The 144179-nt window shown below is 32.1% G+C and overlaps 1 protein-coding gene and 2 non-coding genes across 3 annotated transcripts; 1 reads left to right on the top strand and 2 right to left on the bottom strand.

The window, feature by feature from the left end:
* Positions 1-56683: 56683 nt before the first annotated feature.
* Positions 56684-56756, bottom strand: Trnak-uuu (transfer RNA lysine (anticodon UUU)). Its single transcript has one exon. It is a non-coding gene; the product is annotated as a tRNA-Lys (tRNA).
* A 601-nt stretch (positions 56757-57357) lies between these two features.
* Trnak-uuu (transfer RNA lysine (anticodon UUU)) lies at positions 57358-57430 on the top strand. Its single transcript has one exon. It is a non-coding gene; the product is annotated as a tRNA-Lys (tRNA).
* Positions 57431-70337: 12907 nt separating this feature from the next.
* LOC133322722 (homeotic protein Sex combs reduced) lies at positions 70338-110669 on the bottom strand. Its single transcript, XM_061531686.1, has 2 exons — positions 109788-110669; positions 70338-71065 (listed from the first exon to the last, which is right to left on the bottom strand). The coding sequence occupies exons 1-2, from the start codon at positions 110650-110652 to the stop codon at positions 70758-70760; spliced, it is 1173 nt and encodes a 390-aa protein (XP_061387670.1). The 5' UTR covers positions 110653-110669; the 3' UTR covers positions 70338-70757.
* Between the last annotated feature and the right edge of the window lie 33510 nt (positions 110670-144179).

Here is a 144179-nt window from a genome sequence, read left to right as displayed (position 1 = left end):
TAGAAATCCTGTTCTCTATTTGCAAAAATCTTTAGCGATCGATTTTCACCATCCATCCTAGATATCAATTTTTTGGAATGCAAAAAAGGTGATAATCACTTGGTGCCAAGTCCGGACTGTATGACGGATGCATTAAAACATCCCAATCAAGCTCCCGAAGTTTTTGGCGAGTTACTGTAGATGTGTGTGATCTAGCGTTGTCCTGGAGGAACACGACACCTCATCTGTTGGCCAATACTGGACGTTTCTGGTCAATTGCTATCTTCAAATGGTCCAGTTGTTGACAGTAGTGATCAGAATTTAGCATTTGGCCATATGGAAGCAAGTCATAATAAATAATCCCCTTCCAGTCCCACCAAATGCATAGCAGAACCTTCCTGACCGTTAGTCCTGGTTTGGCCACCGTTTGAGGTGCTTCACCGCTCTTTGATCACGATCGATTTCGCACAGGGTTATCGTATGTGGTCCATTTCTCATCTCGAGTCACCATCCGTTTAAGAAATGGGTCTATCTCATTCCGTTTGGCCAATGCTTCGCAGATGGAAATTTCATCCATCGTATTTTTTCTGTTAATTGGTGTGCCACTCAAACATCGAGCTTCTTTTTGAATCCAGTTTTGTGTAAATGGACTAAACAGTTTTATGGTCGATTTTTAGCTCGTGGGCGATGTTACGACTGCTAACGGGCCGGTCAACTTCGATCATTTCTCCGATTTTATCGACATTTTCGACGACCGGCCTAATGGATTTCTTTTTCCACATTCCATATTTTCATCCGACATCGTGTAAACATGTGTGCAGACTTTTTTCAAAATTTACTGGAATCAAAAATGTAATGCTTCAAAGGTAAGGGTATCTAAGCATCATTGTCATGTTGAAACCAAATATAATAAAACTAATTTATAAATGAGATAAGGAACATCGGAGGTTCCCTTTTATATCGTTTTTTTTTTCAAAGTTAAGACCCATAATAAAAAGTATTTTTTGTAAATTTGGTTCCCTACTACAATACTTTTGGAATCAGGCATAATCCTTTCGTAAGCTATATATAAATATCTTACAATTACAGTAAAATATACCCGTCATTTAAAATGCATTTTATCTGACTTGGGTCCCCATGACACTAAAGTTATAAATTTCGTTTTGCTATGTTGCTCAATTTTAATATTGCGCACCTCAACAATTTATCAAATTTTAGAAACTGAAACGGTATTTTTTTAATTTATATATCCTAACGAGGCTTGATAAATAATCTAAACCTGTCCTGAGACAATGTTTAAATCTTATAAGAATATATAGATCCATAAGGAGGATTATTTGAGGAAAAGCCTTTTGAGATATGTAATATCAATTTTTTCATTTCGGTTAGCCACGACGAAAAAAAAACGATAAATTAGAATGTGTATTCTGTACTTTGGATCCCCTACTATACACAAGTATTATGTTTAACACATTTAAGTATTTTTAATCACATTTGACACTACTTACTTTCATTCTATTGTTATAACTTATTTCATTTGAAAAGTTAGTCATATGGTAGGGGAGACTGGGGCACCTTCGGCATCGGGGCACCTTCGGCAATCGCGTTTTCGATATGAAGCTCTCACCGTACATCACTAGTTTCGATACATAGGTATCATTATTGAATAAATAACTACAAAGTTTGAAATTTCTAGCTAATAAACTTATTTAGATACATGGGTTTTTATATTTTTATAGATGTATCTGTAATATTTCAATTCCACTTCGATAAGTATTTCGCGTATACAACTTTTTAAATTTTTAAGACAATATTATTAAAAAGTGGTTAACTAATGTGCATTATTATAGAAATGTTTAAAAATATAATGTTTTTAAAAACTGATCGAAAAAAATGAAAAAAACTATAAAAAGTACATTCGGAACATTCGGCATTTTAAAGTAAAATTAGCCATATACACACACACATATTATTTCCTTAAAATGTTTTTGAGTTTGTCTTTAAAACTAATCCTTTAATATGGTCCGAAATTGCATATATAAGATCAAACGTACTTGTATTGACGAAAATGATGTTGTGATGTTGTGTGTGAGCTTAAGATGTATATATTTTTAAAAATAAAGCCCTATAATTCAAACATTGTGTGGCGTATTAAAACCAAATAGAGCCTTTAGAGGATCAGAATTTCAACCAGACTGATAGCGATGACAATTACCCGGCTATGACTATGTGTAATGTGCCCCATCAAATGCCGAAGCTACCCCGGGTTGGGGCACATTGTTTATAGAATTTGACACAAAACTGTAAAATTTTTTAACTAATACTATTTTTTTATATCTTTTTGGTATATTTTTTATAATTAAGTGTCTGAGGACAATAATCAGCCATAAAGTTGTTATAAATGTTGAATAAGTACTGAGATATAGAGCTCTAAAAAAAAGTGCCGAAGGTGCCCCAGTCTCCCCTATTACGTTTACTTATTGCTGACAGACAGATAAAATAAGTCTAACGATATATTCCATATTTTTTTCAGATTACATTATTGAATAAATTTTATATTTATTATTATTATTAAATACTTGAATTAATAATCTCAGTTAATGATATTCAAAAGTGAAAAATAACAACAAACGCCTTTACGATATGGTAATGGGCGACCAGATGTACAATTTCAAAACAATTATTATTGACTATAATTACAATGAATATAGCAGGTTTTGTTTATTTATAAACCGCAGAGAATTTTTTCCAGTTAGATTGATAACAAGTTTGATGGAAGAAAAAAATAAATTATTATGGAAAATAATTATAAAGTAAAATTAGCACATACACACACACATAGACTGACGTAAATATTGTTAAAAAAATAAAGAACTACAGGAAAATAGATAAGAAGCTGTATTAACCTATTAAATACCAGTCCCTATTAACTGTGTTAAAGTGAAGTTATGTACCTGCTGTATATATTTTTAATAACAAGGTATTGAATATGTTGTCATTCTAATTCGAATTCTATAGATTTCTATCGCCAAAGATTTCCACTGTGGGTGGCATTTTGTAATGAGTTTTGTTGTTGGGACAGATGTTTATAGAAGACACACCCACTTTAAATATTTCTGGTAGTAATGGCGTTCAAAAATGAATATATATGTGAGCGAGATAAGGGAAATCGAAATCAGTTCCAGTGATTTAAGCACTCCTTAATTTTGTCGTTTTGCACAGAACAGTTGAACATGCTTCGACAAAAGTTTGAACATATATCGAAGTAGGAGAAACAAAACAATCGCCTATAATCCTTAAAAAAATCCATGCAAGGGCTATTGTACATATAATATAGCGGAAAAATAAAAAGAACAGTTACAATATTTTAAGTAGTATTTAATATTCATTACAAAACTAATTTAAAGAGGATCAAAGAGGGAAATGGCACCAATAATAAAAACTTAGTAACAAAAGACATGAAGACATGAAAATAGAGTTTAGTATTTTTTCCGCCTCTGTAAATTTATGACCTTATTTTAGCCTGGCACCATCTGAAAACCTGGTTATAGAAAAATTTGTCTTCGTCGGATCTCGTTTAGCATTTTTTAAACGCAGTGGCTATAATTTTTTATTTCGGATTCTTAGAAGCTAAAAAATATTCGTAGAAAATGTTCAATATAGGAAAACGTCAATGTTTTCATGCGTCTGTCTGTATTTTCCAACCGATGTGACTATTGGGTCAAACAGATCCAGAGTTTTGTATGAAAAATTACAAAATTTGTATTCTGGGGTGAAGGACAAGAAGCTGATAATATATCCAAGGGGAGTTGTTGACATTTGAATTTATGCCAATTATATTGTTGTATGCACTCGGATGTTGGAGTTATACGTTAATATTTAAATGTGTATCTGTCTTATAATATTGTTTAGTATTACTATTTCCCCACTAGAGGTCGAAAATATTGCGTGATCGCTTTGAAATTTTACATGACGTTTCGGTTTGGTCAAGGACGACGCCTATAATTTTCGGTGATTTGTTTAACATATTTATGGGGTGCAATGAACTGAAAACTTTATTTTTGTCAGGTTTTCTAGTCGCTCTAAAGGCGATTTTTATATGCAGAACCTCACATATTTTACACGGTGAAGGGGATCTGACCAAATACTTATATCGATTGTTTAGATCTGTCAAAATTCCGAGTTTCAAATTAACCAAAACCTAAAGTGACCAAATTTTTATTTTATGGCGTAAATATTCACCTCGGGAAAACAAGATTTGGAAAAAATGCCACCGTTAGAAACTGGAGACGTGACCTATAATCGATCAAGAGGATGCAAATATCGCAAAATATTGTCCAGGCTCAGAATAAAGAACCGCAGAAAGTTAGGGTATCATATGGTCGGCCCCATCCGACTATACTGCTCCGTTCACTGGTTTTTGTTTTGTATTGGATGACATTTCACAATGCAATGATAAGGTGTACAAAAAAAATTGTCAAATTTAGGACCAAGAGTAACCCAAACAAATCATCTTGAAAAAAAGGTTTGCTTTTATTTTTGGGCCGTTCGACATATGGAAGCAACAAGACGGCATTACTTCCCACACATCGCATCAATCAATGGTCGGTCGATTATCAACTATTATATCACACCGTTAGGAGTTATGTAAAGCCTAATGTTTATGAGGATCACTCCGCTTTTGTTCTTTTAAAGTGATGTCAGGTTTTTAATTTTTTAACAAATAAAAAATATCTCAAAGAACACAAAATTAATTTATCTGGAAAATAATCGGAATGATTATTTTTCATATATTTTCCTTTCGACAGTTGGATTTTTATCAATCGACAAGCGAAAAATCAGCATTCGATTAATATCGCTTGTAAAAACATCATTTCATTTCTGAACACTTATTTCTTTATTTTCTCTTACTTATCCATATTTATCACAATCTATTTTATATTCGTTGATGTTTTAAAAGTGTTCATTATATTTCATTTTAAACAAAACAATTACTTCACGTTTGCACCTCACTTAACTCACGCATACACACACATTCACATATACATATGTGCTATTTGTAGATTTTTTTTTAATCCAAGTTAATTTTCTCGCCAGAAATCTTTTACATGTGGATATAATCAACTCGAGATTAAGTAATTAAGTCTGAGATAAACCGGTGTCATTACAACGCAAGGCTCATGCCACGCATTTCACTAACAAACTGGCAAAAGGGCAAATCACAACGACTAACGTACTAATCCACAACACAACATCACACAGCAAAAACAAAAGAAAAAACACACTTTCAACATTTAAGTACCCGATAGACAGACTTGAAACGACAGTTGTTGTTACTGCTTCTGTTGTTGTCGTCAACGTCAACAAACGCCCATTCTAACTAAAACAGCTGAGCTCAAAGTCAAATAGATTTTCATGTAAACGTCGCTACTTAACTAAAGTCGCTTTAGTTTAGCTACTTATTTACTTGAGTTCTGCCGGTTAAAAGTCCACATCAAGTTAGGGCAATTGAGGCAATTACAGACCGACCGACAAACAACCCTACACCAGGAGGGCATTTAAAAGTTAAATCCGGCTTAACTGGATGTGTTTTTTTGTTTTCATTTTGCCTTGTCACTAATATTCTCACTTTTCGATATGTGCCAAGTTTTAAGCCGCGCGCGGAATGAACAATAATCCAAGAGTCGGGCAACGTTTACGTTCGAGGGTTTAAATGAGAGTATTGCGTTAAGAGTGCGGAGAGTTTACTTTTAGCCAAGAGTAAGGGATGATTATTGTTGTTTGGCGTTGTTGTTGTTGCTGCTGTGTTTATTATTCTTTGCGATGATGTGAAAAGTATTGTGATGAGGATAACTCACACACACACACACTTACATACATATAACACTAAGCACAAATATGTGTCCGAGAGTTTAGCTTTCTCTTTTACTCACACTTCCGTTTATGACAAATAATAATTTCAACTAATCTCATACAAATACATACACATGTTGTGCACACACACACATAGATACATATATGACTACTAATACATGGAACCATAAACAAACTTCATTAAACATCTTCCATTATGACAACAATCATGTTGATGATAATATTGGTAGTGGTGGTGGTGTTGCTGCTGTCATGACAATGCTTTGGATGGATGGTGGTGGTGGTTTTGGTAGTTTCCCAATATTTGCTCTATTTTTGCAGGTAGAAATACCAGAGTTGCCAAGGACCATTTGTGTTAATTTATTTGTTTAGCTCTTATGTATTACCTAATATTTATGGATTTAATTACAGAGATTTTTAGTTACATAAATCGACAAAATTGTGTATACCTGATGCTATGTTTAAGATCCTTAAAGCGATCGATAGTTATACTGTTTTAGTTAGGTATTAAGAAGGAAAATATATGTTGGTTTATTTATTTTTCTCAGAAGCAGCAAATAATACATTTGAATATTTCTGTAAAATATTTAGGGGATCTTTCTTGCGCAGCGGTCGAAATAGTCGATTTAGAGGCGTGAAAGTCAAAATATCAATGTATGCAATTCAGATTTTTTCATAATTTTGATTACTGACAGTTTCCTGACTTTTATTTTATATATGTAAGTATACCAACATTAATAACTTTTAGTAGGAACATTTGGTAGTCTATGCGAAACCATAATATCAAACTATAGCCAATTCGGATGAAAAGCGTGTCAAAAACTTTAATATACCTTTATATACAAAATTTCAAACTTAAGGCCGAGAACATGAATCAGACCTTGAAACATACCAATGAAGAAGCCCAGTAGAGCACGTTAAGTTCCGTCAAACAAAAACGCTACGATGTCTCAACCACCGGTCTTGACCTCCGCTGACTTTTTCCTCTTCCCGATGAATGGAAAGTGGACACGATAATACTTAAACTATCATCCAATCGGCTCCAAATGTTAACACGTTTTTCTGGACCCACAGAGCTATCGTATTAACTAGGATAAATCCAATCAGTGAAGATCTTCCCCATTTTCCAGCTCGGTTTTTGGTAGAAAATAGCCGATTTTTAAAATTGAAGTAAAAATCGCAAGGACACGAAACAATTGACAGCGGTGTTTAGCTCTGCTATTAGAGCAGAACACAAGTTAAAATGTACGACAATCGGTTTAAGAAAACCCGAGATGAAGACAATGACGATACTCATCCTGGTCACAATCGATGAAAATTTTTACGGATGTTTAAGCGAGAAACGCGCGTCAACGGATAGGGTTTCAAGATTGCATGGACATCTCTTGAAGCACTTGAAGCTTAAAAATGTCATAAATGGTTATGAATCCGACATTGGAACATCCCAATGGCAAAGTCCAGAAAGTGCAACGGAACGGAATATTCGTTCAATACACCATGAGCTATATTTTCTTGATCAGGGTTTATCCACATTTTCCCATCGAAGTGGCATTCCGGTTTCTTGAACGTTGACAAATATAGGTCCATTTTTAATATAGCCTCCATAATGGTTTCGCCTGATTTTCGGTATTCGAGGAAAGATGTAGTCGCATTTCCCCACTGAAGTAACTATAATTTGGTATTTCGTATTGGTTGTAATATAGCCCCCTATGAAGATCCCATTTCACATTCAGCATTTTTAAGGTTTTAACGCACTTTGCCCCCGAAGTGGCTGTAATTTTGCATTTCGAATTCCTTGCGAATTAAAAAATATCCCAGACAACTGGCAAAGTGTTCCGCATTATGTTTTGGTAAGTTGAAGTTCTTGGTTTTTTACTTTAGTGTCTGCAATTTAGCATTTAAATGGTCTCCGAGCATAAACAACCTATTAACAGATACATTTATAATAGCATAGTCCAAAAAAGGTCCCTACTGATTTAAAGAATTTTGAATGCGCATGGTGTAGAGAGAGTATAAACAGTTTATCCTTTTCGAACTTAAGGATATTTTAAGGACATTTTGATTTTTTACGTACAATTACATTTAATTTTACTCTGAATAGTATACCGGAAATTGTAACGTTTATGTTTTTTAATCATTGATACATTGTTGTTGGGCTTTTTTGGTCAGGTGTTTGATGAAAATAAAAACTGGCTTTTATTTCATATTTTGCTCGACGTTTCGTTGGCTTTTTTCCAACATTTTCAAGAGCGTTTTTATTGATTTTAATTATTTTTCATTTTGTTTATTATTTACTTAAATTAAAAAAACGGGACTTTTAAATAAAATAAATAATAAATTAAATAATAAAATAAATAAAATCACAGTTAATAAATAAATAAATATATCACAGAACTGGTGTTTTAGGTTATTGCAATTGAATACTGAAGCTTAGTTTATGTTTTTTATTTAGAATATTTTTTTCCTCGCATTTTAGTTTTGATTCATCTATACGTAAACTTCTATCAATTACTGTAAATCTCTTCTATCAATTCTTCTATACGTAAACTTCTATCACCTACTGTAAATCTCTCTTTTTTAAACACTGAAACATGTCAATGTGTGTTTGTGAGGTGCTAAATATTTCTTTATGTGTATTTGTATTTAAATTCGAGGCATCAAACAGCCAAACAAACACACCTACACGCACACACACACCCCGCAAGACAGTCGTATCTATGGAAAATCATTTGATTATCGCCGTAACTAAAACACTTTTGTTCTATTTATGCTAATTAAAAATTAATATACATATGCTAATAGTTTCTGTCTATTTACCTGTTTTCTTAATAACGAACGGACAGAAAAACAGACAGCAAACGGTTTCACAACTCACAGTTGCTAAGAGGTAACATTCCACATCGCTTCTGGTTGGGGGCTTCATAGCAAAATTCACATCAACACCTTAAAAATAGAGTCAATAAAAATAATACAATGATTAGAAATGCATGTATGTGTATAAATATGTGTGTGGGTTAAATAACTAAACCAACAACAGCAAAAATCACAAGATGAAGAAACTATTTTTTGTGGGTTATTTTCGAACTTTTGATGTTTAGTCCGCTACAAATTCTCTCACATATAACATAAGTATCACCTTTTTGCGCATGCTCTACAAAGTGAGAAGAGGCTATCCAACACACCAAAACAAAAACTAAAAAACAGACATTTCATATCCGTATGGATACTCCATGTACAGACATATAAATATGGGCACATACGCCAACACTTATGTGGAACATTGGCGTAGCTAACCTATATGGGAAATCCTTTGATGATTGGGAATCTAAAATCGAATTTTTTGACTACTACGCCAATGACACAGCCTCGCTCGAAAGGGTAGAAATATTTCAAGGCACTGTTGTTTTGTTTTGTTATTGATGATGATTGGTGGTGGTGGAGTAGTACTTGCCCCACGTACCGAACTAAAAATCATTCACAAAATTCTGCAAAATGTTTTCACAGAAATAAAAACGAAAACAATGTCGTTTGCAACATTGTATTGGCTTGATAGAGTGTTTTGCTTTTGTTTTCATTTTTTTTCTGAAGTTCAGTTCATTTTCGTTTTACTTTTTTTTGCAAATGAGCAACACCACCAGCCTTTTGTCGTCATGATCCCGGCGCGTATCACAATTGCGTTATTTTCAGAACAAAACCAGACAGACGTCTAAAGACAGTATTATTGTTTCTTTTTTCTGTTTTTTTGTTTTTAATCGTAAGAAAACTACAATCTTGAAGATCATTTACCTTTATGGAGCAAAAAATAATAAAAACAACGACAAAAAATGGGAACAACCATTTAGTTTAGCGATGACATGCTAGGGTAACATTTGATTTGATATTAAAAAGACGAAAACAAATGTAACGCCATGGGGTCTTCACATGTTTAAATTTATATTATTCGTTTCAGATAGCAAAAATCGCATAATATCTAATGTGTGGGTCTTACTCATAGTTTTCTAACACTCCCGAGATTTGAATTTCCTTATAGGTGATCTTGATTTTTAGATTTTTGATATGTTGCCCAAAAAATAAAACTTCCAGCACTTTATTTTATCGGTTGATAACTATTCATATAACAAATCAAATTTTTAGTCGATTTTGTATTAGTCAGTAAAAGACGAAAATCGCATTTTAGCAGGTTCGACAAAAACGAAAGATCGAAAATTCAACTTTTTAGCCAAAGGCAAAAAACGAAAAGTCTGAATGTCGACTTCTGCCCATTTCCACGTATCCCTAGTTCGTTCATATCAGCCATTTTGGATTGTCAGTTTGTTTTTGACATATAAAAAGTTTAGCCGTGGGTGCCCTTCAATTTTTTACTATGAAAAATGAAATTAAATGCAAAATAACATTTGAAATGTTGAAAGTAGCCTTCAGCGAATCTACTTTGAGCAGAACTCCAGTTGAAGATGCCAATGACGATGCTCCTTCAGGTCGCCCGAGTTCGTAAAAAACCGATGAAAATATTGAGAGAGAAGAAAAGATAATCGCCAAATCACTATCAGAGAGGATGTGGATGATATTGGCATATCGTTCGGCTCATGCGAAACAATTTTACTAACATTTTAAGAATGAAACGTGCGGTAACGAAAATTGTTCCATAATTGCTAAATATGAAGCAAAAACAACGCATCGGGAGCTAAAAAGACATAGATATTGACGAGTCATCGGTGTAAGGATGTGACGTTGAAGCAAAAGCTCAATCATTCAAATGGAAATGTCCTGAAGAGCCAAGGCCGAAAATGTAAAGGTTTTGATCACTGTTTTCTTCGAATTTAATAGAATACTACCTTGAAGTTATACTACCTTGAAGTTCGTGTATTTTTACACATGTTTTATTTTATTCAATATACAATAGGGTCCAACTAGTAAAACGTCGTTAATTGCTGTCATGTCGAATTTTGTAGGCCTTCCATCATGAGGTAGTCATTCAAAATTCCTGAAATCAGTCGCGATTTTTATATGTGGGCTACGCTGCAGTAAGTTTATTGATGGACACATTTGAAACCCAATTAAAACATTAAGGTAGGGCAAATGTGACATTTCCAAGTTCTAAGGGTTTTTTTGGAATAGGTCCTATTTAACAGAACCGACCGATAGCAATATTTCCATTAATTATAAAATTCTTAAAATAGCCATTGTCAGTGGTCTCTAACAATTTCTAGAAATGCTACCGAAAAAAAAGTTACTTACAAAAATGTATTCACTTTTGACCCCTCTTTAAGTAAACTTGGTAACCAATGGAGACATTTAAATTTGTTTTTAATACATTTTAATTTAATTTCTTAATAATACAAATTTATTTTTTATTATATTCAAACTATAAATACCACGAAAAATCACAGTAAAAATATTTCATTTTACAACAAATCCCTTTGCACTTATAAATCGCTATTTGAGAATTATATTTTCCGAAATCAAGTCACACAAGCACTCATTAATTACACACAGAACAGAAAATAATAAATATTGTTTAAAGACTCTACAAAACGTTCGGCAATTAATAATTCTTTGCGCACAATTAATTCATTTGTCATCAAATAAAACTTTTTAACAGTTTGCCATTTTAACACCGGTCACCGGCATGTCATCAATCATAGAAATAAAATTGAAACAGAAAAAAACACAAACGATACTTAAGCTTTGGAAATTATTCCCTCAAGGTTAAATTGCTGGCTGGTTGGCTGACTGATGGAAAATGAACGATAACAAATTATGAAATGAAAAAATAATTCTGCAACAAAATGAGCGAGTATAATGGAAAAAATAAAAATAAAACAGTTAAGTGACAAACTATACTTAACCATTCAACTGTCAATTAAAATAAATTCATTTCATTTCGACTAAATTTTTGCGAGCAAAAAAAAAGACTAAAAATTTCGAGGAGACATTGTGGAGCCATTTAACACTAGATAGCCGAAGGCAGTCATTTTGACGTTTTTTCAATTTCAAGTACAAAAACAATTGTGTATATTATGACCCAGCTTTTTAAAATTTGGTGACTTTTTGTACCACATAGAACTACGTTTATTAATCATAGTAGCTGCTTCCTCCCCTCTTTCATTCCCCGTATTCACATGTGCTATACCTATATAGCCTAAAAGCGGTCATTTTGACTTTTTGTGAAATATTAAATAATCAAACTGCTTTTATTATTGTATAAAATAAATTTCTTATATGACAAGATCACTACAACAACATCGAACACCGTTTGATACTCTAGAAACAAAAACGAACACACAAATCGGGAAAAATAAATTTTATATTTCCAGTCGATTTCACTCTTAGAGTAAAGACTTCCTCTTTTTTTAATATTTTGTCCGCGTTCTTATTTTTCATAAAGGGAAACTCGAGAGCCCTCCCCCATAAAACAAATAATAACAACGTTTTGTATGATTGTAAATAATGTAAAAAATATTAATAAATAAGTTTAAAAAAATTTCTTTACAAAATAAAATTTTTTTCAAATGAAGTCATTTTGACCGATTTTAGGCAATATAGGTATATACAAAATTCCCGTCTTTCTAGTGTTAAATAAATAAGTGATTTATAAACAAAAATCAAAGTCGGCATATTTAACAAACAAAACTAGAATATTGACCTAAATGGCTGGCTGGGTGACAAAGACCATGGCAAACTAGTTTCTATTCTCTATATCCACGTATTTATTTAATTATAACTTGAAATCAAAAACTCCCATGAACTAATTCACATCATAAATTCAGTTCTATGTTATGCGATAATGTTTTATATCCGGGTAATGGTTTTGCAATTTTCCATAGAATCAAAACCGAAAAACGGAAATGACCTTCATTCGAAACAATTTCTTGCCATTTTTACCACTGTGTTCCGCAATGATAAACTGTTTTTCTCTGCCTCTATGGGTAGATTTCTTCTCGTTTTTATTTTGCAATTTCTTATTTCCTCCCCACACATAGTAGTTATTGACAGTCACTTTATTTGTTTGTTGGTTTGTTGTTGCTGTTGTTCTTTATGTGGCTTTGCTTGGCAATGAGTGAGCAAATATTCACTCATAAATAAGCCAACGATTTCATACCAACGAGAAAAACAACCACCTCCGACCGTTCTTTCTGGGGGAGAAGCAGGACAAACAAAAAGGAAACCAGGGCCAAGGTTGTTAGAATGCTTACTCATTTCATATTCTCAGTGGGACAAAAAGAAACAGGCTAACGAGAGACTATCATTTAAAACAAAATAACAGCCAGAACAACAAAAATGTAAATGATATGTTGATATAATATTTGTTGTTGTTGTTGTTGGGCATGATTGGCAATTGAGAAGATACGTTATTAGCCGAATGAATCTTTTTTTCGGTAAATTAATTTTAGGGGTTTTAAGCAAATAATAGATTTTCTCTTCTGTGTTAAACATCAAATATTTTACACAGACAAATATACAGTTATAGCTCAATAATATAAGATTTGAGAAGAGGAGAAATCTCTTTTGTGAAATCCTCAAAATATTAAATATTTAAAATTTAAGGTAGAAATATTTGACGAACAATTGTACTTTTTTAATAGTAAAGCTAATAAAAGGGAAACATTTCAAAATCAGAGTAAAAAATAATTTGAAAAGTTCAGGAACGAAAATCTATCTATCTAGATGGCAATACTTCAAAATCAACATAACAACTAATCAGAAGTTGGCCTTCCTGTTTACCTTTTTTACTCAGACAAATTTTTTGGGGTAAAAAATTTACAAAGAGAACGCCATTTTGTTTTGTGTTCTCTTAAATTTGGATCAATGTTTTTTTTTTGTGGGTTCAGGAACGGGTTTCAAGTAGAAAGTTGCAAAAATCGTAAAAAAGGTAGATTCTTTTAAGTTCCGGAACTGAACTAATGAGAACCAAAAGTTCAAAAAATCCCCAAAATACCTAATATTGGAGGGTACCGCTCCGAGGAATATTTCTTGCAAACGAAATGAGACGTTTATTTTACCTTATGGTAGAGAGTATATCAGGCAAACGCTTTACGGAACTTTTTATACTCTTCGACATGTGGTACCGTATTGAAAATCAGTCAAATATGGCTAAATCGACACCGAATTTTATTATGATCAAGAATTTATATTCGTTATGGGATTTTCGACGAATATTTTCAGATGTTTCAAATGGAATGACAGAATCTTACTCATCTTGAGGTAAAGGAGGTATAGAAATATCGAAAATATGTAGCAATTTGATTGAAGAGATTGAGCATAGTGTTCGGACAGAAATTCCACACATTGCCGTTTTAGAGAACCCAAACTTATTCTGACAGCCTTGGCGGACCCCATTGGGTCCTGCAATGAATGATTGTTGCTAGTATGATATAAGCGACAACGTTTACTTGTCTCCGCCCCAAGTGATGTAATATATACTCCACCATAAGGTGTCTTTCCGTTTACAACACCTCTAAATATTCACCGGAGACCCCACCAAGTATATAAATTCTTGATCAGAATAAAATTCGATGTCGATTTACGCATGTCCGTCTGTCTGTTGAAATCACGATAGAGATCAAATTTTTGCACAGACATTCCTAGAACTCCTAGGATGTTTGGTATTGCAAATGGAATATATCAGTCCACGTTTTGGTATTTTCAACACGTGTTTCAACCGAATGGGCTGTAATTTAATATTTTGGTTGACATTAAAAGCACAAGAATTGTTTACCATATTTGCAATGGGTCTCTCTGAAGTATTATAATATAAGGGACAATATATGGCTGGTCCCAATTTTTTAATTTATCGCATTGGAGAGAAAGAACGAAGCATACCTCACATTGCCGTCTATCCCAAGTGAAATACGAACTGAAACAACTTCGTCATCCTGAACGCTTAAGATCATCGAAAAGTCCTGTCAAACAACATAAGTGGGGGTCTTCTTAAGACTCTTGTTCCTACTTATTGATGTATAGCAGATAGTTTTAATATGATTGCGACCTCAAGAATCGTGGGTTATAAGATGTTCAGTATTTTTTGTTCATCATTCTGAATATTTTGAGGCATTATCATCTGTAAAGTGTATCCTTTTCTATTTCTAGCGTGAAAAAAACTACAAGATAATGGGATACTAGTTTCGCATGATTACACCATCATTCCCAATGACAGAAATTTAGAGGTTAAGCAGCACAGTAGATAACATCCCATATTTTCCACTTTTTCTTTATATGGGTTTTGAACTTCATCTACAGCTGCTCAATTAGAATGTGTAAGAGAATTTCTTACACAACATGAGGTCTATTATAGAGAACAGTCGTGCATTATTAACTCAAAAATCACGTTTTTTGAGTTATGCCTGTCTTGCAGCAAATGATAACTTAAAAACGATAACTTAAAAACTAATAATACAATCCGTTCCGTTGACATAGATCTGGGAGTAGTTGAGAAGAAAAATATAACTGCATTCATGTAAGGTTGTGGAAAAACAACAACTCACTAACTTCTTCTCCGATTAGCAATCTCCTGACAGATTAATTGACTATTCCCTTTACTGTTCAGTCACTGCCTATATATCACTTACTTTCTGATACCCAGGGAAGTTTCACTGGATGGATTTAGAGTAAAGATAGGAAATTTTGCCAAGGGTCCGGTCTTTGTCACAACATTTGACACTGTGAAAAAATCGTTTTTTATTTTAGGCGGAACGACAAATAGCCGATTTTTGGCATAAAATTTTAAAAATCTAAAAATATGGCCTCAAACATTTCATGTTGCAATTGACGGATTGGCATGACAGATAATTACAATTTCTCACTTAATTTAATAAAAACTTAGCCAAAATTATCAAAAGTAAAAAAAAATACTTCAAAATAATTCCTAAGAAATATTAAATTATTATGCCGATTAATCCCTCCTCTCTTCACAATAATGGTGGCATTTTTTGATATATATCAACCTTCCCCACATCTATGCTCATTATCTCACGCGCATCACTTTGGCTACCAACCTACCTACATACCAAACTCTACCTTAGAGTCGTCATCAGATAAACAACACTTAACGATGATATATCCATGTTTTATGATCTTTCTTTTATTTAGCTGTTTGTTTACAAAAATTTTTGCAAAACAATGAAGCAAGAACAACAAAAAACTTTACATTGATGTCCCCCAAAAACAAAGTAAGTTTGGCGCGTAAAATAAGCTAAAAAAAAGTAACAAAAATTCATGTGTCGTCGTCCGTAAGGCCAGTGACTCCGTCGCAACATTGCAAGTTGATTTGCAACATACAATGGCTCACAATCGCACATACATGCATTGGCGCATTCTACTAAGGTGAGTAAGGCATGCGCGCCGGTGTTGTTTACAGTTTTGTGTTCTTTATTTTTGTTTTTTTGGCATACAATTATTATTGTTGTTTGTTCCGTTCTCTTCATTCACAGTATAAATAACAGAAACTACGCAGAATGTGTCTGTATGTACAGAATATAACGCATCTTCCAAAATTATATATTCAGTCATTCAGTAGATAAACTCTCATAACAATACAAACTTTTGTCCTTGAATTTTATTTTTCAAAACAAAAACAATAATTATTATTTTATATGAGACTTCATTTATCTTGTTTTTATATAGTTGTCAAAACTTTATTGCAAAATATAGTTTTTGTTGGGGTTGTTGTTCTGTTTGGAATCAAAAATACCATTAAATCTATTACGGAATTTATTAATTTGAGCTAAAGTCTAAAGGTTCCATTTCAAGTGTGATTCATACAAAGCTTTATTAGTTATGCAGTTAATTAAGTCTTTAATATTAAACAATTATTCTTACCTAATTTTCCAAAAATAAGTTCGCTGCATTGGTATCATTGTCGCTTAGGGTTGCTTAGGGTGATTATCTAAACGAAAATAAAAAATATATTTTGTGAGTTATGTTGAATATTTTTTAAACCAAATAGTTAATATATATATATATATATATATATATATATTCAATGACTCTTGGTATGGAGAATTATATTTTTCGGCACTATAACTACTAGCAAAGTCGCATGCTATTACCGACATCGGTACACTTTACAATAAAACTGTCCTGCAAAATGTATCCCCTAATCACTGTGGACTACTTTGTATATAAAATGTAATTGATAATCCTGAGCCTGGCCAAGTACAGAGACCCTCCCAGGGCATCGGAACCCCAACACATATATAGGTGATTTCTAATTGGTTTTAGGTTATTTTATAAACAAAAATTATGAATATTGGCCAACTTTCATGCGTACCTTCCATTTGACGGTACCCCCCAAAGTTTCGGCATTTTGGGGAGTTTAAGCTCATTTAGTCACCAAATAGGCTGTAATTTCATATTTTGGATTCTCATTGGGTAGAAACTCAGATTTTCGCCCGAAGAGGCTGCATATGGGTTCCCATTGGGTACCAAAGCTTCTCCAAAAAATTATATATATTTTTCTACGTTTTAGTATCTCTATAGTCCCCATATAACAATAACCCCATTGTTCGGTATTTCGGACACGTTTTTATACCCTCAGCCTTATGGCTTATGAGGTTATCTATACGTTGATATGGCAAAAAAGTGCCTCAGCGAAATAATGGTTTTAGACCCCATGTTCCTTTGGACCAAATCCCGTTCAGATAATTTGAGCTATTTGCAAATGTTTAATATTTGTTGAAAATTATCATGCGAACGGACTATCCGATTTGAACCAAACTTTGTACAATTTTTTATCATTACCAAGCCTATATAAAGTCCAAAGTTGGAACCCATTGGTCCAATCCTTTTTCCTTTACAAATGCCGAAAGGAATGTCCGATTTGAGCCAAACTTTGCACAACCTATTGTCCTTACCCAGCCTATATAAAATGGGACCCATTGGTCCACACCTTTTGATACCTCTCCCTCAAAAAGTCAATATTTTATAAATAATTTGAAGAAAATTGAATAGCAGATTCAAACAACATTAAATCCGAAACCTCATGATAAAATCATGTACCCTATATAAAGCGAATAATAGGCTGAGGTTACAAAACTGTCGGCAACACCGACGGACACTTTTTAATTGTTTTAACAGAAATTGCTGAATTTTTACATTTTTGGCTCTCACGATAAAAAATAAAAAAAAAATGGTCGATCCTATATATACGTACTTCGATGGTCTCAGACGCAAGTAACAAAAGTAACGAAGTAGCTGAAATATGACATTCCGGGAGAGATTCTGAACTCTCATTACTCAGATTAATTTTATATAGGCCAACATAAGGAGAACTAATTTTCACATACGCCCATTTCCTCTTGACATTGAGAGGCGTGCTGGCTTGGAACCATAAAATATTTATTTCAAAAGATGGGAACTAACCAACAAGGTGTTTGTCAGTGGTGTTTAAAGGCAAATATTTCAAGAGTGGCAGACAATAAAATCCGACTATGACTCCTTTATTAAAACAAATCAAGCAATTAATTGGTTCGCTTTTAAAAAAGTATCTCCCCCTTTTATTCTACCCTCTATTTACATTTGCATCGATAAATTTTATTTTAATGGAAATCTGTATACAATACACTGACTCTTTCTATTTGCAATTTATCTTCCACTCTCACACACACAGACACCCAATAAGTTAAGTGAGATGGGTGTGTGTATGTGTCGCAAAGATTTTTTCTCAATTTAAATACGGGCAAGTGTTTCACTTTGATTATTTTTCTTGCTACTCCCATATTTTGTTCAGTGTAGATCAAAGTGTGCATGATTGTATGTGTGTGTTGGTGTACTTTTGTGTTGAAAACTGTTATAATTTACATAAATTTCACATAAAGATGTCATTCCACTAACCATACCCCATGCCTAGGGGTTATATTTATGCTAGAATCTTTTTTTAGTTCATCTAACACTTCGGAAAGGACGAAGAAAAAATATCCTTATTTGTATTAAATTTTTTACCCTCGCCAACTATGGCCAATGAACTTTTTTCCAGTTTGGGTTGTTCTTCTTATCACCCAACCAACTACCATTCATAATGAAGCAAGGCTATTTCTAAAAATTATGCCACAAAAGGGACTCCTGGTATTCTCACATATACTTGTTGTTGTTGCTGCTGTTAATATATGTTTTGTCTATGGACGGAGAAGAAAAACAAAAAAAACTTAGTTAATAGTAAGGGATAGCATTATGTTTTACAAAAAGGAAAAAACAAAACACGACAAGGGAAGTTGTGCCTCTGATGATGATTGACCATAACCATTTCATTTGCAACGGCAGTGGCAGTAAAGGGAGTCAAAAGAAAGTCTAGATAATGGTGTTATTGTTATTCTCCACTATCATGTGATAGAGTTATAAAACTAATAGCAACAAGAACAAAAGATAAGTTCTCATAGCTTTAACTAACCAAGTAACAGCAACCGCGTAGAAGAAGTGACTTATTAAAGTTGAAACATAACCGGAATTAATACATGCGGTTGGTCCATATGTGAGGAAATGGACTTTGTAATGGAAACGCCGAGAACAGTGATTATACACTGAACCGTATAATGACCATGTGCCACTTACACCTAAGGTACTCTTTAATGCGTATTAGTGCCATATACGTAAATACAGTTTGATCTAATTGGACATTCATTTGTATGTTTATGTGTGTGTGTGTGCAGTAGTAATGTTGATATGAATGGCCCATTATTAGTTTAATGTACATTCATGGAATACTTTTTTAATAGATATGGAATTGATAGCAAATACACAATAGTTTTAAATTTGTAAGCATAAGCTGTAATATCACTGGTTCGATGTTATGATCTTGGAATGTGATTGAAATATAAAAAATAAAAACTGTTTTTTTCTTTTTTTAATTTCATCTAACCCTAATACAAAAACAAGTAAAAATGTAGTTTACTTCCGACGGGCCGAACATTTATACCCTCCAACATAAGACGGACATTCAAACTAGCCAAAATCTGCACTTTATTTTGGGGCTATGAAATGGTAAATTGCTCCCAAGAAAATCGAAATACTAGACACTCGGTTGATAAATTGTCCTTTGTATGGGGCTATCTAGAAACATGGACTTATATTAAAATGTTATGTGAATTAGTTGTTTACCCACTTCTCATAATAAGGATGTATTAAAATTTATCATTTTACAATTTCGGTTATGACAAATTCACATTCCTATCTATGTCCATATTTTCATTTAGCAACCATATAAAGGTCCCGGCCTCTTTTTCATTTTGATGGTCTTCGACGATGTGACAAAAATTAGGTGTTTTAAGTCAAAATTTTGTTATAGTATTGAACGTCCCTGTTCATTCCAAACCAAATTTTCCAAGCGAACTGTGTGTAAATTATTATTATTATTTTTTTCTTATATAATAGAAAACCACCGACAGAAATTTGTAGGTCCAATTTTTAGCATTGCTCTATCATATCGGTTTGTGAAAATTTGTCGTTCTGTAACACTTTGAAGTATTAGTCGGAGAACATTGTAATTCCGTTTGCAACACCTCGAAATATTCACCTCAGACCCCACAAAGTATATATATTCTTGATCAGAATAATATTATATGTAGATTTTCGCATATCCGCCTGTCCGTCTGTCTGTTGAAATCACGATAGAACTCGCAATATTTAAGATAGTGCTCTGCTAATACTCCAAGGATGTTTGGTATTGCACATATCGGTCCACGTTTTGGTGTAGCCCCCATATAACGGTACCAATATTCGGAATTTTGGACACGTTTTCCAATCAAATTGGCTGTCATTTGGCATTTTGGGTTCTAATAGTATAACACATCTTCATACCAAAATAGATTAATATTGACCTAAGTTTCAGGGTAGGCCCCATATAACGGTACTCCCAAATACTCGGTATTTTAGGGGAATTTTGAACAAGTTTTCAACCAACTTGGCTGAAATTTTGTATTTTAGGTTCTCATAGTATAGCACATTTCCGTACTAAAAATGATTAATATTGACCCACGTTAAAGGGTAGCCTCCATGTTATGGTACCCCCCAATGTGGGAATTTTTGGCACGTTTTTCAATCAAAATGCCAGTAATTTGGAATATTAACCCATGTCGGTATTTTAAGAATTTTGGACACGTTTTTCAACCGAATATTGATCTCCATTTTGTTAAAGCCCCATATAATGGTAACCCCACTATAAGATGGTTTGATAATTTCAATATTTTTTCTTAGGTATTTTTCGGTAAGTTCAAGGTCCTATCATAACAAAAGTTTTCTTCTAGGAGTCCCATTTAAATTTACATATTTTGATTGCCATCCTCATTGTGGAGGAGCTTACACTGAAGACCTGACTTATTTCAGGCATTTTTATGATTATTTTATGCCTTGAATGGCTTAAGTGTTGGTAAGGCTAAAAGATGTTCAGCCACCAATTTCGTCCTAAGGTTTGCAGATCAAAAACAAAATTTATACTAATAACTAAGCCTTTGGATTGTACAACCGGGTTTTTCTACTAACATTATTAGTCGTATTAATCGTATCATCGCGGGAATTCATTAATAAAAACCTGATTGTAACACCAAATTTGTTATTCATAACAAAGTATTCCAAATATTTTTTCTATAATCTTACATGACCTAATTCAAGCAAAATTCTTCTATTCAACCTTTTTAAATTCATTGATTATTTGACATCAATATATGTTGGTTGACCGTATTTCTTAATGTTTACGGAAAAGCTTGAAACTTGTTTTATGTCAACAAAAAAAATCCACGCCCAATAATGTTTGAGTGCCAATAAAATGTTTGAAATGGATATAAATTTTTTGTTCGATCATCAGAGAAATTTACATAATGAAGAGAGATCAAAATGTAAAAAAAGTCTTCATGATTTAAATAAAATATAAATTAGATTCCATAATTATCTTAGAGGTTTAAACAAATTTGACCTAGCCTCAAATAAGAAACCAAAATCAAAAGAATTTTCCAATAAAAATTTAAAACAAATTGTTCTCTGTCATATGCGAGGCAACCATATTAAAGTTTAAAGCTATGCACATATGGGTATGCATGTATGCACAAAGGCTGCGTGTATAAATCTCAACAATAACAAAAAAAAAACATTATAAAATTTTCCAGAGAATAAAAACTGCATTCATCAAAAAACATACATGAAAACTGAACTATGAAAATGCATGGTTGTGTATAAATCAGTTTTTTATTTGATATTTTGACAATTTTATTAAATTTCCGAAAATTTATAAAAGTGGGCGTGCATTTGTTGTTGGTTGTAGTGGTGACACAGACTCACACATATGTTGTTCGTTTAACATCATTTTTCAACTGCTCTTCTAACACCACTGCTACCACTACTAATAGTACTCCTATGATTTAATGGTTTTTGTCGTGTTGCACACGTATACATACATATGAGTGCATAGAGTAGTGTGTGTGTTTTATACGTGACTTATCTAGCCATGGTTTTAATATTCTAACATTTTAGAAAATTCATATTTATGCTGCATTTTGGACAGCTTCTACAGCCACAAGAAAAATTCGTGAAATGAAATAGTTTGAATTATTAGTGTTGTTTAAATTTCCATTAGAGAATTAAAGTTGTTGTTATTGTTGGACTGAAATGAAAATGTGGGCTGACACTACAAATGATAAATTTTAATTAATAACTAGGATTAGAGAATTGGGGTTGGTTATATGGTGGCTATAAATCAGAGTTAGGATAAATACCAGGAACTACATTTTGGTTCTATTTAAAAGTAAAAAACGGTGCTATTGTTGTCCGGGTCGAACTTTTTATATATGTACTTCACTATAAGGTTCGAATTTAAAAATACCTAAAATCTGTAGGGGCCCAGAAGATAAGATTTTTCTTCCATTTGCGTATAGCAAGTCTGGCTAAAATATTAATATAAGACCTTCTACAGAATTAATGTTGCTACGCTTGGAAAATTTAATTATTTTTTAATCTTTATTCTTTCTTCCTTTAAGCATGACTTTACCACATGTTCTAGTTTTATAAATAAATAAATTTGCTCCTATTAAATAAAATCACAATTTTATATGATAATTTGTGACCTAAAAACTTCCCTATAAATAATTTCATTAAACACCTATACAATTAACACAACATTAAGAAAACAAAACCACATCTCCCCATTCTGTCAACTGCCACCAACATTGCTCCCATTTTCTCTTGAGCTTCTTTCTGATGCCATAGGTTAAAGGTAACATTTACATGTTAAAAATAATAATCTTAACCAACATCTAATTTATGACATTAACTTTGGAGTTGTATAATTTTTCCCATTTAGCGACATTTACGTGGAAAATATAACGAAAAGAAAACCAAAACAAAATAAAACGTCAGATGCACCACAGGGATTGTATTTTTCCCAAAAATATTCTCTACCTAAAAACATATACTCGTACTCAAACATGTGTGTGTGTGCGTATAGCTGGCGGTTCATTAAAAAAACTACACAAAATTAGTTACACTGAACTACTAAATTAGCTACACATTTGTGTTAGGTTGGTTAAGTCAAACAAACCGACCGTCGGACCGACCGACCTACCCGTAAAGGATACACACACATTTTAGTGTATGGTTATTTATGTGTATGTGAGTGAATGAGACTTTATTTTGTTGAAAATTACCTAAAAATGTAACAAACTGTGATTACTTGGAATTTCGGTTTACAAATGTTTCATTTTAAGGAGAATTTTGTTTGATGTTTGATAACAAATGCTAACATCGTTGGTAATTTCTACTCTTTTTAAATAAATGTTATATTTTGGAAATTTAAATAGTAATGAATGGAGTGAATGTTTTGATTAAATCGTTTCAAAATTGTATTATTTAATACTATGTTTAATAATCTAAATCTAATATAAACTATTTAGAATTTAAATCGATTGAAAAATTCTATATTGAATATTTTGTGGCAGATGACATTTTCGTTTCGTTGAGAAACAGTGTTCGAAAATAAACGCAGTGGTAACGTATCATGAATGGATATGTACATTACGATTTCATACCGTATCGGTATACAAATACTAGCGTTACTGTACTGGAGCACAACCACAATCGTTGTGTTAGATACAAAGTACTAAAAATCTTAATCTTCTTTCGAAAATTGATGGGACATTTATATGGAGATCAGAAAGAATTTTCCAATAAAAATTTAATACAAATTATTCTTCGTCATATGCGGGCATCCATATTAAATTTTAAACCTATACACATATGAGTCGTTTGAAAGAATTTTTTATATCAAAATATTTAAAGGTTTGGGTTTGATTTCTTTCAAAAATATTATTAAGTGGTATTAATTTTGTTAGTGTATTTGTGCCCTTAAACATGATAGAATATATAACGAAATGTTTTGCAAATTTTCTTCGTAAACCCCGATTTGTATAAGAACCTAAAATGAACTTAAACCACTTTCAAAATAAATATGTGTTTACATGTATGACAAAGACTGTGTGTATAAATCTCTGACAATAACAACAAAATATTATAAAAATGTCGAGAGAATAAAAACTGCATTCATTAAAAAACAAACATGAACACACAAATCGAAAGACAAATTCTTAATCAAAATCTTAAATTTGTCTTACTGACAAATGTTTAAAAAATCTTAGCCCTCAAAATGATAAAGTTTGGAAAATGAGTTAAAGCATTTTCAAATTGATAAAAATCCATGGAAAATTTTATATATTGAGAATCCTACTTCTTTTGGGAAATGCTATTGGAATTCTTTAAATAGAGCGGTACTAAGACCACTTTATAATCACAACGAAGTTACAAAAAAGAGCCCTATATTTAATATATGGAGTTTTTATACGGACTATATATAATTTCTATTGAATGTTTGAATTGAAATTTAGGCAGATCTGTAATCGATTTGATACAGCACTCATGTAACGTTTTCTTCCGATTTTATGTATCACATTTTTCCAATATAATTGTCAGCAAGATGACAGTTAAGGATTTTAATAGTTAGAAAAGGACTTAATTGGTAGAACTGACTTTCAAATTATAATACAGTTTGAATCCCGGGTTTTCAAGCCCATACCCACTTCATTAGAATTTTACATAAGTTTGGTAGAAAGTATCTCTGGTATGGGATTTCATATTTGTTATTCGACTAATATAATAGTCCAACTGCCAGCTTCAGCTTCAAGGGACTGCAAAAGTGCTTCTCAAACTTGTTCTCGAAGCGGTGTTTTTACAAATCGCGGGCACAAAAACTAAAAATAATAATACAGTCCGTTCCAAATTTTAACGCGCTTTTCTGTACATATATAGCTTTCGTGTGAACTACGATAAATGCAATCGGCCAAATTATATTCCTTATCTTCTAACTCGGTGTGTGCCCCAAAATAGGGAAAATCGAAATTTATATATCCGCCATTTTGTTTAAAATTTGGGCGATACTAATAATCCAAGTTCAAGCCAGAGACAGACATGTACTCCTTGGAATACCGTTGGAAATTTTGTAATCGGATGATCGCAAAGTGATCGAAAATCATGCCCGCTGCCGAAAAGAATGAATTTTCGTTACTGTAAAAAAAACTACAAAACAACAACAACAAATTTGTTTCAATTTATTTTCTTATCCTTTAAGTCTTTAAGTGCTTATATACAGAGTTACAAGTCTTCAATGTAATACACGTTCATTTGCCTGCCGCTTGAAAATCATAAAAAATCGTGAATGCGGAATCCCCTTTAATAGGGATATAAAATACCCATTTAAAATTCCATATTTCTATGAGGGAATATACTCCAAATTACAATAAATTATGTAAAAAATTCAGCTAGAACTGCCGGATGTGCTATATTTGCCATAGAATACAATTCTATGCTGATTTAGTCATGATATATATCGGGTCGTGTTTTGGTGTAGTCCCCCATATTTAATATCTTTGAGATTTTTGGAAAGTTTGGGTTGTAATTTTTTATTTTGGGGTTTCATTGAGTGGCAAATCCTCCTACCAAAAATTATTAATATTGGTCTACTTTATAGGTTAACCCCATATAACGGCGAGTCTAAAATTTCGGGTTTTGGAGAAGTTTTGGGGGCACTTTTGCTGTAATTCAGTATTTTGAATTGTAATTGGGTTGAACATGTCCTTGCCAAAATGACATAAGTCCCATACAACGGCACCCCCATCATTTGATAATTTTGGCTACGTCAACCGAATTAGCTAATAACATGTTTGGCAATTACTATAAAAGTCAAGATCCATTTTTGATATTTTGGGTGCCCGTGTATCCAAAGTTCGACCCGGTCGAAGTTATTGACGTTTTTACCTGTTCCAGAGTAAACCGATATATAGAGAATATGTATTGGAATGATAAGGGGCTAAGTGTGAGCAATATTTGAATTTACGAGAAATGTGGCTAAAACCAAACAAATCTCTGAAATAAGATTTTATTATTTTACGGTGTTTAAATTTGTTTAAATTTCTTTTGTTATTGTAAAAAAGAACAAACAAATGAAATTATTGTAGAATAAATAATGAGCTGGACCTATATTGATATTTTACGTTCATGTTTCCTTTCGCCCGATTTCTGTTAAATTTCTCTACTTACTAAATATTTTCAAATGTACCGACCAGTTCAGTAATAATGTCCGATTAAAAGCAACGTGGAGTTTTTAACATTCTTAGACGATTATTTTTTAATAGCAAATACAATTTATGGACACTTTTTTATTTTTGGTATATATTTATATTTATAATTTGAACTTGTATATTAAGACTTAACCATTAATATAGGTAGTAATAGAATATTTGTGTAAATATTAAATAATAAATATTAATTGTAATAAAATACGTATATTGTTCTTAATTTTCATATCTTCATTTTCTGTGTTTCCTTTTAATTTCATTCAAAATATATGGTGATTTTTCTCCGTGCACGCTATTGAGAGTAGGAAACACTTTTAAAGATAATAAATAATTTAATAATTGTTAAATATACACTATATTTTCTATAATAAAAAAAATAAAAATTATAATTTTCAATTATAAGTACAATTAAAAAAAAAAATAAACAGCTTTCCTTTAAAATAAATTTGTATTAATTTGTTGTAAAAAAATCAACCTTTGGAATGGGCGCGGTCTTACCATTATAAGCAAGGCACTCCAAAACCTCTGCCACAATATCACGATTTCCTTTTTTGCATACAACACGAAGTGCTAGTGGACATTGAAGATAATTCACAAAGAAGAGAAAAAGAAAAGTATGCAACTCTGCTGAGAAGAAAAGCTAAATCTAATTTTTAGTTAAATTTCTTATGAACTTTGGTGATGAAAACGGCTACTATACCCAAAACACACACAATTACAAAATAAGCGAATTGAAGAATTTTCACTTATACACCAATATCCGTTTCCCATTCGCAATAAATTCAAACAAAAAACAGCGAAAATAAATTTTGCCATTTATCTACCCTAGGCAACCCCTCTGCTATCAACGAAAAATAAAGTGTCGACAAGAGAAAAAACAACGCACAACTACAAATGCAATTGTGCACGTGAGTAAGAGTTGTAACTCTTGCAATGCATTTCATTCAAATAGCTTGCTCAAAAAACAAACCCTCCAATATTGAAGAATGGGAATGACCTTAACGCGAGTTGAGATGAGAAAATGAAAAAAAAACACACACAGAAATAAATATGGTTGAGATTTCTTTTTCACTGTGTGTGTGCAGGATACAAAAAAATTGTTAATCTGATGCGCCATATTGTATACAAATACATGTTTCCATTTAACACGCACACATACACAGACTGGGAAAAAACCAAACACAACACATGCATACAAACGTAGTTATCGAAATGAAGAACAAAAAAATAAATATTGTCATAGCATCCTTAGTATCAAAATGATTTCCCAGGGTTGCAAACACCTCATTTGCCCCCACCCCACACCATCAAACAAAAGAGGGTAGTTTTCCGGTCATACAATGAATTGATTAAATTGCTAGTAATATTTACATGTGTGAGTTGTGTAGTTGTGCTTGCCTCTGTGTATTATCATTTTCGGCAAATGTGCTTATTATCCTCGTTCGCAGTTTTTTATGACAAGTGTTAATGGCTATCGATGCGATAATTAAATAAAAGCATTTCATATTTTTCTAGGCTAATTGAAAGTGTTGGTCACAGATGATAATGGGCGGTGTGTGTATGTATATACATATGAATTATGTATGTGTGACAATAAATTTACAATATTTCTTTGGCAAATTTATTTTAAAATTTAAAAAGAAGGTTGAGAGAGGATATTTTTTCTATATTATAAACGAAAATTGGATAATTCTGGAATAATTAGGTATATCCTGTCCTTCTCAAGACCAATGCTTGTGGTGATATGAATAATATTTCTTGTGTATTACAGAGGATTTAAATAAGTGAAGGTTATGTTAAAAAATTCAGTTTTTTTTTTTTTGAGAATTATTTGGATGGGAAACTAATTTATTATTGATTATCATTAAGCATCCTCCAATATTCGGTCGGGCCGAACATGTTATATCCACTCCATAAAGAGGACATTCAAAACGACTAAAGTGATTCGGAACCCTTATATGAGGTCTATGTCTAAACATATCCCATTCACATATAGTAAGTCTGGCGGGAAAATTGGTCAAGGACCTCCAACATTTGGAAAATTTTTTGGACCCATTATAGTGTGGATTTTTACATAGTTTTTTATCCGCCCACAAAACGCCATAACCTCAAAATAACACTAATTGAAAGGTATCGTTATATGGAGGCTATACAAAAACGTGACCTATATCTGAGAATATGTTTTTACTTACCAGGATGTCAAATTACAAACACTTCGGTTCAAAATCTGGTTAACACTTTCAAAATACCGAATATAGTGCGCCATAATATAGGCTAACACCAAAACTTGGACAACTATACCCCCTTTTCAATACCCATAATATTTAATGACAAATTTAATACGGCATAAAGAATGTGAACCAATATTGAAAATCCACAGAAATATTATCCTATCCATAAATCTGCTTAGAAAAATTAAATCTACAGGTATAAACTGCGGTTCTATATTCTGAGCCTCTGTAATATTTCGCAATATTTCCGGCCCATTTTCTAACCCTGGCATATTTTCCAAATCATGTTTTCTTGAGGTGAATATTAACGCCATAAAATAAAAATTTGGTAACTTAGGTTTTGGTTGATTTGACTCCCGGAATATTGACCGAGGGTCTCAGCGGTCCTAAGATCCCCTTCAAAGTGTAATATATGCGATGTTCTGCATATAATATTGGTCTCTAGAGCGACTAGAAAATCGGACAAAAATAAAGTTTTCGGTTCATTGCACAACCTTAATATCATTTTATCATCACCGAAAATTATGGACGTCGGCCTTGACCATAACCGAAACTTCATGTAAAATTTCAAAGCGATCAGCGCGACATTTCCGCCCTCTAGTGGGTTAATAGTATTACTAAACAATATACCTTTAAATATTTACGCATGACTTCCACATCAGAGTACATACAACAATATAATTGGTATCAATTTATCCACTCCTTTTGGATATCAACTATTAACTTCTCGGATCTATGTCCGTCAGGAGGAAATATATACGCCATAGAATAATTTTTTTTAATTTTTCACACAAAAGTCTGGGTCCATTTGACCCGCTAAACCTTGATCGATTTTCATCAAAACAGTCGTGCTTATTCTTTGGCCAGATTCCCTTCCAAGAGCGACTAGAAAAACAGACAAAAATAAGTTTTTGTTCCATTTAATCTTCTAAATATTATCGGATCATTGCCAACAACAATAGGGTTCTTCATTGGCAGGAACCCATCCTACATGCAAAATTCCGTGAATATTGGGCATATCTCTGGCCTGTATCGTGTTTACAAATTTTATTGATCGACTCAGCTAGTTGGCATGTGACTATCGGTAAACTTAAAGGTGGGACTAGGACCATTTTCTTTGGATATAGCCCTATGTTACTATTTATATTATTTATATATAAAACGATTCATAAAAACTATAGATCTATCAACAGCCATTATCCTTTTTAATTTTTTACTTTTATTTTATGCACATCGAACAATTCTATTCTAAAAGAAACAGTAATTTATGTATTCCCTTGTATTCTACATCAGGACCAACATTTCCAGAAAATTTCAGAAGTTTTTAAATCGTTTTTAAACTGTTCCGGTTCAATCACATATCAATTTTTGATTATACATTTATATCGTATATAATTATTTTTCATATACCCTAGGTCAGGTAATGTTAATACCAATTATCATATAACTTTCTAATATCCATATATATTTTATATATTCCCCATTGCACAAAGCCAATTAGTTCAAACATACATACACACACCAAACCTTTAGTTGTTCTATGTCACTCCACATTCGAGACACTATCAAACACAACAAAAATCAATTTTCAAAATTGCAAATCATTCATATTTAACTAGAAAAAATGATAAAAAAATATAACGCTCTTCGCTATCCCCCGGAGTATCTTCGAATATTAAAGTGTCGACATACTAATCAAAACGTCTATATATCCGTTGACATATTCTGCACATTTCCTCTTGTCAGCGCCAAAGCTGCTTACAATATCATTTATATTGCTCTCGCTCTTCCAGCCCAGCATTTCATAAGACTCCACAAATGGGTCTCAGTCTCAGTCGCAGTCATCTTCAATACATACATGAAATTCCATTTCATGTTCATGTTGATGACAGCCTTGATGGCAACACTGCCATGGAGGACTTCCGTGAAACGAGTACAGACGACAATGGAGACGAGACGGCAATAACAATCAGGAATAGCTTAATAGCAGCAGCAACAACAACAACGACAACAACTAGAAACATTTCATCTTTTAACACTACGCGCCTTTGACTGACTGAAGGAAGGGGTGGCAAATGGAGGGCCATTATAGAAAATACTAACGAAGCAGCAAAAACAAGAACAACAAAAATACTTTGTGGTAAAACAAGGATTTGCCCGCGCATGCGCCTCAAAGGATTTAACAAAATATTAGTCTAACAAAATGAATATTTTTTTGTTAAATAAAATTAATTTGAAATTCTTAAAGTATTAAAACATATTCTTACCTTGATCAATTTTGGAATTCTTCGTATTTACTATTTATAAATTTCCGTCTGCACTCTTCATCTTTGGCTTTGATAAATGTTAGTTACTTTTTTCTTGCTCAAGTTTCATATTTTATTTTTTTTCTCTCTCAAGCACTTCATGTTTTAAATTTCGATAAATTTTTGATTATTGTACATTTTTTAATATCTCGATGTCTTCACAATTATTCACTTGAACACATTCTGAAAATTCAATTTATTCAAAATGCTGCATTAGGACTTTTTATTCCTGTATCCGCCAGTAAATGGTTTGTATTTAGCGACGGCAAATCATGATTATTATGCCGTACATCCGTATTGAATCGACTCCTACAGAAAGTGTGCTTGAATTCTTGTGTATTGCACACACAGATACACCAGACACACTCACTCACACGCACACACAACCACAATCATTTCGCCCATGTTGTATGTATTTACTTGACGGTGAGCAGCCAGCCCTGTAATCACAGGGCTGCTGTGCTTCTTCTTCTTCGAGAGCAACTTGAAACGTTTGTGATGCGTACCATGGGCCACAACTTGCTTGCTCAACGACAGATACTGAACTGAAACATTGCAATTTGCTCAACGCGTGAAAAGACCTTTAATGCTCGCTCACTCTGTCAAAAGCAGCGACAGTGGCTCTTTGGCGGTGAACGACAGAGCTCTGAGTTTAGGTAGAACCACAAAATGAGAACAAAAACAACAACATCAACTAACTGACTGATATTAAAACTCGAGCAAGCTGTCTGCCAGCTAGCCAGCCATCCAGCCCAGTCAACAAGTTTAGGCTCTCTCTCGTTTATGGCTAACTCAATGGATATCTGTTTTTTGGCCGAAAGCACATGATGTCTTCTCATCATTTGTGTACATTTCACATTAGAGGGTTCAGCCGAATATGAAATCTGAAGAGTGGCTTAGCCGAATCTTAAGTGTTGTATGGTTCAATAGTGACATGTTAAGAGACAGAACACCTGAATTTTATGTCGTATGGAGAATCTACTCTCCCACTATGGGCCAGAGATCCCAAATTGTTACCATAATTGGAGCTGAGGGTTTATGAAATACATGAATACAATATATAAGAATTTCGAACTTGTTTTGAACACGTTTTATATAGCTGTGACAACTAATTACAAATGTGGAGTCAGATTTTGAAAATCAAATCAAATTAATCCGAAATAGAGGATCAAATATAAGTAAAAGCTAAATATTTAATTTCTTGGCAGTATTTATAATAAGAATAGTATGAAATCGTATTTTTATGTACAATGGTCTCAAAATTATGGCATACCTTATTTAAGGGAACCCCACCCATTCTCGACTTTAATTTTTCAAGATTTTCAATGGGCTGGTAAATCAAAACCAATGCTTGTTAAGGTTTGTAACTTTGCACATATATAATTGAAGATTTAAAAGAGAAGAAAAATAATTTACAAAAAATTTTTGTTATTGCTTTATTGTTGTTTTTTGTAATTAAAGAAAAGTCCTTATTTTTGATGGCGGGCATGATAACTCCTCACTGGAACATCGGAATCCGAAAATTCCAACGGTGTTAGAAAGAGTACATGTCTGGCTCTCGTATGAAGGATTATTGACTTCGCTATAAAATTAACAAAATGGCGGACCTTTGAAAAAAATTTATCCTAGTTCATACGATAGCTATACACTCACAGAAAAACATGTAAAAATTTGCAATCGATTGGGTTATTAGTTTTTGAGTTATCGTGCCCGCCATTCGCAAAAGAGAAAAACGCGTTTAAAGTTTGAGAAGCCCTTTAGCCGTCACTTGATGCTGACACAATAAATCGGCTACATCTTCAAGAGTTCTTGAGATTTTCACTTGAAATTTTGTAGAGACATTCTTGAATTAGTGTAGAATCGAATTAAGTCATAAAAAATTTGATCCCGAGAATGGGGGTCCCCTTAAATTTGAAATGTAGGCAATTTGGTCAAAAACGTGCTCAAAATCCCCAAAACTGCCAAATAATGGGGGTCCGTTTATGTGTGACCCAGAAACCTCAGTCCATGTTGGTAGTTTTTGTTGCGAAGATTTCACACTCAATGAGAAATTAAAATACTGAATTACAGCCAATTTTGTTGAAAAACGAGGACAAAATTCCTAAAAAAACAACATTAAATGGGGGCTACCTTCAATTGTGGAGCAAAATTGACAATTTTTGGTAAGAATAAGGGCTACACAATGTGGACTTAAAGTTCCAAAATGCAGCTAATTTGGTTGAAAGCATGTTATGTTTATTTAATTTTAATTTAATGTTTTATTACATTTTAATGTTTTATTAAATATTTAAAAGCATTTTATTCTATTCTTTTATATTATCAACAATAACTCTTAAGTTTATGAACGGACGCAGACGGTCGCAAAATTTTGGCATTATTTGGTGCTGTAACCATTAAAATATCCTCCAGCATAGCTTGGCACTAGGTTCTTTGTTTTTGAAAACGCACATCCTAAAAGGTTGCGCAAAAACATGTGTATACCATGGAAGCAATTATAGGTGTGTGGATTACAGCAAAATTGATTTTAATATTATCAACTTTCGACCTTTGTAAAGCCACATAGCCCAATATCACTGAAGATCCGCTTAACCAACGGCAAAAAGCGTCGCATAATGGTGGGTACGTAGGTTCCTCTCCTGGCTTTCCTTTTCATTACAAAACCTAGATCATTGACTTGACTCGAAAAAGTATAAATAACGAAAAATTATATTTATGAGTTTTATATGCGAATTGTTTTTATTATCCCTATAATGTTCAATTTTTTTACAATCGCCAGTCCCTTTTGTTTAATTGATCATTCCATGTTAATATTTTGACGCATTGTAATGTTATATAACATTTTTCAAATAAAAAATATATTCACAAAAGAATACAATTTTGACTTTTACCAAATTTTTTAAACCGCGACCCACAATGTTATAAAATTATTACTGTTAAGATGAAAGTTCACAGATTTCAAATATATAACGTTTTTTAGGCTCTACACGAAAACAAACTGGATGCATCCATGGTGTATTTCAACCCAATTTCAATTTTTTTTCAAATTTTTAAAATTCAAAAAAATTTTAAAATTCTGCCCGTGATTGCCATTATAGTCGAAATAAGCGATTTCAATTAAACTTTAGTACACATTTCCAACAGTTCGTTCTGCAAATAACAAATATACTTAGAACCTATATTTGCTTACTCAATACTAAACGTACCTATCACTTAAACATTTTTCGAAAACACGAATTGTACAAAATCCAGCTCCTTATCACAAGCAACATTTTACTCCACACTTAGTTGTACGATTTTACATATTAGAAAGGTATATCTAAATCTGAACCGATTTGCAGAAAACTCAGTACAAGTAATTTTAGTCGCATGACGGAAACACATACTAAATTTCATGTCAGTTTGACAGACGTAGTGTCTTTCCTGCACAATGTGAAAGCTGCACCATTTACATACTATCGGATATGGGTGCTATTGATGCCAATTTAGAACTTTAGCACCATTTGACATAATTTACCTAAATTTAAGTTTCATGTCACTTTAATGCGCTTAGTCGAAAAATATACTGGGAAATGTCTTTGAACAAAATACAAGAACATTTTGAATTTTTTGTTCAAAAGGTATGACTATATATTCGGTATATGCAATATTTATACAGATTTAGATTTATTTATACAGATTTATACAGATCTTGTTCAGTGACTTATTGATGAAGAATATTTTTGTTCCTTATATCAGGTTTGGGAATTCCCGATTTTTTTTCATTCCAGGGAAATCTGGAATTCAAAATTTTCATTCCCGCGTACCCGGGAATTCCCGGGACTTTTCACAACCTTTGTAAGTAAAAATATTGAAGGGTAGAAATGATATATTAATTAAATAATTAGAATTATAAAAAATAGACGTTCTACGTCATGGTACAATAACACTTAAAAAGAAATAATTGAGAATTAATTTTCAAATAAAAGTACTTTAGTATGTTTTTGCAAAACATTGTATTAAGGGAATTCAATGGGCTGGTAAATGAATACAAATGCTTGTTAAGGTTTGTAACTTTGCACATATATAATTGAAGATTTAAAAGAGAAGAAAAATAATTTACAAAAAAATTTGTTATTGTTTTGTTGTTGTTTTTTGTAATTAATGAAAAGTCCTTATTTTTGATGGCGGACATGATAACTCCTCACTGGAACATCGGAATCCGAAAATTCCAATGGTGTTAGAAAGAGTACATGTCTGGCTCTCGTATGAACTAGGATTATTGAGTTCGCTCTAAAATTAACAAAATGGTGGACCTTTGAAAAAATATTTTTGGAAAATCGTCGATTTTTTACCAAAAACCAAGTTAAAAAATAAGGAAGATCTTCACCGAACCGATTGGATTATTAGTATTTGAGTTATCGTGCCCGCCATTCGCAAAAAAATGTTTAGAGAAAAACGCGTTTAAAGTTTGAGAAGCCCTTCAGCCGTCACTTGACGCTGACACAATAAATCGGCTATATCTTCAAGAGTTCTTGAGATTATCACTTTAAATTTTGTAGAGACATTCTTTAATCAGTGTAGATTCGAATTATATCAACAAAAATTTTGCCCACGAGAATGGGGGGGTCCCCTTAAGAACTATTTTTACACATTGACAAATATATGAAGAATTTTTAATTTTTTTAATTAGTGCATTCAACAGTTTGCTTGATATACTGTTTCTTTTGTTGATGTCAAAATGTCCAGCAATTGAAAATATTCTCCCACATTTTATGGACTTTTACTCACCTTAAATACAGCTTATTTCTTTAAAAAACAACTACTGTGACAAGGTTTTGATCTTATAGGGGTTGACTTTGCAACCATTTTAATTTAATTTCAAAACATGTATACTTTTGGAGTATCTTCATCACTACTAGATGACCAGATTCCACATCATTAAAAACCTAAATATCTTCTATATACACCTTTGCGTCTTTTTTTTTTTTTTTTTTGGCACATCCTTTAGTTTAGATATACATTTTAAGTCACGTCGGTCACTTATTTCTTTTTGTAATATCTGTGGAATTGAATGGTCGATGGAAGTTTGTTGATCTTACAATGTTTCCAAGACAGCATTAACAATAATTTAAATGTACATATGTCATGATTCCAGCAAAATAACCCTTCAATAGGACTTCAGAAAAAATTTTCTCATGACGTTCGCCCTATCTGAAACAGTTGCAAAGATATAAAATTATAAAGATACGACAAGCAAGCTTATAAAATAAAAACATATATTTTGAGTATAGATCTCTGATTTTATTTACATTTTATACACACATGGCTTTGTTATGCCTGATTCCCCCTGGATATTTTTTCATAAACTATTTTGTCAAAATGCATTTTGTCGAGTCTTTACTGTTGCTATATCTGCACTCAAAATATTTGTTTTTACTTTATAAGTTTGCGATACAGCGTTTGAAACGTTTAAAATTGTTTGCTCTGTTGTTATAATATCATAACAACAAAGGAAAAGCTATCTATTGGAAATTGTTGACGTTACAATTGTCCTATCTTTATAATTTTATGTCTTGTGGGAAAAATGGGTAAAAACTAGTAATAAGTACGAGTTTAACCCTAAAATATTTTTTTGTTTTTTAAGATTTTTTACGTTTGGGCTGATTTTTAGTCTATTCTGAGACTTTTAGTAAAGCTTTATGGCGAACATGTCTGTGGAATATTCTGAGCAGCTTTAACCCCGTTTTGAATGAGTCATCAATCACTAATGGAAAAGGGTACCGATAAGACGCCTTCGATGTGTCGGTTGAGGGTTTAAGTTGTATACCAAAATATTCCTCGATATTTTATCAGTAATATTGCCGAAGACTCTATATACCTAAAATGCAAGGATTTCAAGAAATCATAATTCGAAACGTGTCTTCTTTTTAGTCTCTCTTTCATAATCTGTTGGAATTTCCCGGTAATTATCAAAAAAATTAAAATTTGTCGCACAGTGTTATTTTCGATAGGAAGCTTTGCTACCCAATGGCACTCCAAAATACCAATTCGGCTGAAACCCTGTATTTTAACTCCTCAATATACCAAATAACGAATGTACCGTTATATGGGGGCTATCCTAAAAAGAGGACCAATACTAATAATTGTTGTTACGAATATTTACAAGTCAGTGGGAATTAAAAATACGAAATTACAGTCAATTCGTGCCCAAAGTCCCCAAAATACCGAGGGATATCCAAAAAGTGAACCAATATTGATAATTTTTCTTGGAAATAAGTGCTACCCAATTACAAAATATCGAATATTTGGAAGTAAATTTATATGGGTGATATACCAAAAGGTATATCCCATATTCAATAACAAACATTCTAGGTATAATTACAAACTGTATTTCAAAATTTTGCTATATCTATCGTGAGTTCAACATTTTGAAAGATTAGAATAAAAAATGCACATACATGGCTGACCACAACCTCAGACCGAACTCACAATAGTATATATCTGGCTTTTAATAAGTGAAGAATCTACTTAATTTTTGAAGAATGTCCAATGGTTTGGTATACTTCCATATAACAATACCGACTTTTAAAGTTTTGAAAACATTTTCCAATTAAATAGACCTTATTTAGTATATCTGTAATTTTGTATTCCGGGTAATTTCATAGGAAAGTTTTTTGATATTGGTTAATGATTAGTTTCAATCTTCAGCGAATTTCTATAGAAATTTAAATTTGCAATGTAAACATTAACTAGCAACACAAATACCTCCTAAATCAAAATACTAACTCTCGTAAATGCATCATAAAAGAATATTTTATTCGGCCGGTCGTATTATTAACACATGACTAAATTCTGTAAATCAGTTTGCTAGGCTGGTGTTGTTGTCAGCAAAATGTTACCACCCCCACCTGATACGAAAAATATAGAAAATACAGAGTGTGAATTACAAGCAGTTATAGCCAGATTCAAGCTGAAACCACTTTTGGAACTGAATTGTATTTCTCTATGAACTATCTCAATCTATGAATCTCTCGCCAGACAAATAAATCTTAAACGGTGCAAGTGGAATTGAAAATGTATACTAATGTCCTGGTATATTTCGCTCGTTCTCTCCCACTCTCTCTCTCTCTTTCTCTCTCTCGTAATCTAGTTATATTCAGCAAAGGATATGTGCCTCTCCGAAATCGCAAATCTCAAGGGGAGAGTCAACTGATAAGGGTTTGATTTTTCATACTTATGTACTCGTATGTATGAATCGGTGTATGCGTCGCAGTTGTGCGTGGGGCCAACCGACAGAGTTGTTTATTGTTTCAACATTTCTTTAATTCAGCCATTTAGGTGAAACCCATTTCCATATTTATCTATTCTATTATGTTGTGTGTACAACAACATGATGTCAATGAATTCGTTTAGCTATTTTTTGTTGCTGCTCAATCGCTGTAGCTCTACTTCTCAGTCCGCCTCTTCGCAAGCCATATCCTGCCACAACATCTAACAAATATTAACATTCACAAACATTTGCACTAGTTTCCATGTATGTATGATACAATACAACAAAACAGCGAGTATGTGTGTATGTACACATATATGAGTTTGAGTGTGTGTCTGTCTGTTATGACTTGCTATATATGTACACATCCGATTCTCTTTGACATATTTAAGAATGGAAATCAAAGTGGCGTAATTTAAAGGCTCATTAATCAAACCGTTTAGAATGAAATAAAGAGTTGTTGACTGCAACGTTGAAGTATTTGCAATGTTCTTCTTTATTGTTAAACGCCCCCCTAACACCCCCTCCCCAGCAAGTACTTAGTTAAACACTCACTCACTTGTCTATATTCGGATGTATGTCTGTGTATATGTAAACAGATGCTAAGAAGATGGAACAACAAGAACAACTTAAAGGAGCATCACTTAGAGAGGAGACAACAAGGCAGACAAAGGACACTGACTGACAGACAGACATGCAGACAAACAGATACTTGAGTGAACCGCAGGATAATAATGTTGGTTTAGCTAAAGTTTTACTGAAAGAAGATTTTATAGCTTTCGTTAATGCATAATTTATTAAATACAAATTTGCTCATCTGTCGCGCTTACTGTGGACATCGTTAGGGTCCACCATTTTTATTTTTTTGCTTTCATCGATGTTAAGTAAGGTTAAATGTTTTCATTAAGCAAAAACAGTTATGTATGCCGTTTATGATGATACAGAACATCAAGTTTGTCATTAGGTCCGTTTTTCCGGTATTAACATGACAAAGAGTTAATAGAAAGAAGGAACTGTTGGGAAACTTTATGAAATTATGATAGGTTAAATGAATGAAATTGTGTTTCGGGTTTTGTCTTCAATACAATTTATGCACATTAATTCTGCATGAAAAAAGAAAAATAGTGGAGAGTGAAAAATCATGTCAGATTCGTTTCAAAAATTGTTTCCTGGGCCTACTTTATAATTAAGGAAAATTGTGGCCAAAAAACATAAAAATAGTGTAATGTTAATGTTTATTCAAATTTGTTAAGACATTCCGGCAGTAGAAAGGGTTCTTTATGAACAAGAATAATGAACTTCGGCCAGATAATAATTTTTGTTTTCTCTTTGTCTAAATCGCCTATTTTCATCCACAAACAAAGTTAAGAATGCGGACTTTTGAAGCAGTTTTTTATGTGGTGTTTAGAAAAATGTTGTTTGATCCCAACTTCGTATTTAAGGTTTGGTCTAGTTTTTCAAACTTTGATTGGGTACAAAATCTCCATGCATCGAATTGGTTCTAATTTGATATTTTTGGTTCTCATTAGGTGTCCAATATTCCTATAAAAATTGTCGATATCTGTCCGCCCCTCAATACAGTACCGCAGATGGTAGCCCAACATTTCCAACAGGCTGTATTTTGACATTTTATTTTATCATGACATATATGCGTATAAAATTCCCGATCGATTTTAAGTATTTGACTTTGCACTTCATGGTAGAGAGTATAAAAAGTTCAGCCCTGGCGAACTTAAAGATGTTGTTACTTCTTTTTATTCATGTTTTTTAAAAAATTATGATTGTTTACCGTTTGCAACTCAAAATAATCATTTCCGACCCTATAAAGTATGTATAATCTTGAACGGCGTAAAATTCTATGACGATAGACGATAATGTGCTGCCACGTTTAGGCATAGTCGCCATTTGAGTGCGTTTTTTCAACCGAATTCTTTGTAATTTGACACATTGCGTTAATATAGAGTACCAAATCTGCATACTCTAGGTCCATTTTTTCTTGTAGCTCCCATATAAAAGTAACCCCAAAATTTCGATATTTTTTTTGGGTTTTTGAGCGTTATGTTATAGGTTATCAAAACCTCAAGCGGACGAAAATATATATGGGAGCTATATCTAAATCTGAACTAATTTTCACGAAATTTAACACACATCGCTCTAGACTTAATTCAATACGCTATGCCAAATTTCGTGCAAATCGAAGGATATATAGGGACTTTGGTGAACTATTTACCTAAAATCGGACGAAAATATATATGGGAGCTATATCTAAATCTGAACCGATTTCCCCGAAACTTAACACACATCACTCTAGACTTCATTCAGTACGCTATGCCAAATTTCGAGCAAATCCAAGGAAATATAGGGACTTTGATACACCTTTTACATAAAATCGGACGAAAATATATATGGAAGCTATATAGAAATCTGAACCGATTTTCCCGAAACTTAACATACATCACTCTAGACTTAATTCAGTACGCTATGCCAAATTTCGTGAAAATCGAAGGATATATAGGGACTTTGGTGCACTATTTACCTAAAATCGGACGAAAATATATATGGGAGCTATATCTAAATATCCCAATTTCAATAGGGTTCGTCCTTGGACCAAATAAGTGAACTGTGCCAAATTTCATCCGAATCGGATCATAAATGCGACCTGTACTTTGTTAACAAAAATACATGGACGGACAGACGGTCGGACAGACGGACATGCATAAATCGACTTAAAAAGTGATTCTATGCATATTCTCAAAAGGAACCATGTGCCTATCTCGTTTATTTTTGCCTGTTACAAACATATGCACAAAGACATAATACCCTGTACTACAGTGTGGTGAAGGGTATAAAAAGATAATTGATTTGTTCCACTGACTGGGGCATCTTTGGCATCGGGGCACATTCACCAATCGCGTTTTCGACATGAAGCTCTCACCGTATATCACTAGCTTCGATACATAGGTATCGAATATCAAAATAAATAACTGTCGCAAAGTTTGAAATCTCTAACTAATAAACTTAAATGGAGGCACTGTTTTTCGTATTTTTACAGATGATTTAAAATTTTAAGGCGGTATTATTAAAAATTAGTGAATTACAATGTGCATTCTTATAAAAATAATTAAAACATAATGTCTTTAGAATATTGATAGAAATAATACCATCGGGGTAGATTCGGTATTTTGAAGTGGGGCACATTCGGTCATACACAGATAGTGCAATATTATTTCCTTAAAATATTTTTGAGTTTGTCTTTAAAAATAATCCTTTATTATGGTTCGAAATTACACATATAAGACCTGTATTGATGAAAATGCCATAGAAAAAAGCTATTTCTGTGTGTGACCTTGAGATGTCAACGTCTGCCGCTAGAAAATATAGCCTTTAAAGTCAAACTTTGAGTCGCATATTAATACTGAATTTCAACCAGACTGACCGCACATATGATTAGCGCCCATGTAATGATAACTTCCGATTTTCGGAATTTTTAATATTTTGCTTGAAGAAAGGTATTGAGATATAATCACTATTGGCCCCACTTTAGATACAGCCTCAAACAACTGTGTCATCTAAATTGAATTATTTTGAACATATTATACACATGTTCCACACTGCCTTCCGTTATCAATATTGAGATTTTAGAAAAATCCCCATTTAAAATGAATGAATTCTGAAATTTGTATGGTTTACAAAAATCGCTTGGTAGCGATTTTAAGTTGTTTTCTTCCAAAAAATATCTACATAAGGTTACGATTACTTGATTTAACCTGAATACACATTTTCCATCATTTAATTTTAAATGTACGCCCAAGAAAACGTAACATGTATCATTATCAAATTAATAGAAAACTGTATCTCCTTAAATCTCTTACATAATATCGTTTATTATCATGTACACATGTCGGTGTTTTAACTACCTGTCCAACTAAAGGTGGAATTTCCAATAAAAGAAATATTTCAGCGAAAAGTGAACAAAGGCATAAAATCCAAACAGACATTGTAATGGCCTTGGTAATAAGACAGTTTTGGTATCCTGTCGTTTCGACACCATTATGAATTATGAAACATATTTTTATTGCTATTTATGTAATGTCTACAAAAGGTATTTTTGATGAAAATCTTTTACAAGTCAACCATGACCAGATGTTTGTTGTTTGGTACAAATGTATCGACAAACATTTGATTGGATTTTGAAAATTGTTATTTGTGTTTTGGAATTGATTTTAGCAATTAACACATTTTATTATATGAAAATAGTGTCAGCATTTCGTTGGATATTATAAAAAAATAAACAAAATAATTCGACCATATCGCTTTCCGTTCGACCAACTTGTTAATGCTATTATTGTCGGTTCAATGCGTTATTTGACTGCAAAAAGGCTGCATCATGTGGTATGATAAAAATTAATATTAAAGATGTGAAATGTTGTTCAGTATTCACACAATGTTGAATTGAAAATATACAAATTTTCGATTAAAAATATTTGCAAGGAGTTCAGTTACCCTCCACTTCGTTTGGAAAATGAGACTAGGATCGTTCAAAAATATTTTTTTTCAAAGGAGATTTATTAATACCAAATTACAGAAACATAAGTTGGAAATGCCTTCAATGGGACGTGACCTTTACATCGGTTATGGAAGAGGACTTTCACTCTATGAAATCCTGAAATTACTAATTAAATTCTCTAGCTAAAAGACTTAGCTGTTTTCTAAGTGTACTTAGTCCTGTGCGTTCTCCGCTCTTTTGAAATCACGATAAAGTTCCCAATATTTAAATTTTAAAATTTGCACATACATTGCTACAACTCCCGGGATGTTTGGTAATGAAAATGGAATTAATCGGTCCACGTTTTAGTACTGCCCCCATATAGTTTTCGGTATTTTGGGGTGTTTAGGCACGTTTTCAGCCAAAATTTTATAATATAAAAACTAGCATATGCCCGCTACTTTGTTAGCGAATGTAAGATTTATTTAAACATGATCAACGTACGCACCAATATTTCCAAAACAAATTCCAAATTTCATGATTCGAGCTTTATAGGTTCACCCAAATCTGAATTTTATCAAATTTAGTAAGATTTGGTACACAATAATACAAATCCAATAGAAACCACATTTCCTAATTTCAAGATTCCAGCCCGATCCTTCACTAAATTTTATACCGTTTAGAACACATTGCTTTGAATTTCCAAAACTTCTTACATAGCTCAATTCTACACCCCAACAGTGACCCTAAATTCAAATTTCAAGATTATAGCTCTATCGGTTCAAATCCACATTTGGTACCATACATTTAGTTAGTACCATTTAGAACCAATCTTACACTCTAACAGTAACCTTATTTCTAAATTTCAGGATCTCAGCACTATCGGAGCACCCAATTGTATCAAAGTTAGTACCCATAAGTATAAATTTCCAAATTACATCTATACACCAATCCTAAACACCAACAGTAACCTTATTTCCAAATTTCAGTATTCTAGCTCTACCGGTTCACCGAAATACAAATTTTGTATTATTTAGTACACATTAGTACAAATTTCCAAAACTACATACATACCCAAATCCTACACCTTAACAGTGACTCTAACTTCAAATTCCAGGATTCCAGCTCCATAGGTTCACCCAAAATCTAAATTATACCTATTTCCAAAGCTACCTACACATCGCTATCCTACACTGTAACGACAGTAACGTTAATTTCAAATTTCAGGATTCCAGCTTCATTCAATCCTGCAAATTCGAATTGTACCAAATTTAGTACCGTTTAGTACTTTTCGTATATATGACTACACACTTCCAAAACCATCTCCTTATATCAACCCTACTTCTCAACCTTAAATCGCATTCCAAATTTCAAGTTTTTGGTCTATTCATTCTCATGACACGAAATTGTACCAAATTTAGTACATTTTAGTACTTTTTGGATACTTATAGTTCGAATGTCCAAAAATCCATTCCAAATTTCAAAGTTCTAGCTGCAACGCTTCGCCAAATAGAAATGGTACCACATTTAATACTTTTCGTGCCGTTCTAGTACGAATTTCCAAAAACCCTGCCTTACCTGGCCCCTTTGGACCAAGAGTGACCCTCTCCCAAAATTTCAAGATTCTAGCTCTAGCCAGTCTGGGCGCTTATGAATCGTTAAATCAGTCAATAAGTTATTAGTATATATAATAAAAAAATAATTAATAGTTGTCCTCCTTTTGATATAGCAGTGGGACAGTGCCCATATTAAAATTCCGATCGGCATCGATTTAAACTCTATTTTGATGCATATTTTGGATTTATTCTTTTGAAATATTTGTTAAAATTTTCTATCAAACCAAATTGCCCACCTCTTACATATTTATTGAAAATAATTTCGACTATGTCATAATTAATGTTAATTGATTGAACTGATTTTTTCTAGTTCAATTGTTGGTAGAATCGAATTAACAAATGTTTATTAGCTGCCAACCTATCTTTGGTTGTCAGCAGCACATACACAAATAACTAAGCCAACCACACATTGCAAACACTATCCGTGATAGTTTTGTGACTGTACCCAATATAACAAAAATAAAATATATGTATATATTTTTTCATTTAAATAAAATCTCAGCTTGTGTTAGTTTCTATATGGTCACCGTTTAAAGTGTGTCAAAATGTTTCGGCGACTTCTTTCAGAGATGTACAATCACGGTCTGATTTCGTTTTCAATTTACGTTACCCTAAAAAGAAACGTAAACATTTTGTACACACCACTCAGAATCGTGTTTAAATACAAGTGCTTTTCGGTGTGTGGATTCGCTGCTGTTCCATGCATCAAGGTGCTAATTTCATGAGACTTCAATTAGACTAGCAATATTTTTCCTATATCGTCATCATTTGGCTTCGTTGGCGACTAGATAGCTAGCTGATCAACTCAAATGGAACATTATAGTAAAAGTGTTAGTTAAAAATATAAAATGTGTGATAAATTTAATGGGTTATTTAAACAATGATCTGAGCAGAAAGGTGTAATACTTTTGTCTAGAAAGGTACTAAAAGATCTAGCCGGATTTTTGGTTTAATTATTGTTTTCTATTACAAAGATTTTTTACTTTTATTATAACAAAACATGGCAAAAGTTTCCATAGTTTGTTCCCTCTGTTACATCGAAATATTTGTTATACATTTATTGTTTCATAACACGTGTCGAGGTGTAATTTAGTTGTTTATATTTCTTGGTGGATCGTCTTGTGATTTAGATTTATAATCTTGCATAAATACTTTAATAATACTTGGTAATGGGTTCATAGAAAAGTGTGAAAATAAAAACATTTTGCTTAGTTGCGAAGGCTTGATTCATTTAAAACCCTCCACCGTAATAGGGTGGGTTTAAAAAATTTGCCACCCACATCATTTCCTGGCCCATAAGACGATCTAGTCATGTCCATCTGGTGTAAACTTGCTATCTTCCTTGCTTATTACACAATTGAAATGAATTGTCTATATTGGTGCACGGTAATCCCAAATTGAGAAATGTTGACATACTTTCAATAGATATTTTTATATTATCATTGGTCGACAATTATTCTTACCAAAAATGATCAATATAGGTGAATTTTTTCGCATAGCCCACATACTACGATGCCCCCAAATTTAGTTATTTTGGGTAGTTTGAGAAAGATTTCCAACCAAATTAGCTGTAATCTTCATACGAAAAATTATCAACATAGACTCAAATCTTCCGGTAGCCTCCAAATGTGTTTCAATCGAATTAGTAAGAAATTTCCATAGCAAAATTTATTATTTTTTCTTTTCAATTGAAAGTGCATCGCTTAACTACCTCACATCGCATAAAAATTATCAAAACCTACTACAAAACCAGTAAGGAAAGTAGTAAAGTCGGACTGGGCCGACTATATGATACCCTTCAACACTTTGAGTATATTGTACATATGTGTCTTTTTGATTTAATTCGAATCTGCACTAATTCAAGAATGTCCCTACAAAATTTCAAGTGAAAATCTCAAGAACTCTTGAAGATATAGCCGAATTATTGTGTCAGCATCAAGTGACGACTAAAGGGCTTCTCAACCTTAAAACACGTTTTTCTCTTTTGCGAATGGCGGGCACGATAACTTAAAAACTAATAATCCAATCGATTCCATATGTTTACACGTTTCTCTGTGAGTGTATAGCTATTGTATGAACTAGGATAAAGCCAATAGGTGAAGATCTTCCTTATTTTTTAACTTGGTTTTTGGTCAAAAATCGGCGATTTTCCAAAAATAATTTTTCAAAGGTCCGCCATTTTGTTAATTTTGGAGCGAAGTCGATAATCCTAGTTCATACGAGAGCCAGACATGTACTCTTTCTAACACCGTTGGAATTTTCGGATTCCGATGTTCCAGTGAGGAGTTATCATGCCCGCCATCAAAAATGAGGACTTTTCTTTAATCACAAAAAACAACAACAAATTTTTTTTGTAAATTATTTTCTTCCTTTTTAAATCTTCAAATATATATTTGCAAAGTTACAACCCTTAACAAGCATTGGTATTCATTTACCAGCCCATTTAAAATCTTGAAAATAAAAAATCGTGAATGGGGGGGTTCCCTTAAGAGGACACACGTAAGGTTATTGTAACATCAGTACATTGTACAAAATTGTGTGCCAATCGGCCAAATTGAAGGAAATATAGGGGCTTTGGTACACCTTTTACATAAAATCGGACGAAACTATATATGGGAGCTATATCTAAATCTGATCCGGTTTTCACGAAACTTTGCACACGTCATTCCAGACTTAATTCAGCGCGCTATGCCAAATTTCGTGCAAATCGAAAGATAGATAGGGGCTTTGGTGCACCATTTACATAAAATCGGACGTAACTATATATGGGAGCTATATCTAAATCTGAAAAGATTTTATTCAATTACAATAGGGTTCGTCCCTGGGCCAAATAAGTGACTTGTGCCAATTTTCATCCAAATCGGATCATAAATGCGACCTGTACTTTGTTTACAATTTAACATCTACAGACGAACGGACGGACGGACATGCATAAATCAACTCAGAAAGTGATTCTATGCATATTCTCCAAAGGCACCATGCGTCTATCTCGTTTCCGTTTGCCTGTTACAAACATATGCACAAAGATATAATACCCTGTACCACAGTGTGATGAGGGGTATAAATAGTGATTCTGCCACAGTCACGTGTCGCGCTTTAAGGGAACCCAACATTATCAGTTTCTATAACACTGTGCTACAAAATAACAAAAAAAAATTTTCAGGGGTTCTATTGTACCAATTCTGTTTAGTTGAAGTCCCTGGACCACGAAAATACCTTTGGTTTTTCTGGGTCACTTCGAAATTTAATTTTATAACGGTAAATATAGAGAAAAACGCGGTTTCATGGATTTTCCATTTGAAACTTAAATAACTTATTTACTTTATAACGGATTTATACTATTCTTTTTTTCTATCGAAGAGTACAATTTTTCCTTTCAAACAAGATATATATTTGGTAAATCGGTTGAGGATTGGCTGAGGTACAGCGGTTGAAATATGAAAAAATACGCATAAAGTGACAAAATTTATTTTTCTTCGGACTGTACGATGAAATTATGATATCAAGCCATATAAGTTTTATTATATTACGGGGAAGAAAATTAAATTAGCTTTCGAAAATAATAAAAATCAAAAAAATCGGTTAAAAAATGAATGACTTATACACATTTTTGTATTGATTCTATGCATATTCTCTAAAGGAAATATGGGTCTGTATCGTTTCCTGTTACAAACCGTTATGTTTGCAACAGGCAAAGGGAAACGAGATAGACCCATATTTCCTTTAGAGAATATGCATAGAATCAATACAAAAATGTGTATAAGTCATTCATTTTTTAACCGATTTTTTTGATTTTTATCATTTTCGAAAGTTAATTTAATTTTCTTCCCCGTAATATAATAAAACTTATATGGCTTAATATCATAATTTCATCGTACAGTCCGAAGAAAAATAAATTTTGTCACTTTATGCGTATTTTTTCACATTTCAACCGCTGTAACTCAGCCAATCCTCAACCGATTTACCAAATATATATCTTGTTTGAAAGGAAAAATTGTACTCTTCGATAGAAAAAAAGAATAGTATAAATCCGTTATAAAGTAAATAAGTTATTTAAGTTTCAAATGGAAAATCCATGAAACCGCGTTTTTCTCTATATTTACCGTTATAAAATTAATTTTCGAAGTGACCCAGAAAAACCAAAGGTATTTTCGTGGTCCAGGGACTTCAACTAAACAGAATTGGTACATTAGAACCCCTGAAAAATTTTCGTGTCGCACAGTGTAATTATTGAATTATATTTCAAGAATGTCCCTTTAAAATTTCAAGTGAAAATCTCTACAACTTTTGACGATTTTTTTGATTTTTACAAATCGCGGACACGATAACTTAAAAAATAATAATCCAATCCGTTGCAAATTTTAACACGTTATTCTGTATATACCAATATAGCTAACGCATCAACTAGGGGATAAATGCAATCGGTCAAGATTGTCCTTATTTTCTAACTTGGTTAGTGGTCGAAAATAGGGACTTATTCAAAACTTAAATTGGATATATCCGCCATTTTGTTTATTTTTGTACGACGTTAAACATCCTAGTTCATACCAGAGCCACACATGTACCCTTTGGAGTGCCGTTGACATTTTTGGAATTGGACGTTCCAGTTATCGGAAATCATGTGTAGAGTTTGTGCACCGAATTGGCTGTAATTCGGTATTTTGGATTTTCTCTATACCAACAATTATAAAAATTAGTCGACGTTTTAGAGTGGTGCTCATATAATTATATATATCCTGAGCTAATGAGGGTATATAAACTTTGATATGGTAAAAATGTGCCTCGCATAAATATTGATTTTAAATCCCATACTTCTTTGGACAATTTGGAGTCGATTTTCAAATGTCAGCCCGTGTGGGTGTCTGGCCGGCAGGTGTACACGATAATTCCCGAAGGGAGTAACCGATTTCATTCATACTTGCACAGTATAATATTTCTTCTTCTGGTGCCTCCACCTCAAAATCGTAAACATCCGAATTGAAGTAAACATTGTACAAACTACTTACTTATCAGGCCCAATTGTACATCTCATATGTAACGAACGGAAAATCCAACTTCTTTTCTTCCCCCCACAAATTTTTAACGATTATAGTGAAAATTAATTTTATAATATCACGCGGACAAGCCATTCCGTTTGAACTAAATTTTACAAAACTTAATATTATTAGCATAACTGTATAATGTTGAATGATAAGTCCGTTCCACATGAAGCGACTATAATTTATATTTATCAAAACTTTGCACAACGTCGTCGTACGTCACAATCAGTATCAACATTTTTCTAAATTTGTTAATCCAATATGAAGAGAATTGAATGTCCGATTTGATCCAAATTTTAGCAAAAAGGAATATTTTACTAAACCTAGATCAAGTTCGAAGAAGAGAACCATTGTTCCACACTCCTTAGTACAATCGCAGACCATATGCTGAAGGTATATATCAGTCGCCAACACCGACTGACATTGTCCACTTTTAGCCATATCGCCCGTTTCCTGGTGTTGGGATTTTAGAAACAAATCCCAATAAATGTTGCTCATATTTAGTATTTCTTGTGCGTGGTGGATTACAAAATCCTCTTAGAATCCTCTTATACATTACAACAGACAATATAGTTCCAGTGTGGTTAGAAACTCCATTGCATGTTTAGGAACTAAGGTCATGAAAAATTGATGCAATTTAGTGGTTCTAAAGTCCAGTGGGTTAACATGTGTCCTCTTAAATCTTTGTTGGTATATGTCCACTTATTTGTTATGTACTACTTATAAAAAATCCATTACACCGGTAGTTTTACACGCAATTCCTTGAACTATTCGTAGTATACATAAATGTTGGTATACCTATTGGCTATAAAATTCTACCACTCAAGTGGTTTCAATTGTCACATATATAGTTTTATATATATTTTTTTAAAAAAGTACAAAAATTTTTAACATTCTATGAATAGAATAATGCTGAAAACGCTAAGTTAATAATAACAAAATGAAACATTTGCGGCCAAATCCAAGATACTGCGATTCGACACCGCCAGTCTTTTAATGGGGCCACAAAAGACCGTGTTTATGCAAATAACCCTTCAACTTTTGAGCACTTAAAAAACAACATTCGTCAAGTTATAGCTAATATACGAACCAATATGTTTTTCAAAAATTGCCCGAAAATTACCTTAAATGTATCAATGATTGCAACATTTCGCCTGGATGAAATGAAAAAAATTCTCAAAAAATACAAGCGTATGAGAGTAACAAAGATCCACCATATGAGCGACTCAAAAAAAAGAACGCAGAAAACAATGTTATAACCCCGAGTATCAGTTCTCTAAAAAAATCAATTTCTGAGCGTAAATGAACTCTTTCAATACACTTAATAAATATTATTTACAAAAAATATCAATCGTCAACAACCTGAATACTGTGAAAAATAGTTCTCTATATTCAGACAGGACTATAACGCCAATTATCCGTGATATAAATAAAAACGAAATAAAATTTGGATGTATTTGCCTTGTTAGGGAGAATAATTTTATGTATAATTTATTTTGTAATTATTTAGTTTTTTTTTACGTTCTTTTAGAGTAGCACATTGAACATACCCCTTGAAACCCAACTCTAGCGGAAACGTTAGATATTTAAAATCAAATTTATTTTAGCAACGACAAACACCCGATAGCATTTACAAATAGTACCGTCAGATGGCGCTTTGTTTAACTTACCAATTGAATTTTACACACCTCACCACGAGGAAGAGTGTAGTATGTATGCATATCGATTTAGCCATACTCGTTTGTTTGTCCGCATTAATCGCAATAGATAACTAATGACATATTGAGTTCTTTGAGGGTGGCATATTCATGCTGAGAATTATCAATATGGATCTTGGTTTGACATAGCTCCCATATATATCTCCAGCCCCTTTTCGGTATTTTAAAGCTAAAACCTAAAATACCGCATTTCCAATAATCGTAATTTAAATTCCGTTTTTTTAAGGATGATAAAAATTTCTACAATAAATGTTCGATGGAAGTCCATGTTTGACATAGAATTCATGAATACAACCCCATTCCCGGTATATTGTTAAATAGACCTCATACAAATGTTCCGCTTCATTATACCTACACAACTATGTTGTAAGGGTATTATAGCGATGTGTGGTCCCCAAAGTTTGTAACGCCGCGAAATGTTTGTCCTAGACACACCTTTTAGTATACCGATCGTCATATCTTAACTAGCTGAGTTGTGTGTCGGCCCGTCTGTCCATTCTAATTTGTAAATACGCTAGAGGTCACAGTTATGGAACAATAGTTACGAAATTACGAAATTTTACACGTTGGACGGTACCTAACAAAAGAAGACCTCTATTGCTTTAGATAATGATCGTTTATTATGTATGAGATGAAATTGACCAAAAACGTTATTATTGTCTGACCCGAACCCGAACGAAATTGTGCAAAGGGAAGGGCTTATGGCGAAAGAATATCCATGACTATTTTGATAAAGATCGGTCAATATTTAGCGGGTCGATGGACCCAGACTTTTGTGTGAAAAATTAAAAAATAATTGCATTATATTGCGTATATATTTACTCATGAGGGACATATCCTTGAGAAGTTTATAGTATATCCAAGGGGAGTGAATGCATGCACGGATGTGAGAGATACTTTAATATCTGCGTGTGTTTACGATCGCTAAGAAATTTTACATTAATTTCCGGTTAAAGTCAAGGACGACGTCTATAATTTTCCGTGATCAGATGCTATTCAGGGGATGAAATCGACCGAAAACGTTATTTTTGGGTTTCTAATCGCTCTAGAGGCCACAATTATAAACCCAAAAATAATAACCCTCGTTTAATACGGGGAGGGGATTTTGCCAACTAATTAATGACTGTTTTAATAATGATCAATCAATATTTAGCAGGTCAAATGAAACCAGAACTTTGTGTGAAAAATAATATTTTGATGACACTAGCCAATATTTCCAAACGAATTATAACACTGTGCAACACAAAAAATAATTACCGGAAATCCCAACAGATTATGAAAGAGGGGCTAAAAAAGACACGTGTATCGGCGTTTTGAATGTTTACGTCGGGATGTAACCTTAAAAGGGGGGGGGGGGTGGCAATATTCCCCCTTTTCTAGAATTTTGATAATTTTCGAATTATGATTTCATGAAATCCTTGCATTTTAGGTATATAGTGTCTTCGGCAATATTACTGATAAAATATCGGGGAATATTTTGCTATGCAACTTTAACCCTCTACCGACTCACTGAAGGGGTCTTTTCGGTCCCCTTTTCCAGAAGTGATGAAGACTCATTCAAAAAGCTTCTCAGAATATTCTACAGGAATGTTCGCCATAATCTTTTACTATAAGTCTCAGAATAGAGCAAAAATCAAAAGTCAGCCTAAACGTCAAAAATCTTAAAAAAAAGAAAAACCTATTTTAGGGTTAAAATCGTACTTATTACTAGTTTTTACCCATTTTTCCCACATGATGTCATTTTAGATGGATGGTATAAGGAACAAAAATATTCTCCATCAGTTTTTAACATAAGTCACTGAACAAAAGAAATCTGTATATATAATGTATATACCGAATATATAGTCATACATTTTAAACCAAAAATTCAAAATGTTCTTGTATTTTTTTTTAAAGTTTATGTTTTTTAGCCCCGCTTTCATAATCTGGTGGAATTTCCAGGCATTCCGGGTTCATGGTGGTAAATATAACGGCATTATCTCTTTTTCGAAATGTTGAAGGTTTTAGACTTCTTTTACAACCGAAGTGGCTATAGCTTGATATTCAACACAGGTTTATGTTTTTACATTTTAGGTATTTTTATGGTTCTAGGCGCCTTTTCTAATCGAATGGGGTTGCAATATTGCACAATATCTTATATTCATTAAGGTCACAAAAATATATAACTTCACTACTGTTAATTTATTGCGTAAATATTAAATGTATTGCATATTTAAAAAAATAATCTGTATTTCAAATCAAGTATTTTATTTTTAGATTTTGTTAGTTATGTGATTAGTATTTACTTCAGATTTATGCAAAGACATAGCAATGTGTATTTGATTTTTCAGATACTTTTTTACTCGACGTGGGGCACAAAAACTTCTTTCAGCTGATGCTGTGGTTACCGGTATAGCTATTAAATTTGTAACAATATATTTATATTTCAAAATAGATTTTACTCACATACTTAAATCGGATTAGATGGTCGGCGATTTTTCGCTTTCATCATATTATATAATTTCTTTTAAAGTGTTTGCATAATAAATTTATAATTCTCGATAATGCTTTAACAATAATAAGGGTCTGCACTGCATTATAATTGCCTGACATGCTAAAAGCGCCGTTATATCGTAATATCCATGACCTCTAAATAATGTTGGACCCTAACCCAAACTGATTACTGTATTTATTATGACGGTCAAAAATTCTTTTGCTGTTAATCCTTCTAATTCTACGTAGCAAAGAAAATATTCATTGACATTTTTAGATATCCTCCCCCATTTTTAGATATCCTTTCGTGGATGGTGAAGCATTCGATTACATCTTTCCAATTTGTAAGTGGATGCGACAGAAGTAATTTTGAGACTTGGTGGTTGCCCTTTCCGCACTATACTTTGTTCGAAAATAAGATACCGACTTTACAAAAAGCGATACAAGAAACCTGAGGCCAGTCAATGTGATTGTAAAATGTGGATAATAGATTAAAATTACCTTAAATCGGGAGGTACGATGCTATGGGGGGCTATATCAAAACATGGCCCAGAAATCCCATTTTCCATACCAATAGTTGGTTTGATATAAAAATACAAATGGTGGCAGCCTATATCAAGCGGTTCGGCAATAGAATAATTTTTACCCTATCTTTGGGTAAATACTGTTGTATTTATCCTCTTGTTTAAAGTATTTTAAAACTATCCATTTGAGTCGATTTGATAACAGAAACCCGGAAATAGGGTGTATGATGTTGTATTTTACGTCCAAATAGAAAACATAAATACATTTTTTTCGTGAAGTCGGCACGAGTTTTAAATATTTCCTTCAACTACATTAATTGGTTTAATTTTGTTAATGCAATACATTAAAACATATATTCATAACACTTCAAAGTAAATTGATTAAATATACAATTATAGATTTTTAAAACATAATTTTGGAAAATGCGTTTCCTGAAATTACTCTAGTGTGAACTTGGAGTAATTGTAATATTTAATAAAAAATAAATGGGCAATATTGCCAATTTTTTAACATAGCTGAAGCGGAGGTTTACCCCTTTATAACTCGGGAACTACCTAAGTATATGGAAAAAAGTGAATAGTTTTGGGTTAATTGATCTGTCGTTGCAAACTGTTCATGATATTGACCTCCAAACTTTATTTTGGTGGAAGCTGTGTCGACTTTAATGTAAAAAAATGTGTAAAAACAGGTTGAGGCAAACCAGTTTTTTTATGTTCTCTATCGATTTGTGACTAAGCCACTCATTGCACGGTCTTTGTGTCAAAATAAAACTAGAAGCCAACAAAATGGGGACTACGCCCCTTATGTATCATTTTTCAACATTGTAACTGCATCTACCTTTAAATGATGCTGACATTTTGAAGCTCGATTTTGAGTGTTTTTGCAATTTTACTTCTAGTTTTAATACGCAAACAGGAATTTATAAAAATCGATTATAAGATTATTGTAGTCGCGAATCTGCGTAATTTGATATGTATTTTGTGTGTGTAGTATGCACAGCTTCAGAGTAATACTCATCCGAAGGTGCGAATTTTGTGCGATCAAATTTCTAAAAAACCTATTTTTCGGGCCAAATTTTTAGATCTGTCAACTGAATGATATGGGTACCCGCGATCAATAAGGTTTTTTACGTTTCGGATGATATAAAATCTCCTTCGTGAAAATCCATCTAGTAGAACGGCGGGAACTGGCCTTCCAAAAACACGAAATTTGGCTAAAAATGTTTTTGAAAATATCGCGGATTTACTTGCGTTTTCTGTGTATCATTTCCGCTTCAATAAATGACCTCATACGGATTTTGATCTTTTTCGAAAAGAGAACTTTAAAAACTTCAGCCGAAAGAGAGATGTACGCAATTTATCTCAAAAATAGATTGTGCTGGCACATCCATGGTTCTTAATGGACCACATTAAAATGGTATAGATCAATGTATTTTTTTAGGGTGCACACCGAAAACGGATGCGCATTAATGCCATATCGAGTTTTCGGAAATTATTCGCGTTTTACGATTTTTGGGGTACTTCAATGTAACGTGTGGCACATCTTAGCCGTCAAATGAAATTTCGCAAAATATATATGGATTGGAAGATAAACTTCAGTACTTCCTGGAAACCGCATGCGCATCAAATGATTTTGAGAATTACGCGATTTAGACGCAATTTATCTCAAAAATAGTGTGAGCTGGCACATCCATGGTTCTTAATGGACCACATTGAAATCGGTAAAGATCGATGTATTTTTTTAGGGTGCACACCGAAATCGGATGAGCGTTAATGGCATATGGAGCTTTCGGAAATTATTCGCGTTTTACGACTTTTTGGGTACTTTAATGTAACGTGTGGCACATCTTAGGCGTCAAATGAAATTTCGCAAAATATATATGGATTGGAAGATAAACTTCAGTACTTCCTGGAAACCGCATATTTTTCCTCTATATCTTGTTTTGTTGTCGCTTTGATTTAGAAACCGCTACACGGACCTGTGTAATTTTGATATCATTTGATGCATCATGGTGTTTAGATTATGTAGATATTTTTAAATTATTTTTTAGGTTTGTGTATGTCAATAATATATTGAAAATATTGATGTAATCTGCTATATATTTTTTATTTTCCTCATATTTCGCGAATATGTGCAACTTTTTCGCGATTATTTTAATATATTTAGATTCTTATTTTAGGGAGGAAGATATATATCAACGTTTTTTGTCAATATAATCAACGGCGTAATTTTAAGATTTTTTTCTTATGCCCATAATTAAAACCTCGATAACTTTTGCGCGCATCAACCAAAAATTTGATCGCGAACGGTTTCGGAGTCCGAACATTTTTCGCTATATGTGTACCAAAAATCATTGATGTGCCACAAAAACAAAAAAGCTAATTTTTTGAAAATGGAATATTAAAAAATTGGCAATATTGCCCAAATACATGAATGACGATAAATTGATTACTTAAAGTGCAGTCGACTCCAATAATAATGTAAAAAATACAAATTTCCGACATTCATATGTTCGTTGTCTGCTGTATTTACTGTCAGAAAACATTAAAAAAAAACAACAAAAATCCTGGAGTACTCGAATATTACTACGCCCGAGCAGGGACTTGAACCCTGGACCCTTGGATTAAAAGTCCAATGCTCTACCGACTGAGCTACCCGGGCATCTGAAAGTCCTTTGACAAATAACACTTGTCTTTAATGTATCCAGACGAGCATTTTACTACGAAAATCTAATATTTAAGGGATGTAAATTTGTTTGTGCCGATCAATTCGGAAGTTATGGTTGGAATTCTTCTATACCTGAATTTTTAACAATATAACATTATATGCTTAAACTCAACATGTTATTTAATGTCGCTAACAGAACAAAAAATAAATAAAAAGACTGTGTGTACATTCCCAACATATTCGTTAATAAGAACAAACTAAAATGTGCAAACATACACAAACACAAATTGGCGGTTCACTTTAAATTAACAGAGGGTATTTTTCGCTGTTAGCAACACACTGCCGTTCGTATAACTGATCATCTTTGCTTTATTAAAAGTCGCCGCATTTACAGTTCGTGTTTTATTTTTAGTACTCGTTGAATAATACAACAACTTGTTGTACATGCACACTTCACAGCGTGTGTGTTTATGCTCGCTTTATTTTGAGAACGTGTGTTTTACAACCCTTATTATTTTTAGATCTTATCGGGAGTGTGTGTGTGTCATTGCACTCAAACACAGCAAACTCAAAATTTGCCGTCGCAATGACAGCTGCCCGGGTAGCTCAGTCGGTAGAGCATTGGACTTTTAATCCAAGGGTCCAGGGTTCAAGTCCCTGCTCGGGCGTAGTAATATTCGAGATCTCCGGATTTTTTGTTGTTTTTTATAATAAATTTCATCTCCTCTATTTTTTTAATATGGAGACTATCCGAACAATATAAAACTAAAAGTAAATAATACAAGTTAGGTTGTTTGCAGTTACAAAATCACTTAACGTTTGAATAAAACAAACGTTTAAAATATGAAAAAAGTTTTACCATTTTTATGTTGCACTGAAACATAGCATCGAAATAAAAAATATTTAAAATTTCAGGTTTCACTCTCTCTGATTTTTTGGAGCAACTTATAGTACTATTCAGTATGTACGGAATGACAGACAACTACAAATTTGCATTTGATTATAATTTCGTTAATTAATAGGGGAGAACACTTTTTCTTTCAAGCTTTTAACTAATAGGTACAAATGTAACCTTTACATTGAATATAGGCATTTCCTGAAAAAGGTAAACCAAAGTCGAAGAAATCGTTTCTTTAATTGTGCTTAAATATGTGAAGTAACGACAAAAAATACAAAGAAAGACCACATTTGTCATTTTCTCTTCTTGTTCTTAGCATAAATACTAATTTAACGACTATAAATACAGACACTGCAGAAATAAAAACTGCAAAATCAAAAAATGTCGCGTGAGTGACCGAGAAAAATCCTTCGCAAATAAAGGATATATAAAGAATCAATGATGTCTAAAGTCATGTATATTTGAAATCGAGTGCGTGACCGCTCTTTTGTGGCTTTTATCTCGAAAGATAAAAACCAGGGGCCCTCAAATTTTTGTACCACTGATAGTACTCCTAAAGTTCTACAAAAAAGTATTATGGGGGAATTATAAAAAAAAAATAATTGTTTTTGATTTATTTATGTGACATTTCAATTAAGAAAAAATTAAAACAATATTTTCAGAAAAAATGGAAAACATGAATTAAAAATGTATATATAGGTTCATACTATAGTCAGAAGGAAGAGAATTATTTTTATATACATATGTGATTCACGAAAATATGTTAAAATTTTGGTGTAAAACAAGAAACAAAATGTTTGTAAAAATAAACATGAATCAAGAATGGTGTTGTATGAAATGTTATTCAAATACTCTTCAGAAGAGTATTTGAATAACATTGTTGATTCCTTGTTTCCTTGATATTCTTCAAGAAAAAAAAACAAGTTTTTGGAAATAAACTTAAAATTAATTGAAATATTAGAATAAACATAAATGAAGTGCCTAAACATCACAAAAGCCAACCGCTTTTAACAAATTATACATTAGTTTGCAAAAATTGTTTAAACCGGAAACATTGTATTCCTGGTGTCATGGGTTGTCCGCATGTTCCATCGACGAAAGACATCTCTATTATAATACAGAAGGACTTGACAGCTTAAATGCTATGCTAGAAAAATATATATGGAAATCCCCAAAATTACTGATAATAACTCTTTATAGGTTACTCTGCAATCACGATTCAAAAATTCTCTATGTTTATGCTTCCCATCCTGGAGCTTGTCACGATGATTTTATATGGAATGCAATCGAGTTAAGATCTCATTTAGAACATGGATAGGGGTGAACGGAATTGCTGGCATCTTGGTAAATTAACATAACAATAATTTACTAAGAACAATATATATTGCATTACAGGAGATGCTGGATATCCCTTGGAGCCTTGACTGGTTATACCTCACAGATATAAATTTAGTTTAATGAGATCCATTCGAAATGCATAAATGTTATTAAACGCACTTAAGATGTTTAAAAGCCAAAGGAGGTGTCTTCCCGGAGCACTACACCCAAAAAAGCTAATATTGCAAATGTTTGTTGTGCTTTGCATAACATTTAACTTCATTTTAAGTCCAATAACAATTCAGATACCATAATTATTCCAAATAACACAGGTATTCAGGAGGATTATGTGACATCAAAGTATCCGCAATAATATAGGAAATACACTATAGGACAAAATGCATATTAAGAGTTACTGAATTTATTAAATAGGGGAGAGGGGGCACATTTGAACACTTTTTTCTTTCGAGCTTCATAATCTTTTTTATTTTATAATTTTTGGTTTCTTATACATTTTAACTAATAGGTAACATATGTACCTTTACAATGAATATACATATGACATACTTTAAGATGGATATAAATATTTTATTACTGTTTTAATGGACGAAATCAAAGTGTTCAATTCTGCTCCCTCAGGGGGGCACCTTTGAACAAGGCTTGGTATTTTTGGACGCCATGGTATTTTACAGTGTTTATGTTCAAATATATATGTATTTTATTCATACATATCAGAAATATATACCAAAATGTTTGAAAATTAAAAAAAAAATAGAATAGAAGAACAGAATTTATTAAAATAGAAAATGACATAAAAACAACAAATAATATGTTGAAAATGCCGTTAGTCTTATTAGCCCATTTGACATTTTGAGAAATCGCCCATTTGAAATTTTGAGAATAGCGCATTTGAAATTTTGAGAAAGCCAAAAGTAAAAAACTCAGTTTTTACTGGAGTTTACTGGGCATGTTCAAACGTGCCCCACCTGTGGTATTTTACGGAAATTTATAATAACTTTTTTTTTGTAGGAAATATATATGAAAGAAAATACATTCGTTATGTTTGAATTGTATAACGAAAGAAAACTATGACTGAATTCTTCCAGCGCCCTTACAACCAAAAGAAAAAAGTTTACAATGGCAATGCGAATACACGGTCACCCATGTAAATTTTGTCAACAACTGAAAAAGCTAGCGAAAGTGGTTTACGCAGATAGAGAACAAGATTTCCATATACAAAAAAGTGGTTGCGGGTCGGAAAAATTTTAAACCGAGATTTAATGAGCGCTGTTCTTGAAGACGATCAATGGCACGATATATATTCTCCTCCATAGCTTTTAACATGATTTTCTGAAGAAACAGACCTTCACCCTGGCTGAGTACGACGTTGATGGTGGCGGGTTTTTGGTATCTTTTTTTTTTTTGATTTCTTCAAGCTAGTAAGTTGTAAATGTCCTATTCAATGGTGGAAAACCTGTACTCCTGATTTGGCCTTCCTCCTGTTCCATTTGTCATCTTATGATTTTGAGCTGCCTTGAGGTCACACCAGACCTAATAAGTTATAATGTGTAACATTTATTGAATTTTAAACATAAATGTATATGCTTCTTTTTCCATTCCGTAATATTTGGTTGGTGGTCCTGGTGAATTTAACTCCAAACACGGTTAAAGTCTTCCTTGCTGCCGTTATACATTCCGGGGCCAATATCTGGATTATCATGCATCGTCGCCACCCATATTTCCAATAGTTTTTTATTTGTTGTTTTTGACTTTTAAAAAATTATGTTTTTAATATAGTCATAAAATAATTAATTTACTTGCTAATTTTCGCTCACTAATTGCCATTACATTCTCCTTTTTCTTTTCATTAAGAATGCAAAATTTTCCAACATTGCGAGATTTCTCACATTCGAACTTCGTTCTGAATAAGGCGAAAGAGAAAATGCGAAAAAATTCACTATGTATCTAAAATGAATAGGTGATCATAGGAAAATATTGATGTAATGATGGGACTTCGAAAAAGACGCGATAAAAAGATGATTTAAATTCTCAAAATACCGAATAGTGGGGTTATATGGGCTATACTAAAACGGGGATCGATATTGATAATTTGCGGTAATGAGAAACATATCAAATTACAGCCAATTTGGTATAAAAGCGTGCCCAAAAAAGAAATGTTAATAAATCTACGTAAATACTCCATTTCAATTGTCCATATATACTCCTGCACCCTAGATAATTTTTGCAACATATTATATAAAAAATATTCGAGATGTAGTTAAGAAATGTAAGTACAAGTCAGCGTTCATAGCAACGCAACAAAATCTCCACTTGGCGTACCTATTAGGTGGAATTCAACCAATGTCACTTTGACCAGCCTAAAGAAGAACAAGGAGTTTTATATAAATATTGCTGAGTCCCACGTTGAAATGTATATTGGGGCTTCATTGACCAATTTATTGAAGGATTCCATCCTCTACTCATTTAAAAAAATTGCAAGAGGAACAACTAGTAATAGGTAATAGTACAGGCAGATGAACTTTATTTTTTATATACTTAAATCTCTTAATAAACAAACCATCCAGGTGTTTTTACACAAGTTGGTTAAAAGCGAAAATGAATGCGAGTAAATTGGAGAATAACAAATTTTCTAATGATACTATAAATTTTATGGAAAAACCTATATTGATCAAAGATTTAAATTTGTTGGTTCAGCTTTCTTTACGAATGAACAGCGTAAATGCATTCTGTCAATTTTGGAATATCATTATTTCTTTATATTTATCTTCATTTTGAAATATCGTTGGTGCAATCTACCCCGAAGCAGAAAACAGGAAACTAGCATCAGTGTTGGACATGTTTATTAAGTCAAATGCCGAATGTACAATAGAACCATCTGGTGAACTTATTACATCACTGAACATAAAGAAAAAGGTAAGATGGTAAAAAATTTTATTAATTTTAAATTTTGTTAGTGGAAAATATTTTTTGTAGATTCATTTTATCGAGGTGGGATAGATGCAGTACCGACATATTACAATGGTGGTCCAAAAAAAAAAAACATTTAACGAGCCACAACTATATGAACTAGTTCAAGTTTTACTTGGAGTCCCGGCTTCACAAGTCTCCGTAGAATGAGGATTCAGCACGCTGGCATTAATAGTGACAGCAAAACGGACCATCCTCAGCAATATTTTGATACCTAAATTAAATAATGAACCACTAATTTTTTGAGATTTTTATGTTAATTAAACCCCGCTGTTGAATTCCCGTTTTTTTTATAAATATGAAATTTAAAAATAAAACAACCATATGTTTTTTGTACCTCACAAGTGTAAACATTTTTTAAATACATTCAATAAACAAAATAATAAATATTTTTGTTTTTGTACATGATCTATTTTAGTTTTATAATTTTTTAGTTTAATATTTATTTTGTACATTTTAATCAGGTGTATTATTGAGAAAAAATTATTTTATGATTTTTGGCTTTGGGGTATATTTTTGTTTCGATTCTTGCCTATTTTTTGCGAATTGGAAAGAAGATGTAGTGCTTTTTGTATATTCATCCTCGCACAATCCAATAGAAATTGCAGCATCTATAATATTTGAAAAGCAAGTGAAAATAAGGAACACGTGTAAATTACATGTTATTGCTTTTGCTGAACTGAGGCTGTACGCTTTTTTTTTCTCCTCTGTCCGTAGTTTTCGCCAACAGTTTTTCGTGAAATTTTGAGTTTTGGCGACCGTTAACAGCTCTATATTTTTATAAGGGATTTCAGTCATTCAAAACTCAACAAGCGATCTCCTTCTTTACTTCATTACGCAACATTGATCTCAAATTCAAAGTATTCTGTTCAATGACTTTACCAGAGATGGTCCGTCAGAAATAGTGACGTAAATGACATACATTTCCGACGTATAATACATACGTCAGAAACGTCGGAAACCCCCCCAAAACCATTAGGTTTTTGACAAGATAGCTATTCCCATTAATCAATTCGAAAATTACGCACGCTTTACTCAAATCTATATAAAATGTCAAAATTTTCTTCTCAAAAAAGTTCAGAATTTTTTATCAGCATTAGTAACGAATAGTCAGATGTACGTAAAAATAATATATATTCTTGAAAGTAACTGTATATTGTTATAATATTGAAATAAATGACGTTTACTACATTTATTACATTTTATACAAGTATATGACGTTTTCGACGTTGACAACTTTTTGACAGTCGAAAACCCAAAAATTCGTCAAACGGACCATCCCTGGACTTTACCATCTTGATTGCTTATTGATGACACGCGATATAGGTTATTTTCAGCTTTATAATAATTATTAGGATGGGCTACTGAAAAATATCCACATGTTTTTGGTTGTGCCTTATCCCTATATGACATATTGATACTTTCACCAACTAGTCGATTCTATAGTTGTGCCGATATATTATTTTTTTATTTAAAAGTCTTTTCAACATTCCCAGCCTATTTTCAAATTTAAATGCACTTAAAGTTTCGCATGATCTATATTGCAAACAATCGCTGGTTAGGCGAGTGAGACAATGAAAATTGTACGTTTAATAATGCATCAGCTAACTTATCCTTTGATGTACATTGTTCAGTGCTTAATAAAATTCTAATAGCCAGACTCAATTGCAGAAAATACAATCATCGCTGGTCATTAAAAATTCCAAAAGAAATGTTCGCAGCTCAGTAGCTTTATACCGATCAAACTCATTGAGATCTTCTAAACTCACGGCGAACATGTCCTTTTAAACACAAGAGATGCCCCTTTAATATTGAATTTGTGTCCTTTATAAGGGAAGTTGTTGCATGCATATAATCCATGGGAAACGATGCTATTAGTTCTATTGGCAAGTCTTCTATAGCCATGTGATTATGTATTTTCTGATGATTTTTATCTAAGCGTTTTCTACAATTTTCATCAGTGCGTAATGTGTTCTCTTCATATTGGAACACCAAGCGGTTGTTTATATGGTCATCCTTCTGATTGCATTTGTGGCAACAACTATATCCACTACGTTTTTTCATTCCCACAAATAGTGACCTTGTCGGCGCAACGAAAAATGTTCCTTCATAACTTCGATTAATTCTTCTTTTGGCTTACTGTTCCCACAATAAATACCAACTACATGCACAAAATCAGTGTCATCGACATTAATAAGAACGGGCCAGGCCTGTGCTAATGAACTTTTTGCAACCGGTAATCCATCTATGTTAATATTTAAATCAATAGACCTTTCTAGATGTTTTGTTCATGACAGAAAATCGGTTAGACAATCTTTCAATTTTCAAAAATTTTTCTTAAAATATTCAGCAAATCATTTGTAGCACTAGTTGTTACTGTGTGTTTGTTAGCCCAAGCTGCAATTTCACTTTTTATATCAGCTGAATCTATAAATTCGGCATTGTCGTCCGAACTGGAAAACTCAATTTTATTTTAATTTTCATCACTCAAATAAGAACCAATTTCATTGGAGCCGACTACATCTTCGTTGGAATCATCTTCTTTACGTTTTCTTAACATTTAACAGCAATTCCACAACTTCTTTTGATTCTTTACGATCACTATGTTGTAATTTATACGGCATATTTAAAATATGAATTAATATGTACCTGTACTAATTATATAATAATTATTCGATTAAGTTGACTTTTATTTTTACGTTCACTTTTTATTGGGCACTTTTTATTCTTTACTCTTCAAATAAAACTCGGAGAATGAAATAAATCAGAATATTGCAAAACACTCCCGTCAAAATAACGGGATATGTACCATACACAAAAACATTTGTAAAACTGTTGCGAGCATAAGTCGTTAGCAAACACATTTGCGAAATTGTTGTTCGCACGAAATGTATAACAAGTGTTATTGCAAAAACAGTTACAATGCTACGCGTTTTTAAAACCCTGCTTGGCAAAGACATTTGTAAAATTATAGCGAGCATAAGTCTTTTCCAATCACATTTGCAAAATTGTTATTCCGATGAAATGTATTGCAAGTGATATTGCAAATACAATTTCTATTTCTAAGCTAAGCTTATTTTTCTATTTACTTAGTCCTGATTTAGATTAGGTGAGTTTACTTGCGGCAATTCTTATCGTTCTCTTTTAAACTTGCTTCATGCGTCGGTATAGTTTGGTATTAAAAATATTATTTTTTTTTTTTTTTTGATATTTTGTGACTACTGGATTGGTATTTCAAATTACTGACACTACAAACAATATACACAAAACGAATTGCCAGAAAATTTGCCGGTACGAGCAATTTTATTCAATTTCTATTCCCCTTGCCCCTCTATCCTACAAACAAAGACTTGCAAGTAAACTCGCCTAATCTAAATTGCGACTAAGGATGGGTGAATGAAGTGGATTATTGGATCTATTTCGAACATTTTGACTCTCACTCTTTTTCTTCAGCAAGGAGTACACGCGAGTAATCAAAAAACTCGTACCCTCCACGTACTCTCACTTTGGAGTGTTTTTCACTCGCGAGTAAAATCAACCAAATCGGAGCTCTGATCTCAAGCAACTGCAATAGTCATTAACCCCACCGCTGTGTTTCCCATTAAATAAAATTGAATTTAAAAAATTAATTGTTTATTAATTTCCTTTTTGTTTTTTATTTTATTTCTTTTCTTTTTTTGTAACATATGTATGTTTTTGTTCGTTTATTATTATAATAAGGATTTGTTATAGTTGATAACATATTGCGAAACTATATTTAAAATGTTTATATATTTCTTTTTTTGTTTTGTTTACTAATTTATTTACTATATAATTAAATTAAGTGTAAATGGGTTTTGTGATGAATTCGATTTCTTTTTTTATTTAATTTTGATACATTTACAATAATCGTGATAATGTTGTTGTTTGTTTACATTTCTCATTCTTCGCTCTTTCTTTCATTCTTTTGTTTTTTATGAAATTTGTATTAAAAAATTATTTTTAATTTTACATGGAATGCAGCAGCTTAATTTTTGCTATATGTTTGTATATGTACTTTGTTCTCATTTGTTTGTTTTAAAAAAAACAAAATGTGTAGGAGTAAGAAGAAGAGGAAATTAAACAATGATTTTTTTTTAAATTTTTTTATTATGTATATTTGTTTTTTTTTTATTTTATTAGAAATATATGTTATGTATAAATTGTTCTTATGGTGCCTTATAACTTAAAAGCGAGTGGGAGATGCCCATAATGTTTCTTTTTTTTTGTAAATTATAAATAAAAATTAATTATGTTTTAATTAGAAATTAAGAAAACAATAAATTTGTGCTAAAATATTTACTAGTTTAATATTTGTTCGTTTTGTTTTCGATTGATGTTTTTTGTTGTAATAACTAAAATTTAATTTTATCCACATTTTTTTTTAAAAAACACATAGTATTTGTAAATGATGCACTAACCTTATTGCATATAAATATTACATTATAAATAATAATAGTTATTAATCTAATTTTCTTTTCATTTTAGGAGAGTTCTAACTATAAAGTTTTTGTATTTATTTTTTTTGTTGTTTTTTATTATATACTAAGTGTCTCGTTGAGAATATGTGTGTTTTTATACTAAAGGTAACAAAATTTTGTTTTCTTATAGACAGCTGGGACATGAAATTTGAGTATATTATTTCGGTGTAACTAAATTAAACATTTGTATATACTTAATTTAAATATACTTAAATGTATAATTTGTATTACCATTTTTTTGTTCTTTTAACTTAAAAATTTGAACAACTTTTTTAACCTGATATTCTTGTTTTTTTTTTGTTTCCTTTTCATATTTTTTACTATATATACTACTTAAAATTATTGAAATAAAAATTATTTTATTAACATTTTTACAAATTTGTATTATATTTATATGTTTTGTAATGGAGTATTTTGAATCTATTGCAAATCAGTTTATTTTTCTTATAAAACAAAATCATAAATTTATCACTATTTGTATGTTTTTGTTGTTGTTGTTTTGTCTAAAAACACAAACATGTAATATTGCATTTAAGTGAAAAAAAAAGAAAATATTCTATTTTACTAATTATTAACATAAAGGGAAAACATCCTAAAGACAATCGGCCCTGTGTTTCCGAATTTGTTTTATTTTTGTTATGTTTATTTTTTGGATGGTATTCAATAACTATTATTTACGCTAATATTATTTTTTTTAATATGAATGCAAAATAAATTTTAATTTGATGTAAAGCATTGAGTGGCAAATTTAAATAAATTACAACAATAAAATAATTCCAAATGTTAATAATAAAATCACTTAAATAAGTTTTAATAATGCGAATTCTTTAAAAGATAAACATGATTGATATTTACAAAAAAATATTAATTTTGAAAACGAGAAAATGTATTTATTTGTTTTGTTATTAATAAATAATTTTATAAATTGGACTTTAAGTACACAAAAGCTTGAAAATATTTTTAATAAATAAAACGAAATAGAGATGCTGATTTGAGAACGTTAAGAAATTTTGAAAGTAATAAAAATTTAATTTTATAATCATAAGCGATATAGATAGCTACTAGACCCGCCTTAACTCCAGGGGTCGTCTTTATCGACCATGCGTCTGTCTGTAAGACAATAGTTTTCACATAAATTATTGGCAAGACGAATTACCCGACACTCAATTTTTTTCGAAAATTCGATTCGAATATCTACTCAAAATAATGGAAATTATTATATATTTCAGTATGAAGAGGCTAGCCCAGTATTTAGGCACCAGGTCAAACCCGGAGATTCAATAATGAAGTAACTTTGTCGAGGTTCAACCGCTATGTCATAACAGAGAGCGAAACATGTTGAATATATATTTTTAACTCTGATAAAATATGAGGGTTTTATTTTCAGGTCCTTGACCTCAGCCCAAGAATATCAGCCACTGTAAGCTTTTACAACATTCCGAGCTAACGCTTGCATATGGAAATATGGATATTTCGCAGAAAAACGCAGTAGAGACAGAGTTAGAAACCACACCATCGGACTTAATATTAAATCGATAATCTATGATGGTCATGTCGGGAAAATACCTCTAAAGAGATTATTAAAACAAGTTTCGGAAGCTAGAACTAGTTCTGATGGTTACTGTTACCAAAAAAAGACATGCGTCCTTTGCGCTCAAATGGGGAAACTGTGACACATGAATATCGAATTGATGATGGGGATGACCGTAGGGACCCTTTTTGCAATGTCATGCGACGATTTTGGAACCTAATTTTAATTTGCCGTTCAGTCAGACAGAGGGCTTGAGCGATTTCGATGCGAATCCGGCCGGTCAGGTAACGATTGAAACGAAATTCTTTTCAAGTTTCAGTGTCTGGTTGCGGGTTTAAGAGATCCGTTGTCGTTCTGTTTCGCCATTGGCAAGAACAAACAAAATGATCTAATCAAGAATCGAGACCTGCTAGAATGCAAAGCAAAGGAAGAAGAAAAACTTGGATTAACACTGTTAACAATTTATAAAAAACGTCATATAGAACCCATAACAGTCTAAGCTGCTAGTCTTCGCGAAAAATCCCTACAATACAAGAGGTCCTGAATAAGTAGTTCATTTGGGGGTTTTAAATTTTTTTATAAAAAAATAAATTTATCAGCAGTTTTAAGGAATTATTGTTCTTAGTGAGAATTTTGAAGAATTGAAATTTAATTAAAAAAGTTATCATTTTTAATTTATATATTAAAAAAAATTTTAATCAAAATATCAAATTTCGGGTCTTATTCCACTAATTTGTTCAGATTTTATTCGTATACGTTGATGTGCTTATTGTTCTGACCGATTCAATAATTTCTATAAAACAAAATTTTATTTTTTGTTTTTAAATTATGTTTATCAAAAATTATATTAATAATATTTAAATATTATATTAATAATATTTAAATATTTAATTCAAATATTATAACATCTCATTTTTGATTTTAAAATTTCTTCACATTTCGATACTATAAAAACAAAAAAATCCATAACTTTTTTATATATAAATAATTTAAAAATATAAATTTATTAAAAATATGTCATAAAATTTTTAAATTATAAACAAAACTTATAAAATCATAACGTTCTCAAAAGGCAAACTAATAGTTTGAAAAGCACTGCTGTAAGTAAAAAAACTTAAAGGTTCTAACAAAAGCTAAAGTAAAATTTCTAAAGCACAGTATTCGTGGTGTGTGTCTATGATAACGATGCATTGCCAATCATTTCAAAATAAAAAGGGGAAAGAGAAACCAAAGTAAAATTGCCAAACAAGAAATACAGTTTTAGGAACCAGTGTTGCCATTGGTCATCCACATTCTTATTGGAATTTGAGATATATGTATGTATATGAATCTTCGTTCTAATTAAAATTTACAAACTACATAGACTTAAATATATGTTTTTTTTTATATAATAAAACTTAACCTATTAACACTAAGGCTCTTTTCGAATACTGATTGGATACAAATGGTCTATCATACTGGACGGTTGATGAAAACAAAATATATATGTATATAGAACAAAGAAATAATTTACAAAAATAATATTCGATTTTTAAATACAAAAAAATAAATTTCTTGAACTCCGTGGGGGCGGAGGAAACAGAAGAATATGCCAGTAGTATAAACCAATCAAAGGCAAGCTTTATGTGTGTGTGTCGGTGTGATTACAATATATTATCAAACACCCCAAAATATGGAAAACGCTTTAATAAATCAAACATAAAATTTAGTTTTCATTTTTTTAGGAAAATTGAAACTCAAAGAATATTCAAAGAAATAAATTTTGAAGCGTTTTCATATTTCTTTAGTTTGGGGTGGATAGTGGTAAAGCTTGCCTCTGCATTTGGATTTAGCTCAAATCAGTTGTATTCGGAACTTCATAAATTGGATGATATTTGCTTATGATCACATCTTGAATATTCTTGAGTTATGTACGTGTGTGAGTATATTTCTCAAACAAACAACAGCGGCTGATGTCATTGGTATTGATTTGGGGTCACAGAGATGGAGTTGGAGTGTAGGTAGGTCGGTCGGTAGTTAGGATGTGCAGAGGAATTTCTTTCCATCGTCATCTTCTTCTAGCAACAGTACAAGTTATCACCTTCTGTGCCTACTCCAGCCGAACTACTAATCTCCGTATCATTGTCACGTAGACAGGTGACATTGGTATTTAAGAGGTCGGTATGTAACATACCGTCATTTAAATCGTATGTCTCCTGTTTACAGAGTTCATCGTGTCGGACGTTGTGATGCGGTTGCTGCGGCTGATGGTGATGTGACCCTGATGGTGGTGGTGGTGGCAATTGTGAAGGATGTTGTCGTGTCTGATGATGATGGAGACGTTGTTGAACATATGCTGTATCCTCTTCATCATCCCCATCATCATTGTCGTGTATAACACCCTCTATACAACTACCACCACTACTACTGGCCACATTATCATCTAGGTGTGAAGACAACCCGGCCGATGACATTAACCTCTGTTGCGGTGCAATAATAACTTGAGATCAGAATTCTTGTGGATATTTAACACAGTCGGCATTTGACGCTGAAGACGCCACGGCCGCCGCCGAGGCAAACAGAGCATTCGCCCCGCCACCGACGGCCGCTGTGCCGCCGACAACGCCAACACCTACACCCACACCGCCACCACCAGTACCGCCCAAATCTTGAGCGTTCTGTGTCTGATAACCGCCAGCAACACTGGCTGCTGCTGCCGCCTGATATGGTTCCTGATACAACTGATTGAGCCTCTAACCAGTACCCGAAAAGTGCCACGCGTCCTATGCGCTCAAATGGGCAAACTGTGACGGATGAATATCGAATTGATGATAGGGATGACCGTAGGGACCCATGTGGTAGGGTACAATGTTCATGGAGGCCATTTTGTGTTCCTTTTTCCATTTCATGCGACGATTTTGGAACCAAATTTTAATTTGGCGTTCAGTCAGACAGAGTGCATGAGCGATTTCGATGCGTCTCCGGCGGGTCAGGTAACGATTGAAATGGAATTCTTTTTCAAGTTCCAGTGTCTGGTAGCGGGTATATGAGGTCCGTTGTCGTTTTGTTTCGCCATTGGCATTGACAGTACCTGGAAAAGGGGGAAAAAGGGAGGAATTGATTAGAAATTATATTTTAATAAAAAATTTAGTATATTTGAAATATAAAAAATAATTATTTGTTAAGGAGAATGAATTCAAAATGAAATGAAAATTTAGAAATATTAAAATTAAATATTTTAAAAATTATAATATGTACCAAAACCAGTGTTGCATACTTTAAGGCATAATATTTAACCCAGATAATAACAGAGATTACTTCTTAAAAATCTTAAATATAATTTTAAAATTTAAGTAATTTATTTAAAAAATTATATAATATACAACATCAACATAAAATAATTTATAGAAATTCACTAAGATAATGATTTTTTCAAGCAATGATTTAGTCATTTTTCGTGTTATTTTAAAAGGACGATGGCGCCAAAGGAGTTAATATCACAAGTTCAATAAAAATGTATATTACAAATAATAATCCTTGAGGTATGCAATACATTTTGTATAACTTTCTTTTATTAAGAACTTCCCTTCCTCAAAATGTATATATTGAAACATCATTTATTTTGACCTAATTTTTACCTTCAAATTCCACAAAAAATCCCAATGACCCAGAACAATCATAAAATATTATGAAACAAACAACCAACCCTTAGTAGCCATCAGAAAACCGACAGCAAAAAAAAATCAAACAAATTTAGAAAACATTTGTCAATATTCCCAAATAAAATAAAGACCACAAGAAAATAACGAACAAAAAATATCCAATATAAAAATGTCTATACAAAAAAGAGAACAACAACTCCTCTTCACATTTTTTTATTTTTTGATTTTTTTTCTTCCGAACGCCAACATAGTCTGACTCTTGTCTGCCTGGTTAACATACTTATGTGGCTTTAAGCGTAAATATTTTCCCCTACGATACGATGATCATAACAGCTGTCATATTTGATTATATTAAAAATAAACGTCAACTATAGACAATAGAGAGGCAGATAGACATACAGACAGACATTCAGTTTAGACAGCTAATAAGGCGGCTGCCGGCAAGTATGTTTTGTTGCACGTAGTACGGTAAGTATTGAGTGTATTATGGCTAAAATAGCATTTATGGTTGTTGCTACTTTTGTTTTTAGTGTTTGTTGTTGTTGTTTTTGGTTTCTGTATTAGAACGCCCCCTCATTATAGTCAACGCGTTTCAGACGCCCCTCAAAGTATACAAGAAAAAAACAGCGAATAAGTCGACTACACAAACAATGAAAATACACGAGCAAAAAAAATATATCGCGAAAAGCGTTTGCATATGAAAAATGTAACGGTAAATTGTACCACCACTCACTTGCCTACCACACACTTAAAAAATAACAAAAATATGTAAATTTTTTCACATTAACAAAATCGCTTAGGCTCGTGGCATTTTGACTGGTTTCGGGTTGTTTTTCGGTGTGGTGAGTATTTGGCTGTTCTTTTGCCACTCTTCTTCCCAATTTTCTTATGGCGAAAAAAATGATACAAAGACAATCGTTTTGAAGAAAGTTCCTCATTTAACTTGGGGTGTTTTTTTTTTCTTTTTGTTTCCTTACAATTCGTTTTGGCTTTTGACAACAATAACATTAGACACAATTTTTGGTAACAGATACAAATGTTTCATTGTTATTTGTTACAAGAAGAAGTGGCTAAATTATAGTTTGACACGTAATTTTTATGAAGTGAGCAGCATCGTTAAGGTTTAATATCAGGAACCAAAGTTTGAGAAGGATATGGTCTCTTAAGTGATTCGGAAATATGTTAACGACTGCAAAATGCTCTATATACTCAATTAATGATTAATTTTTTGTGCATAAAAGAATGTTTATGAAAACCAATGTTTATGTATTATTTCATGACATATAGGAAGTTTTTCATATAATTGTTCCTTTTTTTGTAAGAGTTGCTGGAACTCTTTTTCGCATTTTTGATTGAAATTTGTAGCAAATATTGTATTTTTTGTGCATGTGGTTCTAATTTGCATTCACAAAACGAATTTCTATGTATAATTTCATAAAACACGTGCATGTATTTCCTATTTTGAAAATATGTAACGCATATTGCCTACTTTTAGGAGTAAATCATAATAAACAAGATATAAATATAAATAAATTATTTATCGATAGGATAACGTATTGTAATGAATTATATTCCCCTATGTTCAAACCTTTTTAAAGCCCTTTATTGCTTCTTATGCCATCTGTAGAGCATAGCTAGCATATTTTTTTTTTTTTTTTAACTATACCACATTCTCGTTTTTTTTCAAGTGTTTACAAGCCCCAGAGAGGGAAACGATAAAAAGCCAACCAAGCTCCCTTTTTTAAATTGGAATGAGGAAATAATAATATTTGTGATTTTCATGTGATTTGATTGTAGCAAATAAAAACATGTTAACGCCTAGTAACGCCTCATTGTTGTTTTTTGCCATTCGTTTAACTTTCCAATAACAGACACTTATGTGCGGTTGATGGGCATAACCGGGGGATGAATATTTTGACGGGGTAAAATGTAATAAGTCAATTTGTGAAATGCATACATATTCCTTATTTTGTGTGTGGGATCCTAGACGAACGAAAACCACCTTTACATGTGGAGGTTTGTGTGTAGACACGACCTACATCAAAAACAAACCACACAAAACAGTTTTTTTCTTTTTTTGAAAAATATAAAATTAGACTTCCTTTCCATTTTAAAATTGGGCTATTTTTAATGGAAAAAACAAACGAACACACAAACCAAACCCCTTAACGCCAACATCCAAAACATGCAAAAACAGCGTCGGCACTGCAAAACCAAAACCCGACCAAACTGTTGTCAAAATGTACATCAATCACTGGGCCAAATATCTAAATGGAATTTCCGATTAAACTTAAAATTAATTATCTCTCATTTAATTAAAGTGTATTTAAGCATAGCAACACAAAAAAAAAAGAAAAACTACCAAACGAAACCACACAGCCCGCTCGGTCGGAACACACCACACTGACAAGACATCGAATGTCACTAAAGCGAAACATTGGCTACACTGGTTGCTGGCAACATCCAAAAGATTAGATGGCGGTTTTTTAGTGTTTTTTCGGTGGGTCTTTGAAAAGCGCGCCAAAACAAATTCACAGAGAGGGAAATTGTTGTCTTCCTCTCCAATCCGTTTTTTTTGTTGTTTTCATGGGCGGGTGGAAACCTATATATTTTTTCCATGGTTGGAATTTTCTTGTTGTTATTATTGTCTATCCTTGAAAACTAAAAACTAAACTTTAAAAATAAATAAATGAAAGAAGAGTTTGAAAGAAGACACAACACAAAACTAATGGACAACTCATAACAATGCAGACAGTAAGCAGACTTTTTTCGAGAGTGTGTGTGTGGGTTTAAATAAAACGACAAGAGAAAGGGAAGAAGAATAACCCTAACATACTGCATGTATACAAACATCCCCACACATATGCTTTAAATAATTTGGAAGTATTATCCATCTAAACAACCATATGTTGTCTATGTCTATCCATCACTCTTGTTTTGAAGATCATACAAGTTTTAGGTGTTTTGTTCTGAATTTTTTTTTTCAATTCAAACATTTTTTTGGCTGAATGCTTTGTGAACGGTATTGTAATATATTAAAAATAATTGCAATGTTTGAGTATTTTTCTGTAGGCAATATATATGTATATTAAGCGTGGAACTCCTAAAAGTAGGCAATATACATTTTAATGTTATTAATTAAATTATTATGAAGCAATATTTATTATGAATGAAAATAAGAAATAATTTTTGTGCAGCTGACATATTTTTGTTAGGCAGTTATTTAGAATATTAAATAATTTTAAAGCAAAGAGACGATTCATTTTGTGCGACAAAGGCAGGGTTGTATTTGAAATTATGTCGATTTAGCATAGCATTTGAGTGGATTTAATTTTGTATGGTAAATCGAGGTAAATTCCGAATCGAGATAATGGACATTATAAGGATAAAGTCTATAGTCTATACGCGTCTTGAACTTCCGATTCCAAATTGCGTCACTCTGAATTATGAAGATGCATGACATATTTTAGAAAATTTGAAAATATTTGAAATATAAATTATTTTGATATTCAAAAATACTAATTGCTTTCTTCTTTAAATTAATGATTAATTTTTGTGTGTAAAACAATGTTTATGTATGATTTCATGAAATATAGGAACGTTTTTCATATAATTGTTACTTTGAAAAACCCCTGCTGGAATTATTTTTTGCAATTTTTATTTTATTGAAATTTGAAGTAAATATCATCATACTTCAAATTCAGTTGTAAGCATATGGTCCTAATTTTCATCCACAAAACTAATTTCTATGTATAATTTCATAAAACGCATGCATATATTTCCCATTTTGAACATAAGTAATGCATATGGCCTAATTTTAGGAGTAAAACATAAAAACAACACTTAAGTATAAATAAATTATTTATAGTTAGGATTGGAGCGTCGGATAATTTCCATTTTCTGTACGAAACATCCTTGAAGTAGTAGTAATGTATGCGCAAAATCAAAATCAAAAAATCTATCTCTAATAAATATTGCGATTTCTATGGTGATGTCAACAGACAGATGGGTATGAGCAAATCGACAAAGAATTTTATTCTGATCGAGAATATATTTGCTTTATGGGTGAATATATATCGAGGTGTTGCCTAGGGAATAGCAAATTTAAAATACATTTCACTTTTTTTAACAAAGATTTTTTTAATATTCCTTTTGCTAAGCGGATGCTAGTAAATTAATATTAAAAGTTTTATTCCTAAAAGTATGCAATACATTTCAAAAAATTAACTCTTCATTCGTTTAACTGTCAGAAACGTTTTATAGGTTTGCCTACATTTCAAATAAATATTATAAAAATGGACCCCTAAAAGTATGCACCATTTTATGTTAAATTCTCCTCTAAAATAATTTTTTTATTAGTCACAATGAAATATTGCTTAATTGATGTACATTCATCTCCCAAACACTATGCCACTATGGCAGAGACACTGTCAACATTATTGTCATTGTAATCTGTTTAATTCACAAACTAAATAAATGTTTTTTATTGGTAAAATCATTTATAACAACAATTCTCAGCTACATCTAGTAGTGAGAATTTTTTTTAGTTCCTCTACTTTGTATGTTTATTTTTTACAATATTTGACTAGCACGATTTCAATATATTTATAGATAGCTAGTAGACATTGTATCTTCTGTGATGTGGTAAATATATTTATTTTTATATAAATTGTTGTCAGTTTATAACTCTTTTTTGCTGCTGTTGTTGTTACTTCATTGAGTGTTAAGTGTAGTCGGTTCGAGTGTGTGTGTGTTATGGCTATAGATTGGGGATTGTTAGAGCTTGCTGCTACAACTGACAGTCGTATTGTGTGTCTGTCCGTTTGTCCGTCTGTCCATGCGTCTGTGGTATTTTGTTGTACTGATATTTGTGTATAGTGTTTGCTGATATCACCTTGTTTGACAAATGACATATACAACATATTGTGACAAGTTACTTGCGTTTCTTTTTTTATAATATTTTTTTGTTTGTTTGCAGTTTTTTTTTGTTATCATCGTCGACTGACTGTAAGCCGTTGTTATTCCCATATAATTCACACATATAGTTTTTTTATTCTTCTTTTTTTCTGAATAAATTCAGCTTGACAAAAAAGCTGACGAGAAATCGTCTTTTTATTATTTTTGTAAGGTTAAGTTAAAGTGGAGTACATCATATGATTGTATGTAATCTTTATTACGTCTTCATCATCATTATAAATCTTTGTTTGGTTATTGTTTTTGCTCTCCCACTGTTTGAATTTATGTTTATTTTAAGTGCTCAAATTAATTTCGTTGTAAAATTTGTCAAAACATTTATAAATTTAATTTATATTCGCCGAGTGCAGAAATGCAAAAAACGAACGTTTTCTTTAAACTTCCCATTTTTCTCTATAAACAAACTGATATGAATCATAACTATTTAAAAATATTGAAAAAATTGATGTCAAAGAATTTATATCATTAAAATAATAATATATAATATATATAAATTATGGATTCTCGAAAAATTTTATATTGGCATCTGATTTTTATTTGATATGTGAGTAATATTTGAGTAATAGGTTATCTCGAATCTCATTTTCCTGAATATTAACCCTTTGCTTATGGTTGACAAAAAAATAAAATATTCATTATTCCACCCCTCCTGCCACCATCAACTTTAGTGAAGATGTTAAACAATTCAATTGACTTTTTTGTATAACCCTGACCTTTGCTAATATCTTTTTACTTCAGACCCAGAACTTTTTACGAAGTTTTAAAATATTTTAATGTTGTAGTTGTTGCATTTGTTATATTATGCATATTTTCACAATGAGTTTTTGTTGTTGTTGCTGTTTTTATTTTTCTACTGTCAATCTTTTATTTCATCTGTCTGTGTGTGGAGTGAGGACCTCTCAGCTTCACCGATATTGTCCACAAGGTGTATGCTAATATTGTGTCAATCACTGTGTCTCCGAACTTTCGTCTTTGTCTGTTAATGTTGGCTTGGCCACAGATGTCAATATTGAGATCTGCATGTCAAACTGAAGCGCACCACCGGCCCAGACACTTTTTGCATATAAAAGTGGGTGATGTGTAGTTTTTTGTTGGATTTCTTTTTTTGTTTGTTTATTTATTTGGTGTTGTCGTCATGTGCAATGGTGAGTGTGTATATATTGTGTTTAATGTTTTTGTTTATTATTGTTGTACTTGTCATTTTATCTTTCTCGAAGTATGTAAAATATAAATATTTTACATATTTTCAAAACAAAAAGAAAAAAGTTGAGATTTGTTTAAAGTTTAAGAAAAATTTGAATTTCATGAGCAGGATAACCACAGGTAGAGGGCAAAAGCGGTACTCCCTATAAAATTGTAAGTTTTCCTAACGAAAACCTTATTCAGCTGGAAGTAATTGAAATTGTTTTAATGAAAATCTTATTCAGCGGACTGAATATAAGTTTAATTAAGCATAACTTTATTTAGCGGGGCGGAATAGAGGCTTCCCTAGCAAGAATAATCTCCAGCAAGGCTGAATTGAAGATTTTCAAACGGAAACCTTTCTAAACAAGGCTAAATTTATAGTGGAAGCCTTATTCAGCAAGAGTAAGTTAAAGTTTTCCCCGTGGAAAATTTCAGCCAGGCAGAATTTAAGTATTCGTAATGGAAACTTTATTTAGCATGACTGAATCGACGTTTTTATATTAGAAATTATATTCAGAATGGCTGAATTGAAGTTTTCATTTTGGAATCCTTATTCAATGTCGCTGAATTGAAGCTTTTTTAAGGAAATCCTTATTCAGCCAGGAAGAATTGAAGTTTTCCCAAAGAAAAGCTTATTCAACCAGGCAGAATTGAAGTTTTCCTGATTGTAGTCTCTTTCAGACTGGCTGAATTGAAGTTTTCTTAATGAAAACCATATTCAACCAGGCAGAATTGAAGTTTTCTCAAAGGAAAACTTATTCAGCTAGGCAGAATTAAAATTTTCCTAATTGACTGCGTGAATTGATATTTTTTCATATTAAAACCTTATTCAGCTTGGTTGTCTTGATGAAAATCCTATTCAGCATGGCTGAATTGAAGTTTTCATAATATTCAGGAATATATTATTCTGTTGCGCGCCACAGATGTGACATATCTGTCTCCGAACTTTGTTTATATTAAAGGATTTCTCATTTTTTTCTTCAAATCTTCAACTAAAAGTGTTTCTCTCAATATTACCTAGCCATTCATTCATACCCCGTTGCATTATAAACATCAACAGTCCAACCAACAACCAGCAAACTTGTAACATGCAGATCGAACATAGCTTTTTTTCCTGTATTGTATAGTGTCACTTTATAAATTCTCTCAGATCTTTTTGGGTTTTACATTTTGTTTTGCATGGCTGAGATGAAGATGATGATATCTTGGATGAAATAGAAATGGACTTTAGATGCAAGATCTGTGTAATGTTTTGCATACACATGACATCACATCATCATCATCGTGGGCATCAGCATGCAAAGTACATTCATACAGACTATACAAGATATAAACAAAGGAACTTAAAAGAGTGGAATCCGGAAAGAAGCCACAGAAAAAAACAATTGAAACTGATATGTTAATCTGATGTCATTTCGATTTCAGCACATCACGAATCTTGTACAACTCTTTGATGCAACCAACCACTCAAACAGACATTCAGATCACAACAATGACAATACCAAGATCACAACAATGCATTAAATAATATTTTTGTATTTTTTTTGTGTGCTACCATTTCAATCATAAGCAAAAAAAAAAATGGGGAAAAATAATATATGAATTTTAGTGGCACATTTATTTCCCACAATTTTATTCTATTAGTTATATCCCAAAGTGGCCATTGACACTAACATAACATTTGGGCTAGGGCAAAGCAAATAAGTGCCTAGCTAGCCCCGCATTATTGATATGTTGCCCATACGTGTTTGGATGGCTTGCTTGTCTTTCAGATGGATGGATGGTGGGATGGATGGACGTATGAATGAATGATGTGTTGAGTCAGGTGGCCAGCCGTTGTGTGACAAGTATAGACAAAAATTTACGAAATTTTGAGTGACACTTTGGATCTTTTTTTGTTTGTTTGTTTTGTTGTAATATTGTCCCCCACTATCGCAACAAAATATATCTTTGCGAAAGAGATAAATATCTGCTGCCATTGTTGAAAAGATCAATTTTGAAATATATATGTGTGTTGTTTGTTAGATTTGTTTCACGTGCGTGAGAAAACAAAACTAAAAACAACAAAACAAAAAATTTGTGAATTGCTGAACTTTCTACTTGATCGGTATTGAGGGTCATATACTTAGGAAAGGCAACTTTTTCGACAGTTTTCCTGAAGAAAATAATATTCAATAAAGCTGAATAGACGTTTTCTAAAAGAAACCTCTATTCAGCCAGGCTGAATTAATGTTTTCTTAAAGAAAATCCTATGCAACCAGGCTGAATATAAATTTTCTTAATGAAAACCCTATTCAGCCAATATAGATTGAAGTTTTCCTGAAGAAAGTCCTATTTATCCAATCTGAATTATTGTTTTCTTAAAGAAAATCCTATTCGGCCAGTCTGAATTAATGTTTTCTTAAAGAAAGTCTATTCAGTCATGCTGCGTTGAAGTATTACTGAAGAAAATCCTATTCAGCCACGCTGAATGTACGTTTTCTTAAAGAAAATCCTACTTTAATAACGTGTTTATTGTTAATTTTAATAAAATGTCCCTTTATGCAATTTGTTTTTCTTTTAATTTATTTTTTGCATTCTGAACCTTTTTCCAGTTGACCAAGTCGGCATCTTTTAATCTCTATCTTAAGATATTCCGCAGAATATATATTCGTTCTTTCTTAATTTTTTTTTATTTAAATACAAAGCAAAAAACAACACTTCCACATAAGTATCTCTCCTCCATGCCACCAGACAACCCGTCTCTTACACTTGGCGATTATTCAGACACAGCTTGAATTAAAGATTTATTCACTTGAAAATAATTCATGCATACCTTCTGTGGTACAAAGCATACAAAATTGCCATAGCGATATCTTTCGTGGATGATGTATCATATGGTTGCGCTGATTTATTAATGGGCTTTGGATAATCTAAACTAAATACAAACATACCTACATATGATGAGTATGGAGAGCTGTGGAGGTAATGAATGAATGGACAGCAGAAGTATTTTGCTTTCATTTAGGACGAAAATCATGAAATAAATGAATCATTTAATAATTAAAACATGGATATGTATGCGTGTGTATGTTTGTAGTCTGTTTGTATTATGAAAGATAAACTCTCAAATTTTATAAACAATTAAAACAAATTATTGAAAGTGTAATTGTGTGCGTGTGTTTAATGTTATTAATGTTTCAAACATAGTATCAAAAGGTGGGGAGTGAAGTGATAACAACCAAAGAAGATTTTCAACGCTATATCCTCACTCCCTCCTCTCCAGCCTACCTATCACCAATTACACATCAAAAAATACCCCTCTCTCTCACCAACAAAAAATTACATTTTGTTTATTTTATGTTTGTTCGTTCATTCATTCAGTTGTAGTTGGTGTTGTTCTTGCTGTTTATGTATGACTGATGATCTGTAAGGTGAATATTGACAGATCTAATGATCTTGACTCGCTGCTTAACAATGTCGATTATAAAGAGTTTATTGAACGTTTTTATGGACAATTTGTCGCGTGGATAAATATCTTGAATGTAATGTACACAGCCATACACACTCACTCCAACTCACACCAAAATGATTTATGACTTTTTGGATAGAATTTTCGAGCGTGAAATATGGTAGTGTGTATTTTGTCTTAAGATGTGTGAAATTGAATTGTGAATTGTTGATTGGAATTGGTGACACTTTGTGGGGAAATTATATGTGGACAAATTGAAAATGTTGGGCTTTGTAATGGGGAAATAATTTGTAGGTTAATAAAACAAAATGAAATTGTTGATATAAAAGTAGACTACACTGACCAAAGTATTAGAAACTATTCTGTACAAACATCCAATACTATTGAGACTGAGAAGAATTTTTATCTATCAGAAAACTGTTCTCGCTAAGTGGAAAAGAAGATACAGGGTCGAATATAGTCGACCTCTGCAATACCAACATATGGGTCTTCAGACGAAGTTAAACATCTTCATGGGCTGTAAGAGAAATAACTTTAATCGTATATACGAGTTACGAGTATGTGGTTTGTTTAAAAAATTCCAAAATCCAATTCGAGCCAATCGATTTTTGACTGTAACCAAAAAAGTCCCATTAGGAAATAATAGTCAGAAATTGATCTAAGTATTATCACCTTCCGTATGCAAAGCGGTATCTGAAGGACCATATGTTCTTCTCGTGTGTAATGCATAATTTTAGGGGAAGATATTTCCATGCTAACGATTCACTTGATCAATTAATTTTTAATCATTTTTTAAGGTTTTCGCAGCTTGAAAAAGGCACAGTCAAAAGCGCTTTACGACATATCGGAAATCAAAAGTTTTAAAGATCAATTTTATCGGTCCCCCATAAATGGTCTTTTAAAATTACCCTAAATATCCCACAATAACTCTCTTAACATTTTAAATTTTTTACCAAATCCTCTTCCCGAAGCCCCTTAAATGTAAAATCAATAGCACTTCGTTTGCCAGTGTAAAGTTTTTTGTTTTTGTTTGTATTTTTTCAATATGTTCATTGTTTTGTCTGTCTTCCTGTCCGTCTATCTTACCACAAAAACAAACACGACAAAAGCATTAGACAAAAGTGTCAGTCAGGTTATCAAATACTATTGAAAAACTAATATTTCTTCTTCGTGGCTATTCACGAAAACCATCGAATATCTCAAAACTGGCAAAAAAAAGAAAAAACGCAACAGCAACAAAAACAACAAAATATTTGAAAAGCCCAGACATAATAGACCCAGAGAAGAGAGTATGTCACGCCTTGGAGGCAAGTGAATATGTCATATTGATTGTTTTTGTAGTTATTTTGTGGCGGAACGAAAGTTTTGAGACTTCTTCACGGGTGTACACATATATTTGAAACTTTTTTTGAGTAAAAAATATATTGACCTTGGTAGTATATTTTTGGAGTGGAAGACAAGTTGAAAATGATTTCATATATTAAATTTAAGATTGATTTTAAAATTGAATTTTCCTAAGTCTAATTTTCGAAAGAGGCAAATTATAATTACATCCATAACTCGAAGTCCTCAAAAGTAGAACTATTTGCTATATATAATAAAATAGGTATATATCTAATTTTCGATGTCCCCATAAGTCTAACTAATTTCTACATATTAAAATAAGTGTTTTTTTATTATTTTTTTCAAGATTTCGATTTTTCAGGCAATCACCCAAAATCTTTACCTAATTGCCAAAAAGAAAACAATAAAAAAAACCCAAAATTGGAATAGAACAAATTTCAATTTGATATCAACGACAAAAAAACATTCTTAATTTCTTTCGGAAAAAATCTATTAATCTTCTTTCCGTTCCTGTTTCGTTGTTATCAAATGGTTGGTACGTGTACGCGTAACTTAAAAACCAACAAACATTGGAAAAACAACAACAACACAATACAAACACTTCTTTAGATGAAATAAAAAAAGAGAGTTCCTTTGCCACCGAATGATAAATGATCCATAAGAGATGTTTTGCTTGTGATGCGTTTCATTCAAACCAACAACAAACACACCAAACATTCAGTCAGGCCGACATTCAGTCAGTCAATTCATTCATATCCCACAATCATACACAGTATATAAAGAACAAACTTGGCTGAATAGCTGGCTGGCGGTTTCTGTTACAATCTCTTAGATAGTAAAGGGGTTTAAAAGCAAGGAGTTGGGGGAAGGGGGCTTGAATGGCTCTCTGATGCTGTGATGGTATTTGTTGCACTACTGTTTTTTGTTGTTGTTGTTATTTTGTTAAGACATTGTATTGTTGTAAAAAAGATGTGTCACATGATACACCGGTCCATGTGCCAGCCATCCAGAGGAATGCAGTTTCCATGCGACAAATGATTCCAGGTCCAGGTTGTATTTTCATTTTATATAAGAGATAAGAGAACACAAAGAAAATTGAGTATTATAAATGACCATTGGGGGGTGGGAAGCACCACCAACATAAGGAAGTATTTTATTCTTCTTGGTCATCTCAAGAGATATTTAACAGGTGGTTTCATATCTATTCTCTATACTTAATGATTTTTGTCTAATGTTATGACATTCCTCTATTTGAGAATGAGAAACCATTAAAATCTTATTAACACAGAGATGGAGAGAGAGGGAGAGACAATCAAGTGATGTGACATCAAAACAAACATACAAGTTACAAATAAATATGTTTAACATTGGTATTTCAAATGGTGTGTGTTGTTGTTACATTCGTCCTCTAACACTTTCCAAAGTGTCATTTTCGTGGAAATCCCATTTATCACTTTCAGTGTGAATATTGGTTCGGTATTGTGAACGTTTTTGTTGTTTCCTGTCAGGTCTTAGAACCAAGTGTTGAAAAATAAATACTTCCGAAGGAGTGACAACTATTGAAAGACTTAATAGAAAAACACTCACACAGGCTTATGGTGTATTTCCTTCCCCCTTACCACTAATGCAATTTCAGCTTGCCAACTAAACACACACACACATAGACGTATGTAAAGGAAACAGCTTTTAACATGTTGGTTTGCCCAAATGTTTAATGATTGTAGGCCGTTTGGAAGCTGGAAAACATGTAAATGTTGGTAGCCATACGGTTGGCATGAGTTTGCTATTTAACCCTCCAAGGGATAACAAATATCTGGTATAGTGAGGAAATGTATTTGTACCTAAGGAATCAAAATTGAAAGGTTTCTATTAAAATTTTAATTCGAGATTTGAAGAATTTGGCATTCTGAATGTTTCCATTTCAGCGCAATCAAAAAATAAGTCAAATAAATATAATTAGGGCAAGACAAAAATATGCCAAATTTTAAACTTCAAAATATTTTTATATAAATCTGTATTTGTAGGTTTTTTGTGTTGCATTTGTTTTTTTTTTTTAATTTGTCCGACTTCAAACAATTTCCCATTCATTTTTGTGAAGTATTTCTCTTTCTTTCTTAAATGTCGCCCCTCTTAATGGGTTAATTACCCACTACACTTTCGCCTTGATTTGGTCGATGGTTCTCAATAGGCCCATCAGAAAAAAAGTAATTACAACAATATTTTTGTTACAAATGAAATTTACATTCTTTTGCCATGTTTGGGGTATTGTGTGAAAATTTGTTTGTTCGATGAAAAATGGAAATTATGTCAGAAAAAATCCCGTACAACAAAAATTTGCAGTGACGACAGGGCCCTGCTCTAGAAAATTGATTATAACGCTTTAAAGTAATTTTCCATTTTTTATATACACGGTAACGGCGTCGACATGTCAACATGAACCGCACAGCAAAATGAAATGTGAAGCAGGCAAATAACAATAACAAAAAAATAAAAACAGAAATCGGAATTATTCATCAAGAAGTCAGTCAGTCAGATTGTGTTGGGGGTATGCTCAACACAATTTTTTTTGGGAGTGTGTGTTTTTGAATTCTATTGGTGCCTGGGGGAGGGGTAGGTAAGAAATGATGCTGTATTAAAAGTGGGTGGGGTAGAGGGGGAATTGTATTTTGACGAGCATTTACGAACAATATTGCAGTCAAGTGAAATGACATCATGTGTTTGAAATTGTTAAATGAAATGATTGTTTCCGAAACACAAACAACAGCTGATGTTGTGCGAACAATTTTTTGGGTGGATTTTGCTTGTTTGTTCCAAATTTTTTTGTTGAGGTTTAGGAATTATGTTGTAATGTTTATGAATTATAGGAAGATATTTTTTGAAATGAAAAATGTTTTAGATTCTATAAAATATACCTTTTGCAATATGAATCTGGAAATCTGAATATGGAAACTACTATTAAATCTATGTTAAAAACTATTGTCTCTAGATTTGATAGGATTAACAATCAAGCTGTCATAATAATTCTCACGATGTGCAATGCATATTTTAGGGGGCGATGTTAAGTATGTATTTCTTCCCCTGTTCAGTGTGAACTATTTTAAGACCGAGGTGGCCAAATGATATTTTAAATTAATATTTGAAAGTTATATTAAGAGATTTTAGGCTTATGTATTTTTGCCTAGTAATGTGAACATTATTGCAACACCTTGATAGAAAATGCACTATTTCAAGGTTCAAGCCTGGTCGCCAATTAAAAATTTCAATCATATATTAATAATTTTAAAATCAACAATGTTTAAGAATGTTCTCCTAAGTGTAATGCATACTTTTGGGGCTTTGTATTCTATATTGTTTTCTTTCCGATTACAATGCATAGTTATAGGTGGATTGAAGATCAAACCTCAATTCCTGAATTATCTTAAATAATTCACTCTGAATGCAATGCATACTTTTAGGATGCACATAATCGTTGGTTCCTAATTGCTTATTATGCGTAATGCATACTTGTAGGCGACACTTTTTCTTATTTTTCACTTTTTAAACTCTACATCTCACATGGTGGTCTATAACACCCAAACATCGATACGCAACAATTTAACTTCTTTAATTTTCCAATCTATGTCGATGGCTGAACCATTTTTATATATAATAAGTTAAAAAAGAAACTTGAATTAACTTCCTTAAAGCAATTTTGAATAAATAATAACCAACAAATAAAAAAATAAAATTTATTCTTGTGGCGTCTTTTCCAGACGTTGACACCAACGAAAATGGCAACAATGGAATCACTGTGGCCGGACAGCATTTGATCATAATTAATGGGAAATCAATGAAATGCATTCAAAGGCAATAATAAAAGGAAGGACAACAACAACAAACATAAGAGAAAGAAGAATCGTGTTTGCAATGATTGATGACATTTTGATGCAGAGACAGCAGCAGTAGAAGCAGCCAGAGGCAGCAGTAGGCTATATTGACAATGCCTTAAAAACCAAACTGTGATCAACACTTTTTGCCTGGGCACTTGGCACGTCCCATTAACTGTAAATTTCTTTTTTAGACCTTTAATTTCAGATAACATTCTTTTTTTTAAATAACAACGAAAAAAAGCAATGAAGATGGGTCTCAATAAAAATTACATGTTTGGTAAGTTTTTAAAGTTAATAGCGTTGGGATTCTGGAATACTTTCTTCTTGGCAAAAGAAGAAGTTTTCTGTTTTCAGCTTCTTCTTCTAAGAAGTGCAATATGAATCGAATATATACTGTTTGGTGATATCCTTCCCAAACAACAACGAAGAGAAACCGGTTGTTTTGTAAAATATAATTAAAATTTAAACTGAGAGCATGAGATCAAGTCCCAGACCGGACCGGACAAACATTCATGGTCGTGGCTACTATTTAAAATTTGCACTTCATTTTTATGAGATTTTTATCAAGCAATTGTTTTCGTAGAGAGCAGCAAAGAGGAACAGGTTGTGGTGGTTGCTTCACAAAAAAAGATTTGTGTTTTTTAGTTTAATTTGGCCCGTATCTGGAATTTTATTCATTGAACAATGAATGGCGCGGCAATGTAAACATGACCATCAACAGACTTACTGTATATATTATGTATGTTGGATATATTGTATGTGTATATAGGCATTTTAGATGCAATAAAAGTAAATGCTTACATATATCAGGCTCCCTGACCAGAAGCCCCATAATTAAGTAAGGTGGTCATTTAACAGAATTCCCGTACAACAGCAACAACGAGAAGGAAAACAACAACAGTGGAGTATAATAAAATGCGGAACACCTTCATGTCTTCTTCTTTTCGTCATCATGAAGATCTTTGCTGTAGTTTTCGTTGTTGTTGTTGCTATTTTATCAGTCAAACATTCCAGACGTTATGTTGGCTTGTCTGCCTTGCTTTTTTTGGATTTTTTTCTGAGTGCATTTGAAAACCCTGACTACACATTCATCCTTTGCAAGTTTTTACCTTGACCGTTTCGCTCCCTCTCTCTTTCTTTCTCTGTGACTGGCTTGCCAACTTTTGACGTGTACTTTTTAATCACAGATAAACGATATATTCTCTGGCGAAAAACTAAAACACACTACATTTAAGCGAATTTACACCGGCATTAAAAAACAATGTAACGATATTAGTTTTATTGGCAGAAAAAATCTACAAGTGCGTGACTAACTTGAAAAAGAGACGGACGGGCTGTCTGAATTTGTAAAAGAAAAAAATATTAAGTAGAAGTTAATCTGATAGGGAAATTTTAAAAGAAAACGTTTATGATATAAGATGAAAAACAATTGCAAATTTTTTTTTTAAATCGAAAATATGGCAGTTTTAGGCAATTCATCTTAAACATCAATTTCTCGAAATAAATACAAAATAATTTCTAAAATATATAAAAACAAATATTTTTCGATTTTTTCTTCATTTTTATAAAGAGAACAAAATGAACAGTTCACAAAGAACTTCGCTGGTGACGTAAGAACTTCGAATTGTCACAAGAGACATTTGGGTTTGAAATGAACAGTTCACAAAGATTTTAAAATCTATTATGATTAAAATCTCCATTTATAATGCATAATTTTAGGGGTAACCATTTCCTATTTATTTCTCACAATCTTGGCTGCCAATTCTCTTTCTAATTTAAATTATATTTATTTCTCACAATTTTAAAGTTCAAATCTGACGTGCTAATTTGTGCAATGAATAGCTTACCAATTAAAATTTCAATTATTTATTAAAGATTTAAAAAGGAGCAATGTATGACAATTTTCACTTAAGTGTAATGCATACTTCTAGGGGCTATTGTTTTCTTTTCGAGTTCAATGCATACTAATGGGTAGATTTACTTTCATTTTATTTTCAGTATGAATGTCTTATTACGTATTAATGTCTTAATATATACGAATTCAAAAAATTACCAATAATTTACCAACCAAATAATTATGACTGTAAGTTCGTTTTTTTTTAAATCCTATTATTTTCTTTTTATTGTTCGACATAAAAAAAATCCTTAAATTTTTATTGCATTATTGCCACTGTTCATCTCAAAGTTCACTTTTTGGCACAGCAGGCGAACAGGAATCTCTCATTAAAAATTAAAAGCTCATTAATTACACAGATAATTCATTTGTTAACTTTTCAACATCAACAACACAGCCACTAATTTTAATAAGAACCCAGTCAATGACAAAGAAAACGCTGCAGCAAACATTGTTGTTGTTGTTTCTGTTGGCAGTGAACACGTTTTAGCCAAAATACCAACAACACAAACGTAATGGCAATGACTCTTTGAGGGAGAATATTCTTGAAATATAGAATTTCTTCGATGCACACTTTCAAAATACAATTTTGTGTTTCTCTTTCCCGATACAAGCCAGGGGAGTAACCGCTCTTATCCAAAAAGGGGTTGCTTGTTAACGATGTGTTTTTCGGAAAATGACAAAAAGTTTATTTTTGTTGTGCGAACAATTATTGCCCTTAGGTTTTCGTATTGGGGGGTTGTAATTTACACTTAAAAGTTTTTCAATAAGGGTTGACTGTTTTCAACAGGCATTTCAAGTGTACAACCAGACATAAATCCCTAAAGTATCATTAGTGAGAGTGAACAAATTTTTAAGATTTATATGAGAAAGATTATACAGGTTGCAAATGGAAAGAGACAGAGAGGCCGGATTAGTTTTTATGGCTGTTTATTGTTAAGTAGACAGCGACACAAACAATATTGAAATCGAATAGAAACACATAACTAGATATGAATTTGAAATATTTGTTTTTAATAGGATTTACATTAAGGGAATAATGCCATAATTGACTCAAAATCGTAAATTAAGCAGCCGATTCTGCATCACAAAGCAGGTTAGCTTAATCCCTAAATATGCGTAAATCTGGCTTTGAATTATAAAATAAATACTAACTCCTATCCGATTTTATATTTTAAAAATGTTAACGTTATTGACTTTAGAAGGCAAATTAAGGACTCGATTACTAAGCAAAATTTTTATCTTTTAGTCTCAATGCTTGAAATTAAATCCAAAATGTCTCTTAAAAACCCCCAAACATACTGAATTTCTATTAATAACGGATATAAAATAAATATTTTTACCCGTTCTACCTGTTTCATGCGATTATATTTCAAAACATTTTTTTAAACATATGAATACGAAAATTAATTAATAATAAATCTTTAATATGCAAATTAAACAAAATTATAAAATAAAAACTTTGACTACTGTATTTGATTAAAAACTCCGATAAGAATACATGTTTTTTCCCTGACATTGCCTTTAACTCTTTTTGTAAACTCCCTCCGAACAAAAAAACAATTTATAAAACAAATTTTAAAATGGTTTTGAGCTTGTTTGAAATTCAATTTTGTGTTATTCTCTCTTGTTATTTGACGGGCAAATCATATATTTTTTTCAAGATGGTTGTTAAATTCTCATAAAAGCTAACTAACAATGACGAAAATCATAATAATAATGATGATGATGGAGATGCAAAGATGAGCCTGATGAGCCTGATGATGATGATGATGACGAACGACGTTGATGTTTTGATTGCCTGTTAAAGAAAAATTAGTTTAACACAGACTGAATTCTTCTTCTGCTGCTGCTTCTCGAAAGTGTACTACTAAACAAAACACGCAAAAATTGTGCCATCCCCCCGCACATTCGCTCACAAAAAACGGGGTAGAGGAGCTTAAATCACACAATCAAGTGTTGTTTGTCGTTGTCGTTGCCTATATTGGTTGTTGTTGTTGCTGCTGCTTTTTGTTAATTTAAAGAAGTCTACAACAACAACAAAACCTTAAAACATATTCAATATGGCGGTTAACATGTCAAAAATTAAATACAACAACAACAGAACAAGCACACTGAATAATTTTTTGTATCGACTTTGAAAGAGTCAAAAAACCAGTTTTTGTAAAGAACTCGATTTGGTTTTCTGAATGGTGGAGATCTTTGTTGGTCCCCTGCCCAAAATAAAAAGAAGGTGCCACAAAAACGAATCTTTTAATTTTTACGTTTTTTTTTGTGCTTAGTAGGTGAGTTAAACTTGAAAGCCCTTTGCCTTGCCTTGGCAGCTAATGCCCATGTCCCACTCCGGTGAGTATGTGCCAAAGTCTGGTGTTGTCATATGAGCTGGCTCTGAAGTGTTTTAAAACTTAAGCTTGCTCAGAACCATATTTGGTTTTTAAACCAAAGAAGGAAAAAGTAACAAAAAAAGAAAACATATCAAGCGCGCATCCGCCCGCCTTTTTAATGAAGCGCAAAGTGAAACGAAATCATTCCTTTGCAAAAAGTCTATGTATATAACTTAAAGCCATTGTTCATGGTGCTCATCATCAGTGATAATGTGAAGGAATTATAAACGGATAATGTGGACAAGAAAAAAATATTTTGAACCGAGGCGAGAGAACATAAGGAGATTGGAACGTTATAGATATAAGAATTATATTATTTTTTCCAAGAATATAAAGTCTTAATAATTTTCAGAGAGAGATGTTAGTTACCCTGATACTATATTATGAAAATACTCTTTCAAAATATTTAAAAATGCATAAAAGACTAACATTTTTTTTGAATTTCTGTATTTATAAAAAATTTATTATTTATCCGGAGCTCATTGGCACACGACCTTAAATTCTGTCAATGAACACGAAGCTCTAGGCGAATCGATCGTTCCTTTTGCGAAATAGTTCATTTTAATCAGTTCGTTCCGGAATTACATAACTCTACATTCTAGAAATAGGAAGCATTTAGTCACCACGTAATTTCGAAACGTAGTACTTTGTCTCCGATATTAATGAAAAGTTTTCTTTAAGATTTTTAAAAAATTATATATTTATATATGTGTTTATGGACCTTAACTATATAGTAGAAATATTGAAAGTAATACGTTACGATTTTACAATGGTGACTAGTGTATCCTAGTAACATACAAATTACGTTACAAAACTTACGTCTATCTGCAAATTTAGAAAAGAAAAAAGAAATTTTGATTTATTTTCGAATTTGTTTGGGGAGAAAAAAATATGAAATAAAATTTAAATGTAGAGATATACATGCTAAAGAACTATAAAGGAGGAGTTGGGCTTTATGATAATAAACCAAGTATTTATGAAGAAAATCGAAAGTCGATCTTCAAAAGTAGTCTTTGCGATTTCCTAAAAGATCAAAAGTCGATTTCGACATAAAGACTTTTCAATACAAAAAGTCGATTAATCATTAGTCAATTTTCTAATCCCTACTCGTTACTCCTTGCGTTAGTTACGTTAATCGTTGATTTTATTCTAGCTAAGTAGATGATTAGTCTGCTGTAGCATCTCCTAGGTAATGCAGATGCCATTTATAGTTGCTTAGAAACAACGCCCTCTTTAATTATTGAAGTGGTTGGGGTCTTTGCTTATTTAATGTTGCCATTTTACCTGCGGTGGCGCTATCACCTGTCATTCCTATTTCGTTTTAACCTCGTGTGATGACACTAACGTTGTTTATTAGAATATCAAAGGCCTCTTTTTAGAAATATTCGAAAACCACTATGTATTTTTCATATTTTGAGATACAGAAGATGTAAAGTTGTTATTTTTTTTTAAAAACAATATGCGATGTGATATCTTCATGTGGGTTTAGTTTCTCTATTTCATGAAACTTATTCCTGTAGCTCGAACAAAAATGTATGTATTCCAAACAACATTTTTCGATCAATGTAGGCTATTTTTCAAATTTAGAGAAAAGCATTTTTTTCTATATATTCCAATTTATATATATTTTTATATCCACCAATAACATATTTGTTTTTTGATATTGTTGTCCAGCAGTGATGTTATTGTTGTTTTCATATAAGTATATATATTTTCTGTCCATGTCATTCCGTTTCTTTTTTTGTTATTGTTGTCCAGCGGTGTTTTCATATAAGTATATATATATTTTCTTTCGTATTCAAGTCTATATTATTTATTTACCATCTTACGCTGGCGGGAGTGTGCAAACAAATTGCAATTGTTGGCTGTCATTGTGTGAAACCTCCAATGTAATTTGCCGTAAGTCACAAATGGAAAATGGTGTTCACATACATACATATATTTTTGTTATGGTTTTATTTTTTCGTTTATTTTTTATTGTTTTGTTATGAAGTGGATTAACAATAGCCTCAACTATTCCTTTGGGTTATGACTTTCTTAGACAACTTTGTTTTTAGCTGAGGTGTATATTTTTTTGTGTTCGGTTAGATTATGATTAGAGGTGGTATTGTAGGCAAAACAAATATTTGATTTTAATAATAGAGATTATTATGAAATGTAAACAATAGGAAAAGGAAATTATAGTGGTGGAGAGGAAGTAAAGCAAAAATTTCTTTCTTATTTGAAGAGACAACATTTTACGGTTTTGTAAATCGTGGTGAAAAAAATGCTAGCAACATTTTTAAAGATAAAGGCGATTCCAATGGAGTAAAATCAACTTTTATAAAACTATAATAATTCAGACAATGCCTATGAGGCTTCCTACTTTTGAGAGAGAACATGTTCTATTTTAAGATTGTTAATTATTAAAAAAACCCTTTAGCGAAACGTAATACTTTGTCTATTACACCAAACCTTTTTATAAAATAATGGTCAACTGCGAAATTGTTATAAAATACAATAGTTCGGCAGTATATATATTGAATTATCGGAAGTTAGTTATGAAATATTGGAAATGAAATGTGATAAGGCATTTTTTTACATCTTACAATTGATTTGAATGTTTCTTATAGGCCACATGTCAACAACCTGTTCTTTATCCAAATCACAATTGTTTACATTTAAATTTTGTGTGCGGAAGAACTCTTTACAAAACTATAGTACAAAGTGTTGATTGATATAAAAAAAACTATTGTAACCACTAACATTTTTAACAAACAAATATTACAATATTAAATGATTGATGTTTGATGAAATAAATAATAAACAATATTTGGAACATTGTATTCAATATTAAATTCACTTTATACATTAGGGTGTATACTCAAAATTTTAAAAAAAGACTCCGTTAGGTATGATTTAAGGAAGTAAAGAGCTGGTTTCCTAAAATTCGGCATTATTTTATCACATAAATTAATTGAGCCTAAAATTATACTACAAAAATGGATTAGGTTGAAATGAAGTGACAAACTTCTTGAGCTTGGACTCTCTATACCTCTAGGAATTTAGTATTTTCCATTCTCATTCCATGTCATGTCATTTAGTTCGTGAAAAGTATCATTTCTCAAGAATTGGCTTCGAAGGTTTGCAAAACCTGGGTAGTATCATAGGAAATGTTTCGTTGATCTACACTTGCTGCTTCCGATGCATCCAACTTATTTTTGATAAGTATTAAAAATTGTTTGGTCTTATCACCATTCAACTAGAACTTCCTGTTCATTGGTCGTGCACCAATGAACGATTCAACTAAAAGGAAATATATTCCCGTTCATTGACAGTAAGCCATTTAGAGTTAGGTTGTTCCGGAACGAACTAGTTCATAGGAACTATTCCGAGAAAGGAATTAGTAAAGTTTCTGTTTTGAAATTATTATCTAGTTCGTTTTGCGAGACAAACCAAAAAAGATCGACCCGTTTCAGGAACGAAGATACCTAGTTCTAGTTCATTTTTATTCCCTTGTTATTCCAACGGATTTTGTGGACTCCAATTAAAAACTATTAACTTTTCTTTATGACATTGGTTGTTTAGAATTATTCTATCTGTTTCCTAAAAATGGCAACAAAACTGTGATTTTGATATCTGGAAATATTTCTAAGTAATCCCTAAGAGTATGCACCACACTTTGTTTATTGATTAAAAATAATAAATTTTTCAGAATATTCTCTCAATTAACTACCACCCTAATATCTCCCTAGACAATGTTAATAAAAGCTTATAAAAAGCCTCGGCGCTTTATAATACAATAAAACTACACTTTATATTCAAAACAACAATTCGATAAAAATCGAAGAAGCTGAACATTCACAGGCACACAATATTCAATACAAACAATGGCGCCACTTGTGTGACTGATGATGAGTGAACGATGAATGATACGATTGTGCGATGCATCATCAACGGGCATCAGAGATAAACTCACCGAAAGCAAAACTGTAACACAATTGAAAGCAGAGCGTATAGAGGCTGCATAGTTGCCGGCTATCGCCACTAGTTGATGACTGAATGATGGCATGGCGTTGAGATTCATGCATGCCGACAACGAACGATATGCAAAAGCTGATGCAGTGTGCTTTGAAATCCCACAATAAATTCTTCTTTTCAGAAACGATTTCAGTGTTGAGATGCATTTCTGTTCTATGTTTATTTAATGTTTAATTAAAAAAATAAGAAAGAAGATAAACAAAAACCCACATCATAAAGAAATGGCATTCAAAACAAAAGATTTATTGAAAGGTCAATGGATAATAAAATTTTGAATTTTTTTTGCCACTCACAGATAATTATCCTTTATATGATTGGCTACTTTGTTTCCAATTGGTATGTATGCGTTTGAAGTTTTAAATTAAGTTTTAAAGTGGAAACCGAACAAATACCTGTTGATTTTCGTTAACAACAAAACATGCTGGGTGCGTAAATATGGCAAACCCCCAGACGCATAACCTGAAAACCTGAACTTTTTTTCCTTTCTTCATTGCAATTTTCGTTATCCCCCCTTGATTGTGTAGTAAGTAAAGAAGCGAATAAACGAAGAATTATTACTTTTATATCCACTTTTTGTGTGGTGTAAAGTAATTGCAAATTTGCGCTATACCATTCCGCTAGGATATGAAAAAGTAACAACCATAAATTGAACTTCTTCTTCTGGTAACGAACGAACCAACGAATCAAATATTAGCTATGCTAAGCTATAAATTTATCTAAATGTCAGGCTAACCACTGCTTAAGAATTTATCAAAAAGTAAAGCTTAAAATGTGGTAGTAGTAGTTGTGATTGGATGTCGTTGTTGTTGTGTTGCAATGAATGTGTATAGTTTTGGTGATACCTGTAGCAGTGTTTTTTTTTCTGTTTGTGGCACTCCAAACGTTTGCTGCATCGACCTCTTCAATTTATTTAATTCGGTTTTTATCTCAAAATAAGTTGAGATACGATGTGACTTATACGCACGAGGTGTATATTAATCTTTTTCTTGAGCATTAACCACCAAAAATAAGAAAATATTAAATGAGGTAACTGTTTAATTTTTTTTGTAAAAGGCAATTGAGAAAATGAACAAATAAAAAGATGTGGGATATTATTAAAAAGGAAATTTGAAAAATTGTCAGTTTTTGTCCAAAAATTGACAATAAAATGTTGTCTTTTTCCAAACGGTAGCTATAATTAAAATTTTGAAATAATAAAATGATAATTTTGAAATAATATATAGCAATGTATTATTAGCAATAGATTTGGGTAGTTCAAAAAATCATAAACATTCTTGAAATTGTCCCAGGAAAAAAAAAATAAAAACTAATTATTAAAAATTTCGATTCGCAGCGCAAAAGGAATCAGTTCGTTCATTAGTTCCGTTGTTCCTTTTACTTTGATCGTTCATTGGTACGCAACGTTAAATTCGGTGAATAAACGAAAAGTTATGGAAGAAATCAATAAAATTCAGAGAGCACGATGTATTATGGAATCATCCCTCTTTAGCGCTATATAGATCGATTAATCGACTTCTAGGTATTGAAAATGTAAGAAATCACAATTTCGTATTTTTTTAAGATTTATTTTCGATGTTCTTTTTTAGTGTTTGTCCCAAGCCGTATTGAAAATGATATACACTCTAGTGATGTAGTCATATTGGAGCGCAATAGGGTACTTTCCACTATTCCACTTGTCTCCGTTACTTTGTTGAAGTGGCAATGAAATCTTGTATGATGATTAACTAGAATGGGGAAAAACGATTTATATCGTCATCAAGCAAAACACCGCACAAAAGAGAGGCCACCTGTTTGACCCTGATTTAGGAATGAAGTAGAGTTGGGTAGTTCTGGAACGACCTAGTTCATTGGAACTATTCCGATAAAGGAACGATAGGAACTAGGTTCAGTTCTTTAGTTCCTTTTTGTGTTAATTGTTTTTTCCACACATTTTTTTGTCTAATCGACCATCAATTCCTTTAATAAACAGTAATGGAATTCGATGCGGATATCTATAGAATTCAATCGAATTGATGTCATGATTAGGAGTGCGCTGAACTTTTTGCAAAGGATCCAACTTCTTGACAATAGCTTAGCAAATGTTTCTAAAAACAGGATGTGGCTACAATGCTTAGGAAAGAATGTTATTGTCTGAAATAGAAATAGACTTTTGTTCTTTGATATGAGGAAAGGAACCCACACATCAAACAGAATTCCATCCGGAAAGAAACGTGAACCACTTAGAAATGTATCTCCGTTTTTTTGGAGAGGCAATTTATAAAATTAAATTTATTCTAATGCAGGGCTACTCTACACGTGATTCTTTTAGTATATTCCTCACCTCTGACTCAGTATTAGTTTTACAACTGGTAATGGAATATTTCTCGCAGAATGAGGTTTCCTTCCATGTCGCATGGGCGGGGTATGGGGTCGGAAACGTTAGTTGGATTTTAATAATTCCTTTAGAATATTAGATGAGGTGATATATTTCATAGTTTGCAGAACAACTGTATGTACATTGTGAGAGTGTGTATGCGTACCAAAGGTTCTTTACTACGTGCGTAGTTTATTGGCCACTATTGCCGCTGCCGGTGAAACGTGTTATTTTTTTATTGAGTGCTAAGCACTATTGAAATTAACACCTTTTCGACCGAAACAAATTTCCATGTGTGATTGCCATGTACGCCAAAGAATAGGTAGATGGTGGGGATGCTTGGGGAATTGTGGTTAAATTAAAAAGATTAAATACAGCTTATTGCCCATATTCTATGGCGGCATTACCAAGGCAAGGCAATTTTTGAGAAGGATAACCAAATAGGATTTCTGTTGGCCATTTATCATTTACATGCAAGTGAATTATGTTGTGGGAAATACTATTCAGAGTGTGTGTGTATTTTCTTTAGGATGGGAGAAGAGGAAAAAGTGGTTTATTTTTTGTATGCTTGTTTTTTATTTTTTTTCTGACACAATTCCCTGCATTCTTAGTTGCATAGTTTTTTATGTGTGCGTTGTCTTTTAAGCATAAAATGTGAAATTAAAAAAAAAAATGCAACAGACACGAAATGTTGCTCTGTTGCGTAGAAATTTACAAGGCGTTTGCCAATGGCAAATTGTTTTATTGTCAGCCAGTCGGACGGACTGAATAAGAAACAAAACAACAGAAAATAAACCTAAGAATAATAAATGGTTGTGTGCTTTATTTAGCAGCATTCATCTTTAACTAATAGAATCCATAGACCATTCGTTCTAAATAAGTGATGAAATTTTAAAGAAAATATATTTTTTTTGTATTTTCAAATAAAAATGGGGTCTTAATATTACACCTTGGTGTCTCCCTTCCTCATAGCCTTTAATTTTGGTTTTTCAAATTTATTTTCAAAATTGTTCAAATAACACTTTTCGTCCAACACTCAACATTCAGGCTTATTATTTTCAGATCAGCCTTAACCATAAGGCTGGCATGACCCTTGACTTTGAATTTTGCTGGGCTATTATTGGCGTGTTATGTGTTTAACTAAAGAAAAAACGTTCAAACTTGGCGTTTCGTTTTAAATGCCATTGAGAAGCTAGATTATTGATAGCTCATACTAAAACGAAAAATCTATCATTATATTTCCTTTGCCTTAGCAGAGAAGAAATTTTGAAGAAAAAAAAAAATATCATCCATCCTAGCCAACCGGCAACTGCTTTGGAGACCAGACCAGAACACCGCAACGCCATTCGAACAAAAATATAAAGAAAAAACTATTTCCATCGATAAAAACCTGGCCCCCAACTCAACACAACAGTAGAAGCTGGAGGAGTTTACACATTTGTGCTTGTGGTCCAAAAAGAGAATGTTGTTTACTACCATTTCCAGCAAGCAAGCAAGTCTTGGGGAGAGAGAACAGCTTCGAAATCATAATCATTATGATTAAATGCAAGTTGTACGAAAAATCGTGTACCAAGTTAATGAAAATGTAATTGAGTAACGAATGCTTACCATACCTTGGTCGGACAGTTGCTTTTGCCATAATGAAAAAACGACAAGGCAAGGAACCCACCAAAAGCAAGTGGACAACAACGTTGTGAGGAGATGTTGAAAAAAAACCAAAATTTTTTGCCAAGGATGCCGGCCTATTACACCGTCTAGTTGCTGGTAGTATTTACTTGTTCGTTAGTTAAATTTGGTATGTTGCCATTGCTGTTGTAGTTGGAGCAAACGCGTGTCGTAAATGGGAAATGGGAGTCACAAAAAACAGGAGAAAAAAAAAATAGACGGGGTGGAAAGTAATCTAAAATATATAACATTGGCAATATATTGAAATGCTAGATGCAGCGTGGAAAAAGGAAACAGTGGAACGAAGTGGTAGTGTAGGAAATGAACTGTGGGGAATAATATTTTGGAAGCATAGCTAGGAATGATATTGCCCTATCGAAAAATCTGCAATACCATAGACTACAGGATATACATTTTATCTTAAGGCAAAAAAGGATTTTGGCGGGATTATTAGAAATGAGGCCAACAATATATAGTATTGGAATTTACAGACCACCTGATTGAAACACCTCTAATGCCGTAGATTTGAGAAAAAAATATAAATAAAATTATTGATTTATGACCCGGAATATAATCACTTATTTTTTGCCTCTAGAGCAGCACACTTAGGAATGGAATTTTTTTCGGAAGTATCAACTTTTTCATAATGATAAATGCTGGGGTACAATGAGGGACTTACCACCATTTCTGTTCTCTGGTGTTTTGTCAAAAGTATAAAATTTTAGAATCATATCAGACAGGTTTAATGCCGTTTCTCAATAATCAATAATACCCAATATCTTGAAAATTTCAAAAACAGTATAAAAATGATGTTTAAAAAAATTGAGAGACATATTGTTTTAAAGTTTTAAATTTCATTACATTTTTTAATTGAGCATTACGGTGGGCGTCATTCTTTCATGTAAAGTCATTAAATGCACAGTGGGTTAAGCAAATGGAAAAAATATATGTTGTTTCAATTTTTGCTATGATTGGCCCATTCTTTCATGTAAAGTCATTAAATGCACAGTGGGTTAAGCAAATGGAAAAAATATATGTTGTTTCAATTGCTATGATTGGCCGAAGCCTAGGAAAAGTTTATCCCTCCGAACAGGGGTTTATTTGATATTTAAATTTGAGTTTAAAATGTGAGCAATTTGAGTGCTATTTGTTGTCTTCAGATATAAAAAACCAATGGGGGTGTATCAATATCAATATTAAGTGCTACAGATAATATGTATCTGCATCCCAAAAAGTCACTCCAACAAAAAGGCTCGGAAGAGAAACACGTGTAAAGTAAAGAAGTTTCTTAAATATCATAAAATTGATTGACATGATTTCACGTTGGGCGCCATTTAAATAAAATTAAAATTTTTTTTAAAACGAAAATTAACATAAAAAACAGATGTTTGAGTTTTTGTCTCTTAAATCGAACATCTTTGTTATGATTTTCATTTAGTTTTCACTTTCGAGTTGAGCTCAATAAACAGAATTTGAAATGCAAAGGAAACTTTTTTCAAATAAAATACAGTTTTATATAGTTTTTCATTTAAATTTATATGTATAAAAATACTCAATTATATTTTCCACAATAATTATTTATGACCTACAATGCCCTTACTGTTCCAAAGCAACAACGCGGATAAAATAATAAAATTTTAAAAACCCATAATTGTGGTAAAAGTCAAACGTCTAAGGTTAACAAATTTTCTGATACATCCGCATTGCACATAAATATTATAATTTATTTGTTTACATTAATTTTATTTAAAATTTCAATTAATAATAACATTTTTTATAAATAACAACAATGTTGATTACTTTGTTAAAAAATGTATTTTTGTTGCACATATTTTTTTATGTTTTAAAGAAACCCCCGCAAGTTTAAAATTGACTTTCTTGTTTTAAACAAATTTTTGTTGTCGTTTTTGTTATGGTCTTCTAAAATGTTATATTTGACTGCATTGCTTTGTTTCTTTTTTGTTGTTGTTGCTGTAGATTAGAGTGTTTCTTTATTTGATTTGGTTTAAACTTAAAAAAAAACGAAAACGAAAAAAAAAGAATTGCGAATTGTACATTAATCAACATCACAATTTGACGTAAAGGTGGTAGGTAGAGTTGTTGTTTTTGTTGTTGGTGAAGTCGTTGGTGTTTCTCTCTTTGTGTTGAATTTGACTTGAAGATACTACCACTATGCATATTACCGGATTGACTTGACTTGATGATGAATAATTTTAGGGTGTTTCGTTTTTTGTTTCTGTTGCAAAAAAGCAAAATGTGACTTTGTGATATTAGTTAAAAAATGAGGTTTGTTGTTTTTTTCAGATTTTTTTTAAATACTCGCAAAAAATTTGAATTCATTTAAAATAAAGCTTGTCATTTTGAAATTTTGTGGTATATTTAAACAAAAAAATTTTAATAAAACAGAAAAAGCATTTAAAAAATCAATAAGTACATATAGTTTATATGTTTAACTATAATTGCAAATGTTTAAAAAAAATTTTAATTTATATACTTTTTAGCTTCTAAAAATTTGAAAATTGAATTAAAACCTTTTAAATTGAATTATTTAAACTTTTCTGAATACTTCTTAATATTTAAAAATTGAATTAAGACTTTAAATAATGAAATGTTTAATTTTATTATTATTGAGTTTAAGATAATTTCTTTAATTTTTAATTTTCAGTATCACAGATTGTCTATAACTTTTACCCCTTACTGTAAAACAAAATATTATCATACATGCGAGTAATCGTATACCAATTAATTGGTTATGCCTTTCAGCTATCGTATCACCACAAAGCGTTTTGCTACATATCATTTCTTTTTTTGAATGAATATACACACATACATACAGACACACAGCCCAAAAACAGGTTCTTAATTAAAACATATAGACATATATGAATGTACAAAGAAATATATCCACACACACACTCGTAAGAATAACAGCAGCTATGTGTGAAATTAATTTTTTGGTATACACCTTGCGAAAAAAGTTCATAAAAAAAAAACAATTACAAGAGGTATGTATGTTGGGTAGGGACTCTTTGCCACAGGTATTTTTGCGTGAAAATCTGATTTTTTAATGAAAAAGAGAAGTTGTCACATTCACACAAAAATGCACTGAATGAAAATTAGGAAAGACTTCACGTTGGGCGCCATGCGTTAATAGAGAGCGATTAGATCCATAATGATGTTATATTATTTTTCATTTCCCACTAAGAAACATTGCATGCCTAGTCTTCAAATATAAAAGTACACCACATAAAGGCACTAATATAGCGCTTTACGTTGGGCGCCATTTGTTGGCAGCAGTAGTTTGTTATTATTATTTCATGTTCGTAATGGAGGAAAACAAGAGGTTTAGGAAGTAAAAAAATAACAAATTTAAAAAAAGTCTACAAAAAATATCTTCGTTTAAAATTTAACCGCTATTTGTCATCTTCAAATATGGAACACCAATAGGAGGATTATTCTCCATTTCAGATGCTAAGGTAATATGTCTCTGCATCCCGAACTGTCACTCTAAAACAGGCTCTGAAGCAACACAAGTCTGATCTAAGAGATCGTAAAGAATTTTTCTTAAAAACATAAAATTGGTTGGCATAATTTCACGTTGGGCGCCATTTATTGAAAATTTAAAATTTTCTTTCAACGGAAATTAAAATAAAAAAATACATACGTTTGAGTTTTTGTCTCATAGGGTGAAGATCATTGTTATGATTTTAATTTATTTTCCTCTTTCTGGTTGAACTTAATGAAAGGAATTTGAAATGCAAAGGAAAGTCTGAGATATCATACAAATCCACCATAACGCGATGCGCTTTGACTGACATTTTTTGGATATTTTTCTTTTATCGGTACAAACATAAAATTAGTTTGATTTGACGTTAAAGTTTGGTTTAAAATTGGCCGCCATATTATCAAGAGTTTTTTTTTCTTTCTAATTGTTGTTGCTGTATTAATCATTTTACTTTAATCTTTCAAATTTGTTTACTTAAATTTTCCACCTCGCACTATATGACCACGCAATATTTAGCACCTCCCTTAATGGAATTGAATTTTTTGAACTTAATAGTGTTCCCTTACAAATTACAAACACATATTTCTATATTTTTCCCCTCTCCATACCAAACTAAAAATTTTATTAGCATAAGACCTAAACGCGATAAACAAAATAACCCATAGAATATTATGAAAATTTGTTGCTCCCAAGTATGATGAGATGAAAATGATTTCGTAAACTTGACGTGATTATTGGTCATAAAGAAATTTTTCGCGTTTTTTACATTTTGAACTGGTTTCTTTTTTTGGTTAAACATGTCCATTGGCTTTAGTCTGTGCGTCCGTCCGTCCGTCCGTCCTCCTGCCTATGGTGGCAAAAGTAAATGCTTACAATAAAAAAGTGAGACAGAATAAAGAAAAAAATTGCTACCAAATTGCAATTTGCATAATTGTTAACATGATGTTGATGTCTTGTCCTAACATCCTTTCTTTTCCACGTTTTACTTCATTTTGAGTTTTTTTTGTTTTGTTTCGCCTGCAATTTATTCATCTTTTACTGGGTATTTTATGGACAAGTGTTTTAGTTATTTTTTTTTTAAAGATGGCTGTTGCAAAATAAATGATCAAGGTGGTAAATGCTTAAGCATGAAGATGGTTAAAATGTGGCATACCGGTCGTTTGGCCGGTCATCATGTACTTGATTATTAACCCTTTAGAGATAAATTTGTGTATGTGTTGGTAGCATAATTGCCAACATGTATAACATTTTTTTGTTTTTCGGTTGCAAGAGTACTTGCAAGCTAATTATAAGTGTTGCAATTGATAAAGAGAAGAAGAAGACGGGGAGAAAAACGATGGAAGTTTCTTGGTCTTCCTCTAATTTGGCCCAGCTATTTTTGCTGATCAACACAATTGGTTGTATCAACAAGCCCATGTTGTTTCATTCCATATTTCATTATTCAGTTCATGTGGTGCCAAAGTTGTTGAGTTTGGCCTGTGTTCTCGTTAAATTAAACACATTAGACGTGACCATATAAAGTAGTCGTTCATGTTTTTTTTTTCAAAGAAGACACAGCAAAAAGGTGTTTCATTTTTTTTATAAAAATTTTTTAAATTAAAAAATTATTATTGAAACTTGATGATGTTTAAAGAAAAAATTAAAAAAAAAAACAAAAAGTGAGGCGTTAACAGCCAACGATATATTAAACAAAATTTTTCAATTTTTTTTTTTTTGAGGAAACAAGTTTATTTTTTTAAATAAATTTTTAACATAATTTAGGCAGTTTTAATTTTGTAAATTTATTTATTTTTTTCTGTAGTTTCTCTGCTTTTTGTTGCGTACGGGCAGAAACCCTGTACCGGATATAGACTAATTTGATTACTACAACGGAAATAAGCCAATCTATGAACTTTGTATAAAGTTGTAAGTCACTTTTATCGACAATAATGTAAAATATAATCATAGGTTATGTGTTGAGCATAGCCACAAGATTGCATGTTTTAAGAAAATTAAGTTATTAATGCTGAGGTAAATTGGAGGTAAGCACATAAGATTTTTTTTCTTTCGGGGAAGGGAGAAATCAATGAGAAAGGTGGTGGCAGTTATTGTTAGAAATAAAGAAAATACTCACAAGTTTAAAAAATGATAAAAAATAATTAATTTTAATTTTAAAAAAATATATAAAATAAATTATTTTAAGATAAAAGTTATAATACTGTTATACTAATTTATAATTTCTTTAAACCGTAATAATATAACATTTTGAAATCTGTTATATACTAATAAAATTTCATTAAAAAAAATAAAAAAACAACAAATCAAAAAAATTATAATATCAAAAAATAACTAATGTTTATTTACATAAAACAGTTGTAGATTTTAAAAAAAAAATATAAATATTTTTAATTTAAGTGATTATTTATATCTTTATATTATGATTAAGTTTTGCACTTAACGTTCTGAGCCATCAACACACTTCCAAAAACGGTTGCGCAAAAACATGTGTATACCATGGAAGAAATTGTAGGTGTGTGGATTAATTATCCATCGCTACAACAAAAATCTGCTTTGAAAATTTTGAAATGTCGGACTTTGACAAATTTGAATTTAATTCGCATATGCAAGTTTCGCATGTAAATATAAGTTATCAACGTTTTTTAGCCCAATATGCCTGATGAGCCGCTTAACCAACGGCGAAACGCGTCGCATAATGGTGGGTACGTAGGTTCTTCACCTGGCTTTTCTTTTCATTGCAATATATAGTTAGTATAAAAAATATATAGTTAGTATAAAACAATTAAAATATGCCTCAGTATAACAGTTTTAAAAATCCAAAACTTTAAACAAAAAAGTCCCTAATTTTAAATTTTCATTGAACAACATTCTCTGATTTTCTTTAAAAAGGAAGTTGCTTCAAAACGTAATATCACCAATTACAGAATGTTCAGAATTTTATTATTTTTCCATAATTACCAGATAATTGGTAACATGCAAAATATATATGTATGTATATGCACTGAAAGAAAACACTTCTAGACCGACAATCATACAATCATCCAACCAACCAGGCAACCTATTTAAAGAAACAACATACATATCTTATACATGTTCTTTATTTAATTCCCCAACAACAACAACAACAATAATTTCAAAATATTGAATAATCTAAAGTCAAGGCTTGTCTACGGCATGCTAAAGAGAAGAAGAAAAAGTGGAAAAAAGAAACGAATGAAATTATACAGCAGCATGATGTGGGGAGTGTTGTTGTTGTTTTTGTTGTTCATATTGCTGGGGATCAAAGCAATTTCAATTGAGGGTCTCTATATCTCTCCTCTTAGTTATTTTGCAATTATTAAACACATTATTATTATTTCATTTTCCACTTGATATCGAAAGCAATCGAAAGAAACAGAAAAAACAACAACAACGACAACAGAGGAAGAGGAAAAGAACACAAGGCCGTGTTTAGCGTAGACTAAAAAGAATTTTCAACATGTCTGTTGGAGCAACGAAAAAAAAATGAAAACATGGAGGGTAATAGAAACAAAAACAAAATGTTGCCGATAGTGCAAGAAGGGGAAATGGATCATAGGATATGTAATGGGTGGTAGAGATTGCAGTATATGTTTTATATATGAGTCTTAAGTCCATATTTTCTTACATTAAGGTATTTAAAGGTTTGGGTTTGATTTGTTTCAATAAAAATTTGTTGAGTGGTATTAATTTTGAGTTTTTAAGTTGTATGCCTTTTTTAAATAATTAGTATTAATTTTGTTTGTGGCTCTGTACCCTTAAACATGATTGAATATATAACATAATATGTTCCGTAAAATTTTCTAAAAAAACAAGATTTGTATCAAAATCCAAAAATGGACTTAAGCCACTTTCAAAATAAACGACTCATATATGTAATGTGTACCGAGTTATGGGGAATTGAATAGCTCCTATAATTTTTAACTTTTATATTTTTTAAAATGTTTTTAAAATATATTTAAATCGATATTAGTTTTATGCGCCTAAATTCTCCCTCTGATACTAAATTTATTTTTTAATAATATTTTTTATTGAAATACATTTTGCCACAATTTTTTTTCGCTCTGCTTTTGTTGTTATTATTTGCAAGTGTGTAAGCAGAAAAAAATGGAAGATGAAGTGATGATATCGTGGCATGGCGATCAATGTGATGATGATGATGATGCTGCCTGCCTGCCAACCAGCCTACCCGATCATGACGTTTCCATTTTATTGCAATATGTCGTTTGTAGTCACATGAATAAACATACAGCAACAACAGTGGCAGCAACATTTTAAATGAACGAACATCGGTATAAATTTTTCATTAAATGCTGTTGATTGTTGTGTCGGGTTGTTTTCTTTATTGCTGCTACTGCTGTCGCATGTCGACGTCGTTATATTCAAAGTTCTATCAACAGCTGCTAAAGTGCGAACGGACATCTGAACATGAACAGCAAAATGAAAATAACAACAACAAAAACAGCAAAAAAGAAAATTATGAAATCTTTACATAGGGCATGTGTCTTCAAACAACAACAATAATCTCTCGGTAATGTGAACTAAATAATGTCTGGGTAGTTCATATTTTCGAATTTGTTTCGATTCGATTAGCTTATTTACCGTTAATTCTCCAATTTTTTCCCAATACTTTAATTTCAGTTTGAGTGTTCACATTATCGAGAGTATTAAAATAGCGGCATTTTTAATTCCAATATATTCATTTGCATGTAATTTTATTTTTGAAAATTTTCTTCATCTGTAATTTTTTTCCAACAATTTTCCCTAAATATCAACTTATGACTCAGCCTCTTGATTCTCGTTTTGTATACTGTATTTAATCAATAATTCATCATGGCGATTTAAAAACAATTTCCCAGATCAATTTCTTTCAATGATTTTTCAAGACTCTAATCTCTCTCCTTTTTTGCAGAGAAATAAACAATCGTATTAACTCTTAACCGGCATCTAATCACACACTCGCACAACATTGTAACCACTATCTGGACTCGCCTATTTTGTATCGGAAATTTCTAAACAACAACAAAACCCTCTACACACAATTACTAGTTGGAGTCTAACATGGTTTAATTTTGCTGTCACATTCCATCACTTTCTGCATCAAATAGCACCTGGATGGCTGACAGACAAGCTTTGTGGCTTAAAACAACAGACAATCAAACTCCATGCATAATGTTGCCTTGCCTTGCCATTGCTTTGGGCTTTGGTTGTTTTCAACTTTTTTGTTGTAAAACTGCAACAAAATGTTTATAAATTCTTCAAAAAATGGGGAGGTTGGTGGTGGCTTTTGATGAATATGTAACGTTTTGCACGTAAATTTGCAGTTAATTTTTGTGTGTGCATGTTTGTGCCGATTTTTTAGTCGTTATTGTTGTTGTTAATGTCTAGCTAGTTTCTCTAATAATTATTTTCCCATTAGCCAGAGTTGTTAGATCTACACTTCAGGTCTTTTTTGTTTTTATTTGTGTTTATATATCCCCCTAATGCGTTTTAACCACAACAATTTGAGTGAATGTATGTAATTGTGATTGTCATTTTTTATTGGATCTGTCTACATATGTATATATTAGCTGATTGGTTAATAATTACTCAACAAAATTGTTTACAGGGGCATTAAAAAATATATATAAAACTTGAGCTATGCATATGTGAAAGGTTATTTGTGATTTATATTGAATTAAAAAAAACTTCAAAAAAAAAAATGAAATAAGTCCCCAAAATGACTTCATGGAAAATTCAATTTTATACTCAAATTTTCAATTTCATTTTTAATGATATTTCCTATTTATTTTATTTTGTTGTTTTTATTTTTCTTCTTATTATATAAAACATAAATCGTGTAATTGTCTGTCAATAGGTCATGTCTTCTCACCTTTGTCAGTTGGGTGTTTTTTTTTCGTCTCATTTTGTTTTGTTTAGCTTCATAACCTATGTCTTCTTCCACATTGTGGCTTCTGAGGACAAGCACTTTTCCAGTGAACTTGGAAAAACAAAACGAACAAAAAATCTCTATGACACCCAAGAAAAATTGTTAGTCATTATTTATAAGAGCTGATTTTGGTGTGCCTTCAAATTCATGCAGGTTTTCCCCCCAAAACTGCTTCATTATTTATATTAACAAAAAAAATCGACTATATTTTTGGAATCTCTGCAGTTGAAGGGAGAGGTGTTAGTGAAAGTATGTTTTTTTCTATGTATGTTTGAGTGTTCAGCGCTGTGTTTTCGTCGTCGCCAGACTTTTTGGTGGGAGTTGAAATAGTTTAGTTGTTGTTGTGGTTTTTTGTTTTTATTATTGTGGGGGTTTTTCGCAGTTTCCTCGCAGCACGCGGTCTAATTTAAGGAAACGGGAAGAAAAAACTCAATGAACAATACATTTGGAAATCTTTTGAATGGTTTTCTTGTTGTTGTTATGTGGTTATAGCATGAATTTAATGTTTATTTGTTTTGACAAGTTGAAGTGTTAAAATAATCAGTCATTTAAATCATAAGTTTTTTGGTTTTGCTTATAATGAGAAGTAGATTTATTTTTTAGTGATGCTGAATTTTCCTATGATCGATTAGATGATAAATTTCTTCGAAATGAAATTAATTTCAAAAATTTTTCCAAAGAGAAAAATTAAAAAAATATTTACAAAATAAGTAACAACGTTGTTAAATTCGACGGGCCGAACATGTTATAGCCTCTACTATAAAGTGGACCTATTGTAAATTGTCCGCCAGAAGATTTATTATCCTCTCGGAAAGCAAAAATATCAATTTAACGACTCTGAGGTTAGAAATTGAATTATGAACTTCAACAGAACCTAAATTAAGTAGGACCAGGTGCTGAGGCTATGTATACAAATTTCACCCACTTCGGTGGGCAAACGTGGCAATACATTAAAAATACCGAAAATAGGGCTGGAACTTCATATGAGTGGCTATGGTAAAATATGGACCTATACCAATTATTTTCGGCGAAGAACACAGAATTTTAATGCATAAACATTTTTTTTTTTCAAAGAACTATTTTATTTATCAGGGAATCAGGATATCGAATTATATCCACTTTGGTGGGCAAACGCGACTAAAACATTAAAAATACGGAAAATGTGGCTGGAACTTCATATCTGTTGAAAAATGAGGCTAAAACCATCGATATGGAAAAGATGACTGTAGAGTTGTATCTAATTTTTAACCACCAATTTCAGAACTCTGTCTTAAATATTGCGACATACGGATGGGCATGGATAGGTCGACATAGAATTTTATTCTGACCAGCAATATACAATTTCAGTTGTTGAAAATAGAATGATAAAATTAATATACACTGCGTACAGGTTATACGAAGTGTAAATGAGCCTGGCCGCCCAACTTTGCCGAAGATGTCTTGTAGAATATTTGGGGTATTTTAAAAATTTGTAAAAAATTATATTCCCTTTAAAATTCATATCCAATAATTTCCTCTTATTTAAAAAAAATAAATAAATAAAAAAATGTTCTCTCTACTTACTTTGACCCAGATGTACTCTCTTCATCCAGGGATATATTTGTGGAGGATTTTTCTTATTGCCACTATTTTGACTGCTGCCCGCCTCATTGCCGCTATCACTTTCCGAATCCGATTCACCTTCGCCGGGACTGTGCATGGGCACGTTAACATTATTGCTGTGATTATTGTTTAGATTAACACCCAACACACCCTTGTTCAGTGATCTGGCCACACTTTCCACAACCGATGATGGTGATAATTTCGGTGATATATCCCGTGTCGATAGATCCTGAGGACTGGCCAATGATTGATTGTTATTTGTATTGTTGGAACTATTATTATTGCCGGTGGGTGTTTGAGGATCATTGGCATATTTACAGCTGAGATTGCCAGTTTGTTGTTGCGGGTGTTGTTGTTGGGCTAATTGTTGTTGTTGCTGCTGTTGTTGCTGTTGATTGACAGCAGACGCATGAGCATTATGTTGCTGCTGTTGTTGTTGCTGTTGATGTTGCATCAGCAAACGTTGAGGTTGCAATTGTGTATAATCAACCATTTCGGGAGGTGTAGCCTGAGAACCAGCTCCACCACCACCGCCCGCACCTAAACTATATGCTGCCTGATTGGCATAATGAGCCTGAGGTGTGTTCGGGTATAGATTTGGTGCATATGCAGCTGCGGCAGGAAAATAATCATTACCCGGTGTGGCAGCACCGGAGTTAGCGCTACCCGCACTACCAGCCCCAGGGCCGCCATTACTGTTCGGGGTATTTGCACTGCCGCTGGGATTACCGGGATGGCCCTGTTGTGAGTTCATTTGTTGTGGGTAGCATGAGGCCAGTGAGTTGACGAACTGATATGAAGACATGGCAAAGCAATCGGGATCCATGATGGACGGTATTTTGTTGCAAAATATTGGCGGCTAACAATTAGCCGTAGTTCACGTAGGGGGAAAGGAACTTAATAAATTCAGCGGAAAGGGGTTAAGCGAAGATCTGTAAAGGGAAAAAATAAATATGATTAGTATTAGAAAAAATAAATTAAATGTAAAAAATTATTATAATTTAAAGTCAAAGGCTGCTTTCTGTAAGTAATAAAAATTGTATTTTTAGGGGGAAATAGTTAAATGGAGGTTGGGGAAAATATTTATTTTTTATAAAAATTATTTTGAAATATTTTTCAATAACATTTGGTTGCCTACATTTTTTTCTTCTTTTTCTGCTAATTTCCCCTTGAGCTACATATAAAATTTCTTTAGCGAAATATAATATTTTTATTAAAGTTCGTCTATACATATTTAACAATTACCCTTTTGACCTACGTAGAATCGTAATCAAACATGTTTGAATATCCCTATAATTATTAATATAAACATTTCTCTTCATTTTTCCCATTTCCCTGTAATTTTATGTAAATAAAACCGTTGCATAAAAATTCCTTTAAATCTGATAACAACGGTTATTCAAATGCCCTCAATACTAACAATTATTATTGTTGTTGTTTTTGTGTTTAACTTGTGGCAATATTATTTTAAATATTTATATTTACACAAAACAATTTTCATGAGCAAGAAAAAAAATCAAATTTAGATTAAATCGTTTAAAATAATTTTTATATACCACCATCAAAACAAAAACATGGTAGACGAAGAAAAAAAGAACGGTCATGAAATCAGTTGCCAAAAATAAGCCTCAAGTGTTTTATATTGAACTGATAATATATCCGGTAAATTCTACCTTCTCTGTACATAATTTCATTGCCATTGCAGGGTAAATTGCAAATTTCCTTTGGACGCATTGATTGGATGGCTGGTTGGCTATGCTGTTAAAGTGCCAACATTTTTTCCGCTCTCATAACCACTAGCCCTTCTGAAATGGTTGGCTTATTTTGTGTTACGAAGTTCAGCACACAGCAAAAAATATGTATATGAAAAACCGGTAAAGGACATAATTATCTGGAGGTGCAAGACAATGTATGTATGCATGTACACCACACATACAACAATGTAAGTGGCTATGAATGTATGTCGCAAAAAAATAAGTGGGTAGTGCTGAAAAATAAAATGCTTTATACTGCTGTTTAAGCATTCTCAGCCTTTGGTTTTAAATGGTTTTCAAATAAACGTCAAGGTCTAAGAAAAAAATAACTTGAGGAGGGCAGAAAAAGAATTGTGGGACAATACGAATTAACCGAAAAATGTTTTACTCATTTTACTCTAGTATAACAGTTTTGAAAACTGTTATACGACTTTTATACTAATCGATTTTCTGATAAAAAATATATTTTTTATACATATTAAATGAATGGATCCAAATGCTATATAAATTTTATATTTAAAGGCAATAATAAAAATTGCTTAAATATTAATATTTTAAAATTTCAATATGTTTGTAATTACAATTTTTAATATTTTTAATAAAAAAAATTGTTTTTTTAAGATAATCGCTTATATTTTCTAACAATAAATTGTGCTAAATTATATTCACATAAAAATAAAAAAACTTCCAGGTTTTTATAATTTTTACTGCAGTATAACAGTTTTTAAAACTGTTATACTGACTGGATTTTGAAAAAACAATAAGTTTTTTTATAAAAACCGCAAAATTTGAAAATTTTAATAACTTTACTCGAGTATAACAGTTTGTAAAACTTTTATACAAATCAATTTTTTCACAAAACCAAAGATTTTTTAATGTTTAAAAAATCCGAAAATTTTTTTAAACCCCATGTAATGAATTTTATAACCTTATGTAGTTCAGCTCGTGCTGCTAACAATGTTGTTAAAATGTACATGTACACAGCTTAACTATGTACATTCACAACATCTTGTATATATGTACATATTTACACGAGGAACAGTGCACACAAAAAAATAAAAGTTCACAACAGCAACATGAAAACTTATTAACTTGCTGGCAACAACAATGTTACGACCGACATTTGCAAAAACAAAACATGATATTTTTAAACCAGAAAAAAAAACAACAACAATGCTGGAAATAATGCAAGAGTTCAAGTCGACCATGCGGCAGCAACAACAACAAACAAAAGCACGTGAAACCCATAATTTCGAACCAGTGGGCAATTTAACCCTTTAGCATAATTTTTTGAAAAAAAAAAAATCAGAAAGCAAAAAAGGGCCTCAACATAGAACATAATACCAGTTGTTTGCAATAAAAGGAATTTAAATATGGAAATACATTTTTTTGGTTGGTTAGAGTATCCCAATTTAAAATTTAAAACAACACCAGCATACTTTTGAATTTACATACATATTACAATAATTCTTGTAAACAACAGGAACAACAACAGCAAAAAATGTGCAATAAATTCCAGTTTTTTAGGCTATTGAAGAAATCTCTTCGATCTCCACTTAAACACCAAGCAAACCGCCAGCAATGAAAAAAACTAAATATAATATTTTCTTCATGGGTTCTGTTCCTTTTTGAGGGGGCAACGAAGCTGAAGATGGCGCGTTTTGTTGTTGATTCGAACAGAATTGGTTTTTTGTAGCAGAAACGAACAACAAGAAAATCAATATAACCGCTAAAATAACATTCAACAACAACAGCAACAATACACGAAAACAAGCCTTCTAACTAACTAACTTGTGGCAGCCAGGCAGGGCAGTAAGAAAGCTTTTGGAAAAAATGGAACGTTGTTATGGCTGCTACTTTGGATAGTGTTCTTGTTCTTGGCATTTGCTGTTCTTGTTGTTGTTATTATTATTGTTGTCTTGTATGGGATACAAGGTTTTTGACCTGCTAGCATTTTCAATCTACACTACAATTACGTAACCTGTATGTTGGTATTTATTTGGCAGACCCTCCTTTTGCTGCCTGGCCTGGTTCAGAGACTAACGAAGTTTCCTTCGATCGGTAATTTTTAAGGTCATAATCACAAAACGCATTGCCAAACCCTCACAATATTCTGCTGTGTTATGTAGTTGTTAAGTCGGCAATTTAAAGTTTTTGTTGTTATTGTTAAAATTAAATGGAATTAAGGATTTTAATTTTGTTAGTTATCCCGAAAATAAGTAGATTATTGGTATTATTTGTGCGTTGGTACCGGGGTAATCACGTAGCTATGGTTTTTATGGGCAGTTTAATACAAGATATTAAACATTCTTTTTGATAGGCAATCAATGTAAATACATAACAGCAGTGATTAAGTTAATAAATTTATTTGATTTAAAAAACTAATACATCACAAATTCCGCAAATTAAATTTAAAAGGCTAATAAATGGGACATTTACAATGAGATTGGGGTAGTATAACAGTTTTGAAATATGAATGTAGCCTTGCTGATGATTCCACATTTCATTTTAAGTAATTTAAAGCATTTTCGGAGCAGTATAACAGTTTGCAAAACTGTTATACAACTGTTATACACATGAAAATTCATAGAAATGTTGACAAAATTGCATTTTTATTGTTGTAGAAATGATGTAGCCGATTTTTAGGCATTTTAAATTTTTATAAAACTGTTATACTAACCCACATTCTTGATTTTTATTCAGATTAGATTTTAAATAATTTAGTTTTTTTTTTATAAATCCAACAATTTGTCAAATTCGTTTGTGGTCAAAATGTTTAAACTAAAAATCATAAAAAACGACTTTTCGCTATACTATTTCAATTCCACTTGCCAAAAAACAGCTGACATTTTTTGGTAAACCAGAAAATGTGTGCGCTTCGAGTCAGGCATATTCAAAAAGCAATAAATATTTTTTCGACAGACGAAAATGATAAACAACAATTGACTCAAACCATAAATTATGTGTGCGACGATTTTCTACACAAACAACAACAGCAAATAAAATGCAAAACAAAATAAAGACCGAAAGGCAAGGGGGAGAATCTTCTTGTGTGTGTGTGTGTTTCTGTTTTAAATATTTTTGGTTAATTTGTTGTTGTCTCCTCTAAATACCAAAATGACATGCAGTTCAATTGGTGTTAATTAAATCCATGAATATTTAAAGAAGACTATGCCCTCAGCAACAACAGCAACAAACCCCTTTAACTTAGAACAACCAAAACAAAAACAAAGAACCATTCGCACACTCGAAAAAAGCTTAATAAGTAGAAATTCATTTCACTTTTGGCGCTTTTTTTCGTATTCACCAAATCATTGAAGCATTTCATTAGAGAAACAAGCTGATGGTGGCTACAACGCAGGGCAGGCGAATAAACATCGCCATCAAATGGCAATGATCAACATTTGTGTGATGGTTTTTGTTTTGTTTTTGTTATTTGGCTCAGTTGTTGATGATGTATGTTTGGGAATGTGTGTATATGATCATGTGTTTCAAAAATTTGTTGCTGTCTGTCGTCTGGCTGGTGAGCATTTTGTAGGACTGGGAGCGAGTGTTGCGTTCGCCTCTGCTCTTTCTGTTGCCGCTGTCGTTGTCTATGTCACCAATGACGCTGACGATGATTGTCTTTTTAGGAAAGGCCATAAATTATAACAATTCTTTGTCTACTTTCAAATGTGACACATACTCATAGAGGAACAAGAAGAAGACCACAAATGTAGTCGCGAAAGAAGAAGAAATGTAGTCGCAAAACCAAAATCAACAAAAAATCGGCCAAAGGCAAACAAAAATGGTACAATGGAAATTTTTTTTTATCAGAAGAGAGGTCGGAGTTGTAAGTACATTTTGTTGAGCAGTTGTGAAAAATAAAATGTTTTTGATTGATTTGAAAATTTCCAATGGGAATATTTAGGCAAAAATATATAGAGAGAAAGGAAGACCTGAATCTCTGGGAATAAAAAAATATTCCATACATTCAAAGTCATAATTTTTAGAGTCCGAAAAAGGCAGACCATGACTACTGGACAATTAAGTGATCATTGAATTTGTGAAAGTAAGGGACTCTAAGAAAGAATCATGAGGTAATTTTTGTTGCGCTTTCTTATCATAATAGTGGCGGCTGTAACAACCTATCACATCCGAAACTATGCTATTCTATGACTCAATATATCATTCGGTCCGATTTGTTTCCTGGGCTTCGTGATCTTCACATTTGATCCATCGGGAAATCCAAGTTCAACACATTCAAATATTCTGTGTCAATTTAACAAGATCCTAAAATTTAGCCCAGATAACGCCAGAGATTTTTTCTTCAAAATCGAATTTTTAATATTAAAACATATTTTTTTGTTAATATTTAAATACTTTTGAATAAAATTTAGGTACAAAGCTATGAGACTATTGAAGAAGATACAACAATAAAAAACATGAGAAATTCAATTTTCTCGAAGCGGTACTGCCGTTTTTGGAGTTTAGATTGAGCTATGCAATATTGCACATGGTCTTTTTTACTCCTAGGATGCTTGGTATTGAAAATGGGACACATCAATTGACGTTGTGATATAGTCTCCATATATAAGTTCGCGCCCCAAATGAGAAGTTTGGAAGATTTTAAGGGCAATTTGCAATCGAAAAGGCTTAAATTTGAAATATCGGGGTTTTCCGGTTAAAAAAAAAAACTTCTCTAGAAATTTTTGAAATAGCTCCCATATTGGCCCCGCCCAATTTTAGATATTTTCATGATACTTGGCACATTTTCCAACCACAGTGATTGTAATTTCCCGTTTCATGGCGGATACATATTTAGGGTTTGCTAATGGTCTTAGAACTATTTTCCAATCTGAGTGTCTGAAATTTGGCACTAATTATTTTTAATATTGGTTGAGTGTATAGCAATTTCATTTTCTAACATTTAAGTGATTTTCCTCTTTGATATATTTAAATATTTTTTTAATAAAAATGGATTGAGTCCTAGTAGCCATTTACAACAACTCCAAGTACAATGGATATTTGACAAATATGGGACAATAATCTCCATTATGATTTCATATCTTATGCCTGTATAAGTCCTGTCATAATTGTTTTTGTTTTTCAATTTTTAAAGATCATCCCCTATTTGGAAAATATGAATGGGATGTTGCAGAGTTAGGGGATGATCTTCATATTTCAAAAAATTATGACAGGATTACCTACCTACTTACAGCCACAAAATATGGAATCATAATCGAGCCATTTTTGTACACACCACAATCAATACAAGTGTGTGTGTAGCAGGGATGGAAATATTTTTTGGTATTTTCAAAAATATTGACATATTCAAAATGGTTTCATAATTATATTTGTGGAAGCCTACCTTAAATATTAAATAAAATTATTCCTTTCAAAAATTTAAGTATTCCAGTATTCCAATTCTTTCAAAAATTGTTCAAATATTTTACACCTTTTTATTTATTTTTTTTAATTATTGTTGACCTTTGAACTTTCTTTTACGGCTTGAGATCATTGAATGTTAAAAAAGATTTTTGGTTTATTTGTTAGTTGATTTTTATTTTTCCAATATTTCAATCACCGTCGATGATCATCAGCAATTTTTGTTAGTTTCACACTAAAATTTAACTTTAATTTAATTTTTTATTTTATTTTTCAATATTTAATTTTATTTGCACCAGCCAAAGTTAAAAAACACGCATCCATTATAATAAAAAAACAAACAATTCAACAAACTCTCTTTTAAAACAAAACTAAAACAAACGTTCCTTAAGACTACTGTAAACAAACTAACTCATGTTTAGTAACTTAGACTACAATTTAGTTCCCTCTATTTTGGTGGTTCAATAGTTTTAGAGTGGAGTCAAACTAAACACATGATGTTGACTTTTGTTTGCATTATTTTTGTTGTTGTTGTTTCTTTGATTTCCGATCCTTAATAATTAAACCGCAAAACGAATTCTTGCTCAAAAGAATTTAAAATGGAAAGGCCCACTAAAGGTGGTGACTAAGGTCAGGTACTTGCCTACCTACTTCAATTTGGCATTGACTTCATTGTTTAAAGCAAATTTTGTGTGTGAGTGTGTTTGATATTAGAGGTTTATGGGAATTTAATTGTATTTGCCAGGATACCTTTCATCGAAGGATTGCTTAGTCTCAAAATTATTATAAAGAAAAACGGCAATTGAATTAAGAGTCATCTTTACTATACATATGAACATAAATCACATAAAATCGACATTTGAAATGGGTTAGATTAAAAGATTGAATTGCTTTATTTCCATTTAATACGAATCAATATTTAAAACCAGTGAGCGGAGCAGTATAGTCGGACGGGGCCGACCATACGATACCCTACACAACTACCACGAACTCTAACTTTCTGAGGATGTTTATTCCGAGTCTGAGTAATATTTCGTGATATTTGCCCCCTCTTGTCCGATTAGAGGCTAACAACACCTCTTCCTTACTATTTTCGAATATTCAGTACAGTCCTTGTAATTACTTGTCCAGATTACCTTCACGGTGGGTTGTGTTGTGATTTTTGGATTATACTCTACTCGAAAACACACAAAAAATTATATTCTCCGTCCATTTCATCCCAAAATTTTAATCTGATCATCACCGAAAATTATAGGCGTTGTTCTTGACCATAACTGGAACCTCATGAACAATTTCAAAGCCATCAGCGCGATATTTCTCCCTCTAATGTGGTAATGGGTTACCAAATAATATCTGAATACGTAAGCACCTGTAAATATTTGACTGTAACTCCCACATCTGAGTAGATACATCACTATATTTGGTATCAATTTAAAGGCCAACCACTCCTCTTGGATATGCTATCAACTCCTGGGGTCTACATCCTCCAGGAGTAAATATATATGCCATAGAATACAAATTTTGTCATTTTTCACACAAAAGTCAGGGTCCATTTGACCCGCTAAATATTGACCGATCTTTATCAAAACATGCATGCTTATTCTCTGGCCCGATCCCCTTCTCCATGCAAAAATTCGCGGTGTTTGGGCCATAATTGCGCCTCTGGAGCGACCAGAAAAACCGACAATAATTTTTTTCTTGGTCCATTTTATCCCCTAAATATTAACCGATCTTTCCCCTTCATTGGTCAGAACCCATCCTACATGCAAAATTTCGTGAAGATTGGTCCATAACTGTGGCCTGTATCGTGTTTACAAATTATAATGGACAGACGGACGGACGGACGGACACACATGTCTAGATCGACTCAGCTAGTCGAGATATGACGATCGGTATACTTAAAGGTGGGTCTAGGACCAATATTTCGCGGCGTTACAAACATTTGGGGCTGCACAAAGCTATAATACCCTGACAACATAGTTGTGTAGGGTGTAATTAAGAAAAAATAACTTTAGTGTATTCAGAAATTGATAGAACGACATTTTCATTCACTAAATTTCTAAAGATATTTTCCATTTTCCATCTTGAGAATTGTTGTTGTTTCTTTACATTACCTACACTCCATTATGATTCCATATTTTTTTTTGTTCTTGTACTCTGGGTACTCAATAGGCCTGTCATAATTTCATATTTTTTAAACACCAAGATCATCCCTTATCTCCCATAAACATAATCATTCATATTCATACGCACACAGACACAAGTATACATTTCCTCCATAGTAAAGACTCATAAATCATAAATTTTCCAATATGTGTTTTGAGCCTTGTCAACAACATGGGCGTTAACTATTCTTTTTTCTGTCAGTACAATAGCACACGTTTTGCTGTAGAAAAATGAAAACAACAATGGGAAGTATGAAACATAAAATAAAAAATGTATGACAATATGGCAAGAGTAAAAAACTGAAATCACTGAAAACCCACGAACAAAAATTGTGCAGCAATACTATTTTTTATGTCTAAATTAAAACCAGAAAAATTAAACAATTGTGGAAAGAGCTGAGAGTAATTTTAAAACCCAAAAATTGGAATATTTTAATTATTAAAAAAAATAATAAATCATATGTATCTTGCATACTAAATATCTGGCAAAATCTCAATAAACATTACCAAAAAGTAATAATGAATTAAAAGTCTTTACATTCAAATAAAAATATTGATCTATTCACGAACCTGCACGAATCTTTAACTAATATAATTTATTTTCTATTTTTCCTTTCCCTTTTTTCATACACATACTTTAAATTGAATTCTCTGATTATATTGCATCTCAAAAACAATAACTTCATAAACATAATAACATCATCATCATCACAAATAAAGAAATGTATTTGCGCACGCGCAATTCTCTCTTTCCGAACCCATAAATTGTGTAACTCATCACATTGCCGCCCAACGATCATACACATTTGATGCCATTGTTCTGTTGCACTGTGACTGGCCGTGTAGGACACAACAGCTACAGCCCATTAAAAAGCAATAAAAATTTTTGTAATCACCTCATAAAAATAATGGCCATAAATATAATATTTATGTTTGTGGTTTTTGTTCCCTATATGTCATCATTGTCATATTTGTTTTGTTTCATGTTTTTCACTGAGATTTAAAATAAAAAAATGGCTCTCATAATGTGTACGTGTTAAAGATATGGGTCCGTGTCAATGATGTTTAAAAAAAGAAGTGATGCTAACTCTAGAGAGGTTTAAAGCGCTTGTGTGTTTTGTGAACACAGATACGAGGTATGATCAAACAGTAACAAATACGACTCTGATTTCGAGAATTATTTGTGTTCGATATTAGATTTTTTCTGTTTTCTTTTACTTTGGTAAACATGTATCAATTAATCAATATTTAACGGGTCATATGGACCAACATTTTTCTTTTGTGAAAATTTTACTCCGGGAAACATGATTCGGAAAAGATGCCGCAGAGTAGCTGTTGACCTCTAATCGGTCGAGTAAGTGCAAATATAGCGAAATATTGTCCAGGCTCGGAATATATATCCGCAGATAGTCAGAGCTTAGTTGTGGAGGGTTTCATATGGTCGGCCCCGTCGAATATACTACCAGTGAGCTGGGGTTTAATTATTGTTATAATTATTTTTGGTAATTTTAATCCCAACATTTATTTTTAGATTCCTATTAAATTTATTAGGGTTATCACAAATCTCATTTGTATACCTCGCATAATTTGGGGCGGTGTGACTTTGATGTATGTAGGTATTGGCGTCGTATAACAAACATGATACAAAGTTTAGGGCTTTTTTAATACTGTTTAATTTTTAGTTCAAAAATATCTCCACGTTGGGCGCCAATAAATCCTAATTTGTTAATCAAGTACTTCGGGAACATGTTAGTGAGTTTGAAAAGACCAAATGATTAAATTTGTATTCCCGCTTCTTTTAATTTAGAGTTCCAGTTCCGTTCATCCCCTTAGCCGAACTTATTTTAATCAACCAAGAACTAACGTTTTTTTCCAACAAAAAATGTAGACATCACTGTTCTCATGAAATATGACAGAGCAATAATGATTATGGCCTAGTTCTTGTATCTCTTTCTCTCAATGGGTATGACATTTATGATTGTTGCTCATGCTGCTGTGGCTGTATTGTTTTGTTAGTTGACATTGTTTTAGCATTTGTCCTTTGTCCTTTTTTATTGTTTGCCGCCAATACCCAACGTAGACACACAACATCCAATTATAAATATGAATGTATTTATGTTCATATTTCATGGTTGGCCCTTTTTTGTTGCTGCTGCTGTTGGTGTTGTTGTTCTTCTGGTTATCTAGTAGTCGGTTGTGTTCAAGTGGGCTTGTTATGTAATAATTATAAAAATGATAATTGCTAGTTATTGTTTTTTGTCTGTGTGTGTTTGTTGCGGTTTTTTTTGTATGTTCTTCTTCGTCGTTGTCGTCGTCGGCGGTGTGGTATTGTGTGTCATATCTTCGTGTTGTTTGGTGTTGTTTTTTTTTTGTTTCTCTCGAGGTCATCTTAGCTACTCATGCTGTTTGGTTTTGTTGTTGTTTGTTACCGTAAGGAGGAGTGAGTCTCTGAAGTGAGTGTGAACCCGGCAGAGTTGAAGAAATTACTTACTACTACTAAATATTTCATATATTGATGATTTATGACATTTATCTTTATGGTTTAGCAGTTGTTTATTTTGTTGGTTATGTTTGTTTTGTTTATTTCTTGGTTTTTGTGGGTATGTAGTGTTGGGTTAGGTTATGAAAACTATTTATATTGAAAAAAAATCATTATAAAAATATGAATGTATGTATGAATGAAAGGAATTTGTTGCATTATGTTCATATTTCATGGTTTTTGTTGTTGTTTGGGGGTGTAAATTACAGTGTTGCATGTACATACGAGTATTTGTTGATTGTCGGCGTTGCTACTGTTTCTTGGGGATTTTTAATAGATTTTTTTGATGTTATGTTTCCATTGTTTACAATAAATTTGGTTATTTTTAATATTGTGGAGAATAAGGAATTAGTGTCACTGTTATTTATTTAAATAAACAATATCACAAAAATTTTAATAACTACCTTCTTCAAGAGAGAAATTCCTTTCTCTCTACGTTTGTTTTTTTTAATGTTTTGCTGGATTTTTTAATAGATTTTTTTTATGTTATGTTTACAATATTTCATTTCATATTGTTGGGATTGGAAGTAATTCTATAAGTGTTTTATTTATTTTTTATAAAAAATGGGAACCTTGAGCAAGGAGTCATTTTCGAGCAAGGAGTCAAATAGATATCCTTAAAAAATCGACCTCAATGTAATTATGAAAGGGCCAAACCGCAAAAGAACTAGAAAGTTTGATAGGCATTCTTATCTTAATCCCTTAATCTAATTAAGGAACTAAGTATTGAATTAGAAAATGAAACCTTTGACGGCAAAAAAGGATAACTTGCCATTTTTTTCTTTGAGTTCCTATGCATATGTGGGATAGTTTGTTGGTTTCCAAAGAAACTTCCCATCGTTTTTATCGAGACAATTAACACCCCAGGAGTTGCAATTGAAGAGCCTGACTAACAGACTTAGTTTGCTGCAGTGACCCTCTTTAAGAGAAAATATGCCGCTTTGCTCCTTTTGAGGTCTGGCGGTCGTTTCAATTGCATCTCCTCCTGCTGTTGTTGTACCTACATTATGCAATAGTTTTGACAATCAGACACTCTAGGCAAGAAGAAGAACAACAACAATTTAGAACTAGGGAAAATGTTTGTTCAACACATGTGTTTTCTTATTGTTGTTGTTTCAGAATATTTTCATAGTGAAAGTGAAACTGCATTCACTTTCAATTTCAAAAAACACAGGGACGGACATACGGCGACAGAGGGGTCCTATAAGAGAAAAGGATCGATAACAACAAAGTCAAACCTACATCAAGTGTCTTGTTGTTGTATGTCTTCTAAATCCCTTTCGTTTTGGCATAGCAACTACAAACCCTGTTGTTAGAGAACCAGCCAGCTAAAGGGAGAGTTCGTCTAATGTTTTGCCTTTCTTGCTTATTAAGGGGCTTAAAAACAGAATACACATGTTGGTGTCACACTAGGCCTGAGAATTTAAATTTCATTTCATTCAAATTTAGTTCGAGTAACTAAGTATAGAAAATTTTCCAACTGGTCATCATTAGGCGGCCATATAAACAACACAAGAAAAAAAACAAATGAAATGGCTACCTACAGTGGAATTAGAAAACATTTCATGCTGTTTGCTATGGAGGATTAAGAGGGCCTGCTGCTACTATGGCAACTACTAAATATTTTGAAAATTTTTTATTTTGGGGAATTTAATATGTGTAAGCCTTTTTAATTTTCTGTATTTTTTCCTAATTTTTTTCTAAAAATATAGAAAACTTAATTGACTTATTTAAAAATTCAAAAAATATTTATTTCCTTCTCTCTGTGAACAGCAGGGGTTTATATATGAAATTAATTTCAAACGTCATCTTGCCAGACATTGTAATGTAAAGTGTTTAACACGCCATAACTTTTTCTTTGTTCATGCAAATCCACAAATCCAAAGTTTCTTTTGTTTCATTCATTTGGGCCATATTGTATTCAAAATAATAAAAAAAAAACTTAACTAACTAACCAATTTTATTTATAATACGTTATTTTTTCTTTTTTGCTAGCCATACAGAATGTTGAGTGTGTTTGCTGTTTACGTCCCACACCACACAATCTAGTTGACCAAATGGAGGATTTAAGTTTCATGTTTAGATTTTATTTTAATTAGAATCAACTTATTCTTGTTTCTAGGTTTCTATTTTATATTTATATTTTATATTATATTTTCTTTCATTTCGCGTTTTTGTATATTTTTTTCGAATGGGGTGGTTAGTTTTCAATTCTTTGTTTATATGGCTCTTAATTATTTCATTATTGGCCAGCAGGGCCACCTCTATAGTTAGTTATACTGACATTTTTTGGGTTGTATTCACTTTAATGAAGTGAAAATTCTTTGACTTTTTGTGATAAGAGACACGCAATTTTCGAGTAGTATGCGTATACCCATACATACATATTTGTATTGTAGTTTTTTTATACTATTTCATTCATTTTAGTTAGTGTGCGTTTTTCCTGAGGCATTTAGGGTGTTGCCTTGTTGGTATATAATTTATAGGTTTTTAAATACTTTTATATTTTTGGATATTCAATTATGTATGTAGTAAAGTGAATTTTCTATGATGTCAATAATCCTTTCTTTAAATAATTTTTGTTTTGAGATTTCCTATTTATTTAGGTATTTAAATGATTTTATATATGTTTATTCAATTAAGTAATATAGAGAGGTGAATAATCTTTTCTAAAGTCTTTTCTAAAGACCTCAAAACATGCCTATAAAAATTCTATGAGCCAGGGGAGAACTTAAAGAATACATAAATTCAGTGAGCCCTTGGAAGGTCTGCAAAATATCTATATAAAATCTATGAGTTAAGGAAGTATTCTACAAATTTCTTTACAAAATCACTGAGCATAAGAAGTGCACAACAATTCAAAATAGTGCTCAATCCTAAATAGTCTTCTGAGCTTAAACAATACTCTATATAAAATCTGTGAGCGCAGAAAGAGTTTAAAAACATTTTGGGAACCAAAGAAGTGCTCGAACATGTCTATTGAAATTATGAGAACCTCTGTAGAAGGCACAAAAAGGTCTATTCTGTTAGCCTCCGTAGAAATTTTCTACGCTCAAAAAATAGCTAGGAAGAGATCAACAATATTAAAGCCCAGTTCTGAGATATATTTAATTTTTTAATTTTGATTTTATTTATTGTTATTATATTAACGATGTGGAGGCCGGTTATTTTAATTTAAGTAAATAATAAAAAAATAAAAAAAAACAGCTCTTGATAAAATTGACAAAAAAAAGACGAATAAAATTTTTTATACCTATGTTAAAAAATATTTAAAAAATCAACGATTGATCCACAGAGCAGTAAAAATATTTTTTTTTAAAAAAATCACCCTAGAAAAAATACATTTTAAAAAAAAAGTTACATGAAAGACCCTGAAAAATATTTTCATACAGCTTGACAATATACTTTAAAAAAATTCACACTTGGGGATATTGTAAAAAAGCCTTGAAAAGTGTTTTTCAAAATTCACGCTCATATATTAAAATATATTTTTAAAAAATCTACATATTTTTAACAAAATCTACGCCTTACGATGGATCCTGAAAATATTTTTAAAAAATCCAAAATTTTTTGAATTTTAATTTTTTTTGTATAGAAATCTATATATTCCACGAAAAAAAATTTCCTTATATAAAAACTCTTCAATTTTTGATTATTTTTCTATAAGAAAAGAATGCAAAAATATGTCTCATATTTAATAGTTTTTATCAGAATTTTTGAAATAAAAATTAGCTTATCTAAATTTCCTTCGAATATATTTAAAGGTCAAAACGTACTAGTTGTGGCTACAAAAAAATCAATTTAATAAAATTAAAAACAACAACACCCCTAGATACATTCCTATGCAAATGTAAGCAACAACACAAACAAGGCCCATTTTTATGGCATGTCTAAGAGACAACATCGTTGTTGTTGTTGTTTCATTATTTTTTTAACATTTGCAGTTGGTGTTATTTTGAAGCTTTGGTATTTGTTGTTGTAGTTGTTGTATATTGTGGCTCATGGCAATTTATTTGCTTCGTTGTTTTTTTTTTTTTGCTCCAAAAAATAGAAGAGAGACAAAGTGTATACATACATTTGACAGTTAAAATAAATGTAGGCCGGCACTTATTGTACATATAGAACAGAACACAACAGACTGACTGACAGGCAGGGCTGAATGACTGACTGACTGATTTGTGCCTATAAAGGAAACTCAGTTGTGACTAAAGTTTTTTTGGTGTAATTTTTCCTTTGCCTTTTTCCTTATTGGCTTTTGTTTCATTTCGTTTCTTTTTGTTGTTATTGTTTTCATACATGAATTGTTGTTGTTATAAAATATGAATATTATTAAAACGCCATCTTAAGCATGTGAAGAGCCACATAGAATAATGTTTTCCATATATATTTATTTCTTTTTTTTCACATTTTCAAGTTTGCGTGTTTTATTTTTTTTCTTGTTTCCTTATTGAAATTTAAGGTCTACCAACACAAAATAAAAAAAAAAAACAAATTGTTACTGCAATTTGCTACTGGGCTTTTTTATTATTCTGTTGCCTGAATTTATAAAGTTAAAATATATTATATTGAGAATAATATTTGTGGAGGGGAGTGCGGTCTCAGTTGTTAGTCCTATTGTGAAACGAAACGTGGTAATAAATAAAATAAATGGTTTTCTTGCCTTGTTTTCATATGCCAAATATATCAAGAAAAACAGAAAAAAAAATAAATAAAACGAATTCAAACCAATCATAGAAAAGGACTTTTGTTGCAAAGAGAACAAAATCATAAATGTATTTAACAATTTGGTTGAAAGGTTCCATGACACAAGACAACATGATATATTGATTGTTAAATAGTCGAACAATATGTGGTTATCAAAAACAACAACAAAAAGGCCAAAAGGCGGGACCACAATGACTTGCTAACATTTATGCCTTTTTTGGGGGGAAAGATATTCTTATTTCCAGGGTGACAATTTTGGGAGTGGGGAAAAATAATAAATATAATTTTTTGAATATATACATAAATATAATTTTTTAAATATATAGAAAAATTGAGATTTTTTCAAGTTAGAAAAATTTGACATAGGAAAATAATTAAAATATAAAACTGAGAATATATTTTTTGATTTATATTATTTTTTTAGAAATATATTCAGATTATTTTATACATATATTAATTTGTAAAAATTTTGAAAAGTAAAGGTCTCAAAGGTTTTTCACAGAGTACGCGAAAATCTACAATTTCGAATATTATGAAGGGCGGATTTGAAATAATATATTAAAAATTATGTTAAAATACATAAAATAAAAATTGTCCTAATAAATTGTCCTAACTCCAATGCTAATAGTACCCAGATCACAAACATATAAAATCTGATAAAATATTCGAGTGCACAACAAATATAAATATTTCTTGTGGGCATTTTTTTTTGCTCAAGGCAATTCTATTCTCCATAAAGTAATATCCATTTAAGAATATTGACAATAGATTGTTCTATTTTAGATAAATTTTATTCCACAGAATTACGTTAGAATGAATTCATATTATATAGGAAGCAAGTCATGGCCCCATTTTCACATTCTGTAACAAAGGCGGGGAAATATTTGAAAATTATTTTTTGCTGCATCGTGGCGTTCTCCTACTTATTGCGTTCACATACCTAATTAATACAAATTTGATCCAATTTTGATTGAAGAAATATTTTGAAACTTAAAATCGGAAAATATAGATCATTAAGGCATCTACCATTAGAAAATTATGAAGCTTTAAAATGACCAAAATCGGACCACTATCAAATCATAGACTTAGTGACAAATATATATCCTACAAATTTGACTCATCTATGAATAGATTTGAAACTTTTATCGAAAAGACTTTAAATTCTATATTGAGTCCCTGAAATTGGACAAAATTTGGATGGAGGGTAGACTGACCGATATGGATAAATGAATGAATAAATTATAACAAAAAAAAAACAATTTTTTTTTTAAATTTAATTTAAAAAAAATAAAATGTGAACACCTCTAGAATTTTTTAAGGACATTTTCAAATTTGCCTATATTTATTTGGATGCTACTATTATTTAGAACGGGAAGTGGCAAATCTCCATATAATCAAATGTAACTATTTTCAGTTTAAATTTGAAAACTTAAAAAAATAAACAAAGTTTTAAAAGATAAAAAAAGTATCTGTAAGCTCTTATCAGTTTTAATATTAACAAAGTTTGTTAAGTTTTAAGCCACTAACAAATCTTTTCTGAATATTTTCATTACAAAAGTTTTCTAATTTAAATATTTGTGCTTTGAACATATTCTTAAATAAAGCATATCGTATTTCCTCTGTTATCATTCATGCTTATTACTATTTTTTTTATATGAAAGTCCATTTTAGATTCTGATACAAATCTCGGTTTTCTAGAAAAGTTTACAAAACATATTACATTACTTATTGTATCATATTTAAGAGCACAAAGCCACAAACAAAATTAATACCACTCAATAATATTTTTGAAACAAATCAAACACAAACATTTAAAGTACTTTCAAAATAAACGACTCATATAAATATGTTTCCAATAAAAATGCTTAATAAAAATCAGACTTAAATATTGGAGGTACTCCATGCCATCCGTTCCATTATATATTCCTCTTCGAACATTATTTTTTACGACTCGAAAATCTTTTAAAGCCTTGAAAATCGAATTGCCACTTTATTGGTCCTATACCCCAAAGTTTACAAAGTTCCAACAAATAAATATATTTTAAAAATAAATTAATATTTATTTTTTATTAAACTTACCAATTGGTTTAATATGGTGTTTCGGAAATATCCAATATTGACGAAGGTTTCGAGAAGTTAAATTTTTGTGTAAAGTTTTAATACTTTATTTCGTTCAAGGAATGCTTGGTTGATTTTATGATATTGTATTTAAGTTTATTTTTAGTTTTTTTTTCACTTCACAATTTCTGTTTTATTTTTTATCAATTGCCAAAATACATTTTATTTTTATTTTCCTTTTTTCTAAAACGAAAAAAAATCAACACTCAATTCGGGCTATAATAAATGTTTAATTCCCGTATTAAGGGTCCACAACATTGTTAGTTATTTTTCACAACAAAAACAGTTGTCCATTTCTTTTTGAGTTTTCAAAGGCCAGGCCATAAATCAATTAATACAATGGTAGCACAATGGCAATGTACGATGATGATGCGACGGCAGGTTGCAGCAGGTTTAATTTTCACACACACACAAATGTTTGTTTTGTATTTTCTTTTATTTTAAATTTTATAAGAATTTTTATATAAAATTTTTGGGGGTTCAATAACAATTTAACAAATGTCCGTAATATACGAATTAAAGAATGCACAACAATCTGATGTGATCGTTGAAGATAATAAAAAATTGCCGTCGATATTTTGTCTCTAGACGTTGTAGCAGCGATCGATACGCACATGAACAGATGATGTTTGGTTTTGTTGAGACGTTTGGATTTTCCACAATGTTGAGGTCTTAAAGTCTTGAATCAACTATCATCGTCATAGAGTTGAAAATAGGTGAAAAAAGAGTTTGTTGTGCCCTTTTAGCAGCGGCTACACATATAGGCGTAGATGTGTCTGTGTGTTCGTGCAGGAAGAGTTGAAAACTGCATTCAATACCGGCAATTTATTTCGTTTGCATGTGTGTTGGTGTCGGAATTGAAATTTAAATGTGTAATGGTGGTGATTTGAAATAGTGTTTATTGTTGTTATTATTATTGTTGCAATTTAGTTTGTGCTCTGGTTTTAAAGTCCACACAGGAAAGTCATAAATTTATGCCAATAATAACGACGATGACAAGTTTTACACTATGCCTTTGTTGTTGGTGCATTTATTGTTATTGTTTTTGTAATTCGAATTTTAATCTCACTGTCCTTTGTTGATCTGTCATAATGTCAATAGCTCTGAAACACACACACACAAAAGATAATGACTTTTGAAAATTTATTACAGCTTATCCCTTTGAGCAGATGAGATTTACACTTGCCGATGCCGTTCACTTTATTTCAAATCCTTGACATTTAAGGGGTTTAATGCGAATGTATTGGATTAACATTAGCTTAGGCGAATCTTCCGGTCCAAAACACACGCGCAAATTCAGGGACACTTGACCCTTTGCTACCTGTCAGCCAACTACACGAGATTTACACTTGCAAATGTTTTTCAATATTTCAACTCAAATATTTTTTATTAGCACTTTGTTCATTGTATTTTCAATTTAATTTTCAGTTGATGTTGTTGTTGTGTGTTTTAATTTCCCTCTGTGTGTCTATAAATCATTGGCATTATCAACAGCATGCCCTCAAAGATTTCATGGTAGATTTATGATCACTCATCAGCGAGAAAATTCATTTTAATCGCCATCAATAATGAACCACTAAAACACTTTGTTAACATTCAATCCACCGCATTAGCATGATGATGCTGATGATTATAATGTCTAGCTAGATGCGAGCCGTATATTACTCCCGTTGACTTCTCAAAATTTCTTCACAAAATAATTTATCACTTTTCTTGTTTCTGATAGATATTAATCATATTTTGTTTATTTGAATTTCAAATATTGCACTGTTTATTGTTGAGGGGAAAAAATAAACTTTAAATATTTTTTGTTTGCTATTTCATAATAGGTAATTTTTTCATACACTTGTATATTTGTTTATATTTATTTTTTATTATTAGTTGTTGTTATTGTATTTTATTACAGGTTTACGTTCGTCGAAGAACACCCGAAGAATAAAAAATAAATAATTTATTACTTTCTTTTTTAGGTCTAGAAGATGTAAGGTGTTTTGTTTGTTGTTGGTGGTTTTTTGTTGTGCTTTTGTTTTACCCGCGTGGACGTGCTCAAAGCGCCAATGTTTCACTTTGACTATTTGGTTATAATTCAAATCAAAAATATCAGAGCATCAATAATAAAAAACTACACACCACACACACAACAACGTAGCAGCAAACAAGCACAAGCAGCAGCAACAACAACGGCAACAACATCAACATACTATCCTACTCACACATATCGGGACCCATTCTCAGGGCAAGAAAACAACAACCACGCAAACGCTCATTTTTATTGTATCTCCCTATTAAACAGACATTAAGCTTCATTCCAATTTACATTTTTTGTTTGTTTGGATGGTGGTGGTGACGGTGGTGTTGTTGTTGTTGCCCATAAGCCGCCATGCAACAGAAAAGATAAGCAATAGTCATAAAAAACATCCATGCTAAAGGCGGCAGCAGCCCACTTAATGGGCCAATAGCAAACAAGTAACATCAATCTTTCTCATTTCTTTACACTCGCACCCAAGCAAAAGGGTGGCCATTTGTTTTATGTCGCTTCCGCTCTATTCGAAGATGGGAGAAGGATTTTCCGCCGGAGGGAGAGCGTGAGAGATAAAACAATGATGTTCGAAAAAACATGTTTTTCAACAAGAATACCGGAATGGACTCTCTTCAATGGTGAGAGAGAGAGCCCACACAGTTCAACAGAAAGAGTGTGTGTCTGATGAACTTCGAATTTATCTCAACACACACATACTGTCTGTGTGAACAATGCACGGCAATTGTTCGTTGATCATTTGCTCAATGAATTTTCGAATTAGCCAGCCGCCTAGCTCAAAGGAAACCCATCAGTTAGTTGTTGGTTCGGGGTCAAATCTTCGAAATTTTTTTTAATAAATTTGTCATTCACAACATTTGTGTGTGTGTGCTTTTTCTTCTTCATGAAATTTGAGTAAGCGGACGACAACTCTATTATGTGAATGTTGACCATACTTTTAATCTATTTTTAGATTATCATGCCGAAATTTTCAATGTTAATAGTAATGTGTTATAACTTTAAGAACTGTGTTTTAAAATGTCTGAGGAAGATTACAAACATAAAAAAATATTCTTTAATTTGTCGTTAAAAAAAACTATTTTTAAAGGAAGAGAAACACAATTTTTGTTATGATTATGGAAATTGTTAAATCCAGCATTGACTTGGTTTCATCAAATTGAACAAAGAGTGTTGACAAGTGTTTTCATACTAGAAAAAGCGCACGAAGGAAAACAAACTTCGAATGCCTCGACAATGCCATGTTGTATCAAACATAAAGTATCATCATCCCCACTTGGAAATATAATGCACGGAATTCAACAAAATACTTCAAAATCAATAAATATAACTATAAAAAAATAATTCTGCTTGATCTTAAAATTGTGAAAATATGATTTCTCCGGTTTTAAAATTTGAATAAATTCTTGACAAGCCAGAGCAAATAAGTTATTTTCTATATGCTGTTGTTTATACATTAAACGGCATTTGCATTACAGCCTTTAACAACATTAACCTACTTCATGAGGATTTATTTAACAAAGCGAAATCCGTTATAGTTTTAATATTTATGCATAAAATTTACTTCCAAGAGATTTTTAATTGCCAGCTGTTTCACAATTTATTAAAAATAAATTTAAAAAAAAAAAAAGATAAATTTAAAATACAAAAATACAATACCAATATTTTTTTTTTAGACAAATTTCTGAAAAAAGACTCGTAACATAGCTTGAGATTTAGATTATTATATTATTTAATCTGATATATTTTGATGAATTGAACAAATTATAGAACAATATTTTTATACCCTCATCCTGTGCTATGTCACAAATTTTCTTTATCAAAATAGTGATTTCAGACCTCAAGTTTCCTTGGACCAAACCCGTTTCAGACAATTTGCAATTATTGTACAAATGTTCGACAGTTTGTATGGTTTGAGCGTACGATAACACTCAAAGAATATATTAGTATACCGTATTTTGTCAATGGCTTTTAATTAACACATCATTTCGATATAACTTCAAGTTTATAGTAGAACAATATTTTAAAAATTCTAATTTTATTAAACAAAACCCTGATTAAATCTATTAATATAAGCATAACAAATTATATTCCTTGTTTAGTCTCTATAGATATAATAACAAAAATAGTATTACAAGAAAAAGATCAGAATTTTGAGGACTGATACGAATTGAGATATTAACGGGCGTATTTAGTCGTTTTTCAGTATTTTAATAGATTTATTTTTGTGTTAAATAAGAGTCTTTCCTCTCCGTTGCACATTGAATATTTCGTACGCTGAATATTAAAAACAGAAATTCATACTGAAATGAGGATTAATAATTTCACCGATCAAGTGAAGTTGTTGTAATCTTAGTCGTCAAAAACTATTTCGACAAAAATCGGCTTTAAAGTTTGAGATGTCATGTCAACGTTTATTGCTACCACCATAAATCGACAATATAAATTTGAATAAAATAAAAGTCTATATTTTGAAATTTAGAATGAAGCCATAAGGTCGGTAGGTATCAATAGTCTATTAAATATTGCCTCAAACACTACAAATTTAATATTGTTAAATATGAAGCCCAAGTTTTAATAATCATCAACAATATTGACAGGAATATCTGCGAATTTTTCATTAAGTTTAGTTTATTAAATAGAGTTGTTGGCAATTTTGATTTAATTCACGTACCTTTATAAAAAATAGTCGCTTTCAAAATATTTGAATCTAATTAAAATGTAATACTTCTAATCCGAATTTTTTCATTATTAAGAAGCATACAACATTATTAAGACACATACAACAGAACTCCATGCTATTTTTATATACCGAATTTAGAAACACAAAAATTCATGTCGGTAAAATGGTCGAGTCTGGAGAAATAGTTTGTTAATACGTTTCAGCTCAAAGTTGGAATGAATATTTTATTAGCTTTCTAAAATCCGAATGCATGTCAAATGTCTTTACACAACGAAGGTTTCTACCTTAGCCCCTGTAATCGTTTACATTATTTAGTAATCTCTGCCCAGAATGTGATAACTGTTTCCTAAATTCGGCAGCAAGTTTCCAATTCAACATTTTGGCAATTTTCTACCGGATACAAAATACATTATTTTGATGGATTGGAATAGAGGTTCGACAAAATAAAGACGCGTTTTAATATAAGCTGATTATATCTCCAAGAGCTTCCACTTGAAAGCCGCTTACCCGAGTAGATTTAGATTCGAATTAAACAAAAAATTGATTTTTTTGAAATCGAGAATGGCAGGGTGCCCTTTTTTAAGTTAACAACTGAAAGTCTTATGGATATGTACTTCCAATATTTCGTGATATCAATCGAATCGGTTGTATATACGGCCATCATCTCAGACAACCCATGAGTGTAATTATGATCGGTTCATCTTCAGAGGTGTTTCGAATAAGACCTGCGATTTTTTATTCAAAGGAAATTTTTATTTCTTTCGACATTAAAGTCTAGACGGTTTTTATTGAGAATAATAAAAAGGAAGGCATGCCCTTAATAATGAAAACCAATATATGACAAATGGCCTTAAGTCCTATTTCACAAAGAACAACATTACGATTTTTATAATGATAATAACCCAAACACAAACACTGGCTTTCTAGAACTATGATTATATTGTATTGCATCGGATCTTTAAGTAGAGGAATCAAATCAAATCCTGAAAAGTTCGACTTAATTTACGAGACCTTTAAGCCAAGAAAAATTTTACAATCGTATATTGTTATTATGAAATTCAATGTCAACATTATGGCCGTAGCGATATAATATTTTTCACACTAGAACTTCCTGAGCGAAACTTTTAAAATATCTCGGGAGAGTATGTAGAATGATGACATTGATACAAATAATTACAATCGATATTTCCGCTGTTCTGTGAAAAATTTTAATTTATCATCTTGAATTTTAAGAAATAGGCACAATAATGGTACGGCTGGATAAGATCTAATTTAGTCCGACGGTTGTAATACTATAACAATTTTTGAAATTGTAGCTGAAAACTTTAATAGATTCTATTATGACCATGGTAACAACGAAGACAAATATTGAAATGATTTTGAAAATTAGAAAAAAATGATTTTTGTTGGAAATAATGTAAAATTAAATATATTTTATGCACAACACCTTTAACATATCAATTTTTCATGAGCTATTATAAATCCGGATATATAGATTTTAATTTTTCCTTTTTTTCATACGTTTAAATGGTTTAATCCTTAGATTTTCATAAAATATTTATTACACTTCACAAATTTATTTGGTTCTTTATTTTATTTTTTTTTTATTTTAAATTTATCAAGGTATTATTTATCGATTTAATAACTTTTTCACGTTTTAACGTATTCTTTTCGTGGAAAAAAATCGCTAAATGTATACACACATTCGTTGGATTGACCGACGTTAAACGTACACGCACCGATATTATAATTGTTTGACAGTCTGAGCTTTCGAACATTTATTCCGTCTTTGGTATCCACACACAAAAAGCCGGTTTTATCTCCCCCTATGAGACTAAAAAAACCCTAACATTTCATATGAGTAGCGACAGTGGCAGCGGCACTTGTTTGGGCTCCAACATCAAAGTAAAACACTCTCTTTTGTTTGGGGCTCTCTTTTCTCAGAGATTCAACAAATTTTCTTTTTAATATTCGAAAACTGTAAATCATTTTACCGGTGTTTTGCCCATGGAATGTTGCAGCAGGAGTAAATGCAACAGAGAATATGTTACTATCTCTTTCTCTTCGGCAAAAACTCCTCCTCTTTGTTAAGATTTATGATATGGGGTGTAAAAAAGTGTACATCTCTCTTTCCATCATTGCCGGCGATGTGTGCCAGCCTAGAAGTGTAAATGAATAGCCATGATGTCGTTGTAAGAAGCGATTGCAAAAAAAGAAATCCCTTGTTTTAGTTTTTTTGCACTTCATGTGGACTTTGAAGGAAACCTTCACAAACAGGTAGTTGTTGGTTTGTTAGTGTGTGTGTCAGTTTGTAAATTTGTTTTTTTTTTGTTTGGTTTCGTCGTATTCGATGAAAATATGCAAAGTGTGTCCCTGGAAATCGATGATGTTGTTCCTTTTCGACAATGTTGTTTTGAATTCTATTTGCAGGCATCGCAACATCGTCACATGTTCCAAGTACTGTGCACATTTTGTTGGGCACATCCGTTTCTATTCGTAATGGAACTCTAATGTCTCTTCAACGGCACATCCTGTATTCATGTAAGACTCGGAATAAAGCCATATGAATGTAAAAAGTGTATATTAGCTTGTGCCGTATAAGGAAAATGAAAAAGAAAATGTGCGATATATAGGAAAATTGTTATCAATTAAACTATTTTGGAATTATAATAGATGCTCTTCGAAATAAGTTTCAGTTTCGGATTTAAATAGTCGACTAAAAAATCTTCAATATTCCTAAAAAATGTGGTCTGTTGGTTATAAACATCAAATATCCGTTTGAAGTGCGATTTAAAAACATAACTTACCTCAACTGGGAAAAATTGGGACATCTGTCATTATACCCTACACAACTATGTTGTCAGGGTATTATAGCTTTGTGCAGCCCCAAATGTTTGTAACGCCGCGAGCGGAGCAGTATAGTCGGACGGGGCCGACCATACGATACCCTACACAACTACCACGAACTCTAACTTTCTGAGGATGTTTATTCCGAGTCTGAGTAATATTTCGAGATATTTGCCCCCTCTTGTCCGATTAGAGGCCAAAAACACCTCTACCTTACTTTTTTTCGAATATTCAGTCTAGTCCTTATAATTACTTGTCCAGATTACCTTCACGGTGGGTTGTGTTGTGATTTTCGGATTATACTCAACTCGAAAACACACAAAAATTATGTTTCCGGTCCATTTCATCCCAAAATTTTAATCTGAACATCACTGAAAATTGTAGGCGTTGTTCTTGACCATAACTGGAACTTCATGAAATATTCCAAAGTCATCAGCGCGATATTTCACCCTCTAATGTGGTAATGCGTTACTAAATAATATCTGAATACGTAAGCACCTGTAAATATTTGACTGTAACTCCCACATCTGAGTAGATACATCACTATATTTGGTATTAATTTGAAGGCCAACCACTCCTCTTGGATATGCTATCAACTCCTGGGGTCTACATCCTCTAGGGAATGTACATTGGATTATGAGATCATTGAAGCGGTGACAATCTACACAGATATTCAAGCGAATCTTAGTGTCAAATTCATAATTGCCCTGAGAGGACTATAAAGGGATTCCGCCTATCTATTAAGGGGAACCCCCATTTTCTATTCAAATTTTCGACAATTATCAACCGGTTGAACATAAATTATTTTGTAATCTTGGAAAAAAATAATAATAATAATAAATAAATTTAAATCAATTGTTTCTTAAAGAGTTTCGAATTAAATAAAAATCCATTTTGAAACCGAGAAGTCTTCGAACGAGATGATTACGGATTTAATAATCCCTAACCTTAGTCACTTATGAATATATAATTCCAATATTCAGTGATATCAGTCGAATCGGCTTTATTTACGGCCCTCATCATAAACTATCTATCCATTATGGAATAATTCAACTGGGGATTGTGCTATTTGGCCTTGCCCGGTAGACTTAGGACGCAATCTCTGGACTAAGTCCACTATAGCCTCTGCAGTACCTCTCCTTGTTATCGTTGTCATCTTCTGCCGCTCCGATAAGTAGACACCCGAGTGTCTGAGCTGCTCCGTCGTTTGGGTCTGGAGACAGTATGAGGCGACTCTTCAACACCGTCTCTACTTCTTCGAACAATGTTACCATTTTTCTTGTGTCAGCAGCACTTCGCCGATAAATATTGCTCATTATTTGGTACATAAGCTTTGGTCGGAAATATAAAATGTGCTAGAAGTGCCAGAAAAAATGCAAAGGCTTTGTTATTGTTTTTAGATTTCGCTCAGAAAAGAAGTACAACAAAAGTGCCTTAAGTGTTATTGTAATTGGTTAAACTTCGAAGGGGTTTCGAATAAAATGTGTAATTTTGGTATTCAAAGAAAAAATATTTTTTGGTAGGCTGAAAGTCAGTGAAACATGTTTGATTTCGGATCATTTTCGTGTTTTTTTAATCCCAATTAGATAAGATACCACGTTGTTGAAGATCGGCCGGCCTTAATCGGCTGGCAAATGACCATACATTAAAGACTTGTAACTTTGCATACATTTATTTTGTAGTTGTCTTGTTGTAGTTGTTCCAACGCAAGACTACATATCTAGTTCTGGTATGAATAAGGATTATTGACTTCGCTCGAAAATGACCAAAATGACGGACCGGGAATTTTTTGTTTTTTGAAAATCGCCTATTTACGGCCAAAAACTATTCTGGAAAATCTTCGCCGATTGGATTTATACGATAGTTCGTACGAAAGCTATGTAGGTACCGAATAACGTTTAAAAAATTTGAAACCTTTTGGATCGATAGTTTTTGAGTTATCGTGCCCGCTAGTCTTAAAACACTGTTTCGAGAAAAACATGTTTAAAGTTTGAGAAAAACTCTTTACACTATTTTCACCATATTCTACAAGATGGATATAGGTCCTGTTTCATTGAACACCACTTAAAAATAACAAAATTGGTATTATATTCTTAGACCAGACAATTCAGATTTGGCCATCCAAATTGCAAATATTGGTCTATAACATAACACATTCGAAAACACAACCTCGAAATTGAAGTAACACTTTTGAAATAATAATCTATATTAGAAACTAATTTCAACAGACTGGCATACCAAAATCGATTTAATCTATGATGACTATAAATTACAATTAAATCTTAGTATTTCGGAGATGTTCCAAATTAAAACAGGGACTTTTTCTTATACACCAGTGGCCCCCGAATTAAATCCAAAAATAAGTTCGCTTGTCTCCGACGAAATTAATGCAAATCTATAGGATATAAAATTAACTTTCCCATATTTCATATCACATTACATTATGAAATTTTATTACCAATTTTTCGTTACAACCCAATATGATTTTGTAGGTTTCCTCCTAGTTCTTGATTCTTTTTATCCCACTTTACAAAATAGGAAATTTCCTTGTGTCTGTAGTTTATGAGTGAGCCGCATAACAGTGTGCCAATTTTTGTTGTTGAATGATTTTGTGATTTGTATTCAATGGTGACAGCATTGCCTTAAATCACCAAATCGTTGTTTTGTAAAAATCATTTTTCCATTAGTTCAGCCAACCATGACGTCGAATTAATATTTTCGAAACGTATTCATTTTAATTTTTATTGGTTTTATCGTTTTTTTTTCTCCTGTTTTTGGAAATAGATACGTTTTATTATCATTATACAGTGGTTTTAAAATTATATCAGTTTTAGCATAAGAGAGGGGGGGGGGGGGGGGGGGGGAAATGTTTACGAAATTATTGGATATATCGGTGTATGTTTGATTTTCGCGAGGAGTTTGTTGGTGCGTATGGAAGTGTGGTTTAATTTCCACGTTCTTCAAATCGAATACGTGCTTACTATTTGTTACATGATTGGAAAGTACAAATCGAAAAGGTTAAACAAAAATAATGATTATTGCGAGGGAGTTACGTAAAAGGAATTTGAAACATTTTCTAAGGGAATGGAAGTTTTAAGACTACCACATTATTACAATATCCGGAATATTGTATAAATATTTGAAGGCAACTAAAGATATTTATAAATAAGCAAATTAATACAATGAAATAAACGTTTCAAAAGGCGAAAAATTACAAATACAAGTTATCATTCAAAAGATTTTCTAAAAAATTCGATCCGTTGGGACAAGTTAATGATTACAAGATCGAAACGAATGCGCGTTGCCCATAGAAAACTAAGAATATTGCTGCTGTAGCCCAAAGTGTGTAAAAATCCCCAGATTTTTTACTCCTCGTCCAAAGAACGATGATTTTGGTCATCATGGTTATTAAATTCAGTTGACACAATAACTCAGACAGTCCCGTCATAAACAATGCCGACTCATTTCTAATTGGGCCTTCGAATGCACGGCGAGTGAATTGTTGGATCGTATTAATCAGAAAAACGGCACTAAGTGCTTACAAGCAACGAAGCATTGTTTTTAGGGACTTGTGATGTCTCTCGAAGAGATGATTTGAAGAGAGAATTTTCAAAACTTAGGGCAGCTACTTTGGTTATGCACAATTTCATGATAAGGATATGGTCTTGTAAACGTGAGCGTGGGGTCATTTGGCTGTTATTGTTTTTCGTTATTAACATACCTTCCTCCCAATTATACCTTCCATCCATTTTCGATATCAATTTTTGACGGGTTTCCATTAAATTAAAGACTTGTAACTCTGCATTCATGTATTTGAAGATCTAAAAAAGGAAATAAAATTAGAATATTTTACTGTTGTTTTTTTATGACTGAAAAGTCCTTCTTTTCGACGGCGGACATGATTGCCAATCACAGTAATATTCGTATCTCAAAATTCCAACGCAATTAGAAAGAGTACATATCTGGTTCTGAACTAGGACTTCAATCCGAAATTAAAACCAGTGAGCGGAGCAGTATAGTCGGACGGGGCCGACCATACGATACCCTACACAACCACAACGAACTCTAACTTTCTGAGGATGTTTATGCCGAGTCTTGTCCGATTAGAGGTCAACAACACCTCTTCCTTACTTTTTTCGAATATTCAGTACAGTCCTTCTAATTACTTGTCCAGATTACCTTCACGGTGGGTTTTATTGTGATTTTCGGTTTATACTTGACTCGAAAACACACAAAAAATTAAGTTTTCCGTCCATTTCATCCCAAATTTTAATCTGAACATCACCGAAAATTATAGGCGTTGTTCTTGACCATAACTGGAACTTCATGAAAAATTTCAAAGCCATCAGCGCAATATTTCTCCCTCTGATGTGGTAATGGGTTACTAAATAATATCTGAATACGTAAGCACCTGTAAATATTTGAGTGTAACTCCCTCATCTGAGTAGATACATCACTATATTTGGTATCAACTTAAAGGCCAACCACTCCTCTTGGATATGCTATCAACTCCTCGGGTCTACATCCTCCAGGAGTAAATATATATGCCATAGAATACAAATTTTGTCATTTTTCACACAAAAGTCAGGGTCCATTTGACCCGATCTTTATCAAAGCATGCATGCCTATTCTCTGGCCCGATCCCCTTCTCCATGCAAAAATTCGCGGTGTTTGGGCCATAATTGCGGCCTCTGGAGCGACCAGAAAAACCGACAAAAATAATGTTTTTGGTCCATTTCATCCCCTAAATATTAATCGATATTTTCCAAAAACAATAGGGGTCTTCATTGGCCAGAACCCATCCTACATGCAAAATTTCGTGAAGATTGGTCCATAACTGTGGCCTGTATCGTGTTTACAAATTATAATGGACAGACGGACGGACGGACGGACACACATGTCTAGATCGATTCAGCTAGTCGAGATATGACGATCGGTATACTTTAAGGTGGGTCTAGGACCAATATTTCGCGGCGTTACAAACATTTGGGGCTGCACAAAGCTATAATACCCTGACAACATAGTTGTGTAGGGTATACAAATGGCGAAACTAGGAAAAATATATTTTTGGAAAATCATCTATTTTCGATTACAAACCCAGCTGGAAAATAGGGAAGATCTCCACCGATTGGATTAATCCTAGCTATGTGTGTTCAATACTGCGTTATCATTTGGAGTCGATTGGATTAATAGTTTTTGAGTTATCGTACCCGCCAATCGCAAAACACTGTTTCGAGAAAAACGAGCAGTCTCTTGATGATGACACAATAAATCGACTATAAAATAGTCCATTAAATTCGGATTATTTCCCCTAGAGAATTATGTCATCATCTACACACCAAACAGATTCAGATCTGTTATTGGTTAATATTCCTAAAAATTGACTTTCTTGTCCTATATGATTGTTTTGTTCTAATGTGATTTAAGGACCGAGAAAACCTTCAATTCAATTCCATTAAAATTATTTCCAATTAAAATCAGTGACCGGAGCAGTTTCTGCGGATCTATATTCCATGCCTGGGTATTTGCACTATCTTGGTCGATTAGATATCAACAACTCTTCTCATTATGCATATACATTATACTTTTCGCGTCTATAGTCTTCAGGGTTAAATATATATGCCTTAGTATGCACATTTCGCAAATTTTCTCACAAAAGTCTGGTCCATTGGACCCGCTATATATAACCTAATCTTCTCCGAAATATTCATGATTATTCTTTACCCTGATCTCCATTCCCGTAAAATTTCGTAATCTTAGGGTCATAATTGCGGCCTCTAGAGCGATCAGAAAAACACATAAAAATAATGTATTTGGTCCATTTCATCCCCTAAATATTAACGGACTATTACGAAAACCAATAGTGCTATTCTTTGGTCCGAACCGGCACTACATGCACAATTTCGTAACGATTGGTCCATATTTGATGGACAGTGGTACAAATTATAATGGACAGAGGGCCGAACGGACACACACGTCTCTAGATCGACTCAGACAATGAAGATACTTAAAGGTGGGTCTAGGACCAATATTTCGAGGAGTTACAAACGCTTGAGGCATCACAAAGGTATAATACCCTGACAATATAGTTGTGTAGGGTATAAATTCGATTTTGTTAAACAGTGAAGGGAGTGGTCCCCTTAAATTTGGATTATTTCCCTTAGAGAATTATATCACCGCCTACATACCAGACTGTTTCAGATCCCTTATTGGTTAATATTCCTATTTTTTATTGTTTTGTTTTAAACTGAAATACGCGAGCAGAGCAATAAAAATATTTTAATCTGATTTAAGGACTTAGGAAACCATATTCAATTCAAAATTATTTAATTAAAATAATTTTAATTATTATGAAATTTGGCAATAATATACATTGTTAATTTTCTGATAAAAATTGTGATTTCGAAATGCTACGTTTATGCGAAATCTCTTCCGATTGTCGAAAACCTGATAATACTGATATATTGGAGTTAATCGAATGGTCTTCTATTACATGGATTTAAATCCATCGATAAACCTAATACTTTGCTTAATTTAACATATAGTATGGAACTTGAGCGACACATAATATTATAATTCAGCTCTTCAGATAGTCAGTCATCTTCATCTATAAAACCCTGAATTTTTATATTTGGCTCTATTTGACGATATAGCCATGTAATGATTATAGTTTAAAGTATTTAAAGTAAAATTCCATCCATTTTGTAATGACATCACGCTCAAGATTCTATGCTGATCAATTTAAACAAAAACAGAAAAATCAATTAAACTTCCTCAACTGCTAGCTATTATTATCGTTTTTCAATGAACCAAGTAACACATCACAACTTCGACTTCTTAAAGTGTTTCCATAAATGAAAGTGTCAGGAATCGATAAATCTATTTTCAGACGAAAAAAATAATTTCGTGTTAAATAGATTCTTTCGACACCCTCTTATTAACGATCGACGATATTTCTAATTCATACGGATGTATGATTACAATATTTTATGGAAGTCACAGAGGAAGAGCCTTCGTCGTCGTAGAAAGGAAAAACCTCTTCAGCATGTGACAATGTTTTGCGAAGATGCCAGACGAATGGGAAGAAATATCTCAAGAGCATCACTCGTTCGGTGCATGTAACACGGCACAGAAATAAATAAAGAAGACATACATATATATCTCAATATGTAATAGTGGAAACGACATAGTTACGTATTATGTATGTACGTAAGTATATTAAAGAACAGAGGCTTCTTGGATGTAACTTCAAGATACACGCGTACAAAAGTATTTCGATAAATGTGTATATGTACGGATAGTTGTTGTTGTTCTTCTTATTGTAAAATTCTGATTTAAATCTAATTTTGAAGTCGCTCCTGCTGCTCCTGATGTTTATTTTTGCTTTTAATCCCACTGACGTTGCCACATAGCACTTGGGAGTGGATCAGAAAATTGTGCTGAACTGCTGCTGTGCCAGCCATAGGTTGCATAAGCAGACACATGCGCACATACATATGCATACATGTATTTAAGTAATCTTTGTGGTATATACGTATGCACATTGTACATATGAACATACAACGTATGAATGCATTTATGGCGCATGTTGCATGTCGACTGATTACTACAACATCCAGCCAAACAACATCCAGCCAAATAACAAGAACAACAATAACAATTTTGAACCGAAAAATCATCACAAGATGCTCGTATTGAAGAAAATAAGATGATTCGGTTGTTTATTAAGACAGTGGTTTGAATAATTTCGATATTCCTAATTTGGACATCGATTTGTTCAACAATAAGTTGAACACGTCTTCTCGGAATTGTATTCATGCTGGTGTCGAGGCGGACCTATCGGTTCAATGGTTAACATCTTAAGACTAGATCAACGTTTCTATATTACGATGTGCAATGTTTGGGTTAGGCCCTATTTTGACAATTGTTATAGGTTTGTTGAATATATTCGGTTTGGTAATATTTGGATCAATGTATACGAACTAGTGGAGACCAATCACATTAGTTCGTTATAGAAGAAATTAAGACAAAATATAAGCAGTGCAGAAAAAGTTTATGTACAGTTAGAAATTGGAAATGCTTTGTCCTTCCTGATTATACTATGCAGCCTCTCTTCTCCATTGATGAAGATTACATTATTT

This window comes from Musca vetustissima, unplaced genomic scaffold, assembly GCF_032173495.1.
Source record: "Musca vetustissima isolate MV318-11 ecotype Yass unplaced genomic scaffold, APGP_CSIRO_Mvet_v1 utg11599, whole genome shotgun sequence".
Classification (NCBI taxonomy): domain Eukaryota; kingdom Metazoa; phylum Arthropoda; class Insecta; order Diptera; family Muscidae; genus Musca; species Musca vetustissima.
This window is presented reverse-complemented; position numbering and strand designations above follow the sequence as displayed.

Coding starts and splice junctions, on each gene's coding strand:
- LOC133322722 (XM_061531686.1), bottom strand. CDS start 110,652: ATGGATCCCGATTGCTTTGCCATGTCTTCATATCAGTTCGTCAACTCA. Junction 71,066..109,787: donor GAGAGTACATCTGGGTCAAA/GTAAGTAGAGAG, acceptor CCCCTTTTCCAG/GTACTGTCAATGCCAATGGC.